The sequence below is a fragment of the Anticarsia gemmatalis genome, chromosome 5 (genome assembly GCF_050436995.1).
Source record: "Anticarsia gemmatalis isolate Benzon Research Colony breed Stoneville strain chromosome 5, ilAntGemm2 primary, whole genome shotgun sequence".
In the NCBI taxonomy this organism is placed as follows: Eukaryota; Metazoa; Arthropoda; class Insecta; order Lepidoptera; family Erebidae; genus Anticarsia; species Anticarsia gemmatalis.
In genome coordinates this window covers 13,728,641-13,846,324 of record NC_134749.1, presented here as the reverse complement: position 1 = coordinate 13,846,324, position 117,684 = coordinate 13,728,641, and the positions used below count along the sequence as shown (strand labels likewise).

The window sequence follows — 117,684 nt, the reverse complement described above, 5'->3', positions numbered from 1 at the left end:
GAAACTTGTAAGCAATTAAACTAGAACTATAAAAAAACTATTATCTGAATACAGTAAACAATAGACTGAATTACTTTGAGAGGAATTATAATGTAACTAGAGTCGACTTGTGGCTAATCAAAATATGATTTGATTACCCTTTGAAACTTAGTGGACGGGCAACTTTTTGTTGCTGTAAGTTGCTAGAAATACGTTGCTAGAAGTAGTTTAAGGTGCTTAGAACATCAATAAATAGTACCATTGTACGACGCCAACAGGCAGTAGTCTTGATTTTTTGTAGGTACCTACAGAACTTGTTATAGTGTTGTTATTGAATTGTATTTCGTGTGATAGTGTTATTATTTTTTAATGTCTATGTGTGAGTAACGGAACTTTTAAGTAAGAGGTTTTTACTAATAATATTTACCTTAGCTTAGTCTTATTGATGCTGATAGCCGCGACAACCTGTCCGAAAAGCCAAAAAACTGATATAAAAAAAAACATTATACCGTCAATCCTTGTGTAGCATTAGACTATAGAACACACTTATACTAGCAACACACTTTCTTTGATATTTTAAAGTCGACAGCAAAAAGTCGCTTGTCTACAAAACTCCTTGTACAGATAATTCATCTTGATTAGTAACATGATGGCTTCTATACGAACTGGGATTACGACGACAGCTGCCGAGCTTTGCCGACTTTTGCCGATCTTTCACGATGTAATAGTTGGCAGGCCTGATTGCTTTGGGATGAGGTAGCAAAGTTGAAAGGCTTCTTTCTGTAAGGAAGATTAATATATAATATATTTCTGGTTATGACTTTCGCACAACACTTAGACAAAACTACCGTAAAATATTACCTATATTTGCACATACATTAAAAAAAACAAAGCGCATATCCATGTGTGTATCTCTGTTAGTATTGTAAAGGTCTACTCGTTTTATTATTATCCATAGGGATTAATATTCGACATTGAAAAATGCTGCACAGCTGCACTCCCTAGTTTGTTAAGAAATAAAACATTACTAATACCGATTAAATTATTACTTGTTGTAAAAGAAAGTTCTTTAACACTGTTCTTGAAATTATGCAAAGTCCCCTCCTTTATAAAGGGTGGAAACCCTTGACCAGAAGTGGGACAGTAATGGGTTATATGTTTTTGTTATAGGTATTCTCCAACAAGCCAAGTTAATTTTTAAACAGAAATTCTACAGAGTGATGTAATACTTGAGTGCAAACATTAGTTAAGGAAGAAACTTGTTGTTTTAATCAAGAAAGTACATGGAAGACCGCTAGAACAAGAGCACGGTATAAAACTTTGAAACATTGCACTTGTTCATTGTTTTACTTACCTAATGGGTTGTATAAGTGACAGTTATTTCAGTTGGCTATTTCAATTTTCGTTATTTTTCAAAGAGCTTTTTGTCATAAAATACTTTACGTTATTTGTAAAATTATAAGAAATCTTAACTGTTATACATACCTATATAAGAAACATTCACTGTTAGGACTGTTAGGAGAATACCATCTGTGCAGGCCTTAAATTGGCAATAAGTGCGAGGTGTCCGGTAAAATTAACGGTGTATGTCAGTACGCATAATATATAGATTTGTCCAGTAATTCATACTATTATGCAAGTCGAATAAAGTAACAATGCCCGGTTTCTTAGGACATTAAGATCTTTATGAGTTTAAACGCTATTGAATAGATAAACTACCGTCAAATGTACCTCAGAAACCGGGGATAAGTGGTTGTACCGAACTGTTCAATAAATAAATTAAAGACGCCACTTTATGTCGCCTACAAAGTTGACAGGAATTTTGTTTTGTAAGTGACTCAGTCTTAGGAAATAAGGGTCTGAAATCCATTAAAATTAGTGAAGTAAATGATTTTCTCGTCATTATATACTTGGCAATATTTTTTATAGAAACCTTATCAGCATTTTGGCACTCAGTATGGTTTTTTAAATTATATTTACTGGAAAAAGTCAGACAGAAAATGAGAGAGACCTTAAATTATTCCAAATTTTGTGGTTATCGAGAAATAACATTTTTTCTTTCAGATACAATGACTTTGATTTCACAGTGACATCAAAAGTTTTTCTAGAATATTCCGAACTTCGTTGTTTAATAAATAATTCTTAGAATATAGTGGAATTTTCTTTTTTACGCTTTTATTTATTGAAATTTCGTTATTATTTTTTATATTAGTATTTTGAGATACGAGACTTTGGTGGTTATCAAATTACCAATGTGAGAAAAGATAAAGGGTTGTGTGAAAAGATAAATCGGTATAATAATTGTTTCTCTCAAAATAATTATTACCGTTGGTTATAAATTGTATTCTGTTAACGTACCTATATTAAAACTAGAACGGAATATAATTGTTTAAAAGTAATTGTTATTTTTCTAGAATCGTCCATTTCTGTAGCATGATTCTCTACAGTTCGTAGTTTTGAATATCGAAAGTTGCTAATTTTAAAATGTATTGCTAAAATAGTTCCCACGCCGCTCGTTAGAGACGCTGATCAGTTTACGTACAACATTATGTTTGTTGTCGGACGTCGGTAGTAGTAGAGAATCGTGTTACTGATAATTCTGTAAAATAGCTTATATGTTTGGCCTAATGTAGTCTGTTTTAATGTGTAGTAGTGGAACCAAATAAAACATAAAACAAATCAGAATAAGTATATTTATTTCATCTCCATATAATTTTATATATTAGTATCACATTTATTATAAAAAAATCTAACATTCACTTATGTTTAAACATTTACAAGCATTATATACACTTGGTCCGAGTATCTTGATAAAATTTTGTCTTATTTTTTACTATAGACGTTATTTAATTAGCTTTTTATACATGTAATATTATGTACAAGATTAATAGTTTCTATCATTATAATATATTATATTCAATGACACTGATTATTTTAATAGTGAAAGAACTGAAAATTGTACGTAACGTATGTTAGCTCTTTTTTTATCTTGTCCTTATCCCAATAGCCAGCTTTACACTCACACTATCGCAGGTTCTTAGGAGCGTGCAGGATTATTATTTTATTATTATTTATTTATTTGTTAAACATCTCTATAACGCCGTTATTTAGTTGGTGTCCAACCGAACTACCGACGCAGATTGACTGTAGAACTCGCGGAAAAGCCTGCGCGCTCTTCACTCGCGATTTTCTTCCGGATGAGCGCGACGCGTGGTCTTTCCTTTCCCCTTGAACGCGCGCTCTTTCACTCGCGATTATTGTTTCAAGCGCGATAGAGTGTGTGTGTAAAGGTGGCTTTTGAGTAGGACCTGCACATGTTTTCATCCTCAAAAACATGCCATAATGAGACTGACCGGTTTCTTACGACCAGTCACCTGAGAAACACGTCTATTACGTCATCAATGCAAAGAATTCGCGGCTACTAATGGTTTTCTACAAAGAAAAAAAGCGTGCCTTAAAATTTATATTCACATAAAATTATTATTTATATCGTAGTACATTAATATAGATTAGAGACTTATACGACTCGTATACATGATAATTATCCTTAACTGGTAGGAAAACGAATTAGCCCTGTTCTTAGCTCTCAGAAAACATATAAATCTTATTACAAAATGTTTGACAGTGGAGGCATGAAATACTAAGGAAACTTTCTGATATATCTTAAGACATCTGTGTCTCAAATATTTAATTATTTCATAAAGTCTAGATTTGTTCAGCTTTTCTTGGAAATAAATAATGAACGAATGTGTTTTTACAGAAATACAGATTTAGGTTGAAATGCGATATATGTTTTATTTTTGACTTTCAGAGTGCTACATCAGATTTGTGAAAGCCTTCGTTTTGGCTCAATTTAGACATAATAATCAGTTACCTTTAATGTGCCTAACACGAAAAAAGTAACATTTTTTACGATAAAAAAGCTAAATTCTATTATTCGATGATAAAAATAGTTCTTAAATTTAATTAAATCTATCAACATTTATATTTAAATATATTGTGATAAAATAGATATTTTAATATTGATCAACTTCCTTAATTCTTTTTTTCATTCTTTGCCAACTACTTGATCAATTTATATTTAAATGTACATTACTTTACAAAGACTAGATTAAAATACACAATAAAGATAAATTCACTTTCTTAAAATAGTTAAAAGTCCAACTTCGCTATACAGTCGTATTTCCAATCATCTAAAGTATTCCAATCACGAAGTCACTTCGAACTCACGTCACAGAGAAAGTCACTTTCAACTCACTGAGAAGTCACTTTCAACTCACTAAAAAGTCACTTATAACTCACTTCAAAAGTTAGTCATACCTCACTTTGGCTTCGTAACTAGAAGTCAGTGAGTTAACCTCGCATCAACGTTTGAAGTCGATTAGGCCGTGCCTCTGCAGCATTTCAACGGAGAGGGCATGCGCGGGCGCAGTTCGGCGAGATGAACGAGTGACATGACTGAGCTGTGTTGTCTGAGCACGAGTTTCAATGCCTCGGGGAATCTGCGTGCTGTAGGCGTGACCGTTGTAGCGCATTGCGTTCATCTGTAAGTGGCAGAAAGTTGTGAGTTACATTAGTTGGGGTGTTACGTTTCCCTACTTAGTACAAAGCGAAGTCGCTTTCCGCGTCTGTTCTTATGTCTGTATGTATGTATGCTTAGATCTTTAAAGCTACGCTACGGATTTCGATGCGGTATTTTTTAATAAATAGCGTGATTTAAGAGGAAGGTTTATATCCAACTGTTTTAGTGTTTTTGATACTAACATTTTTATTGAGTTTCGTAATGAGTTGAGAGTGTGCAATAATGTTGTAGTATAGGGAGCATAGAAAAGCCCTATGTTTTGCACTGCCCTCCAGCGTTTGAAATAGCAAATAAGGGACACAAAAGATCAATAAGGGTCGAAGTGTCCGCGGGCTACTAATCGTTACCCTCACCCCTAAGATAAGATAAGATAATATGCAATAATGTTTCAATCGACTTCGTAAATTATTTAAGATTTGAACAGAATTAGTTTGCTTTTATCATACCTAGGAGGTATCTACTACCCACGTTTAAAAAGTAGGTGTACACAATAATTCAAAAAATGTATTCACCTTTGTGTAAATATGCAATAGCTAACAAATGTGGGTGGATTTGCATTCGAATACTAATTTCGAAATAAACATTGACGACAAATTATTCGACCACAAATATTGCAATGTTCTCATGTCAGGGCTTTGAATTCATAACATCTGGGGGCACGGAAGTGCCCCCGCAAGTCGAGCAAAAAAAAGCGGCACGGCCGTAACATCCTTTTCTCGAAGCAATTCGGGCTATTTTTGACACCCCTATAATTTCATTGTGGATAAAACAAGAAGCCTGGATTTTCAGCAACTAATCAGTCATTGTATTAACACGGTATATTTAAAATTTCAGTCAATTTGAAGCAGTAGTTTAAGAATGACAACTTGTTAAAATTTTGAATTTTGTCACTCACTGATTCACTGATTCACTGACTCACTGACTCACCGATCATCAAAAGTCTAAGGTACTTCTAGCAGACTTAGAAGCTTAAAATTTAGAATACAAATAGGGTTTAGTGTCTTAATCATGGGAAAAATTTAATATTTTCTAATTTCGGTCCAGTTTTCTAAATACACCAACTGCAACAATAACTTTGTAATCCCATATAAATGTATAAGATTACAAGGTTACATTTGCAGTTAATAAATTATTATTACTGTAGAAAATAAAATAAATAGGTGTAAATAGGTACCTACTATATGAGGCATAACGGGAGGGGGTAAAGGGTGGGTAAGGGTGTTTAGCCCATGAAACTGAACAACATTCCCATAGGAAAATATGTTGAATTATGAAAAAAAACGTCTTTCCATACAAATTGGACTTATGTTCGCTCTACAAAAAGAAGTGAGATGCCATCAAAAACATTCTGTAAAAAACTTCAAGTCTCGCCGTAAAAAGTTGTGAGATCTATATAATACCAAGTCGATTAATCTATTTATTCTCTACTTAAAGGACCTTCTGTCTTAAGTTATTACGTATGTTATTATCATGCCAATTTAAAAAAAAATACCTTTAAAACAAATAGATCGACTTGGTCATCGCAAGAAAACACAAATTCGCCATTAACATTTCAGGAGCATTAACTTCTCGTCGTGCTGTGTAGTGTGATACATACTAATAATCAAATCATGCGATGGCCAGGTCGGTCTATTTGTTTTAAAGGTATTATTTTTTAAATTGGCATGATAATAACATACGTAATAACTTAAGACAGAAGGTCCTTTAAGTAGAGACTAAATAGATTAATCGACTTGGTATTATATAGATCTCACAACTTTTTACGGCGAGACTTGAAGTTTTTTACAGAATGTTTTTGATGGCATCATATTTGCGTACATCAAATATTAATCATTATATTTATTGGTTTTTGATATATGTCAAATAATACTTGGTTTTTCATGAAAGTATGTAAATAGTAATATGAAAAACTAGAAAGATTTTTAGGATAAAATTATATTTTGTAACCTATATCGTCTAAGGCTAAGACACCTGCGCCGTCGCGTGAATAGCGCTGAAACTTGTGTCACCGAACGATCGATTCGTTCGAAAGCTTGGCACTTGTGTCGTTATTCTTACACTGGATTATTGTTTTTTCTCCAACATTGTACAAACATGACATATGTTGATAATTTAACTAACATAAAAATCTTGTAAATTTTTTAACTTTCATTCCAATAAATGCTTCATATTGTCTACTTTAACATTTCTAAAATATTAACTAGTGGATAATGCGTCTAAAGGACACTGCTTTCATAAAACATTGCTTAAATAAAGAAATTAACCTCAAAAATTGTTATTACAATGTTATTGTATGCCTCACTGGCGAGACCTGGCTGATCACTCTTTGTGCCATCTACTTTGTACCTGTGATTCCACAATAAATACACTCTGACTTTGACATGCCCAAAAACAAATAAAACACATTCATTTAATACTTTACCGTTGATTTAATTCATTCATTTGCCGCGATCCATTTATCCGTGGAATTCTAAACAAAGCCTTTGGCCGGAATCCGAACAATCCCACCCGAATAGCTGCTGCTTCCTCAGGCATGTAGATTTATTGTCTTCCAAGAATCCATTTTGGCTATCACACCGTGTCGCGTTTTAAGTTAAACGGGCCGAGACATATTTGCATTGGGGACATTTTATTCCTAGTATTTCTAGGTCATTCTTTGTTTATATAAGTGGTACTTTTATATGTTGTCTGGTTTAATAAATTAGGCAGACGTTTCTTCGATTTAATTATTAATTTTTGATTATTACCCGACTGCGCGGTGCAAAGGAGGGTAATGTGTTTAGGCACATTTTTTTGTTGGATGTTTACTAATAAATAAATAAATATTGTGAGACAATTCACTCACTCAACTTAATGCTTCATAACAATCGCTCTACGAAAAATACTAGTATACAGCTGCATCCAGTGAGACTGTAAGCCGACTCAAACATTGTTGGAAAAAAGGCCAGGCACAAAGTAATTTTACGACTATAAGACCTTTTAATAAAGGTCCAGATTTTACCCCTAACTATTCTACCCTTATTTTACCTAATAGCCTATCTGCCTAATCTACCCTAATTTATTTCTGAATGGTCGGCAAAAGGATATCACAGACGCTGCGCTAATGAAGTGAGGTCTCATACAATTAGGAATGAAAGTAACCTCATTCAGGTCAAACGTTTTGAGTTTTTTCCAGTAGTTAGTGGGTAAATTGTGGTGGTAATTAATTGAACTGGGTCTTACATTTTGCAAATTTAAACGAAATGGGACGATTTATTTAAATAGTAATACGTTTTTGTACTAAAATGGAAATGTTATTCCACAACATAAATAAGACGATTTTTTTTTGTTTTAAAAGACAACTCACAAACAGAATTGCTCTTGTGTCGCGGGGACTTTTACAAACATACAAACAACAGAAACAAAGTTCAATTAGACCTAAAACAACTACTCGTGGACCACAGAAATCGCGTGGGAATCGAACCCACAGCCTCCCAACGCACTGGTAGTGATGTGGCGACCACCTTAACCACTGCGCCACGGGGGCCGTCGATAAATGCGTTTGAGGTGAACGGATGATTGACAATGTATGTTTGTGTAAACCACTAATCCTATTTAAATTGTGGTTTTCAGTGATGTGTTTTTGATTCGATTGATTTCATGTTTTGAGTATTTGTTTAGTAGTTCGGGGAAATAATATTATTATGTATATAACTGTGTACATACATATCATTTTCCCGAACGATTATTTTGTACAAAAGTACTTTTACTAACAATGTTCCTGGAACCACTTAATAATAACTCTCGGCCGAATCCTGAATAAGCTGTAACGATGACCTACATATAACTACTAAGTTATTAACCGACTTAACCTATAATAATTAAGTAGAATTAAACATATTTATAGAAAAAATCTCATACAAATCGAAAACAATCAAAGTACTAGAATATAAAAAAATAAAAATAATAAAGTGATAGGACTAAAATAGGTAAGTAAAAGTTTTATTATTTATGATCATAATAAGAACGAAACCTATTATAGTCGAATCGAATTAAATTTGCTATTTATAGTACATTTATAGATTTAATATTATTCAAGATTGATAACTAAGTAGTTGGAATATTATTTATGCGTAAGTTGGTCGGTATTTTCAGAGATTCGAAGTCGAAATATTTGACTAATTGACTTGGTTTCTTGATTGAATTGTCGTCTTCAAAGAAACAAATAAATCATTTTAAAAAGTGTTAGATTCAAATATTGAAATTATTGGATCTTTAAGATTGTTCAAATAGATACAAATGATAGGTACTTCACGAAAATTAAACAGCCTTCTTTCTGTCTATATCTATGGAAGGAAAGAGTGATTTTATTTATGTATGATTGTATTAAACACCCTGTTTTCTTCACGATTATATCCTTTATAACACAAATTATGTTTATCACGGTTTAGCAGTTTTTTCACTCCGTCAGACTGTTGATTTTGAATTTAATGAAAAGTAACCACAAAGGCTTTTTAAAATATGATCACTGTTTTATTTAGTTACAAAATCATTTGAAATCTGATAGAAAGAAAATCTATACCTGTAAATAACACCTCTTATGTGGTTCGTGATATAGCTCGTAGTCGCTTGATGATCCTTCAGGCTTTTGTGCACAGCGCCACTGTAGACAAAATGTCAGTTTAGTAAAAGGTAGTAAATATACATGATTGTCTATTATAATTGTATATTTTACAAAGTACTAGTAATTCTTTTCGAGTGGACGAAGTCGCGAGACGAATTTTGTTTTTTTTAAAGGCGCACTAAGAATTGCTCTTGTGCCGCGGGGACTTTTACAAACATACAAACAACGGACACAAAGCACAACCAGACCCTAAACAATTATTTGTGGTTCCCACAACCCACTGCGCCACGGAGGAGTACTCGTATTATTATATTTATAAGAACACAGACTTATAACCTGCTTTGTCTTATTAAAAACATAGCCTTAAATGTAGTAGGAAGCCACTCAATTAGGCAAGCACTTCAAGGAACAACAATACAATATTTCCTTAAACAATACAGGTACTTTCAAAATACTAATAATTTTTCCCGGAAAATATAATTTTTGTTTTGAGAAGTACCTTAAAACAATTAGGCAATTTTCCTTGAATGGCTATGAGAACCTTTGTAATAAAATTACTAGTTATAATCAATCAAAGTAATAACTCTTGACTGATTTCTGAGAGACTTGTTATGATTTTATTGATTTGCAATGTTTGGGGTTCACAAAATGGCTATCAATTAAACATTTCTTAGTAAAATCACGACAAATTGATACAGTAAGACGAAAACCAAGGAACTAAAATAAGAATACATTTGCAACATCTAATGAATGCATTATCCGTAGCTTAATTGTCTACAGTCGGTACTATCGAGTATCAAACGTTTGATAAGGCTTCTAAGGCGCCCGCTAGAGGCGCGTATCAGATACGTATGCCAAATACCTCAATAGTTAGCCAGTTGTCGATGGTCTAGTAGATAGAGATAGCCTAGTGACGAATTGGAATTAAACTCATAAAAAAACATAAGAAAACCTGTATAAACAAATATACTTTCTTCAAGCTGTCATATGAAATGTTATTCCCTAAAAGATAAATCGAAGATTTTGCCATTTTTTACATAAAACAAAGCCATAAATATATAATGCACTATAATTTAACGCCCGCATGAGAGATATCGATTCGCACAAGCTTCCATTAGGACCTTTAAAGCTATAGAATTCTATTAATAATTATGGAAATTTATTACAATTATCCCTAATTATAGTCTCCTAACTTTTCAATAGAGTAATTAATTGGTTCACACTTCCAAAACTTCGAGACTCTTTATAAAGGAAAAAATTATTACTTTGTGAACATCATTAAACCGTAACGCCACAGGTTAATGAAACACGAACAAAATCTTAGACAAAATTTACAAAATATAAGAACAATTACAGGTATAATAGCACGAAAGACTTATAAGAATAATATAATTATTTATTCATACAGCTTTACCACATACGTTTGTCCGCGATAAACACAAAATCTGAATAACTAACTAACCAATAGAAAGAGAAGAAAAGTTTTGTTTATAATTTGTTAAGAATGACCCGGTGTAACCTGGGCAAAACCGGGGCGGATTATTAATATAATAGTATGTAATGAGTACTTTGCACTGAAAGAAAATCTATTTCACACTAAGTTACAAATGACAGAATAACAAATCAGTGCTTACATTAACGAATATAATTTGTTAAAACTCTAGTACTGTTAAAATGTAATGAAAGTTAGAAAATCTTGTTGAAACCATTTCTTAGAATCAACAACAAACATAACAAGTTGTACAATTCACAAGGCTTTACACATTTCTACACATTCTGTCCTGAAAACATTCAGAGAAAAACATTACAGGCAGCAGTTATAACAGAATTACGAAAAATATATGAAAACTTAAAACCTAAGGCTACTGGTTTTTGGGACAACGCGGCAACGATACGAAATACACGTGACAGATATTCTGGAAAGTTCTACAGTTTTCGTCTGACCTCTATAATGCGGCTTTTTCCAGCCCAGGTCACGGCTCCATTGTCAGATTTCCACAATGTTTCACTCGATCGAATTAGATAGTTTCTAGATAAATAGTTGAAGGTTTGAAGTTAGGCTGAGAATTCACTAGTTGATAGATTTGAAACTACGTATCGCGTTTTGTGACAGGATTACTGCCCAGGTTTTCTTCCATGCGGTAATTTTTTCTTTGGGATGTTGATATCAAACGTTATTAACCTAAGGATTTGTGCTACATATAATACAAATACTATTAGCCACATTTGTTTGCAAGAGTGGCAATAATACATGTTAAACTAGCTTCTGCCGGTGACTTTGAAAAGAATTTCAAGCTTCTAACTGCCGGTAGGGACTGTCAAGGATCTTTGAAAATCAATTTGTCTTCCGAAACACGAAGGAAATCGATATGTACAATATGATCACCCATCCACAGAAAACCTTGGGAAGCGTAACTTAACCTCAGAGATCGATCTGTTTGCTGGTTTCTTGCTGTTTTGTATCTAGCTGCGATTATGTAACAACACATTTCAAATATTTTATAATGAATATTCATCTAAATATTACTGTCTGTCCCTAAAAATGATTAACATTGCATTCCATTCCGAAACAATAAATAAGGCTACGCTTCTCTGCCTCAAATTGACGGGGTCTTAAAGTCTCTTAGAAATCGTTAAACAGAATGTCTGTAACAGGATTTGATATTTAAATTCAATTATATTAATCGCTTCAGTGACTTGATTGTATCGATTTCTTATTAAGAAGATTGAAAAGACCACTTGAGACCCTTGTTAAGGAATCTTATTGGTATATTTTATTTGAAATTTTGTAAAATTGAAGAGTTTTTTAGAACTAGGTCTAAATAAAATACAATCAAATGTAATTCTATATCACGATTTATAATAAATTTTATACGTAGTTAGTGGTTAAGCGAGATCATTTTAGCAATTACTAAAAACTAACGCCAAGGTACTTAATATATTGCGACTGTTATATAAAGTGACCAAATTAAAGTATTTGCTTGTTGTGTAGAGTCTTGTGTAAACAATTTCATATCAACCATATGGGTTTAAAATGTGATATTGGAACAGAAGCTCGATTCCCTACCACTATCGACAGCCGGCAACCTATCTAGCTACCTAAAAATGTTGTATGAACGTCTAATCAGCGCTTCTAACGGACGCCGTAGGAACCATTTTGGCAGAATTTTCGATACTGGGCAGTACCTATTGTAGAGAATCGTGCTCCCGATAGGTAAATCGAAAAGATAGAATCTTACTAAATTCTCAAAGAACCAAAGGCCATTGAACTACATAGAGGCGAAACACCTACACCTAAAACATCAATAGTTTCCAACAATAACCTGCAAAGACACACAAAAACAGACCTAGTTACACTAATTGAAAACAGCACTGTTGTGATAAAACAACACAACCGGGACGATGTTCCACGTCTTGAAGATGAAGGAATAAACAACGTGTACAGTTTTACGAGGAACAATAATAAACACTTCTGAGTAATGTAGACAAACGTGATGAAATAAAGAGTGCTGTCATCGATATTGTTGAAGCACTTATGAGTACCTTTCGAAAGATTTTCAGTGACGCTATACGGGAATTAACGATTTTTCATTTATAAGTCGGTCGCGAGCTGACTCGGTTGAGTGACCAAGATCAGTAACTCGATTCTCTACTACTATCGACTACCGACAACCGAACTGTCATCGAGAAATTTTGTATGAAAATCTGATCAGCGCCTCTGACGGGTGTCGTAGGAAACATTTTGGCAGTACATTCTAAATGTCAAATTTCGATAGCTAGCCGGTTGTCGGTAGTCGATAGTGGTAGAGAATCGAGGTACAGAGTAACGTGCATTGTAAATAAAATTATAACATTATGTTTTGCTTTGTTTTTCTTTCAAAGACTCTCGCCCTAAGAATTGGTCTTGTGTCGCGAGAACTTTAACAAACATACAAACAACGGACACAAAGTACAACCAGACCCGAAACAACTACTTGTGCATCTCAAATAGTTGTTCCGTGTGAGAACCGAACCCACGACCTTCCGACGTGTAGCGCACGTTTCCGCCTTGCTACATTGACCATGGTCTCGTTCTCTTGGACGAAATACGTATCTGATAGATTTTTTACAATACTTAGAACATTCAGGAAGCTTTAAGGGTGTTTTTTTAGAAATAATATTATCTTCCAGGTAGAAACCTAAATTACAATTTTGCCGTACGGTAAACAGAAATATACCGAACGGCAAAATTGTAATTTTAAATAGCCAGTTGACCTTCAATACAAACGCAGGTGAAGACAAAACCTCGTTTGTCAAATAAATCACATTTATAAAACAATTTGCGGCTATAACTTTTATACAAGCTTTAGATATTCAAATGTCTGCTTAAAATTCACGTGGGACATTACTGATTTTATTGGAGAAAGTTTTGTTTTTGGTTTGGAACTTTTATGATGTGTACCTGTGGTATTCGCAAGGGATATGTCGGTTTGTCTGTTCACATAGCGAAAATACATAATAATACTTGAGAAATATTATACTGAAGAGACGAGAGATTTGTTTTGTTATTGATGCTTTTATTATTGATAATTGATTTGGTTACAACACAATATACCACGTCTCGAAAAATTATGAATGCCTCGATGTAGCAGCAGAAAGATAAATAATAACAGCAAGAGACATGACTATCTCGGGTTCGATATCTGGGTCTGGCAAAGCACTGATGGTATTTTCTAAATATTTTTTAAATAATATTTGAATATTGTTCAATAGCAACGCGGAGTTTCTTGACGAGCCTGGAAAATTACAATTACTACTCTCGAATAACAATTCGCTCACGAATCAATATCATAAACCTATTGCTTTCAAGTCCAAATGTCAAACATTTGATCCAACAGTATCGAATTCGCAACTGCTACACATGAGATGATATTGCTAGGATAGTTCTAATGAAACGTCGCAATTAGTTGACTCCGTTAATATATAGGTGTGAGTATCACGTTTATGTTCCGAGAAGTAACTAATGATTATGTTTATGTTATACTAAAGATAAGATTAGATAAATAGAATTTGAACTTTGAGTGATGAGAAATTTTCAAGTTATTGAGTATTTTCTTCATTACATATTGTATGGCTTTCTTAAAATAGTTGCTAGTACCTTGTTTACATAATAAGGGCAATACAATTTAAATCCCTGTTTTGCTAACAAAATTATTGGGTTACCTAATAAAACACAGCCTCTCTTTGATAATAAGGCATATTTTAAATAGAAAGACTTAGAGAGCTTGCTGCCTGGCCCGACTTCGTAAGGTACACCCTTCGAACAATTTAACTCCCGTGTGAATTTTGATCCCACACATCTTCTCCTAACGATTACAACACTTACAAAAAGAATTATACAATTTAGTGTTGCTGTTCAAAAGTTATGCACGCACAATGTACATATTACGATGTTTCATTTTTATTTACATGAGATAAATAATACCACAAGAATTTTAAAGTTATAATAAATTAATAAAATTTAACAAAACACATTTAGTAAAATGTTGATATTTAACTATCCTCAACAAGTACTGCATCTAACTGTTATTCTTTTTCATTCCACTTCAATTTACCCGTAAAACCTAAAGTTAGCCAAACGAATCTGTCTTTGACGACTCAAGGATTATAGGTATCAGATCCATGCGGGCGTGTAACGAAGGTCAAATGAAGGTCAACGGAATGACGGGTCGCCGACGTCATACCCGTTCGCTGTCACAAGCACTCTTCAAAAAGGTAGTAAAAAGTGCACCGTTTGAAAATGTGAATGGATTTTAAAGGAAATTGCTCTTTTCTGATATATAAACTTTGTGTTTATTTGTAGTTCATCGGTTGGTTGGTTCAGTGAGTTGAGTAATATCTCTGGTGTAGACAGTTCATGGATAAATAGCCATATGTAGTTAGTATATGAGCTGATTGTATCGTTATTTCTAAGACCACTTTGGAATTTAGTTCATGCAATAGATTTTTTAAAAGCTTAAATATTTTTTAAACCAAGTTGATCAACAACTAAGCAAAAAACAGAAGAGGAGTTAAATTTAATATTTTATTGCATTGTCTTTCCGCGGTAATCTTATGCCACGGAGACTTTACAAACATTCAAATAACAACGCAAAAAACAAGTAACAAAAATTATGGATCACATAAATTCCGTGTGGGATCAAATATATAAACCCCACGTGTAAATGTCGCGACGTGGTGACAACCTTAGCCAATGCAACGACATTAGCAGCCTTTACTTGCAAATGGAAAATTCTTATTCATAGAACATTATCAAATGCATTTTCAATTTTCTATTACTCAACACATGTTTTGCATGTGGGAGTTTTACGCTTCGCGTCCACTGCGTAAGAATCGAAGCGTAAGGACTGCATGTTGTATGTTAATTTGTATGTTACTGCATGCACTAGACCAGCGTTTCGGCATATATTTATATTTTTATTGAATTTTATCTTTCATGCTTCAAGAGATCTATTTACATGGGACATACAGAGGGTTTTGCGATACTTAATAAAATTGTATTACAGTGTATATTTTTTTATTCCACCTTTTTAAACATCTCTTGACTACTGTTTATGCGAGGGTACGCGTGATATAACCATTTTTTGATTTTTTTTTCCTAATACCGCTTCTCCACAGACAGTTTGAAGGCCGCTAACGTATCTTCTAGCGATGGAAATGTTTTTTTTTTTAAATCAGTTTTTATTTGGGTAGTGAAAACAAGTTAGTCGGTGTCCGGTGTCCTATTCATGCTACCAGAAGAATGACATTCAGTGGAACCATTAATGAGTTAAATTTATGCGCAACTTCGCTTGCGTCACATAAGAGAGTCATAATTTCCCCCGCTTTTTTATCATTTTTCACTGGTACTCTGCTCCTATTGGTTGTAGCGTGATAATATATAGCCTATAGCCTTCCTCAATAAATGAGCTATCTAACACTGAAATAATTTTTCAAATCGGACCCGTAGTTCCTGAGATTAGCGCGTTCAAACAAAAAAACTCTTCAGCTTTATAATATTAGTATAGATATAAAAAATATACAAAGCAACAAATCTACGGTACGTATGTTTCGATTCCGACACAGTGGACGCGTCTCTCTACATGTACATACATGTGGCATATGGCGTGTGTGCGTATAAACATGTGCACGCAAGAATGAGTCTGCTCAACAGAATGTAAACTCAATTTGTTCGTTCAATTTCAAATGGAAATGGCTTGAATATATCAAGTATGGTGGTTATGATCTTTTAATGTAATAAATTGGGTATCAAGAAGCTTTTTATGTCATTATGGCTACTGGTTGTGAATGTGTGTGGAACCTCGTTTGTACTAGGCTAGTAATTTAGTCGAATAGCGAGTAATATAAATATGAAAGGTTGAATTTAAAAAGAAAACTTCGACTTGTAGTTTGGTCCAATCAATTAATTTTGCTCTAGCCATTACCTATTTGTTTTTGTTGTGCTCACCGGTCGGTAAACGATCTGTGGGTTAAGCAACCCTTGGCGCGGTAATTCCATAGATGGGTGACCGTGCTTCGGAGGGCACGTAAAAAGTCGGTTCCGGCTGTTGTCTACTAAGATAACAGTCGCTATCAACTTTGACACTAGGTTGACCACTAACCATACGACAAACAAACAAACAGCCGTTACTACTTACACTACTCGACTACATTGCTAGCCTAACGTGAACTAGGCTTAAGTGTACATATTGTTCAAAGCGATACTTCCACCTAAAATATTTTCTTAGAACGTAATATTAATAATACAATAACAAGGAAAAGAAATGTCAACTGTCAATTGCAAACAACGATGGTACCTATTTTAAAAAATGTGTAAAATTCTTAGAAACTTATAATTACTTACAAAACATTGAAAACGTCCCTTGATCCCACAACGAGGGAAATTATTTAGCAACGTTTGACTTAATAAGACCTCATTTCCCTAACTGGACAGCGTATATTTTTAGGGTTCCCTACCCAAAGAGTAAAAACGGAACTCTATTACTAAGCCTCCGCAGCCTGTCCGTCCGTCCGTCTGTCTGTCCGTTTATCCGTCTGTCACCAGACTGTATCCCATAAACCATAATAGCTAGAAAGCTACAATTTTCACAAATGATGTATTTCCATTGCCGCTATAACAGCATATACTAAAAAAAATATTTATAAGGGGGGTACCCCATACAATAAACGTGTACTTCCGTATTTTTATGGTACAGAACCTTTCGTGCGCATGTCTGTCTCGCAGTAACCCGGTTTTATTTATACATTTTTTCTTCAAATCAATTTATAAGTATCATATTTGCTAATTTACTGCGTAATTAATTTTATGCGTTGGACGTAAACAGCAAAAAACAATTTAATTTCGCGGCATCCCTTGTAAACAAATTGTGCGCGAAATAAATTGGAAAACTGATATAGGCAACACATTTTTATGGCATTTCATCAACAAGTTATAAATAGATGCGCTTATTTTATCACACCAAATAACCTTTTTCCGGTTTACGAACATCGAAACGACAAATAGACAGACAAAACTAATTGCATTATTTCTGTAATTTTTCAATTTAAGGGGAGATCAATCTTAGTTCTAATTTTTCCACTACCTTCAGACGAGTGGAGAGATTTCCCAGGGTGAAAATTATTCTATATGCTAATACAGTCTATAAACTATCTCTGTGCCAAACACCAAACAAAAGAATAACAAACATCCACCCAAACATTATATTGTTGTATGGATTATATCAATTGCCCACTGCCCATTTTATCCGTGTGGATGTTTTTTTTTTTAAAGCCTACTCCCGCACTAAGAATTGCTCTTGTGTTGCGGGGACTTCTACAGACATACAAAAAGCACAACCAGACACGAAGCAAATATGATTGTGTGGATCACACAAAAAATTGTTCCGTGAAGTAATCGAACCCACAACCTCCTGTCGCAATGGTGGCGTGGCGACCTTAACCACTGCGCCACGGAGGCAGACAAAAAAATTCTGGTGGGCTATCACTTCTCTCGGTTGTCAATTATTTGAAAGCCACATACATTGTTTTCTTAGTTAGACTACAGTAATAAGCACGTTACGTCAAAGCGTCAATGTACTAAATACCTGACCTTCAATTTGACGTATACTAGTTGTCAACTGAGATAATGCCGCTGATCTACAATCGGCATTGTGCTGTACTTCAAGTAGATGCAACACACTTCACATGTAGTAATTATATATGTAAAGCCTTACCGTGAACTTAGTTTGTTGACAGACACCTCGGCCGCAGAGCAGTTTCCGTGCCGATCGCTGGAAGTTGCGCGTCATCAGGCAGTACACTATTGGGTTTATTGCTGAGTTCGCGTGACCTGGGGAACACAAGCACTTGTTAATTGAAAAATTACATGGTGATATGCGGAAATCTGTATGTTATTATGTGTAAACATTATATAATTTAGAATATTTACAATCGAAATATGCATATTATGCATAGGAATAGGCATGCCCTCGAGGCATACACTCGAATCTCGCATTTTTATAATGTTAGTCTCATGTAACAGGGGGCTATTTTTTGGCCGTTTCTCACGTTGTCACGTTAAACTCTGGACTACTATTGTGAAATATTGTAAATTAAGTTAAAAAAGACCAATAGCACTTTATTCGACCCTAGAATTGAATCCAAAATCTCGTGATCAGCAGTCGGATACTCTACTAACCGCGCCATTGAAGCAATACACTTCAATGAACGAGTAAACGTTATTAAATATTGCTACATAACACGTTTTATTCTGATTATATGCTTTGCAATATTGCTATATACTTAGAATGTTATGCAAAATAGCATAACATATTTTAATGATACTTTAGAGCATACGCAGCTGTATGCTTTCGCGGCCAGACGCTGTCATATTACGCCATTTACAAAATTTATAAACACCTGACCCAAAAGAAAGGTCTTCCTTAAATGTTTTCATAAAAAGAAAAAGAATGGAAGTCTTAACTCAATTCTGAATGAAAAATGTCCTTTTATTATTTTCCTCTTACTCTTCGTATTTTCTCGATGGCTTTCATATTGCAAGGATAAAAGCTTGATGCAGTTTTAATGGTTTTTTATTTATAGAACATTTTCAATTTACATTTGCCTTTAAAGATTTGTTTATGTAAAAGAGATATAAAAAGAATTTTATATTTATGCTTCCAAGATTGAAATTACATTTTCTGGCCAGTCTCCTTGGGAAAAAACATGATTTTTAGCATGCAGGTATGTATGTTTCCAAGATCAATCAATCAAGTTTAAGTAGCACACGCATATTTTTGAGAATCACGTCAGTTATTCAGAATCATAGTAGCTATAACGACAACCATTTCAAGTGGGAGAAAGATCAATTCCCCTGCAGGTATTCATTTCAAACTACTATATTGCTTTTGCTCAGGGCTAATTTGACCTTTAAAGATTATACTCCGCAACATCGGTTGATAAAGTTAAGCGCTATTATATGTCGACAACTTAGTTGAAAGCCTTGCAAGCTTGCAGCTAGCTCAGGGGTACAAAATTCAGAATTCATAAATGAATGACTTTCATTCTTATGCAACTAATGATGATATGTTTAGTTCAGTTACTTTAGTTTTGAACTAGCTGACCCGTGCGGCTCCGCTCGCGTGAATGTCGTGCTGTTGCATTCGTTGCAGCTCACTTAGACCTAGATACTTTCAAAATAATATCCTACCTACATGAAAATGCTTTAACAACTTTTTCGCTTTGACCTATCCTTCTGTCCGAACCCGTCTTCTCTCATGTTCCTGTCGGCGCCCGCGTACCTACCTGCTTTGTAGCGTACGCGTATGGAACCGCGCTTAAGTTCTTCACCCGCAAAATCATGTAGGTATCTACGATGATACGGCCGGCGCGAGCGCCGCGTTAACCATAATTTTATATTCATAAGACATTGTAGGTAATTTAATTTACCTGTCGTCATATGATACATAATGCATAAAATTTATGATTGACATATTTAAAAAAATAATATAAAACAAAAACAAATAAGTTTGGTGCATGTTGTAAAATGGATTGCAACGCCATCTATGACGTGTATGTGTAAACTCAGGTTCATATGAAATAATGCACTTTGAAATAAAATGGATTGCAACGCCATCTATTATGTGTACCTATTTGTAAACTCAGGTTCATATGAAATAATGCACTATGAAATAAAATTAATATTAAATTATACAAAAATCTACCCAAATTACAAGTCACAAAAAGTCATTGTATCCGATGATGCACTATGAAATAAAATTTATATCAATTTCCACAAAAATCTAAACAAAATGCATAGAAAATGTTTAAAAAGTACTTTGAAACGTAAAACAGTCACAAAAAGTATTGTCTCAGATGAGGTTCGATCCCACACCAACATGATTGTATACGGAACAACAAACCAACGCGCCACAGCAACACTTAAAGGCTATGCCAAAATTATCGCTTATACCTGTGTACGATTTTTACTACATATTTGCAATTTTCTAGAAAATTAAACAATTTTATGAGATAAAAAGTATCCCATAAGTTGCTCCACTACTTATTCTATGCATATACCAAATTTCAGTGCATTATATCCGGTAGTTTTTACGTGATAGCGACACATACAGACGGAGGACAGACAGACAGACAGACAGACAGAAAAGAAAATTATAAATTGCAGATTCGGTATCAGTATCCGTTACTAAACATCCCCCATTGGTTTTTTTTTAAATATATTCAATGTACAGAATTGACCTCTCTACAGATTTATTATAAGTATAGATAACACAGTATTATTAATTATATTCTTGATATATCATGCGTTCCAAGGTCTTTTCCTATAGTCGCCAACTTAATATAGAGCCCTTCTGCACAATTTGGTTAGATTATGATTTATATTTCTATGTATATCAAAAATTATAAAGTTGTATTAAACAGACTACCCTTGGTAACATAAGCCTGTTCTCACTGATGTTATAGATTCTAGTTAGTGAAGCTAGCCGGGAACCTTGCATTCAAGATTTTCCTAAGTTGTTACACTATTAGTTGTCGAACTATACTATCTGTTGCGCAGAAATGCAGCCTTGTGGTTAATTAATGGAGAAAATACAGGCTTTATACGCAACAGTTATCACGGCCGGATAAGCTGTTTAATTGAGTCCATTTGCGCTACGTATAGAGTAGCACTACGCTTTGATGCGGCTAAATTCTGAGACGCAATTATGACCTTTCCACAATTCTCGGTTGAACTTGGAAGCGAATTGTAGTACAAAATGAAACTGTAGCGCAATTCTCTACACTCGGTACTGGCGGGTATGGAGAGTTTGATATTTAAAATGTACTGCCAAAATAGTTCCTACGGTGACCGCTAGAGGCGTTGATCACATTTTCGTGAACAATTAGGTCGGTTGGTACGCGATAGTGGTAGAGATTCGAGTTACTGATGTGTGGATTTAGCTATTGCGTAGTTTCCCTGTCATTGGCAAGAATTTTGCATTTCGCGCAATATTTTTTTTCTAATTATGAATTAAACTTTCTTTTCTTACTTTGTGAGCCTGCATTTATTTACGAAATTTGTGAGTTGGGATTAATAATAATATATTATTTGTCAAAACCCGTGTGTGTAGACGCTTAGCTCAAATATTAAAAAGCGGCCACCTATCTAGAAAACGACCTCGAAACGTTGCTAACTTGTCGGTTGTTTCAACGCTTGCCTACGAGCGCCTAAATAGCTCAAACAGAAATGTTTTATCTTTGTAAATATTTATTTAAATTTTTGTAAATTTTTATTGTGTTCCACGAACAATTTTTACTTTATTGTATCAAAGATAATAGCGAATCCATTCTGATCCATCATAACACATTCATGGAATGTTCATGTGGTATTGATTTAATACAAAATACGCAATCATGTGCCTTTGATGAAATCGTTCGCATTAATGCAATACACGGAAAAACGTGCCTCGCATGACAAGTTGAGTCATTGCGTCGTATATTGAAATATTTTGAAATGGAAAATGGTCATTGTGCTCTTTATAGAGAGAGATTCTTTGTATAATATATTGGTCTGCACTTATTCTTTTTGTTAATTCTTAGTGGTCTTCTTGTTCTTATCTTCTTCTTCTTATCGTATGGTCAGTGGTCAACCTAGTGTCAAAGTTGTTCAAGCCGCCCGAAGGCCTTTGACATGGCTTAACGACTGTTACCTTAGTAGATAACAGCCGGGACCGACTTTTTACGTGCCCTCCGAAGCACGGAGGCGCCCAGTTCAAATACCACTATGCGGTCACCCATCTATGGAATAACCGCGCCAACGGTTGCTTAACCCACAGATCGTTTACCGACTGGTGAGCACAACTGGCTATGGGCGCCTGGTAGTTTGTGTTCAACAAATGCATGATACTGAATACATTTATGTATTTATATTTATACTATTCGTATTACTTGCGTGAAATTCCATTTCAAAAGAATATAATGGTAGCTATTTTTGTACCTTTTTTTGTACGCACCCACTATATTTTTATCTCTTTATCACCCTATGGTACACTGGGAGAGAAGGCCTCAGGCGTTAATCCCGTCTAGAACATCCTTTGTGGGTACGATGTTTCATACTGTTCATATATATCAGCTTAGCCTTTTTTACAAACTGTGTTGAAGTCGGCTTCCAGTCTTACCGGATGCAGCTGAATACCAGTGTTTTATATGGAGCGACTGCCTATCTGACCTCCACAACCCAGTTACCTGGGATATTACACGACACCCTTCGGTAAGACTGGTTGTCAGACTTTCAAGCTTCTAACTACTGTTAACGACTGTCAAAGATCTTCGAAAATCTTTGTAACCCGGGCCAAGCATTACCATTGGAAAATTCAGGTGGCGGACAAAGTCGCGGCAAGCTAGAATTGTATAAATATTTTAAGTGCTGAAGAAGTAAAAAATACTTTAGCATTTAGGCCTTTAATAAAAGTTTAATTTTGGGGGCCAGTAGCTAAGTTTGTATTTTATGGTTGGCAAATGTTTTATTCAATGTAAAATTTAACACAATTATTTGTATAATACACGGATAGATGTCCAATATTTTTTTGTTATACTTAAGTTCCTTAGTTACTTTGTGAAGATATCACGACAGAAAGCTAACAAAAAGTCATTTTAAAAGCAGCATCTTTATAAATTTGAGTCGAAACAATCGTGATTTCGAAACTACTTCAAAAGAAAATACTTATTCTATAAAATAACTAGCAGCCCATACCGGTTTCGCACGGGCATAATATTATAATAAAAGAAAATACACAATGTTTAACAGGGAGTTTGTCTAAGCGTATAGCAACAGCGGCAATGTTAAGGTGCGATGTGTGTGCGATCTATATGTGCCGATGTATAATTGTATACCCTATTGTGTTACAGTCCACTAGTTTTAAGATGTTTAGTGCAAAATAAACTGTCAAAGCGTCCACACGTCGTTTTACTGGGCAAATCACCTACATTGCAATTAACAACCTTATCGCCGTGAACAAAACAGGTAAAAAAATAACATTAATTGAAAGCAAAAAACTAAGTTATAATTTATTTTTTGTGAATATATTACTTTCCTAATTATTGTTTTTATCTACATTTTTTTATATTTTATTTGCTTTTTAAATTTTTTTTCGTACATTATTTTTCACTTGTATTTTTTGTCATTATTTTTTTTTTATTTATACTTAAATATACAAATTGTTAAAAGGTCATAACCGCAAAACAAAAGCCATTTAATTTATTGAGTAAGAGCCTCCCTGTAAACAACGCATAGCTAGCCGAGCGGAGTTTTTTCTATTTTTTAAACTGGTGATATCGTTTGAATGGAATATACGAATCTAATCATTCAAAAGGTGATATGAAGGTATTGAAGTAGTCTTATATAATGATTTATTTATTTAGATAAGGATCAATACCGGGGTACGAATAAAGAGCTTTTTCTAGCGGTGGCATATATTATATATTATTTTTTTGAATAAAAGGACGCTTATTGTGGCGTAACTACATATTATTATAAAAGATAGAGACATGCTGTCGCGACTTTTTTTGTAGACAGTAATGTGTCCTGAAAAATTGTACATCATTTTGTGCTATCATTAATAGTTTTCGCAGCGCACGCGATTGAAGTTTTTTGTTAATTTTTTTACACCTTGGGTTAGATTATTCAAATTTTAGTAAGCATCCCTATTTTTTTTTTGAAAATGAAACATAGCCAATGTTACTCGAAAATAGTGTAGCTTGCCAACGGTGTAAGATTTTTTTAAATCGGTCCGGTAGTTTCGGAGCCTATTCAATGCAAACAAACAAACAAACAAACAAAAAATCAAACATTTCCTCTTTATAATATTAGTATAGATAAAAACATTAAGTACTTCCGAGTATTTTTAAAACGAGTGCAGAATATACAGCGAATTGTGTAGCTTTAACTACGAACGTCATAATGTATTTTTTCAGTAACAAGTACTTTCTGAGAACTTAAGTGCATTATTTTTAGGAAAAAATCTGAAGTTTCGTTTCCTGAAAATTTAGAGTATTACGTGAAAAATACTGTATTCTTTAGAAATAACAGTGTATATTGTTTTGTTAGCATACGATTGAGGGAAAAAGATTTTTTTTACTGTTTTCAAATCTTATGTAAATTATATAAATAAACTATAAACAGAATAAAACTTGATCTTGATTATATTATGTAAACAAGAATATTAACAAGTTACAAATATATTTAAATAACTGTAAACTTGCGTTAATATCACTATTTAGAAATTTCTTTGAATCATTTTAATAATCAACTAAAGATTAAAATTACGTTAGTGTTAAAAAAAATCTCCTCGATCGAGGAGATAAACTGTTAAAATTCCGTCTGATAAGCTAATTGGTACTTATCCAGAAACGTTGATTTCGGACCTTCATAATATAATTACGGCTAAAATTGTCAATCGTCACTTCATTACTCCCATGACAATCACAAGCTTGGGAATAATGTCATTCACGTTCATCAAGCATCATTACTGTCAATTTGAATGGTTCAATATCACGACAAAGTGCGGTACATGCATACATACATACATCGGTAAACGATCTGTGGCTTAAGCAAACCTCGGCGCGATCTTTCGATAGATGGGTGACCGCATAGTGTTATTTGAACTGGGCGCCTCCGTGCTACGGAGGGCACGTAATAAGTCGGTCCCGGTTGTTGTTAATTAAGATAACAGTCGTTAAGCCACGTCAAAGGCATTCCATACGATAAGAAGAAGACATACATACAAACAAACATACAAATGTATGTAATACGTGTATGATGTGCTAATTTTATCAATAGACATGTATACTCAAGACTAGCTTTGATATTACTATTTGATATTAGGGCTTAATATAGAAAACTTCATATTATGATTACGTTTCAAAGCAACCTATTGGAACAAATTTTGACTAAACATGAGCGAAATAATCCGATATTATTTAATACTAGCAGACTGGCTTGACTCCGTCCTGGTATATAATTTTATCTCGTTGATTGTATTACCATAAATATATAGATCCCATCGAACCCATACAAAACATATTAAAAAAAAAAAAGAATTATCCAATTTAGTTAAGTTATTCAAACGTTATGCACGAACACATAATATATTTCGGTGAATAATTTTTGTTTATATAGATTTTACTATAGATCATGGAAAGTAAAAAAAACTTGTTATAGTGGGAGTCGAACCCACGCTCATTGGCTTACACACAAAGTACATGCCGTCGATTCAAAACAGAACGAATATTTTTTTTGATTTAAATATAAAGAAAAACTAGACTCATTAAATAAATAATTAAAGAAGAATTCAGACCAAAGTCTGTGGTCTGAATTACTAAATCTTATTTATTAATTAAAGTAATAATTTCTAACTTATTACCAAAGAAATAATGAGTTTGGCCATTATCTCTTACAATACACTTATCTGTTAATTTACTAACATGTTTCTATTTTCATAATTTATTTTAAATGAATCCAGGGGTCATGGACAATATTTTAGTTTTAAAAGCTCTGTATAACATAAAACACATTAGACAGAATACGATAAAAATCCATACTAATATTATAAATGCGAAAGTAACTCTGTCTGTCTGTCTGTCTGTCTGCTACTCAATCACGCCTAAACTACTGAACCAATTTGCATGAAATTTGGTATGGAGATATTTTGATACCCGAGAAAGAACATAGGCTATATATCATCACGCTAAGACCAAAAGGAGCAGAGTACCAGTACTAAATGTTACAAAAACGGGGAAAATTTCACCCATTCTCTCTTATTGGACGCAAGCGAAGTTGCGCGAGTCAGCTAGTACTGATATAAAAGTTAGTTTGGATTTTTTGCGTAAGTAGTAAAAACAAATAAATATTAATAACCTTGGAATAATAGAGAGATATGTCATGAAGAAAACGACTGTTTGTTATGGGCTTAAAAATCGCTTGTGATAAGTACGCAGCAGTTTATAATACAATATTATGAAGCAGCTAAGTAATAAATAAGCACTAAATTAACCTTAACCATATTCATACTGTGACAAAATGTTATTATACGAAAACCGATGTATTTAAAGTTCAAAAAACTCCCACCAAAAAAATTTCAAAGAAAGCATCAACAAAAAGGAGCAATAACGCAAAATCTTCTTACAAAATTGAACAAAATATATCAAAAATTTTATAACAAGAAATATTTCTAAGAAAAAGTAATCATACATATTTCCGTAAGTAATTAAGTAGAAAAAAATAACATCGTAACATATCCTCTTAGTCAAAAGATATAAAAGAGAAATGCTTTTAAAATTTCGGGTACATCAAAGCTCCTAACGATGTACAATATTCAAACGTATCAAATATTATTTGAACAGACTGTAAATAAAAATGAACAATTTTTTTCACTGATTCGTGTTTGAGCTTTTGACCTAAGAAATATGGTTATTAGAATAGGCATCGTTTTACAGGTGACATCTGCTAATGAATTAGTATTTTAAATATTTTTAGAACTAAGCTTAAGCTATGACAAATTCTTATTACTTTCGTGTTAACTTAGTACTAGTAACCGGCGGTCCTGTATGACAGAATGTATGGATGTGAATGAAACAAATGAATTCTGTAAGGTTCGTATCAAATGGCATTCTCTGGTCTTTGCTTCATTAATCCATGCTTTCTTCCTATAGGTAGAGCCCTATAGGAAAAAAGCATGGATTTATTGATTTTGATGTATGCATGAAATTTTAAATTATTGAAGACATAAACAACCCATTAAGCACTATTTAAATTTTGTTTCTGTTGAAAATGACGGCTGTGATGTCATAACGACATCATTTCTATACTAAATACAGTTTATGACGTTTCCTCAACATTTGTTTGTAGCAAAATAAGGTATTAGTAATCGCAAGATGATTCCCGCCTTTCCTCTTTTCCTCCCTACTGTAATCCTTCAAAGGAGTTATTTTGAAAGAAGCAAGATAGAACTGGTTTTCCTCAATTTAAATACTTTAATGTACATTCATACACATAATATGTAAAACGTCGCCTACGCCCACTACCATAGGAATATTCCTAGGAAGAGACCAGAGAATGCTACTTACTTTAAATACCTTTACGTATTTTGAAATAACATTCTTAAAGAGAATTATGTTTTAACCAACCGTGAACTGCCTGTGGCGCGGTCGGTAGTATATGCGGCTGCCGTGCGAGAGGTCTCGGGTTCGAATCCTGGGTCGGGCCAAAAAGTCTTTTCTGAGATTTTCTGTTAAGAATTTCTTAGAGACTGCCCGGAGTTGGGAAGTTGAGGTCGAAGACCTCCGTGCCTCGGAGAGCACGTAAAGCCGTCGGTCCTGCGCCTGACCTCTCGCTGGTCGTGTCGGTTATCCGTCCCACCGGACTATGAGAGTGATGGAATAGAGAGTGTACCTGTGTATTGTGCACACACTTGGACACTATAAACAAAGTCCTGCACAGATGGTCAGTTTCGTTGTAGTCGTATATAGGCTAGGAGGACATTATTTTATGTTTTAACACGCAAGCAAAACGCTTTAATTATAGACATCAACAGCTATATTAATTGATCGTAATGAAATTTTACTGCAGGTTAAGCTAAACTAAAAGATTTTAATAAAATTGTGTATTTCTATCACAAAAGTTCCTTAAAAGTGTGATACCGTGTGATGTGAATGTGTGAAAGATACCTTAAGAATAAAGTGTAAAACGGAATTACAGACAAACGAATTAAACACCTAACTACAGAAATGAACGAGGTTCAAACAACGTTGAGAATCTTCATTCAGATTTCCCGGAACTGATATTGCAGTGAACATTGATCATGCATTAATGAATACGCGAACTATTTTTAGACAAGAAGAGTAAAGCTCCACATAATAATGGAGATTCAGTAGAAATAGATTCTACACATACGCAAAAATTGGTTTATTCATTTTAATTCAATTTTAGTTCAAACTAGCTCACACGCGCAGCCCAGCTTACGCATTTTTTCTCTCCATAAAATCTTTTTCGTGTCTTAAATAATAAGTAAACTTAAACAATAAGTTGATTTGGTTGAGCCATTGAGATTTGGCGATTCATTTTTCATACATTCATTTAGATAAATTGTATCTTTTGTCCGTCTCCTGGTTCCAAGCTACATCTCCGCCAATTTTCAGTCAAATCGGTTCAGGCGTTCCTAAGTTATAAATAGATACTAACACAATTTTCTTTTATATATCAATAGATATAGATACATAGGTAGATGAACACCGTGGCTAAAAATTTAGGTAAAGAAATTCCAGGTGATATTGAAAAATTTTAGAATACCAGGTCATGAAATTCTCGTAGATTTTGCTCGGAATATCGATTTTAGAGAAATTTCTTTAAAATGTCGGTTCTTTACTTGACCGGTTGTGATTTGGGATAGAATAGATAAATTATCATGTCCATAAGTCCATAAGTATTGTGTACGTTTTAACTGCAGCGCCATTTTCTGCAATCGAGTACTGTCGAGTATCGGAGAATCTTAATCCACTTACCAATAAATAAAGCATATGGCAGATACATGCTAAGGTCCTTAGCATCAACGAGGTTGATGTCAAGAAGCAGCTGCATGATATTGTACGGCATCCAGCACATCGCGAACAGGACTGCTAGGAGGAGCAGGATCCAGGCCACGCGCTTCCTCTCCTTCATCAGTCTTAGGCCCTGGAACCAAATATATTCTTTAGGCTGGTGGTTTTTTATGATGCCTATTAAAATATTGTACTTTGAGATATATGCCTGTATTGTTTGGAGAGAGAACAATTTGTATCCCATTTTGTACAAAGTTTAACTTGTTCGAATTAAGATCAAACATTACATACTACATTTATTAAAAACTAAACGCCACCTGCGAATTCGTCTGCGTGGAAACCCTTCCATTGGTTCTGTAGTATTTGTGTGAAAAGTAGCAAACATCCAAACATACACGCTCACAAACTTTCGAATTTGTAATATTAGTAGGATGTTGAAATTGTTCAATCTCAGAAATTATATAAGTGATCGGTAAACAATCCGTGGGTTAAGCAACACCTGGGGCGATAATGCCATAAATGGGTGACCGCATAGATGGTATCTATTCTTATCATCTCGGGCACAGAAAAAGTCGGTCTCGGTTGTAATCAATATCAGCCATTAAACCATGTCAAAAGTCTTCAGTCCACTTGAACAACTTTGACACTATCAATCAAATTTTGGACGCGTTCTCCTCCCAAAGAAAATTTAGGATTAGACCCTGAGTCGATCATGCTAGCTCCGTCAAGAAAATTTTAGGGAATTACCTCACACAAGAAAAATATTTTCTCTGAAATCACAAGACATAATACTCGTGCAAATTGTCTTGTATTACTTTCAACTACCAAAAATAATTATATTAAAATTAAGGTCACTCGAAAATAAGATTTTCAGCGGCCAAAACTATTTTCATACGAAAACCGTCATTAAAATATCGTTTGCTAAAATTTGTTATTAATTTCTTAGTTGAGTACTTCGTAAGTAGTTGGAGAAGACCCAAAAACACGGGTGGATAATAATTGGACTAGCCATGTCTACACTAATTTGTCAGCCTAGAAAATCTTTGAAAATTATTTTGATCTATACTAGTACAAGGTATTTAAGCTAGCTCAAAAAATCTTTGTTAAGTTTGTAAATATCTATCACACTGTAAAAAACTGCATTGAAAGCCTCTTTGTTTATATATTGAATAATTTAATGAATAGTTTCAACGCGTGAAAAGATTTCCCATTATAAAAGTAATTAAGGCATTAACCAGTTGTGTACAACTGCATGCCTGCTAATAAATAAATAAATAAAATAAATAAATAAAAGTAATTCTATTATGTTATAATACAGATTATAATATTCTATGATGTCATTGTATGTACCAAGTTTTATCTAAATCCGTTCAGTAGTTTTTTCGTGAAAGAGTTTTCTTACATTATTATTATTGATTCTTTACCACTTTTTATTAAGGACTAGCTGGCCTTACCACTTTTTATTAAGGACTAGCTGGCCCACGCAACTTCGCTTGCCTTACCGAAGAGAGAATGGGTATTTTTCGTTGCTACTCCGCTCCTAATGGCGGTAGCGTGATGTTATATAGCCTAAAGCCTTCCTCGATATATGGACTATATACAAATAGGACCAGTAGAACCTGAGATTAGCGCGTTCAAACAAACAAACGAACAAACAAACAAACTCTTCATCTTTATAATATTATATAATATAAGCAATGGGACATTAATGGGTTAAATTAATTATTTAAATATATATATATATATATTAGGGTGGTTCAAAAAAATTTTTTTTTAGTTATCACTTTCGCCACGGGCTTAATTTGTTACACGTATTTGAAATAATATCGTCGCAAAATTTGAACAAGGTAGCTTCAGTGGAAATGGGTGCTCAAAGCAGTAATACTTTAGATTTTTTTGTGAAAAGTGCAAATTTTTCTTTTACTGTTATAGGTCTTTTTTGGGTATTAAACTAAGCTAATTCATTATATATATGACTGCTTAAGTGTTTAAAACTAAAATATATATAAAAAAAAGTGTTTTGTTACATAAATTAGGGACAAAATATGTTCAATAACTCGACAAAACCACGATATTTTTCTTTTGGGTTGTTGAGATGTGGAACCCTTATCAAGGCTCAATCAACCTTTTCGGCAAGTTTTGCTTCTTTATCACCACTTAATTATTGAACATATAAATTTGATAAATTCTGCGCGCGGTCTTATTGAAAATGTGGTGAAAATATGGAAAAAATCGGGAATTTCGACAAGACAATTAAACCATTGCGTAGAGAAATTTATTAAAAATCTTCATAATAATTATAGTCATAATCACTGTGCTAATTATAGTCATAGTCAAGCTCTCCTCAAATACCACTATTCAAGAGATTCAGTGATGCATGGGACACTTTTTCGAAAAAGCAGTATGATAGTCTGATTGTTAATTCCGGTACGGAAAATTTCGCCCTGAACACACTTGAGACTCTTACCATCGTAAATTCTGGGGAAAAACCAGTAAGCGATTACTACAAGGAGTTAATTGAACTCACTATGATCTTTTGAACAAACCACCTTCTAAATTAATTAGCTGGCCCCAGGTCCAATACACCACGCTCGATGGATGCCTAAATCGAGTTATGCTATGAAAATTTTTCTTTTCAGGCATTATTTACACAGGCAGTTATTGTACAAATAATTCCTTAAAAGAAAAATCTAACTAATTAAAAGTTAAGAACAGCTAATAGCTCGATTAATTAGTTTTGGTGCTCATAAATACACCAAGACTTGTATTGAAACGCCTTTAAAAACAGATGCACCAAGAAATGACTTGTTACTTTAAAAGAAGTTATAATTGTACGATACCATTGATTTTGAAATAAGTAAAGCTGCAAGGAAGGTCTTAAAGCATCACCTATGGTATTTGCCAGACGAACTTATTATCTTTGCTCTGTCTTCCGACAAGCTTTTTTGTGGCGAGAAAATGGCCACAGTTCATCAAATGAATGCTGATCGTAGTTCTCGTCCAGTACGAGGTGACAGTCGTTAACTGTCATTTGATTCTACATTATATACTTTTGCGTCGGAAAGTTCGCTAAAAACAGATTTTCTACTAGATTTAAGGACTTTTTCTTACAATTACCATCTGAGGTTTGGAATGAAAATGCTGATTATTTTTAAAGCAAAAATTGCATGATTGCTTGTTATTGCGGAAGGGGGTGTGAAACTATTTAAAGACTACAATAGCTTGCTCACTAAGGACGAGGAAGAAAATCAATATATTATATTATTACGTGTAGTTGTGTCTACTGAAACTTCTAAAAAGGAGTTACCTAACTCAGTTTCAGATTGATCATAAAAGTTTTTACAATAATATAAATAAGTTTTTGCTTTGATCATTCGTTTTATGTGCCTTTTAACTACTTATTACAATAAAAAGTCTTACTTTGATGTACCTGTAGTGAAATTTTTGCACATACCCTTTTTGAATATTTTACTAAAATTTTAATATATACTTAATAGTCCCTTACTTTATCAAATCTGTCTTTTACTTTCGTATTCATACAGACAAAATAAGTACGTAAAAATATAATTGCAGTTCATTCATCACTTTTTCCTTATTCAGTACTTTCCTCACCTGCGACTTTCGACTTCTAACCTCGAGACCAAAACTAAATGATTTTCCTTCTTATAATAAAATATATTTTCAAGAGGAAAAAAGTATTTTTATATCGTAAGAAGTTTTTCTACAAAGTTACTGACTGCAAGATGTGGTAGTTTTTTCTTAAAAAACACGTCTTTGTGACAAAATGTATTACTTTGAAACTTTTACTTTGGAAGTTTGAAAGTAGAGGATTTCTTCTTTAAAGTTCGGAATGCTTACCGACTTTAGATTTTTAAAGACATTGAATAAATTTTGTTGGATTTTTAGAAAAGAGTAGATGGAGTTAATTTTAGTTTTGGAAAATAAATGTTACATAAGTGATAAAATTGTCTTGAGTGTGTTACTAGGGGAACCTATTTATTTTATTTGGTTATAAATCTTGCTGAGCTCCTAGCTTAGTATCAACAGCCGCGCGGATCGCTCTCTAAGGGTCAGCGCATACCGAAAAGAGCGCAGCGAATAGGATTTTTTTAATGCACTTGAAAATCAACTTTAAAATTAATAAATTAAAGTGCCTAAGTGCTTGAACCTGACAAAAAATGCTTGCGCATCCTCGAGGATGCGCGGGTATCCCCGCGCGGCATCGCGTCGCCGCCGGCATCGTACGAGAACTTTCAATGTTGTTACTGAGTTTAAAGTGGGAGAACGTCATTTTTATTCTTCTTTAGCCAAAAGAGCAATTATAATCATGGCCCAGTCCACCATCGTTGACGAACTTTCACGAAAAACCAATGTTTAATGTAGAGTTGTAACCAGCGCAGACAGAGAGGAATAATCCTCGCGCAGTCGCGAGCATGCTCGACACGCGAGCCGTAAAGAAAATGCCCGAGACCGCGCGAGGATTATTCCTCTCTGTCTGCGCTGGGCCTTAGGGTAAGCTACGCTTGCTGAGAATGTTCTGTCGATAGGTGACCATATCATAAATTGCGAAATCTTCCATATTTTGAAAGGCTACCGGCTGTCAATAATTTATAGGTCTTCGATAATCGTTAACAGTAGTTAGAAGCTTGTCAACCAGTTTTATCAAGGGGTATCGTGTTATAACCGTGGCAGCTGGGTCGCGCACGGCCGATAGGCAATCGCTTCATGGAAAATACTGGAATATAGCTGCAGCTGGTGAGTATGGAACGACTTCAACATGCTTAGAAGAACGTCTAGGCTTATTTATTAAGTCTTGAGATTTTAAGGATTACTAATTAACTTTATTATTACATTTTTTTCTTAGGCTACGATTAAATATACAGAACTATTGTCTTAATCCGTGAACTACTCTATCGAATTGATGCGAAGTATAAACTTGTCTCGAGTAAATTAATCTCTGAACCTTTAAAAAGCCAATACAATTAATTAAAACAAAATGTTTATATTACCAGGGTAGTCAACCTCTAAGCATTTATTTTAACTAAAATTTTATATAGGTACACTAATTTATTGATAAAATCATAACAAATTAATTTTAATCATCCCATTAAAAATGTAATAACATTATCCCTAGGCTATAATTTTACTTTAATCTTTTAATTAATGATAACAAGTTTTTCGTTGTAACGTTTTATGAAATATGTTTTAGCGTTATTTAATTAAAAACTTCGCTGGGTAATATACTGAGACAGTTAAGAGAGAAACTGGTTGAGACGGAGAAAAGCACTACTACCTTCCGCCCGCGACTACGTCCGCATGAAAAGATTTCCCTTGGCGAAAAGTATCAAAATCAAAACATTTATTCATTTAGATCAAATGCTGACACTTATGATAGTCAATACAGAGAGTGAATTTACCGCCAGTTCAGAAGGAAGGGCCAATGAGAATAAAATCAAATCATAATATGTGTTAATCTAGGTTATTAACTATTTGTTTGTTAAGTTTAATTAATATCCATTCAGTATTTTTTTTTTTAGGAAAGAGTAACAAACATTTATCCATCCTCACGAACCTTCGCAGTTTTGGAAGGATAGGATTTTATATGTAAGTTTCATAAAAGTAAATTATTACGTAAGGGAATATGGTTACGAAGATAATGCGTAGATTAAAGTTTCCTTATTTGCTAAGTATCAAGTTAACCTTAATCGTCGGTAATTTTTCTTCAAGAAACCTTTCAACATAATAATATAATGTTTCTTTGTAGAAGGCACTTGGTGTTTGTTTTTTTCACAGTATACTTTATAATATGATTTTCTTTTTTATATGAAACTTCATCTTATAATGTTTGGCGCAGTGGTTAAAGTGGTAACCTAGCCGCAATAACTGTAGCGCCGCGTGTGGTGTGTTCAGATCCCACTTGGGAAAAATCTTTGCGTGATGAGCACGAGTATTTGTTCTAAGCATGGTTGTCAATAATTTTATCTACACAAGTATCAAGTATATAAGTATGTTTATCAGTTATTTGGTTACCATAGTACAAGCCCTGCTTAGTTTGCAATTAAATGACTGTGTGTGAGTGCATATTTACTTATTTAAATGGAAGTTATAAGCAAACAGTTTTCATTTATAAATATTTCCACAGCCTGTACGTTATCAATTTAAAAATAAATTTTGTTCACGAGTCACATGATTTTCGAAATTCGAATCAATGCAATCAATAGAATGTTACTACAAAAAGGCATCTGCCAATAGGAAAACAGTAAGAAAGTCTTTCTTTTCTAGCGACTCTGCTATTGGTCGAGCGGCGCACGCGACGCTGCCGCTCAATTTGATGTACTTTGATGCTGCCGCCAGTACCGTGCAAACCTGTGCCCTTGACACGATTATCGAAACATTTCGTGTGTTAAAAACTTAATTTATAGTTATATTATCGTAAAAAGGGCGCTTATTTATTGTTTTAGTTTTAGTTTTTAGTGTAATTAAGTCGTAATAGTTAGTTACAGTTGTGTGATAAAGACGCCATAGTGTTGTTGATGGTTTATCATTATTGAATTTAAGGCAATCACGAAACGAACGCTTGTTTATTATTTCATGCTTGTGTTTTCATTGCAATTATTATAGTTAAGAAAATGTTCTGACGCGTGTGTTGTGCGTGGTTGGTGATTTTATTATTAGTTAGCGAGTGTTTGTCAAGTGTTGTTTTACCGATGCCTAAGCGCCTAAAGTGGTAAGTGATGATTAATCAGTAATACTAGGTTTCTTGGTAACAACATCTAAGTGATAACATAAGTCTAATAATATTGGACTACCCACATAAAATGTGAGTGTCGTTACACTCTCCTCGTGTTTTAGAATCGGAGACACTAACAACCGCGCCACAGAGGCAACTACACAATTGGCACGCTTAACAAGTGACTGGCCTTACTCAAATTACTAGATTTGATGGAAACCGCTAAAAACGTTTTCGAAATCATAGTAATAATTGTGAAAACGCATGAGAGTGAAAGAGACCGATACATTAGTTACTCGGTCTAAGAACGAGATATCGAAAAAAATCCGTGATTTAAAGATAGATGGCGTTGGACCTAAAACCGTAATCGGTTAGTTTATTATTGAGCGTGCGAATTGTAGATACAAAACACATACCTTTCTGACGTAATCAACTAATCATCCCTAACATATCCTCACTTGTCTGAAACAAATGACATCAATACTTCAAATGCCACAATCTGTCGCGTCGAGCATGCGGGCTGTAAATGTGCTATGTATTGACTCAATCATTTGTTATATAAAGAGAAGACGCTTTTGTGTCTAATTTGATGTTGCAAGACATATGTGGGAAGACGTATTAAGGGAAGTAAAATATTTGTATTGTTTGTCCATTGGAATGTTATTTTTTTAAGGCTTGCTTTGTAGTCTATTCATAAATACTTAACTTTGCTATAGTTCATTGAAAAAATAATTTTAATGTTACGTTTTTCATAAGTTATAATTTTATTTTTTTTATGCGTCGGAGGTTCAATCTCCCCCTTAGTTAAAAATTGTGGGGTCACACGTCACTCTTGTCCCTCAGCCCCGACCCCTTTTTCAAAGATGAAATTGCGGTCTTTGAAAAACGCAACGCTACACACTATAAATTTTTAATGTATAACATATAGCTTATAATAAAAAATGTATAGAATAGGTATATAAATACAGGCCAGATGAACAAAACTTTAAACGCTACAACTTAAAATAAATAGCCGTTTAAAAACCTTATTAACATTTTTGAAGGTACTTTTACTAAGTCGCCTCAGGTAGGTAGTTCAACTTGAGCCCACAATAAACAACGAACAATGAACATCCATCAACGTCGATTAACCACATTGATCTACCCACTGAATATTTATGAGCGTTCTTTGGGAATTGTGATAGGAAAATTTAAATAACCCTACTTTATATTAGGCTTTAAAGTATAAGCTAAATAAATTATATACAAATGTCGATAAGTAGCTCGGTAAGATATAACCTCAATGTTTGATCAATCAATCAATAAAATCCTAAATATACGGAATCCAAAGTTTATGGGTAATGAAAGGAGGACTATTTAAATTACTTTGTTTCAGCCACAAGTCTTAATTCAGTATATGAACTATGTATATTTTGTAACGACGGGTAACAAATAAAGTATACCTTTCAATATTGATTGCGTATAAGACCCGTTTAAAGTATATGTGAGACGTATGTTTTTTCTCTTTAATCATTGAAAAGATTAAAAATGTAGATTAAATAAGTCTAATCAAAAGTTCCACTAGACTCATATCAAAATAGTTCTGAAGCTAGCAAAAACAAAAGCTTTTAATATTTCTTTCAAATATTTTAAATAAAAGAAAGCAATATTAGCCTAACATATTTGCCAAAACTAAGTGTGTACATAAACTGTCAGCAAATACAAACATCGACTACAATATGAATACAAATACAACGTACAAATATTTGTGCACTAAACATCAAAGCAATTTTTCTAGACTCGTTGTAAAACTGACACCTGTCGTGTGTGTAATAAACAAAACTATAATGTCTTAGAAAATACGTCTTTTAAAAACTATTATTAAAACTTCAAGAAGGAGTGATTGATTTCAAGAACATGAAACGCAATCAACTAAAACAAAGTAAATAAAAAGGTTTGGGCTTGAACAGTTAGTAAATTGAGTTGAACCAATTTTTCTTAATCCAAATTGTTAACCATTTTATTTAACAGTATCCCACCATTTTTTAGATTGAAAACATGGTTCTCGCATTGTAGAAAACAAGATTAGCCGTATAAAATATTTTTATACAATAACCATAGTTTTAAGAACATTAATCTTTAATTTATATTTAAGACAGGGGCAAGAAATATACTAATCTGTACTAATCTGTACTAATATTATAAAGCTGAAGAGTTTGTTTGTTTGAACGCGCTAATCTCAGGAACTACTGGTCCGATTTGAAAAATTATTTCAGTGTTAGATAGCCCATTTATCGAGGAAGGTTATAGGCTATATATCATCACGCTACGACCAGTAAGAGCAATGTACCAGTAAAAAATGTTACAAAAACGGGGAAAATTATGACTCTCTTGTGACGCAAGCGAAGTTGCGCGGGTCAGCTAGTCTATACTAATATTATAAAGCTGAAGAGTTTGTTTGTTTGTTTGAACGCGCTAATCTCAGGAACTATTGGTCCGATTTGAAATTTTTTTTCAGTGTTAGATAGCCTATTTATCGAGAAAGGCTATAGGCTATATAACATTACGCTCCGACCAATAGGAGCAGAGAACCAGTAAAAAATGTTACAAAAACTTTGACCCATTCTCTCTTATGTGACGCAAGCGGTGTTGCGCGGGCCAGCTTGTCTAATGATATAAATCACACGCATATTATTATGTACCATAAATTACTATTTCCGATCAACGTATATGCTCAATATTTTTACACAACATACGTTAGTATGTAACGATCTGTAAAACTTCACCTTGGAATGGAATTAGATTCACGCACGTCAATCGTAATTTTATAAAACATTTTACTACCAAAGTATATTATTATGTCATTGAACTTCTTATACGAACATTTTTATACTACAAAACGTATAATCATTGGCCCTTAGAACTATTTTCCAAAATATAAATGATATTACACGCTACTCTAATTGGAGAAAAAACCATAACCAGGTTTTGATAGAACAACACAGAACAATACTGAATAGTATTTTCAATGGGTACTCAAACATACATTTTCAACAGGTTAATAGGCTATCATAAGTATGAAATATTTAAACTTATAAAAGCTTAGGTAGACTTCGTATTGGACAAAGAATATACATATTAAACATTTAATTTTGACTCTTCCGAGACAGGCTCAGCCTAGTGGAAGAGTCACTAGAATTATTAATATAAATAGAAAATTGTAACTTTAGTTTAGTATAGTTTTTAAGAATTGGAATGTGACTGGTAAATAAACATTATTTTATTTTTTTTATTTTTTTTTATATGTTACTGTAGCTCGATTCTCTAATAGTATCAAAATCGACAACCGGCTAGCTGTCGAAAATTATGTATGAAAATCTGATCAGAGCCTCTAGCGGACGTCGTAGAAATTATTTTTGCATTTGAAATGTCAAACTCTCTTTACTCGATGGTTAACTGAAATAATCCTTAACCGAATGCTATTGAATGAATTTCGTCCACAATATATCAATACACGTATTATCCATATAACTGTCAATACATTTCCGTAATCCTCTAACTATAGGAGACAACTATCAGGAAATTAGCGGCATTGTGTTTATTTGATGATCCAAAGGTTACTGATCCCTCAATCGCTACCCCTTATAATTGGAAATTTCAGCAAATAGGCCGTTGTACTATCTGCTATACAATCTTGCGTATCTTCAGAATTTTGTACTCAATTCGTAATGATATGGTTATGGGTATGTTAGATTATATGATAGTATGTTGTGTTATAACTTGAAGTGAATGAGATAAGGTAGGGTAGTAATAGTGGCTTAGCTTCAAATTGTGAGATAACAGCATTTTTGAGGGTATGTTTGTAGATGAAGATAATAGACGTTTTGATATCAAATGCTAGTATGTAATACACCTTTGAAATTAGGTCAATATTTAAGTCTTCTATAAGCCAACAAAATTTAGTTACAGTGGTTAGAAAAACACTAGAAATGTAGATGTATGATCAGTATTTTCAATTTTCGATTTTCGTTGACGAGTATTGCTAAAATCACATTTGATGATGGAGAACAACATCAAATACTGGCCAATGCTTCTGGGTAGACCTATTGAATGTGATCGTCCTTGGTCGTTCCTCTTTTCTATCCTATCTATGTACATATAATAAAACTGTATTAATGGCATGTCTGGACATTAAATACAATCAAAAATAATCCATGAGGGGAGGTTTAAGAACAGTATTAAAACAATATCGACAAAAAAAAACGTTTTTCGCTAATTTCCGGGACTAATGGACGGATTTGAATAAAACTTTTTTGTTGAATGGCTATAATTTTAGGCAACATAATAATATAGGCTACAATATACTTTGAAGAACGGGAAATCTACAACGCGGACGCAGATGCGGGCGTCCGCTTGTTTTACGTAAAATATCACGCCTCGTATCCTCACGTTTTATATTCAAAATCATAATGGTCTTTAAAAGCCGAAAATAATGGTTCCGCGAAAATATCTGCATTTCATGGTTTTTAACGACACCAAGAGTTTTTGTGCCAAGCTTTTTTATATTCGCTTTTATCTTTTTCTTTAATGTTTGTAATGAAACGCCATAGATAAAAACCGTATTGCTTTATGTTGAGTTATGTCTAATATTCTTTTAATGTGATACAAGTTAATACGAGTAAAGTTAGAAGCAGTTGTGAGAAAATAAAGTTTATTACACCTGGCGCCTAAATACCCACCCACGTAGTGTTTAAATTGAAAGTTCTGGAGTTGGTAACAAAAATAGTACCTATCAAAGGAAATGTTAAAAAAGTTTAAAAAACTTTTTAAAATCTTGTTAAAGTAACAATAGACTACGCGATGGAAAGAGTTAGGTTCTTTTTAACCAAACTATTGAGACAAATTTAGTCAGGAGTCAAAATCAAATAAACCACTCTTAGAATATTCACTTTCACATGCAAAAGAACTAATTAAAAGACTATAATACCAAAAATAATAAACTAAGTAACTGCACGTTTGGCGCAGTGGTTAAAGTGGTCACCTCGCCGCAATAACCAAAGCGCCGCGTGTGGTGAGTTCGAATCCCAACCGGGACAAATTTTTGTGCTATGAGCACGAGTATATAGGTATGTACTTAGAAGTATATAAGTATGTTTATCAGTTATTAGGTTACCATAGTACAAGCTCTGCTTAGTTTGGAATCAAATGACCGTGTGTGAGTTGTCCAATGTCATTTTTTTATTTTAAAATAGAAAACTATCGTGTATCTAACAAATCAGCAATGCCTACATCCTGCAAGCGATACAAACTGTAAAAAGCGGCCGAGTGCGAGTCGGACTCGCGCCAGAAGGGAATTAAGTTACAAAGTGGGTCCCCATACAATGTGTTTGTTTTTTCTTCATACTTATATTTTATTTTTATTATAGAGTAGTATTCGTCGTTGTGTTCGAATAAAGGCTAGGGTTCCACTTTCACCCTTTAGGTACAGAACCTTAAAAAACCGCCAAACTTAAACTTACACTCCTAGGTAATATTATTAGTAGTAATAAACTACATACCTGTTGCATGCTAACGTTTCCTTCATCGATGTCGAAGGGCGGTCGTACGGAGCACAGCGTCCTTCCCATGCACGCGTACGACATTATCGTTATTGAACCTGTGAACAAAATATTATTTAGAACATTCCTATAATACTTTATTTTTGTAGGAAATCTTGGAAACTACAGATTTGATTTTAAAATTCGCGCTTAATGATATTTATAAGTATTTTTTACCGTAGTAAGTAGGTGGTGAAGTTGAAATAAAGTATACATATATTATATGTTCCATGGAGTTTATGATTTTATAAAGTAATCGGTCTTAAATAATACTTTACTAATAATTTAGTTGCATTATACTTATATTTTTTATATGTCGCGCGTCGATACTAACAATAATCAAGAATTTGACATTTAAAACGTACGGACCAATTAGTTCTTACGGCACCTACTGGAGGCGCCGATCAGTTTTTTATACTTTTTTTTCTATAGCTATCCGATTGTTGATAGCCGATAGTGGTAGAGAATCGCGATCGATTACCCCAAGTAAATAGACAGAAAACTATAACATACTTTTCACCAAAAAAGGACAATAACGAAATCACTTCCAAATACAAGTAAATACAACATAGTTGCCATATTATCTCCATTCACATACTCATCAAAGCTGCCTCCACGTCATTTGAGTGTAACTTTGCCATCTACTTGAAACTTACACAAGATGTTTACTCCTGCCTAGTTTAGTTCGTATCTTATTAGTTCTCGTACAAGTCGTGGTATAGGCCAACAACTTTGTAGAGAGCTTTTTATACAAGAACGGAGGTATACAAGATTTAAAGCCTGCTTCGCGGCCTAATTGTAAACATCAGTATCGGCAAAAATAGTAAGTCTAGTAGTTTAAGTATACGCCTCCCACACAAAGCGTCGAGGGTTCGTACCCGAGGCGAGTAGCGCAATTCTGTATAGTCTGTACTGTCTGTCGAGTATAGGGAGTTTGACATTTAAGACTTGACGTTTAGTCTACATCATTGATTGTTGGTAAACCCCTCGCATGATCAATTATTGTATCAACCACATCGTAAAACTTTTGGCGATTGAAAAGAGTGGCCGTGAGTTTCTTGCTAGCTCTTCTCATAAGGCTCTACCCCCTTTCCGAGCTAGTGGTAGATTAAATAACTTTAACGACTATCATGAGTGTCAATATTTGACTTAAATGAATAAATGATTTGATTTTGATTTTGAAAATGTACTACCAAAATAGTTCATACGAAGCCCGATAGAGGCGCTCAACAGATTTTCGTGTAAAATTTCTCGATAGCTAGCCGGCTGTTGGTAGTCGATAGTAGTAGAGAATCGAGGTACTGTTCGTTACACCTACTTTATGTTGGTCACATACGATATTATTAATCATACTGTAGATACATTGAGCGCGCTCTCTATTAAGTAGTGGAACTACAATAGTGATACCAGCAGTTCGCAGAATCTGTAATTCTGTATGTTAGTGACTTCTGTGTTTCGAGTAGGAACTATAGTTGTTGATATAGGATAGTATTGGTTTTTACTTAAAGTTTATATGTATGTATGTTGTTGAAATAGAACATAAGGTTTGAAATATTTCTGTATTGTATTTTTAAGTTGGAGACTTTGAAATTTTTGTTTTGACCTTTTGGTTGTGAAGCTGAAATGCCCATTTTTAGTTAGAAATATGCTTTTATTATTATCAATTTTTTGAATTTTTAGTTACGTGTTGTAATTTCAATGACCTTTTTAACACTTAACATTATACTACTTTTCTTTTTGTCAATAAAAATTTGTAGATTTTTTCAAATGAAGTATTTGTTATAAAACGAATTTAACGCTTTTTATACAGTATGACTGGTGAGATACCTTCAATACTTATGGAGAGTACTCGGTACTCGATTCTCGTTAACTTGATATAAAAAAAATAGAAGCTTAATTTTTATCTAAATTTCTCTAAAATAAGGGAAATTTGGATATTATACTCACTACACCCTTTACTAGTTTTGTTGCTAAGCGACAAGTTGTCAAAAATGGACTCGCCCATGTATTCTGTGTTGATAGCGCGATGCGCGCGCGGTGTCCAATTATTCCGCAGTTAAATACTGGACTCTCGGTGTACTTTGTACGAAGTTTACTAAGAAGTTATTTAATATTTAGTTTTTGTGTTATTTTATTTCATGATATATGTTCGCATACTATCACGTCCTCAAGTATTAAAGGTATCTCACCAGTCATACTGTATAAACTATCCACTTCAAAGACTTTTAAAATTCAAATCACTATAGTTATTACATATTAATTGTATTAGTCTTTAGATCTTGTTTACGAGCTCAAGCGTTAGCTTGAAATGCGCGTTATAAAAACGCGTCTTCAAGGCTTGCCATGTGAACAAGCTCTATAATATATTTATTTACACATATTATATCTCGGCTAAACTTTAAGGTCTAATTATAGCCGCTTAATACCTAAGCAAATTGTCACACAATAATCATAGTTTCATTGTGGACACTGATTGTGAAGTTTATTGTTAATTGTACGTATAATCTCAGTCCACAAGCAGCCTATTTTGGTTCTGAATGGACAACACGTTTCGACAGATAATTGAGACGGTATTGACATAACGTGAGGTAGAATTCATCTATTTATAACAATACATTTAAATTTGTTTTTAAAACGTCCTATGTTTTAAAAGAAATTCTTAAGAAAAAATGACTCTCTCAATTTCCTTATTTAGATTTTTCTACTAAATGGTTCAGTGGATTTTGATGGCATTTCGCTATTATAAAAATAGATATATTTTTTCAAAGAAATCTAGCGCTTTTTTGTTTTTGTAATTAAAATATTTGTCATGAATATGCATTAAAATTTACATGTTTTACCTGATAGTCAAATTTTATATTTCAATTCTTATAGAGTTGCGCTTTGTCACATACTTACATAAGAAAACATTTATATACTTTTCAAATGTAATTGTGTAAAGAACAGTCTACTCAATGAATATTACTTGAACCAAGAAATCGAAAAACTGTTAGCGCTAAATCCTACAATTTTGCTACGTGCCAAAGTTTAACAATTTACCCTTCGTGAAAAACAATATTGTTCTTTCACCTGAAACTATTGATGGGAAATACGAGTGAAATTGTAAATTACTATTTATTTTGATTTGATGAGTGTGTAATATTTTAAAGTGAATATTTTCAATGTATCCCAATAAAAAAACGGTATATTAAAAAATATTGACACTAATAAGCATTTTTTTTACCATTACTGTCCCACTGTAGGGCAAGGGTCTCCTCCCAAACGAGGGGGAGGGGTTAGGCATTAAGTCCACCACGCTGGCCAAGTGCGAGTTGGGGACTTCACATGCCCTCAATAAATATATTAAACAATTTTTTAGGCATGCAGGGTTTCATCGCAAAGTTTTTCTTTACCGTTAGAGCAAGTGATAATTATTTCTAATAAACACATAACTTCGAAATGTCATTAGGTGTGTTGCCTCCGGTTCAAACCTGCAGCTACTTGAATATTACTTATTTATTTTTCTAAAAATCTATTGCTATCTTATATTTTTTTCACAATTCCCTCTAAATAAGCTTTTATTTTCCCCGCGAACATTCTTATGTATCTCCTTTGATTAAACCCGAACTAACCAATGTTTATATCGTGTGAGTAAACAAAAGAACCAATAAGGAAACTATAGGAACTACATACATACCGATACAGTAAGGAATGTGGACCTTTTGGGTATTTGTACTTCGATGGGACCACGAGGCCCTTCGACCTAGTTTCATTGAAAGGCAATTTTTGGAATAAATTGATGAGATATGAGTATAAGATACTAGTATTCTGTTCGTTTTTAAAAGTTTTGCAATTTTTTGGGCGGAAAAAGAAATCCGTAGTAAGAAGATACATGTATATAACTGTACAAGTTTCAAATATATGCATTATTTTTAGTTTTATGACATACGGACAGATATTTGACTACTATATGCTGTCGAGAAAGAAAAGAGTTGCATTAAAGAACGATATAATATATGCATTTCGCAATTTTAAATGTAAAAACCTAACAGTAAATAACCAAATAAATTAATGTAACATCAAATCACGTGAACATTAATTTATATCATCTATTGAGTGCTACTACAAGCAGTATAAGCATATAATCAGTATAGTAACTACAAACAAACCTTACATCAACACAAATAGATGTTCATCGACAGAAACTCAAAGCAGAATTGCGACAAACATTACTGCGACGGAGAGTGCCCGCTTTGAACTCTTATTGATGCTTGCATTTCACTGTGAATTGAACATTTTGGTTGTTTGTTCAGTGTCTTATATGTTTTGTTAAGCCTGAGGGCCAGTTTAACAGCCCGTGGATAAGTGTCGGTCTTCGAATAACCAAAATCAAATAATTTATTAATTTAGGTCGAATATTGACAGTTATGATAGTCGTTACAATTACTGAATCTACCATTAGCTCGGAAGGGGTGTAGAGCCTTATGAGAAGAGCTAGCAAGAAACTCACGGCCACTCTTTTCAATTGCCAATCTATACAAAATATAAGGGACAGTAAAAGAAAGAAAAGAATTACTAAAATTATATGCGATACTTATTTAGGAAATAGGAAACCGGGGCAAAATATTTTACTTTGCTTTGACTGTTTAGTTAAGATTTTGTAGCTAAAAAATACTTCACAATATATTCAATAGCAGCATTAGTGTTACATACATAATATCACGCTTGTATTACAGGAAGGTTTAGGCAAAGGTGTATTAAATACACCCTCGATGCACTGTTCATAATGGTAGTCCCATGTAATAGGGGCAATTATAAATAAACAGTCATTAGGAGCATATTAGTATAAGGATTTTACTACTTATCATGTAGAAACACTGAGACTTATGATACTTTAACACGTTTTCATCTGAAAATCGATTATCCTGACATAATTTGTTCGGATTTAACGTTAAGAAGCTAACGTATTCACGCAAAAATAATCTTCGCATTACACATTTGTACCGAGAATTCGCAAATCATAGACATATGCTTTAGTTATTTTTAGAGCACAGAGATTTTTATGTTTATTTTTAGACATTGAAAGGAATAGACGTGGCTACATCATGACGACAGTAGGTAATTTAAATCTGATTTTCTGTAATAGTCTATGATAGAGATTATAACTTTTAGATGTGTTAAAGTCATTATTACATAATATTATCCGCCTCAAAGGCTGCACACAGTTTTGGCTATTTACTGTGTAGTCAAACCGTCAAACGCAATTCAGACTCCTGAATGAATGAAGAATGTACAATGTACATTTATATGTGTATGTTTATAAAAGCGTTGCGTGACACACCGTGAAGAGCCTAAATTGCACCGCTGACTAAAGGGACATGCGATTAATCATGCCGTACTTCACACCTAAACGACGAACCGCGTCTTACAATATCAAAAATATTGCGTGAGTTTCGTTCAAAAGACAATTTTTTTTTAAAGACAACTTCTGCAATCCGAATTGCTCTTGCATAGCGGGGACTTTTATAAACATACAAACAACGCACACAAAGTACAAACAGACCCGAAAAAAATATTTGTGGATCGTATCATATTCGGCGTGGCAACCTGAACCACTGCACCACTTTTACACATTTTATTCTTTTTTTTTTCATTATCAAAGCAATAAGCTTTATAATGATTCTCGCCTCTAAATAAAGTGCATAAAGCCTCATTTTATCGGTAGTTAACGTCTGATCGACAGGCAATTTGCCTCGAGGCAACAGTAAATAATTGGAAGGAAGTAGCTTTATCGTGCCTCAGTTGATAGTGTGTTAATTTTTCAAGCTTTTTGAAGTATTTACAATATTTATGATTTTAATATTTCGTTGATTGGGTGCTTTCGTTGGTAAAACAAGTTTTTTTATTTTTTGTTAATTATTTGACCCGGGTACGATTTCAGATTCTTGTTTTTTTTGTTTCAGGCTAGTGGGTGTTGTTTATGGAAATAAGTAAAAATCTAGCCTTTGTTTGATTACCGATTTTTAGATTCTTTTAACTAGTTAAGCGGTTGGGTGTGTCGTGGAAATAAACTAGTTTTTCGTGTTAATAGTATTAGTATAGAAGTATAGGCTATGGATGCTTATAATATATAATACTTATTCTAAAAAAGTAAGCCATAAACCATGGCCCGACGTTACGGCGCAAGTAACACTTACTTGCGCCTTAACGTCGGGCATTCCAAGGTAAAATGTGCTCGTTAATTTCCGTATTCTATTAAATGTATTATATTTAGCCTGGTTATAGTGTTATCCATAGTGAAGGAATAAATCTTTCGTGGCATATTGTAAACTATAATTAAAGATCCCTTCTTATTAATCCTGGCCTCATTTGGCCAGTGAAAATAGTCTTTAGCAGGGTTCAGCCTCTTAACCGTTGTGGTATCATGCTCATTACTAAAGGGTTATCCTATTTTCATTTACCGGGTTCTGACCAAACCCTGACCCCTTATAACAATAATGTTAAAATCCTAGTTAATTCACTTTAAGACGCAAATATATAAATATAAATAGGCAAAATTAATCTTAAAAGCGAATTTGAGAACGACTTGAACAATTTGGCAATGCTTTGTGTATTGGAACGAAGGTTTGAGGATACTATCCTTTTAAATATGCTGAAATGGTGAATAAGTCCTACATTATTTTATTGGGTCATCTTTTTTACAACGCGAAAATAACTATTCTTTGTACTCAAAGTAAATAACTGGAATAAAAACGGTCTTTTACCGTCTCCAATTTATTTTTTTACATTTGTTAAAACATTCTCGGAATAAATAAAAAATAACTTGATCAAAGAACGATACATACCAACTTAATATTTTTTACAACAAATCAAATGTTAAATTATTGCAAAATTGGCTTCTCCAATGTTTTAAAATATCGCTACATTTTTAATTTTAAATAAAAAATTAAATTTAATTTTGTTCATTTTATATTATGTGAATTTTCGTGAACATTTTAGCAGATATTGAATTAATTGGGTTTATATCGCACGCTATTTACTCACAAAATTTACTTTACAATTGATTTACTTTTCATCGTAATTTTATAGCAATCGCTTTATTTTACAAGTAGTATCTATACTAATCTATACTAATATTATAAAGCTGAAGAGTTTGTTTGATTGTTTGTTTGTTTGTTTGTTTGAACGCGCTAATCTCAGAAAATACTGGTCCGATTTGAAAAATAGTGTTAGATAGCCCATTTATCGAGGAAGGCTATAGGCTATATATCATCACGCTACGACCAATAGGAGCAGAGTACCAGTGAAAAATGTTATAAAAACGGGGAAAATTATGTTTCTCTTATGCGACGCAAGCGAAGTTACGCGGGTCAGCTAGTATAGTATAAAAGTACTTTCGCAATAAAATTAACAATAAGAACACCCTTTATGCAAAAGGTGATTGTTACTGTGTATTAATTTCACTTAATTTGTGACCTTCTAACTATTTCAAAGTGGACAAATTCCGTAATTGTTTTATCTTTTTTACCGTTAATCAAGAATGTTAATCATCGACAGTTCAATCGGTTCAATATTTTTTATCAATTCAAGATGTACCTTCTAGTATGAATTTTAATGATTTGCAGGAAACATTTTTTTGGAATCATTACTTGTTTGGTTCAGAAATCGCCGACTCCTTTCAATGTGAATATGTTGTTAAGAATATAAGCATGTTTATCAGTATTTTGGTTACCATGGTACAAGCTCTGCTTAGTTTAGAATCAAATGACTGTGTGTGAGTTGTACAATGGATTATTATTTATTTATTTCCTTATTTGCTAGTTGAATACAAAATACTCACCAGGAATGGCGTATACTAGTGTGAAGGAGAGCATGCCGAACTGCTTCTTGCGGTCCGGGCCGGGCCACTCCTCGGTACAGAAGTGCACGTCTCTCGTTTCTATCTAGAATAAATGGCAATGATTTAGCAAGGTTTATAATTTATACTAATATTATAAAGCTGAAGAGTTTGTTTGTTTGTTTGAACGCGCTAATCTCAGGAATGTCTGGTCCGATTTGAAAAATTCTTTCAGTGTTAGATAGTCCATTTATCGAGGAAGACTATATGCTATATATAATCACGCTACGACTAATAGGAGCAGAGTAACAATAAAAAATGTTACAAAAACGGGGAAAATTTTGACCCATTCTCTCTTATGTGACGCAAGTGAAGTCAGCTAGTATTTTATTAAAATTGAATGTCTCACTGCTGGACAAGGATCTCCTTCCGTAATGAGGGAGGGGCTAGGCCTTGAGTCCATCACGCTGGACAAGTGCGGGTTGCGGACTTTGCATGCCCTCAATAAATGTACATATCTTATTAAACACGTACGATTAACAAATAAATTATTTGACTTTGGTCTGAGGTGGTCGCTACGCCACTATAAGTGCGTTGGGAGGCCGTGGGTTTGATATCCACACGGAACAAATATTTGTGCTATCCATAAATTGTTGTTGTGGGTATTGTAGTACTTTTGTGTGTGTTGTTTAGTGCGGAAGTTGATATTTAAAAGAACAGATAAAAAACATAAAGATTTTAACTTTAACTTTGACAAAAAGCAAGTCTTTTTGTCAAAGTTAAAGTTAAAATCTTTCAGAATTAAAGTGGTTATTTTTTTAAACCTATTAATAAACGTTTTCTATCTTTGATAAAGAACTGAATCTAAATTCAAAATGTAATCAATTATCATGCATATATTTGAAAAATGACAACTAACAAAAAGCTATTTCATTGAATTAAATTATTATTATTCACACAAGAACTATTAAACACCTACGGCATATTTATCACACGTTTATCCGAACAAAATATATTACAACCAATTATACGAAGAAAACAATGCATTTAATAAACTTAACTTAAAAGCTTGTTTAATGGCAACTGCATTAGCTTTTAAATATAACAATGAATTTTCAGATAAATAACCTCAGAGTCGAGCTTTAAAAGGTTACGTGTTTATAAATCAATTTGACTTTCTAAGAATGTATTAGAAAAGAAAATTACAAGTAATAATTCAATAAATATATGCGTTGTCTGAATTATATTAGGCAATTGTGGCCTTGTGAGTTTGCGAGGACAGATTAGTGAAATTGTTTGTGAATCATTGGGTAAAAACTAATCATCAAGTAACTTTTTACAGGACTAACACTAAGAATTAAGCTTGGTTTTCACTTTATGTAGCAGATAGGTTAACCGATACTTATTTAAAAGTTTGCCTGGGCCTCATTATTGTATCTCTTGGACTTAATTTATTTCAAAATTTTTATACAAAAGTGTATAAAGGCGGACTTCATGCAAATTTTTTTTTTTTTCCAGTCTACCTTTGGGTGGAGACATTAAAAAAAGTAAGTGCTAAAAAAATTAAATCAAGGAAATCACGTTAGGAATAATGTTTACTAACAAGTAACAATAAGGTCATGTAAGTGCACTAAAAAACTAAATTAATACATGCTCAAAATAATTAAACATTTTGATAGATATAGGTATACACCCTTCAGATTGTTAAGGTAATCACCCGGAATAGTAGCTATTTGAAATTGTCAAGCATGTCTTACAAAATGTTATTTTTTTTTTTATTTTATTTATAAATATTGGTACTTAATATTTTCAACAACAGAAACCTACAAAAACTTTCAGTAATTCAATCAATGGCACACTACACGTGTAAGCATGAAACCCGGAAGAATTGAAATAAAAATTAACGAAACCATTCATGTTTTCCCAAAGCTCTCAAAGAAAAAATATAACTATATTATTACACATTTTTCTTTGTGGTTTATCCTTATACCCGTACTAAACGTACTTTAACGATTCTTAATATTATAACATGAATGCGTGAAAGTCTGTCTGATATGCTTTGACGACTTAGCTACCAAACCGATTTTGATAAATGATGGATAGAGAAATTTTACCAAACTTCGGGCCACTATTAAGAAATATCTTTCAATTTAATAAATACAAAGAGTATGATTTTTGTTACTCATACGAACTCATACACTACAGAACGAATTTTGAGAGTTTTTTTCTAAGAATTGCTCTTGTGTCGCGGGGACTTTTACAAACAACGGACGCAAAGCACAACCAGACCCGAAACAATTATTTGTGGATCGCACAAATAATTGCTCCGTGTGGGAGTCGAACCCACGACCTCCCGACGCAATGGTATTGGCGTGGTGACCTAAACCACTTCGCCACGGAGGCCGTCACATTTGGTACCCAGATAGTTATTTTAGCCCGGGAAATCTTTTCAAGCCAACAAAGTTGCGGGCTAAAGCTAGTATATTACATCAGATAGCCAAACATACTTCTACATTATATGTTTATTTCCTCACTCAAGTTCGAGGTAGCTCTTTGAATAAACCTTTGGGAGGTAATATTTGATTGATCACGTTAGTTCACGGAAGTTTCCTACCACTTCGACGCTGCAAAAGATTCGAATGTTCCTTCCATGACTGTACAGTTTGTTCAGTGCAGACACTGTTTTTGTTAGTTTGCTTTGACTGTAAGAATCTATACTAATATTATAAAGCTGAAGAGTTTGTTTGTTTGTTTGTTTGTTTGAACGCGCTAATCTCAAGAGCTACTGGTCCGATTTGAAAAAATCTTTTAGTGTTAGATAGCCCATTTGTCGAGGAAGGCTATATAACATCACGCTACGGTCATTAGGAGCGGAGCAGCAACGAAAAACGTTATAAAAACGGGAAAAATGTTGACCAATTCTCTTAGGTGACGCAAGCGAAGTTGCGCGGGTCAGCTAGTAGTATATAAAAAAGTTTGTGTTTTCTGCCTACTGTCTTCGAACTATTCAGTTTTATGCATACGAGTAGGTATGCATATATTTGCTTTTCCTCATATTTTTCCAGTTATGTCTCAAAAAAGGATTTGATACCCTTCCCACACTGTTGTTATTTAAATGATTAAGCCAAATATGACACTATAAAACGTGGTTATATTTCGATTGCATATTATTATATTTACAAACGTAAATACATAAAATCACGCCTTTTTCCCATAGAATGGGCCTCTGCCTCTCCAAGTTGCGTTATTTTGTCTCCACGAAAGAACGCATCTTGGAACGATCCTTACAAACTTCCCCTACCTCATTCACATTAATTCATCTTGTCATAAAAGACCGTCGGTTACGAGTACCACGCACCTGACCTTTTTTCAAGATATCGGACATACTTTAATAATATATGTATATTTTATCTACACTTTTGCTAATAAATATTGCAAACCGTTCATTTCAACACAATTCATTGGCAATTTCAGTATCAGATTCGAGTTAACCAGGTTTTTAGTTTACTAATTAACATTCCAATTTAGCTGAGCACCGTGATTGGTTGCATAGCAGTTAAATTGCAATTTTTCTGCTTAATTGCTGTGTTTGAGTCGATGTATAAAGTTTTAATTATGAATATCCGTTTCAAAAGCAGTTATTGATAAAATGAGGCATACAATCTATACTAATATTATAAATAAAGCTGAAGAGTTTGTTTGTTTGTTTGAACGCGCTAATCTCAGAAACTACTGGTCCGATTTGAAAAAATATTTCAGTGTTAGATAGCCCATTTATCGAGGAAGGCTATAGGCTACATATCATCACGCTACAACCAAAAGAAGCAGAGTACTAGCAAAAAATGTTACAAAAACGGGGGAAATTATGACCCATTCTCTCTTATGTGACGCAAGCGAAGTTGCGCGGATCGGCTAGTGTGTTAAATAAATAATTATTTCACTAAATACACATGTACAGTCAGCTCCAAAAGTCAATCATGTACAATCATACTCAATCTTTTGAAACCCTATATACTGAAGTGTGCATATTATTCCATGAAAAAAACATTTGCCATTGATTGAAATGTTTAATTCTGACTCATTCTACCTGATTCTGATTTTGATCAGTTATTTATTACAGTTACGTAACACAGAGGTTTTGGAAATATGAAGTTGTTAAGCGACTTTTGGAGCTGACTGTACTATTAGTTAAATTTATTGAATTTAGTGGGGGGCCTTTGTAAATATACAAATAAAAAAGCAGAGCAGATATAAAACTGCTATCAATGCATCAGAATCAAACCCACAGCCTCGCCCGCAGTGAACATCAACATAACTACCGCGCCACAGAGATAGTTTAAAAATAAACTCAGACAATGGAAACAGTATATAATTTCCAAAAATAAAACTGTCTTTCCGTTCCCTTGATTAATGATTGCTTAACAAAACTACGCCACGGTCTGAACAATTCATGATAAAGCAATTTTAGCTTATCGCCAGTCAAGTGTGAAACTTGATAATATTTTTACGAAACCTCATAATGTAGAGTAAAACAATCCTCTTAACGAATTTCCTGAAAAATATTTTTTGTACATTTGGTTTTTACCGGTAAAATTAAAAACAAATTGAAGTCTTATAAATTATTATTTTTAATTCAACTCACAAAAGACCTACCTAACCCATCCCTCAAGGAGACCCTGGCCCAGCAGTGGGATAATAACGGGTTGAAAAAAAAACTCACAAAAAAGTATGAACAACACTGACCAATCCAGAAATAAAAACTGTAATACTTATAGCTACTAGTTCAAAGCCCAAAAATATCTACAATTTTCACTAAGCAAAGCAATATTGGATACAAAAAAGAACTCAAACACATACCGATAAATTCCTCAAAGCTTTGGAGATAATCGGCACGGGCTCCCTCCTCACTGTAGCTACCATCAGCAATGGTATGAATATCAGTAAGGCAGCACACCACAGCAGCAGAAGCAGCAGTAGAGCCTGCTTCCTCCCGGGGGGTCGGAGCCGAGGTTCTGGAGAGATGGATAGCCACCGGTCTACTGACATGGCTGTGAGGGTGAACACGCTGGCTGCTACGGCTACACCTGCAAGACGAGAAGAGGCTATAGAATTTGATATGATGATGGCGATGAGAATCATAGATAAGTTACAGATTAATATTTGTCCACAAAAATAATGAAGATGATTACTGGAGATATCTTGTGGTCTTTGAAGTTTAACAAAAAGTTAAGTTGGACTTTGCTTTGTGATCAATGATAATCATTTGCTTTGTTTTTAAACCTTACTAATATTATTCTGGTTGAAGAAAGAGAGTTCATATTAATTCAGTCGCTTTTCCTAATTACAGGAATATTATATTTATGAGTTTTGAACTTTTGAATAATTATTTGTCAAGTCTTTCTCATTTAAATCATACAAGTAGTCGCAAGCATGTAGTACTGTATAAATATTTATATCAACGCGCAAGGACGCTGTTAGCTTATGAAAATACATCAAATTCTTGCTGACTCATATTTAATTCTACGAGCACGCGAAGTGCTTCAACAAGCTCCGATTTTTCAAGAAACTTGACACTCAATACCAATGAAATATTCTAGCCCTGGATTTTTACTCGAGGTTCTAGTGAATTGGAAAAAAGTAGCCAGACGTGAGGAAATTGTAAGTATTTTATTACATCTAAATTCATCTGATCTTTTCACACCTTTTCTTAGTAAAGGGTCATATGAAAGGTCACAAAGGTGTCCTGTCGTATCTCTAATAGTTTGTATTTCTTCCAAGAATTTTTCCGTTCACATTCTATTCCGACTGTATTTTCTTTTTAGAGAGCCGATCACGAACCACCTGTGACATGTTTATCAAATAGCTTTGGTGTATAGAATTCTTAAGTGCCAAACTTTGGATACAAAGATAGGTGGATGAAATTTCTAAAGAGCTATTTTTACCTCTATCGACAACAATGATCTAAATATGACTTTAGGCGTCCTTAGCAAATTTTTGAAGAAACGTTTAAGGAAAGTTTTTTTAAACAATGCTCAATGCAAGGATAATATATTTTGGTCTTAAACGCGATTGAAAATTAAACAGTCAGCCCGTGATCACGGTCGATGCAATTCAATCGAAACGTCGAGTAAACAAATAAGGTATCCTAATCTTTTATTTTCAATCGCGTTTAAGACCCGTTGCATTTAACTATTAGGTAGGTATTATAGTATTAAAAGTTGAGATTGAGTCACAATGTATTAAGCAAAAGTTTTTTTTTTTTACTCGCAAAACGATCTCAATATTTTTTATCAAACAATATTTTTAAAATCATACATAACCAAACCTAAGCCTCTTCAAACATCGTCAGAGAAAAGCCGTACAAACCAAACCACTAATGAAACAAGTCTAGTCTTAATTCCTCACAACGATGACATTTGTGGGCGTAACAAATTACATACGCAAACACACTCGGAACAATCTAACGCTTGGCAAATATTTGCATGAAGGCCGTTCGTCTTCGACTCGTTTGGTTCGTATTATTTCTTCAGCAAAATCACTGGTAATTTGTGTATGATTGTTTGCTGGAAAGAGTTCGTGTATTACCCGCCTACGGTTCGGATGAGTGGGTTTCTGGATTTATTTGATGCGTTATTAACCTTTGTTAAGGTCATATTATTATTACCGAACTTGCTGGCTTGGAGAAAATTTACTTATATAAACTTTGGATTTTCCTAAGTTTGAATAATTTGTGCAAATAAACCTTTCCTGTAACGAGGTAGTCTTATATTGTAAAGACTTTTGTATCACCAACATATTTTAATTTGCGAATGAAATACACAAACTTACAAAATTTCCTATTTTGAATATTTTTTAAACATCTGCATTTCGTCTTATATTATACCTAAAATGTAATGACAAGTCTTTTTTCCTCTAGACAACTTACAATGTAGGAGTATCATGTCTCCTTTCTATCGCAAAAGAGACTTCAAATCAATTCTAACAACGAACATTTAAAACAAACAAGACGTTTTCAAAACCCGATCTCAGTAGCGCAATTCTGTATAATCTGTACTGTCGAGTATCGAGGGTTTGGCATTTAAAATGTACTGCCAAAATAGTTCTTAAGCAGCCCGGTACAGGCGCTTAACAGATTTTCGTGTTAAATTTCTCGGTTGCCGGTAGACGATTGTAGTAGAGAATCGAGCTACACAACATCACTTGCATATTCCCTAACCACAAAACAATATAACTACTTACAAACTAAAGGTAACAACCTTAATTCAATTAATTGACTAACATCAAGTACCTTTGAGACAAGAGACCCATAACAATAAGTACCAATAAACTGTGTGACGTCAAGCCATCACGTCAGTCAAAGTCGTCAAGTAATAATTACCGCAGTCAAACTTGAAAGCCGTTAGTCCTTCTTATGGGTTGTCGTAAAGCTTTGAGTGGCGACATACGGTTTATTGCTTGAGGTGGACATGGTTACTATGGGTAGTGTCTCTTGTGAATATAGGTATAATGTTCCTACTAATCTGTGTAATTTATGCTGCTTTAAAATATATATTTTGTTTCCATTTAGGGATTTTATCAAAGATTGATTTACTACCTCAAATAGTAAGATCTCAAGAATGTTCAGAATTTGTTCATAATTTTCCATTTAAGACATCTAATATATTTGTAACACATAACATTTTACATAATCAGTACATTTATATTTAAAAAATCAATACGTCATACTTAGTAAAAACATAATTTCATAACATAATATGAATCGATAATTATGTTACATAAAATATAAATGCAAATCAACTTCGGCAAAATGTGTTGAATATAAACTCTTCATAAGGCTACTAAATTGCCAACTAATAAAGTATCGTATAAACTGCCCGTTTACAAAGTAGTTACAAACAATTTAAACTAGCTCAGGTAATAACTCGTAGGTAAACTATTTAATATTTCTGAATTGTTGAGAAAAGAGTTTTAGTTTACTGATCAGAGAGTTTAGAAATAGTTCTCTGGTATTTCTGCAGGTTAAACTATGTTCTGTGAAAACAGACTTTTTTCTACCCTATACACCTGTAAAAAAGGAAAATACTAATTGTTTTATAGCTATAAATAAGTTGTGAAGTTTTCAAGCTATCGCAGTCTGTACACGAAATGCTTTATTGCTAAACTTACTTAAACGTCTTAAATGCGACGATATTTTTCGACAGGCAACAAAATAAGGTACCTTAATCTTAAAATTCTCATTATGTTTAAGACCCATTTAACAATTTAGTATTAAGACCCGACAAAGTTTTTGAATACATTTCTTACCGTGACATCCACGTGGAAAGATTTTGTGTAACAAAAATATTACTTCCATATCAAAACAATGTTTGATAATTTTTTAGGAAAATGTAAAGAAGGAATTCCGTGAAATTTTACGTGCTATTCTGACTCCTATATTTAAAAAAATATCCTTTAAATGAATCCGATATTATTTTTCCTTATTCGTATAAAAGGGGAAAATGTGGCCCCTGTAAAATAAATATCGTCCATTTAGATCATTAATTATAATATCATATTCCTTGTCCATATACAAAATGTAGTACCCAAAAATAAACTTCCCTTACTTCAGTACAAGTTCTCTCAATTTATGTAATAGCACCTATTTCTCGAACAAATGGGCCTACACTCCAACAAATACTATTGGTAAACGACAGTACCTCGTACTTTTACATCATAATATCTAAACCTTTCTTTCCTGAATGTGTCACAATCTGTCAGAAACGAAAAACTTGTTATTTCTATAGAGAACACATTGTTTGGGTCTTTTGTGGTTTGTTATTTCCGTGACGTTGATGAGGCTCGAGTTTGATTCTCAGTTCAGATGTTTTTATGTTGTGTGAATTTTACAAGTGGGCGTCGACGGATGAGATATAAACCATGCCTAAGAATCAGTGGAAAATTTTAAATTTGAGGCGCCCATAGCCAGTTGCGCTCACCGGTCGGTAAACGATCTGTGGGTTAAACAACCCTTGGCGCGGTCATTCCATAGATGGGTGACCGCATATTTGAGCAGGGCGTCTCCGTGCTTCGGAGGGCTTAAAAGTCGGTCCCGGCTGTTATCTACTAAGATAACAGTCGTAAAGCCATGTCAAAGGCCTCTCGGGCGGCTTGAACAACTTTGACACCAGGTTGACCACTAACCATACGACAAACAACAAACAATTGGAAAATGTTACAAACGGTAAAATGTATAGCCGATTTTGATTTTGTAATAATCCATTTTTGCGCCAGGAATAAATTTAATTAATTTTGAAAGAATTTTACTTCATTTTTATACTTCATTCAATGTGTCTCTTGTAAAAACCAAATATTGCAATTTAAGACTAGCGTTTGTGATGGCTGTTCGTACAAAATTGTTTAGTCGATACATAATAAAATATTTTTTAAATATTATTTCTTAACTTGCTAACTCAGCCGGTAAAATATGCTCGCTGCTTAATAGGACTTTGAAAATAGTTTCGAAACTTCAGAAAGTTTTCGAAACAAAACAGACAACATTTTGAAGGAGATTCTACTAATATTATAGAAATACAAACTATAACAAACAATCTTATCTCCGTGTTGAATTACCTTTGATCAAGTGGTTTGAACCTAGACAGTAGGGATGCCCTTGTATTGTATCGATATATCGCATCGCAGCTGTATTGCATTTGTCAGTATCGGTTCGATAGTATCGCTTCTCTTTGAATTGATTTATCGCATCGTAATCGCATGCATTATATTAAATATGCGTTCAAATGAACAAAGTATGTATTAAACTTTGTTATATTTGTAATGATTTTACTTAATATACTGTTTATAAATAAAAATAAACAATAAATATTATAAGAAACAGTTTTATTCAAGTTAAAATAAATACCTAATTTAATAAAGAAGCTCCAAGCCGTCGATTTTGACACCATATAAAGTGTCAGCAGAATATCTGTACTGCTGACATATAATTTTTATAATAAGATTATTATAAGTTACAAATTGGTGCATGAACATAATAATATATTGTACTTAGATATAAACTATTATCATTTGTTTTTAAAATTGTAACAAAAAAAATCGTTGTCAAACTTCGATGCGAAATACTAATTTTGATATTTGATCATGATACGATATGTAGAGGCGTATTGTATGGTCAAAATATCTTATAAATTATCGATATATCGCATCATAACGGGCATCCCTACTAGACAGTTTAGAGGTGTTGTGTTACAAGACCTAGTGGTAAACTCTCCAGAATGTACTAGATATTTGAGTAAATAATTGAGTTAATTACAGAAAGGGTCCTGTGTCGTTATAATGAAGCGACTAATTGCTATCAGTGATTTGTTGGTAATGTGGTTGAACAGAATTTGGGACGGATATAATTTGCGTGTTCTTGTGGTAGTGTTTGTGAACTTCAAAGTTATTAATGAAGGGAAGAATACGCGTGATTGAATGGGTAATGAGTGGGAATGGAGACGGACTTGCTAGAGACAGTTGGACTAGAAAATTTGTGGTTTTTATGTGCTTAGTCATGAACGATGCTATGGTGGTATCGTGGGGATAAAGCTATACCTACTTTGCAACTAAGAATATGGCTATACTATGAAGAGCCTGCAATGATGTGAAAGGTTTAGTGACAGAATTAACGATTAATAAATGTAAGTAAGAGAAAACGTGTTGGGTCGGCCACATAGGACAAAATTAAGGTAGTAATCAATGATGAATAAAAATAATATCTTGAAAATTCAGTATAGGCTAAAGTAGTCACTTTATAGTTGAAATATTGCACAGTTAATTTCCATAACAAACACTTTGCTTTATCAATTGAATAGTTGTAAACAAAACATCAAAAAACAATTACTTCAACAACCTCCAAACTCCCTTTGATCTAGGATATCCAATATCCTTATAACTAAACCACTAAACGCCTAACATAAGGTCCACTTATATCACAATGTGAAAATTAGATCGACGTGTAAACTGTAACAAGTTGTCAAAGCTATTAATCACGTCCGAGGCTGTTCCGGCGGACATGTTGTGTGTTAACTTTTGTAACTTTGTATGGAGATCAGTTTAAGTTTTAGAGATTTGTGTATTAGACTTTCATAGGTCTTTTAATATTATATCTGATCTGATATTTGGATTTTCTATTCGAACTAAGGTCCTAGTGGCCTTTCAATTACTAGATTTCTACTACTAGACTGAGTCACCCTAAATCACACCGTGAAATCAAATGAACATTGATATGATGCATATATCCAAAATGTAGCTAAGTTGTCCTTTGATTTAAATTTAATTAAGACAAATCGACAGACACAACGCTTGTGCTTTAAACCTCCATCTCTCATTCTACAAGCAAGTTCATACAAACACACAAATGGATGATAAATAAACAATCGTACCTTGAATATAATTAACAATCTTGCAGACAGTCTCTCCGTAGAACCACACGAGGGTTATGGCCTTGCTCAGTTGTATCGGCATGCACACTCCGGTCACTAGCAGGTCGGCCGCTGATAGATTCACCAGGAATATGTTTGTTACACTGTAACAATGAAAACTTTGGTTAAAAAGGAAGAGTACAGGTAATAGCGTAATATTTTTTTTATATTTTAAACTCTTTCACTGTCCCACTGCTGGACAAGGGTCTCCTACTAAACGAGGGAGGGATTAAAATTAAATTAAAATTGTATATAAGAAGTAATTGTAAGTACTTTTGGCCGAAAGTTAGCTTATTCCAAAGTCAGAGATCGATAAATTACAGTTCCTCTGCTATATAAAGGCATTTTTCTAATATTAGACAAAAACTAGGCTTTGACTCTGAGCCTACAAAAAATACATGCCATTTTTTATGAAAAAGGAAATCCCAAAAAGAAGACAACGAACAAACATCTGCAATTAAATATTTTTATGCAGAACAAAATGACTGCGTTACAAAGAGTTTTTAAAAGAATTGATTGAATATTGAAAGGCGAATAAATTTTTCTGTTACGGCTATGAACCAATTAAATAAAGAAATAAGTAACGAATTTATCCTGCGTATTGCAAAAAATTATTGCAAAATATTTTTATTACGAACAATTTAAAATGTCAACACGAAAGTACCAAGTGATGCAAATAACGTTTTTGGTCATCTGTAAAATGAAATGGAGAACAATTTGTTAATTAAATACACACTTTAAATTACTTCCGAATGCAACGTTTTCCAAGAATATATTGACAATTGTATTGTCGAATGAATGTCTACCTAGTTTGAAACCACCAGTAACGAAATTCTCTACAGTTGGAATTTGACATTTAAAATGTACTGCCAAAATAGTTCTTACGGAGCCCGGTAGAGGCGCTGAATCGAATTTCGTGCAAAATTTCTCAATAGCTAGCCGCCGATTTACGGCTGTCGATAGTAGTAAAGCATTGTACCGTACTGCATAAATCTGTCTGTCCGTACGTCTGCTTGTAATTAGACTAACTACACACATATTCGGTTCGGCGCGTTTGGTCGGTAATATTTATCGATCAACAAAGCCGACTCGACTCACTTATTCGACTTGTGCCGATCGGGTTCATCTACACAGATTCAGTTATGCCACTCTCCATGGCTGATTAATGGCGAACTGCTTATGTGTGTAGCAAGGATAGCATTCTATCCTAAACCGCTCCACCTGAATTTATATATTCTCATGAATATTGGTAAAGACAATATAAACTATACTTCATTTTCCGATATCGACGCGAACGACATCACAGCCACAGGTACACATTTTGTTAAACCTTTTTCATATTTTTACTTTAGCGTACATGCACGTATTTGCATGTTTACTGGATAGAATTCCATATTGTGGTCTTTAAAATTGTTTTGTCATTCCAAACAATGTTCGTCGTAAAAATATGAAAGATTATTTTTTATTTTTCAGCTTAAGGGTAAATTAGCTTTCTTTGTTAGAGTACAACAGCCGTAATAATTTACTACGACGAAAAACATAACAGCGCGATGAATTTCAAATACAAATATACTTGTTTACAATTTATACAAACATAATATCACACCTGTGGCACTCGTGTAGGCAGAGGTGTTTTATATCTACGTTACACCATTACTATGTTAGTCCTAAGTATATAGAGGGCAGGCTTATTGCTATTTACCCAAATCCAGGCGACTATTAAGGAATATACAATTTATTTATATTTAGTTTAAATAAGATTTTATCTAAGAATCAAACCCATCACCCCTCTCACCCCCAAGCACTCGTGCTAATCACAGAGCCATGGGTGTAAACAAAATCATAAAATATTAAAATTATTTCCAAAAAAGGCTTAAATGGTTTCGAGAAAAATATCTTAGACTAAAGAATTTAAATTGCATTCTTATGAAACAACTACTTACTTAATAAAATACTCTTACGAGAGCTTAAACCTTTTATTAGCTTTACTTAATTGCATTCTAGATGTTTCTGAACGTAAAAGGTGAATGTCATAGTTCACGTTTAAGTTGAGTAAACTTAAATAACTTAGGATAATATAGATATAAAGTATAAGCGAGACGCCCGTAGCTATTTGCGCTCACCGGTCGGTAAACGATCTGCGGGTTAAGCAATCTTTGACGCGGTCATTTCATAGATGGATGACCGCTTAGTGGTATTTGAGCTAGGCGTCTCCGTGCTTTAAAAGGCAGGTTAAAAGCCACGGTTGGTGTCTGCTAATATAACAGTCGTTATGCCGTGTCAAAGGCCTTCGGGCGGCTTGAACAACTTTGACACTAGGTTGACCACAGTCACTAGCCATACGGTAAGAAGACTGTTCAGAATCGCTCTACAGAGTTTAGTTCCAGTTAAATTATACACTAGATTTTTCATTGCGAAGGCAGACAACCAATCACAAGCTAGTTTATTTGTGACTGTGATCAAAGACCCAACCGTATAAATATAAAAACATATTTGATACTTAATCTAAAATTCTCCTCACGCGTAAAATCAAGTGATTTATTTATCAAAAGTGTCTTATATGTGTCGTAAATACACACACGTTTTGTATGTTTAGTTTGTGTTACATAATGTCGTTTTTAAAATTAACATTTATAACATAAGTATCCCAACCCGCACTTGGCCAGCGTGGTGGCCTCAAGGCCTAACCCCTCCGCCTCGTTTGGGAGGAGACCCTTGCCCTGCAGTGGGACAGATATGGGTTATTAAAAAAAAAAAAAAAATGACTTAAGATGAGTATTTTACTCAGAAAACAACATCTATACTAATAATAAAGCTGAAGAGTTTGTTCGTTTATTTGAACGCGATAATCTCAGGAACTACTGGTGCGAATTGAAATTATTTAACTGTTGAATAGCCTGTTTATGAGGAAGGATATAGGCTATATAACATCACGCTACTGCCAATAGGAGCAGAGTACCAATAAAAAATGTTACACAAACGGGGGAGAAATGACCCATTCTCTCTCATGTGACGTAAGCAAAGTTGCGCGGGTCAGCAAGTTTCTTATAAAATAAAACGAAAACAACACAAGATTGTTTTACAATAACGATGAACTTTCTACTGCTCTTTGCTGCTGCTTCTGCTGATTGACTACGGAAGTATAGTAACTTACCTCTTATTGTTACTAACTTGAATAAAACAACTAATAAATACAAAGTTAACATAGCAACAATATTACTTTGGAATTTTGTATTTTCTTTATAAACCTAAAGTTTGAATATTGCTTTAAAATTTGATGCAGTGTGGGCGTCCATTAGCATAGCATTCGTTTTATAATACGTATAAATTTGAGTTAATTAATGACTTGAGTAAAACTTCAGATTATAATTCCACTAACGTGACCTCAAAAGTGTTCTCAAGTTCACACGATATGTTTATTACATTTGATTCAGTTGTTGAGCGTTTGCCTTATAAAATAGGTAAAAATATAGTTTGTACTAAATACCCTAAAGGCGCCGTCGCGCTATTTTCTTCTCTTGGTACTATCGACTATCGAGAGACAGATGTTTAAAAAGTTCTTAAAAGGTAGTTATTTCAGCACCCGTAGCAGCACCCACTAGAGATACTCATTAATTTTTAAAAATTTGACTGCTGCCATCTAACTACTGATTACTGATAATTTATTTACGAAAGATAGTATCGTCGATAGTAATTAAAGCTTATTACAGTATACTAGGTTTTATTTTAAGACAGAAAGTGTCATACACTTTTTAAATTAATATTATAATTTGTTTGCCATCGACACGCTAAGAAGAAGAAGGTTTTATTCCATTTCGTTCTGAAATCTTAACATATAAACAGAATTACCTAATCAGGACAGACTCAATGCCAACTTAAATATATCTTAAATAGAGGAAGGGTAAAATAGCTGTGTTTTTCTAAATTATTAGAATTATTATTAGAATTTTCTAATAGAAACCCTTGTCGATTACCTAAAACAATTTCCTTCCTTTTAGCTACGTCACGTAAAACTCATAGAAGTAAAAGCCTGGTAGTAATATTTCTACCGTAGCTGTCCAATTCGTTTACGAAACTTAACAAACAAAGTGAATACTGACCAATATGGAAAAAGTTTTTTCATTTGTTTTAGTTTTCAGTTATATAGTAATAGTTTTTGATTGAATTTGTATGTTTTTTTCTTTTTGCGTGCACTTATGTTATTACACTGGTTTTCCAAAAGTCTGAAACATTTTTTGAGTAATTTTCATCTCCAATATTGAAAATATTATTATTTTAGGTAGTTTTTCTATCATGTTAAGAGTGCAGTAGAAATTAGAACTTACTTAGTCTTTGTAAATGACGAGAATAATCTCGGAAACTAAAAAATACATATTGCTGACGACTATGGTAACGGTATGCAATGAATACTGTGCAAAAGTCGAGTTGTATTCCACACAAAAAAAAATCATTAGCATTACACACAAGTCCTTTTGAATTTGGTTGTGCTTTGGGTTCCTTAAATGTTAAAAGCTCCATGTCTAAACAAACCTTTAATTTCATTTTTTTTAAGTATTGAGTCATAAAAAACTTGAATTCCAAGCGAAAAAAAGGCAAGCAAAATATCTAAATCTAATTACGAAACAAATTCTAACTATGAATGGAATTAATAAGAAGTTTGCGTGAAGTTGTTGATTGGCAATCAATTAATTAATTAACTAAATTCATTGTTTTGACTACATTATAGAACACTTATTCGACTTTGGCTAAAGTTAAAACAGTGATAGATTTTCTTTAATTTGTTTACACCAAATAAGCACCTCTTTTTTGGGAATCATAGAAATAAATCTGGAAAATGGAGTACAGCAAGAAGTAACCGATTCAACTTCTGGTTAGAACTATACCTACTTAGATTGATAGAAATGATGATTTAGCAAATGTGACTATAAGAATCGTAGTTATTTGACGTATGTGTGTAACATGATTATATTTTATTAAAGTATCAGTCTAGCTAAATCTGCACCTTTGATCGCATTTGAAGTCTTTGTCCCCCAATTCAGTAGCTCAAAAATACGATCTTTGAAGAAGTAAGTACTAAGTGGTCTTCAACTATTTCCGTTATAATATTTAAAGTCGTTTAGGCAATATAGCTGCATATATATATATGCATTCTTATCAATAATGATGTTATAATTATTATTGTACCTAAGAATAGATACAAAATAAATCAATTAACGCAAAATTCAAAACCTCCGAAACCTGTTCTTTTTATTTTTGTATATTCTTTGAAACAGGAAGTGTTCATTACACTTAATTAATCAAAAATATAATTTTGTCAATATAATCAAATTTTCCGTCCGGAAGCTTTTAACAAAAAAGAACAGTGTAAAAATAAATTAATACAGGATAATTTTAGTTGCTTCAAATATTGAGATTAAATGTGTCTATTTGTGTCTTAACCTTTCTTTGTTTTTTTACTCTCTTTAATGAACGTTTAAGATTTTTATTGGAAATTAGGACGACAATTTACACATATATAATATTTATTAGACATACTTAAATCGGTTTTTTATGAGTACTTAAATAAATATTTGTTTTTCTTAACAAACAAGTTACTGAATTGATTTAATCAACTTTCTGTTATGGGGCTTTGAAACTTCACTGGAATTTACAGTACCATAAAAACCATCCTACTATTAAGTCTATTATAATTTGTAATAATTTGATTTTAATGAAATATAATAATTAACATCAACATTCTTTTACAAACAGTAGAGCGAAAACGAAACGGCTAATATCATTTTTCTGAACCTGAAAATCAAACCGAAGTCTCCGTGATAAGTCGTAATCGTTACACAGAGATACCTATCATTATTATAAAGTTCTACATATAGATCCGAAATAACGATGTCTCACAAATACCCTTACATTTTCCTCCACCTCACAAAAAGCACGTACAATTAACTCGATAACTCGAACGAGATCTCATCGAGTTATTTCTTGTTACTCGATGAAGCCTAATGATATTATCCTGTAGAGCCCTACTAATGAACGTTATTTGGTAATGAGAATAGTAATCAAGTCACGACTGATTACAAAATGATTCGAGAATACTTGGTGAAGAATACGAAGGTAAGTTTTCGTTTAAACCTTGCGTCTATTGGTTTTCTAAATAACGGTTTGGACCAAAATGCGTGGTCTTCGTCAATGAAATTTTGATGCGTTCGATCCACATTCTGATTCGAACCAAATAGGACAAAGGCAATTGTTATTTAAAAAATATTTAAGTCGATTTTGAAGGAAAACATAATAATTTTAGAAATCCAAAAACCCTTAACCAACGAATATACACTAATATACAGTAAAATTTACAACTTCCTTCCTTTCTAACTCGTTTAATAAAACGTAACGTTAGAAAGGAAGGAATAAAGAAAGTCGTTTAAGCGGCATCCAGCTGATAAAATTTTATTCTTAAAAGAGGACAGATACACAACCGCAAGAAGAAAAACATTCCTAAATATCAATTGACAAAGGTCGTATGTACATAAATAAATCATAATCTCAACTCAATACTTCCTGGGGTTAGATAACGAAGCAATATTTACAATAAACGTGCCAATCTGTTCCGCAGGCGGCTTAACTGTGTTTATCGGCGGTCTGCGGCCTGTGGCCTAATTTATGTAGGTCTATGTTAGGTTTAAGGTCTGGGTTTAAGCCAAAGTGTACGGTTATTAATTTTAAAATACGTGATGTATTATGTTTTTGTTGATATATTGTTAGGTTTGCTTTGTATCCAATATCATCATGTACGTAGATTTTATCTAAGGTAGATAAGTAACAAAGGATCCCAATACTTTTATTTCTATATATTTTCGACATGCACATCGCAGATCATCGCAGTCATCGCCGGAGGCCTAAACGAAGATCGTGGGATGACATTTTTTTTTTTTTTTTTTCGTCAGGGAAACCAATCGGGGTCGCTGTAAAGGTCGACCCACCGGCTAGGTCCCCGCCGCACTGGGACTGCGCAAACGGGGTATGTGGTCCGCCGTAGAGCCCACTAAAAACCTGACGAGTGTCCAACCGCTTCCGCAAGGACGTGCGCCGGGATAACCGCAATAAGCTAGTACCGCAAGACGCACGCCATGCGCGGCTCGCCCCCTGTAGGGGGGGCCCTACCTTGGGTGATGCCGCCTGGGTGGATAGTGACGGCATCAAACACCATAGACGATGGACGTGACACCACCCGCCCATCGTGGGATGACCTGGACGCATTTGAGAAGGACTGATCGGATCTTGCCGCCGATAAAGGGATTTGAATGGGAAAGCGAGGTCTTTGCCCAGCAGTGGGACGGTTACAGGAAGGCTTTGTTTAACTTGTTAAAGCAACCAAAAAACGTACAAAGCCGGGGCGGGCTGCTATTTTGTATAAAGAACAAAATAAACTAGGTTACGCAAATTAGTCGTCCATATTTTATTTATACAAATCACAATAAACTAAACCGTAAAATAGTATAAATGTGTCTAATAAACAAATACCAGAAAATAAAATGCTCCAAAAATATTCGCTAGTACAAGACTACGAGAATGCAGACTTTATTTTCTAAAGAAGGCAAAAGTTTTACAAAACAGAACAAAGATTTGCTCTCAGGTGAAGACGTGAAATTTAGTTTGAATTCTGTTGTGAAATGCAGAATACTTGGCAAATCCCTCGACGCCAGAACTGTTTGACTTCGTATTTTATTTACTAGCATCGAGAAAAGTTATTGAGTTTATATTCCGTTTAGCGAAGTGTTTTGTTTATTCTTCAATTGTACGAAAGTCCGTAGTTTTATAACAATCCTTGGATTTATGGAGTAGAGCATTACTGTGTCCATTTTTGTTGTAAAATTTTTGAAACTGCACGTATGATGCCTACAAATAATGTATTTTCAGCAAATTAAGATCTTCAATGCTTAAGTTTATTCTATAAATCGAAACTTTTGTTTTAACCTATTATTATCAAACTGTTGGGCAAAGGTCTTCTTAACTTACATAACACAAGATTAAACATATTTAACCCAAACTACTTTCAAATGCACCTTTCATAATTCAACGTTTCTAACATAATCACTAAGGAGAAACATCTTATAACATTTACAAACAATAAACAACTGAAGCACTCATCCATCACATCGTTAACTCAAATCTCACATACCTTTGATATATCACTAACATTGTCTTCACAATAGTCTAGACTAGTCTTAAAACATTTGAGTTCAAGCTCTTTATTCAAAGGGTGGTTGTATCGTATTCTAAGAAAACTTATCCAAGCAATTGTATAAGTATTGTATTGAAAATAATATTTTTAAAATTAATAATTGTGCATTTAAATGGAATCGCTAGCTACGCAATTGAAGAAGAAAATAATGTTATAAATTGTTTTATTTTTATAAAGAACACATAGTGAAAATTATTATACGAAACTGTAGTTAGTTTTTTGCGTTTAAAGAAAATAAACCGTTGCACAGAAGACGTTGAAATTCAAAATATCCTATATTTCGTTAACTTTGTATAAAACGTTTGAAATAGTCATATATTTTTTACCGTTTCAGAGAAGCTTGTTGCTCGTGAGAAGAAATGGCAATATACTCACAGCTTGCTCTTTTTTATTGCCAATACATTTACATAATTTACTGTATGCAGTTAAAAAAAATTCAAAAGGACTAACAGTTAATACTAAAATAAGGTTTAAAGTAAAGAAAAATGTTACAGGTTGCTACAGTAAAATATCTCACAGAGCTTTACTTTTAGTTTCTCAGTATTTATTTTTCAGTTTAACTTAATCAAACGATTGCCAATGCTCTCACTTTTTATTTTTATTTCATTTTGAATTAGTCTGTATGGACTGTTTACCTGCTGCAAACGGAAAATCAAATAAGAAATTCTATTACGCAGTCATTAATATTTTCATGTCGCAGGTAAAATATTAAGTACCTATTTATTTATGTTTTAATACATATAATACTGGCATTACTAAACAGAACAAGATAAAAAATCTCTAGGAATTATTACAGATGCTACTGTTTAATTTTTCCTCTTTTTCCACCATTTAGTAGTTATTAGAATAGTTCGTACCAATTGAAGCTCTATTAGAGTGCGATTTTCAAGACAAAAAATAACATAGTAGAAAAGACATTCTAATTGACCCCCTTTTTGTTGCGCGGTAAAAATCCCTACAGATACTTCGTTTTCTTAGAAGGAAAATATTGGGCTATGTGCTGTAACCACTAGAAAACCACCTCGGTAGTTGATCTTCTAGTGCCTGGATGGAGGACCTAAGAAATCTTTTCAGTGCTCCCCATATGCACCTGGCTTCATTGATCTCAGGCCGTCATTGAATCGATCAGATCTGTCAATGATAGTAAATTTAATTCAGCAGGCTTAGTGTTTTAATTCAAAAATCTTAACACACATAGACATTCGCTTTTATAACATTACATAGTATGGAAGTTCGGATTCACAATGTAAACGAGATGCCTTTGTTAGATGTCGTTGTGAGATAACGGGTGATTTGTAGATAGGATTGGACGGTGGTGATGAGAAAGGAAAGATATATGGGACGGAAAGCTGATAACGTTATAGATCTTTTAGGATTTGGATATTGGTTTTAGTTGCTAGGTGGGATTCCCCTTGTTATTTGATAGTGAGATGTAAATGTTGACAAATTTTGTATGACAGAATGTTTTTAAACGTTTTTAAGAATAAAATACCAGTGATCTATCTTGGATTCCTGTAGTTGATTGAGTTATATAGGATTTTCAGTGTATTTTATTTTCCTGCTCATGTGATTTAAGATTTTTATATTAATGTCTATACTAGAAATATTATACTTTAACTTATTAAATTACCCTTACCCAGCAGTAGGACAGTAGAGAATTATTAGTAATGTAAGTTACACTTTGATAGTGGATTAATCCTTTCTTACAAATAATTAGTTTGTAAGTTAATACTAAACCTCGCAGATAAACTCAACACGTGTAATTACACGTGTACATCAAATAAACAATCTTTAGCTTAATGAATTAGACTTTCGTAGTTCAGTAAACTGTTGCAGATCTAATTACTCATTTGTACAAAGTAGTTGTAATACAAGTTGATTGCCCGAAGGAAGAGTGCAGCGATTTCCTATTACTATCGACTGCCGACAACCGTACCGTAATAGTTGACTAATTTTGAATAAAAATCTGATTACGCCCCTATCGGGCGCTATTTTTGTATTACATTTTAATTGTCAAATTCTCGATACTTGATAAAACCAAATGTTGAGAATCGCGCTTCATATTAAATAACTACGAGAACGATTAAAAATAAGCGCACATTTTCATATACATTATGGATTCCACAATAATATATTTCAAGCTGAAAAACGCCTTCATCCCTGAAACTGCCATTTAAATAAAAAAAAATATTGTATCTGATATCCGCATCTTAGTGCGTGAGATAAAATAATAGGTGTTCAATATCACGCTAATTATTATCCAGAAGCGACAAAACACCATAAGCGTATGTACCGCCAAAGGGCCAGCTGTCGAAAAATGTTGTATGAGAATCGGTTCAGCGCCTCTAGCGGGCGTTGGAGGAATTAAATTTGCAGCAGATTTAAATGTCACTCTCGGTACTCGAAAGTACAGAATCGTGTGTACCAGAAACAGGGAGTTACTAATTTAGAATAACATTTAATAATAATAAAAAAATTAATATCATTGGACAACTCACACACGGTCATTTGATTCCAAACTAAGCAGAGCTTGTACTATGGTAACCAAATAACTGATAAACATACTTATATAGATACATTAACATCCAGGCTCAGAACAAATACTCATGCTCATCACACAAAGATTTGTCCCGGGTGGGATTCGAACTCACCACTCGCGGCGCTACGGTTATAGCGGCGAGGTGACCACATTAACCACTGCGCCAAACGTGCAGTTCAACATTTTCACATGTTCATTTTCCAACAAATTCTTTGAACTACAAATGTATGAACACCAACGGTTACGCCTACCTAATCTTTCGTGGAATTTATCTATTATAATATTAATTCATAACTGTCCGGCGCTTTAATTAATCAGTAGTAATAATTATACACAATACATTGCGTTCTCATTGTGTGTTGTATGAATGGTGCTTTGAATTTGAGTAATTGTGGATACGAACAATGTTGTTCAAGAGAATTGTGGAGCGGATTTTGTAATCCTGTTTGTAAAATTGTTTGCTTCTGTTATAATAATTTTTGGTGGTAATTGAGAGGTAAGTATACAGCTTTAAATGGATTTAATTGAAATTAAAAAGGGTTTTAAGGGTCTCTTTGAATAAGTTGAGGTTTCCAAATATCTAAATAATGGAAATATTTGTCCTATTCAATTCAAAACATTCTGTTACATAATGAAAAATATTTTGTCATGTTTAAATAAAGTACCATTTTTCACATAAACAAAAAATACTATAAAAACCGAAATCGTACTAAAAACTTTATAACTTTTGGAAATATTTACATACGTAGATAAAATCACCCTTTTTACCAGTAGGACTTTTTAGCAGAGATCAAACAAACCCTCGATCCCTACAAACTTCCCTAGCTCCAATCACATCTGTACATCTTGGCTTACAGGACCACCGATAACAAGTACTATAGGAGGAGTACACCTGACACTTTTGTAAGACATTCATTTTTAGAAAAAAATTATCAATACTAATATACTAATACTAATATGTGATATTATAAAGCTGAAGAGTTTGTTTGTTTGATTGTTTGTTTGTTTGTTTGTTTGAACGAGCTAATCTCAGGAACTACTGTTCCGATTTGAAAAATTCTTTCATTGTTAGATAGTCCATTTATCGAGGAAGGCTATAGGCTATATATCATTACGCTACGACCAATAGGAGCAGAGTAGAAATAAAAAATGTTACAAAAACGGGGAAAATTTTGACCCATTCTCTCTTATGTGACGCAAGCGAAGTTGCGCGGGTCAGCTAGTTATTAATGAAAATGTTAACGTATAAAAGAGTAAACGCTATTAACAACCAATTTCCTACTGAACAAAATGAAACCTAATTCACCGTGTTTCTAATAAACTCTGTTTATTTTATTACAAGGTAATCAATGCCTACATGTTTACCCCAAACAGTTTTCAATTTGGGGTTAACCGAACAATAAACCGTGATATTAGCTTTACTTCGCCTATTAATTAGGTTCTAAATTATATCATGCATTTTGACTCGAGTACAAACTTTCATCTTAGGCACAAATTTTCATCTGGCGTACAAACCTTCATCCACTTTTCAGCACTTTCAAGGCTTTAGAAGGAAGAAAAAAATTGCCTATTATTGTTTACTAAATTAAATGCAAGGATTTCCGCGCACAGTGCTCTAGCCACAAGGACAAAACGCTATCATCAGTATATTTTCTTTGCGACTATTTGTAGCGAAAAACCTTTTCCACAAGGGGCGAATTCGCTGGGAAGCGATTCGTACGATTTTGTTATCGCGTTACGGGGTACGAGTCCACAAGTATCGAGTTTCGTTTAAAGTGCGCGCGAAGCTCATGCTTCCTGTAGACAGAACGTTTGCGCAAAAGTGTCGCGGCGAATTTGCTTCTTCTGGACACGGTCTAGGGCGGCTACCGGCATTAATCGTGTGTGGCAAGTCTATTATAAAATGTATGAATACTACAAGATATATATCCTTAGCGGTTTGTGGCCGTCGGCCCATGACCGGAGACTATAAACCGTTCACTAATCAAGTCGTAGAAACTTTCCCATTTATAGTATGAATTTAACACGCTGCACTTTGCAGGCAACTACGCTCCAGATCAATTTCCTGTGATAAGTTTGTGCTAATGACTTTATAAACTATCTGGATCTAAAGTTTAGAATCGTCGAAGCTGTGAGAATTCAGAATCCAATTATTGAATCTATTGTAGGATGGTATGTTTCAATTAAAAAGACAAATTAGATACATAACTGTATTTTTTTCTGAGTGGATTTTTTTTGGCCTTTATTGGCCAACACACAGCCGCGTGTGTTAATGAATACTATGTATCACAGACATAGCAGTGTTAACCATTGATTTGAACTACCATGTCCAAAAACGAACAGTAATAACAGCAGCCAAATATAAGAACATAATAAATTACAATTAATGGAACGAACGTGAGAAATATTAAGTAGCAATTAGTTATTATAACACAAGACATTTTAAAACTAGAAACAAAAGTATTCCTACATTAAGCTATCAAATATCTGTAATAGCTTAGCAATAAATTTGCTCAAACACTGTAGACTAAACAAGATTACATAAGGATTGTACACATTCATTCGAAATAAATCGCCGCTAAGCATTTAATAAGAAATACATTGCTGCTCCAGTTCTCTTGCATAAGTTGTTGTGTTATATGGAACACGAAATGAAACTATGCATTAACATATCTTTAAGTTTTGGAAGCTTAGATTTTCGTTGTATTAAAATTTGTTTCAAATTCCATCGAAACATGATTTATTGAGATTCAATGTGGTCCTATTTTTCTCACTACTTTATCCTTGTGGAAAGGTCCTCACTTTCAAAATTATTTTTGTTACAAGTTATAAGGCTTTTTTGTTCTTTTTTGTTCTTTGTTCAAAAATAGCTGAAAAGAAAGTTGACGTCAGGCAAGCAGTCTTGATATCATCAGCCTAACCCTTTTAACAGCAGGTTTTTAAAAGAAAAGAAATTGAGTCAACCCCACGTAACGTTGGGATAAGGACAAGAAAAAGAAGATTCGGAAAGAGCAATTCCCTATCTATCTATAATTTTAACTATTAACTAATGACCTATTTTGCAAAAACCCAGTACTACTACTACTAATGACTAGATAAGTCATTAGTAGTAATTAGTAATAACAAATTTCTGCATTCGATACTAATGACTTGTCTAGTCATTAGTATTGAATGCAGAAATTTGTGCTACTAATGAAGCCGAATTATAAAACCTTCACATAAAGATCATTATTATAATATAACAACGGAAAATTTTGCAAACTACATATTATGTAGGAATAATTGAGAAGAAAGCAACGATTTCGTTTGTTAGAACTAACTACTTTGATCTACTATTGTGAAATGAATAATCAAAATAAATGTGTGCGTGCTCTAGTTTTTTTCCTTCAGACGTCTATATAACAGTGTTGTTACCGTTAACAATAAACATTCAAAATATCTTTGTAACGATTTCAAGCACGTGATATAATTACGTTTCCTTGAAGACCAATTGTATTCAGAAGTTGATAGGTACATGGTAAAATAAAATAAAAAAAACGTTTTTTGTCACTTACTTTGTACGAATCCACAATGAAAGCTTATTTATAGTTTATTTGCCTCTAATGCGGATTTCTTAGAAAGTTATCTTAAAAAACTAATTTAAAATTGTGACTATGTTTATGACTATTTAAATTGTTCTTTTGTGTACATTATATTTTCTTGTCCAGTCCTATTTCAATAAGTTTCTGGACTGGATTTAAAAGTTATTTTCAATCAATTACTTCGAAACGAATCCCTACATTTTCCGAGAATATTGACTGAATGACATCGAATACTACTCTAATTGCAGAGATAAATTTCTTCATCAAGTGAGTATTGATGCTTCGAACACTGATACTAAGAATTCATCTAACTTTTAATTACTATAATTGAATGAAATAACTTCTAACAAAAGACTATCGTAATTTTATACTGTAACGAGTCTTAAAATCCCGCGCCTTAAAGAGAACCCGCAATAGGCCAGAGTGGTGGACTCAAGGCCTAACCCCTCTCTCGTTTGGGGAGAGACCCTGGCCCTGCAGTCCCACAGAATCGGACTAAAAATTGAAATTTAAATGATAGGATACCTTATTTTTTAACCCAACGTTTCGATCGAATTGCATCAACAATTAAGGTATCAAAGGCGTTTAAGACCCGTTACACTATAATAGTATGCACGTACAAGTCGCGAGAGTTTAAAATCGTCAAAAGACGTATTATTAAACGACGTATTAGTATTATTACGTTTCGTACATATTTATTCATGTACGTCTTTCGTGGGAAAGAAATGCCGCTATACTGCTAATATAGCTCTATTTCTTTCAAACTTGAATTGTTTTAGCATATTAAAGTATGCCTACTCTCGTTATTCGAAATGAAATTTAGCTAACGGAGACGTTCGTTTAAGGCATAACACTTTTTGTTTTCGTACACATGTGGCAAGCCTTATCAAATGAGCACATTTTATACTCTTATGTGCAAACGAAATTTCAGACCTAAAGAAATTGGAAGAAAAAGTAAATGCTATTTCACTAAATATTCGTTTTTAGCGGTACATACCCAAGGGTAAAAACGAGTCTTATAAAGACTTTGCTGTCCGTCTGTCTGACATAGCTAATAAATTTTCCATGACGATGTTTTTCTGTTGCCGCTGTAACAGGTTATGCTAAGATAAAAAGAAACTTTGAGACTCTTATACAATAAACTAATCATTAAGGTGTTTGTCCAACTCGCGCTTGACCAGTTTTAATTTTTCTTAGATACCGCGAGAGACCTTAGGGCCAATATAATTTATAAATTGTAATTCGTCTTTTCATCAACAAACAAATTAATTTCGCACTCCTATTCAGGAGATTATAATAAGTGACAAAAAATAATTTGATTCTTAAGATTATTCCTATCTCTTGTTGGTTCGTTCAATGTTCTGATAATATTTTATTCGACGTGACGGAATTTTCCACGCATAATGGCGCGTTCTGAGAGAAAATATTTGTCATTTGTAATTTGACTAGCGATGAGGAGTAAAAAAAGAAAAATAAATTAAAAAATCTTTATTTGGAACAAAAACAACATAGGTACAATGAAAATGGCGTTCTTTGGTCTCTGCCAACCCCTATGGAAAAAAGGCGTGATATTATCTATTTTTGTAAGTTTGGAAAGCCTAGTTGGTAAAGATGATACTCAAGAAAATTGTAATCAAACTCAAATCATCTTATAAATCGGTAGCTATAGACAAAGTACCGTAGGTAGGTAGTAGTAAATAATTGTATAAGAATATTTTGAAAAATATAGTTCTTGTGGAACACGCTAGGGGCGCTGATCAGTTTTGATCACACAAATTTCTCGATACATAATATGCGTACTAATAACAGTAGAAACTAGTTCATTTAGCGTCTCTTGTTTAGAATATTATATTAAATCTCTGAAAGCTAAACAAAATTGTTCGCACATTAGCCTCAACGGTGCTTGTTAGTGACGTGTGTTAAAATTTAATTAAACAATGTTATTACTCACAAAACAAACTGAAACTAATCGTGAATACAAGACCTTCTACAGTATTTAATAGGCTAATATTGTTGGTACGTGTGTTCCGTTCATTGAAAAATAACCCTATATTCTATTTCTAGACAGTCAATTATTTTAAGTCTGTTATTCAGTTGCGCAATTCTCTACAGTCGGTACTGTCTGGTATCGAGAGTTTGACATTTAAAATGTACACCCAAAATTGTTCCTACGATGTCCGCTGGAATGCTAATCAGATTTTTATACACAATTTCTCGACCGGCCGGTTGTCGATAGTCTTTAATGGGAGGGAACAGAAGCTCAATTCTCTATTACTATCGAACCGACCTGTCATCGAGAAATTTTGTATGAAAATCTGATCAGCGCCTCTACCGGGCGTCGTAGAAACTTTTTTGGCAGTACACTCTAAATGTCAAAATTTCGATAGCTATCGCGAGAATCGAGGTACAGTTGCACAGATCAATATTATTATGTATGTTTTTTTTTTTTATGTCTATGTTACACTTAGTGATTTAAAACAATAATTATGAACAGGCCCTTTTATAATTTTAGTCAAAACTATGTCATTATCATTATCAAAGTTTAAATTTGCTTGTATATTTCAGAATACAATCCTTCAGCCGACCATATAAAACAGTTACGCAATTTCGCCACTACAGCATAAAAATAAAGAGTTACTTACATTACATAATAATATGGAAATGTGTTTAGTTTATAAAAAGATTGTGTAAGGTTTGTTATTTTTACATTATCTTGTCCATAAGCTTTTAGTGGACAAGGGTCAAAATGAGACGAGGGTTTCTAGAAAGATTATACTTGTTTTTTTAATACAGTCGTTTACAAAAACTCACTGATGTTATTTATGGTTCATGTAGTTCTATGTTTTATTCTTCTCATCATGTCAGTTGGGAAAGATGAATAACTATGTATGTTAATTCTAAAAAATACATTATATATAAAATATTATAATACAAAGTGGGTAATGCAAAACTGACTGTCATTCATCTTCAGTGTTTGCGTTACCGGCCAGAAAAATGTATAGTTTGTGATTGAGAGGAACCAAGTGCATGCTGGGTGGGTGAGTGAAAAGCGCAGCGGGACAAAGAGGTGTCGCGAACGGGGCTCGTAATCGAAAGAAAAGAAAGACAAAAATATATATTGTTGCACACTATGCTTATGCAACTACAGAAAAAAAAAGAATATAATTGGGTAAAAAGAAGTCTTAGTGTGTGTGTGTGCACTTCGCAGCTGCACAAAAACAATGGTGATCACTCAGCATAATGCTGTGGCACTTGCATTGCTGCAAGCGCTTTACGGCGCTGATTTTCAGCGATCACCAGAGTCAACGCGACGGCCGACAGTAGTGACTAGCGAGCACAGAGAACAAAATTATTATATTTTTATTAATTTAAATAAACAAATAAAGTAGACTTAAGACACAGATTGTTGTCAGTGTTGTTGTCAATTTTGTCAATTCATGGAAATTACGCTTTCCGTTCCCCCGCCAACAGTGGCGCAATTCTCTACAATCGGTACTGTCGAATATCGAAAGTTTGACATTTAAAATGCACTGCCAAGATAGTTCTTACGGAGCCCGATAGAGGCGCTAAACAGATATTTGTCTAAAATTTCTCGATAGCCAGCCGGTTGTTGATAGTCGTAGGTAATTTCACTTTGGTTGTGTAATGATATTCACAGTAATAATATTTATGTATTCTCGCATCGTTGTTACTGTATCGGGTAGATTTTAAAAACATAGAAATAAAATGTTTATTTTAAAACCTGAAACCACGTTATGTTATTCATTTAAAATGTTAATGAAGAGTAGAAAACAATGTTATTATAGACATTATTTTGCAAACACACTGCTAATGAGGCAACACGTAAATCCGCTTACAAACGATGATTATATCATATAGCTGACCCGCGCAACTTCGCCTGCGTCACATAAGGGAGAATGCGTCATAATTTTCTCCGTTTTTGAAACATTTCTCGTTGCTACTCCGCTCCTATTGATCGAAGCGTAATGATATATAACCTATAGCCTTCCTCAATAAATAGGCCATCTGACGCTGAAAGAATTGTTCAAATCGGATCAGTAGTTCCTGAGATTAGCGCGTTCAAACAAACAAACAAACTCTTCAGCTTTATAATATTAGTATAGATTATAGGGACACAAACAAAATAAATGAAACATTCCATTATATTCTATCCTATGGTTAATGGTGAATCTAGTGTTAAAGTTGTTCAAGCCGCCCGAAGGCCTTTGATATGGCTTGACGACTGTTATATTAATTGACACCAACCTGGACCTTCCTCTTACGTGCCCTTAGAAGCATGGAGATGCTCAGTTTGAATACCATCCATTACGTACATTCGGTCACCCATTAATGGTATGACCGCAACAACGGTTGCTTAATGCGCAGAACGGTTTCAAACATATTTTTTTCATAAAAAGAAAACTACAATTTATTACATTGCTTGTCAAATTTTGCCAATTTTATTACAAAAATAATACTTCAAATATAAGAGTAATAATACTAGTAATATACTTCATAAATATTTACAAGACAGACATACATAAATAATATTATATTATAACAAATTAGCGCTGACTTCGACATAGCATCGCCTACGCTCCCTCGAGGCAAAACCAATAATAAAAATATAAACGTATAATAAAAAAAGACAATTTCAGAACAAATACAGCATATAATCCAATTAGAAATATAGTAATATATTTTTTATGTACATTTATAATATCACTACCGTTCAAAAGAGTAGGCGAGGTGTACAAAAAGCACCCACCTTTCGTCAGTAACTATGTCTGTATCGTATATTGAAGGCCGAGCCTATTGCCTTATATTACACGTTACCAAAAGACCAATAGTACTTTCCCTGACCCTTGAACTGAACCCCAGACTTCATAACCAGCAGTATAACACACTATCGACTACGCCCCAGAGGGACTTCAAAAATATTAATTTTATGTATCTTCAGTAAATATAAATGCCATCAAAAACATTCTGTAAAAACCTCAAGTCTCGCCGTAAAAAGTGGTGAGATCTATATAATACCAAGTCGATTAATCTATTTAGTCTCTACTTATAGGACCTTCTGTCTTAAGTTATTACGTATGTTATTATCATGCCAATTTAAAAAAAATACTTTTAAAACAAATAGACCGACCTGGCCATCGCATGATTTAATTATTAGTATGTATCACACTACACAACACTACGAGAAGTTAATGCTCCTGAAATGTTAATGGCGAATTTGTGTTTTCTTGCGATGACCAAGTCGATCTATTTGTTTTAAAGGTATTTTTTTTTAATTGGCATGATAATAACATACGTATTAACTTAAGACAGAAGGTCCTATAAGTAGAGACTAAATAGATTAATCGACTTGGTATTATATAGATCTCACCACTTTTTACGGCGAGACTTGAGGTTTTTACAGAATGTTTTTGATGGCATCTCACTTCTTTTTGTAGAGCGAACATAAGTCCAATTTGTATGGAAAGACGTTTTTTTTTTCATAATTCAACATCTTTTCCTATGGGAATGTTGTTCAGTTTCATGGGCTACACACCTTTACCCACCCTATACCCCCTCCCGTTATGCCTCATATAGTAGGTACCTATTTACACCTATTTATTTTATTTTCTACAGTAATAATAATTCATTAACTGCAAATGTAACCTTGTAATCTTATACATTTATATGGGATTACAAAGTTATTGTTGCAGTTAGTGTATTTAGAAAACTGGACCGAAATTAAAAAATATTAAATTTTTCCCATGATTAAGACACTAAACCCTATTTGTATTCTAAATTTTAAGCTTCTAAGTCTGCTAGAAGTACCTTAGACTTTTGATGATCGGTGAGTCAGTGAGTCAGTGAATCAGTGAATCAGTGAGTGACAAAATTCAAAATTTTAACAAGTTGTCATTCTTAGACTACTGGTTCAAATTTACTGAAATTTTAAATATACCGTGTTTATACAATGACTAATTAGTTGCTGAACATCCAGGCTTCTTGTTTTATTCACAACGAAATTATAGGGGTGTCAAAAATAGCCCGAATTGCTTCGAGAAAAGGATGTTACGGCCGTGCCGCTTTTTTTTTGCTCGACTTGCGGGGGCACTTCCGTGCCCCCAGATCCCACAGAAAACATTTTCATATAAAAGGTTACTAAGGCGAGATCATAGCTCGCATTGTCAAAACGTAATCAGATAATATGTAGAGCCAAGTTCCTTGACCTACCTAAAACTATAGGCATAAGTAATAAGTGCGGTCCTTTCTAAAATGTTAATAAGCGTCTACTATATTCACACATGCACATCCAATTACAATTTTGAGTATCAAGAGAGAGTTAATGTATGAGAGTTAAAGTATCGAGCCAATTTGACTTGCGTCGTTTGTAAATATTGAGACGCTTCGCACATCAATTATTCATACCAAAAACCTGAAAAAATATTCTATCAAAACTGTAGACTTTTCCACAAATATTTACGAAGACTAGAGTAACGTTATTATCAACTTTTGAATAGAAAGTTCTTATTCTCACTTGATTACAATATGTAGATGCAAACTTAAGAACTGTCAACATTCAATAACATTGGAACTTACAAAGATGCTTCTAGTTTTACGTTGTTTAGTTTCTAAAAGTTTATTTTTTGTTTTATTATAAACAAAGCATTTATGTGAAACTAGTTTCTACTAGCGTCTGTTTCTGCTTGAAAATAGGATGTATTTGAAAGAATAAAAAGTGAAAAGCATCACATGTCTTAAAACAGTTTTTTGTGTATGTACCAAATTTCATATGAATCCGTTCAGTAGCTTTTGCATGAAAGAGTAACAAACAACCATGCATATGAGCATTCATCTTCACAAACTTTCGTATTATAGTAAATAAATAAATAAATAAATTTAACCCATTAATGTCCCACTGCTGGGCAAGGGTCTCCTCCCGTAATGAGGGAGGGGTTAGGCCTTGAGTCCACCACGCTGGCCAAGTGCGGGTTGGGGACTTTGCATGCCTTCAATAAATGTTTTAAACAAATTTTTAGGCATGCAAGGTTTCCTCACGATGTTTTCCTTCACCGTTGGAGCATGTGATAATTATTTCTAATACACACATAACTTCGAAAAGTCATTGGTGTGTTGCCTCGGGTTCGAACCTGCGACCACTTGCGTTGGAGGTGTCAACTTATACCACTCGGCTATCACTGCTATTTATAGTAGTAATATAGTATTAGTAGTAAGTAAAAATTAGTTAGATAAGAAAACATTATTTACAACGACTTTCTATTATCTAAAACTATAGACTTTTCTAGAAATATTTACGAAGACTAGAAGTTATTATCAACTTTTGAACAGAAAGTTGTTATTCTCACTTGGTTCCAATCAATGTAGATGCAAACTTGAGAACTGTCAACATTCAATAACATTGGACCTTACAAAGATGTTGCTAGTTTTTCTATTATAGTTAGGAAAACAACTTGAACAAATTTACTTTTGTGTTTTGTTACATTGAAAATGATTATTTGAGATAGTTGCAACTGTTATTTTTTTTAAATGCATAGTTAATAAATATGTGTCATTGGTTTTTTTGTGTCTCTTTCATCAAACAAATTTGGAAGGGCAAATCAAAAACATTACAAAGAACGGCATTGGAACTATTTTAAGCATCGAAAAAGCGAGCGAAGCAGAGTAAGACGACGTTGTTGTTGTAGTCAACTAAGATCAAGCCAAAATAAAAATCTTCGAGTGACCTAAATTTCAGTCTAGATTTAATTTTAACCCACAGCCCGTAATAAAATATCCATTGACACAAAAATAAACAAATCAGGCTTTGTTATGATTTGTGTAATGGAAACTACACAAACATCTGCCAGACACAAATAATATTAGAGAAATACAAAACCGCAGAAACTAATACAAAAGTCGTCACACGACGCGACGTATTTCTAGTTTAACATAATATATGTATGTCATGTCACGTTAATTTCAACCTAAAGCTTGTAGCACACATTTCATTGTGATAGTCGCAAAAGGAATCATCATCGCATTGTTCAAATTTTCTTGCCCAATGTAACAGAATAATAATCGTATTTGGTGTCGCGTTAGTTGGCTGCTAAACAGTGGACGACATCTAGTCATGATGATGTGCCATAACCATCATATGTGTGCTGACAATCAGCTTCCAAATGAAAATGTGTGCTTTAACCTTAAAAATCCATTTGCCACTGGCCGTGAAAACTTAATGCGGTAGTGTTGCATACAAAAACAATATGCAAAAATATTACAGTCTTTTGACACTGATTAAAAATGTCGTATCCATTCCCACAAATTGAATTTCCCGAAGTTCGTTGTTTATTAATTAACTAGAGGCCGCCCGCGACTTCGTCCGCGTGGAATCCCTTCCCGTGTAAATCCCGATACTTCGGAAACTCCAGGATAAACAGTAGCCTATGTGTTATTCTAAGTTTACAGCTCCCTATATACTTAATTTCATCGTAATCAGTCCAGTAGTATTTGCGTGAAAGAGTAACAAACATCTATACATACATACAAACATTCTATAGTAGGATAAAACTTTTGTTGTGTCGAAATGTGTAATAATCGCAATTTTCCGACCACAGCCGAAGTTACGGAGGCACTTATGCATTATTAATTAAACTACACGTTTGGCGTAGTGGCTAACGTAGTCACCTCGCCGCAATAACCGTATCACTGCGTGTGGTGAGTTTCAATCCAACATAAGTGAAATGAGTTTCTGTTCTGAGCCGGGACGTAAAATCTATACTGGTATGTATTTAGAAGCATATAAGTACATATGTTTATCAGTTATTATAAGCTTTGCTTAGTTTGGAGTCAGATAATCATGTGAATTGTCCAATTTTTATTATTTTTTATTTATTGTTATTAAGAATACAGTAAATGTATTTCAAGTCTTCTTCTTATCATATGGTTAGTGGTCAACCTAGTGTCAAAGTTGTTCAAGCCGCCCAAAGGCCTTTGACATGGCTTAACGACTGTTATCTTGGTAGAAAACGACCGGGACCGACTTTTACCGTGCCCTCCGAAGCACGGAGGTGCCCAGTTCAAACACCACTATGCGGTCACCCATCTATGGAGTGACCGCGCCAAGGGTTGCTTAACCCACAGATCGTTTATCGACCGGTTAGCGAAGCTGGCTATAGGCACAAATTTCAAGTGGCACTCATTTTGATAAATTTATAATGTTAATAAGTCGTGTTAATATTACTCAGGCGTATACTTTCGGCTTTTCAACCTCTTACGTGGGATGCAAAATAAATAATTACCCTTTTGAAAAAAACCATCAAAAGAACGAATATAATGATATCTCATAGTACATAAAAAAATATTGTTAAACAAAATTGTGTTTTGAACAGTTTGTTTTGAACATTAATTTAAAATGAAAACAATTCTTTTACAAATAATACGAGTATAAATGTTACTCAAAACATAATTTGTATTTTTATTTCAGGCACGTGAATTTGATTTTAGTATTTTTTGTATAAATTTGTGTCTTTGTTAAAGCTTCTTCAGTCTCTGTCCGCATGAGAGTATAAAAAGCGTAATTTAAGCATGTATGCATGTATTATAGTATATTTTTTTATTTTAATACTGATTAGTTGCGTCTCTTTATTCATGGTAAACAAATTAAAAAGATACACGTAATTAAAAATTGCCCTAGACTTTGCAAAACTGGGTCATTAACCCTTACTGTACATTAGGTTTATAGTGTATCTGGGGGCACGGCAGTGCTCCCGCAAGTTGAGCAAAAAAAAGCGGCACATACCATTCTTTTCTCGAGCAATTCAGGCTCTTTTCGATTTGAATTATGAAAAAAAGAACGTCTTTCCATACAAACTGGACTTATGTTCGCTCTACAAAAAGAAGTGAGATGCCATCAAACACATTCTGTAAAAACCCCAAGTCTCGCAGCTCAGTCTCTCTGCCGTAAAAAGTTGAGAGATCTATATAAAACCAAGTTGATTAATCTATTTAGTCTCTACTTAAGTTATCACATAAGTTATTATCATGACAATATGAAAAAAAATGCGTTGAAAACAAATAGATCGACTTGGTCATCGCATGGCATGTACTTTATAGTAGTACTAGCTTTTACCCGCGACTTCGTCCACGTGGTTTGTGACATAGGACAGGATTTCCATACAAACTTTCACCCACTATTTATCTCATTGGGGTTAGAATTGATCAAATATTTTCTGAGCTTTCTGGTTACGTCATAACATCTACCTGCATGCCAAATTTCAGCCCGTTCCGTCCATAGGTTTGGGCTGTGCGTTGATAGATCACTATGTCAGTCAGTCACCTTTGAGTTATGTATATTAAGATTAGTTTGCCTACCAGTGAAAGAAAGATAATTCATATTTTCCGACAGTTTTCTATCTACTCCCTGACACAGATACGTAACAAAAACTAATATAACTTTATATTCTAGTTCAATAAGTTTACTCTCAATATAAACATTGTATTTTGACATGATAAAGACAATATGCCCTTGCTTACTCGTAAGGGTAAATATGTACGTACATAATTGGGTCTTTGTTTATTTGATGTCGTTTACTCAAATCAAAATAAATACTATGAGATATCATGAAAACCATTTTTTTAACATTGAAGCGTACTATCACGCCTGTTATACCCGAAAGTATGTAAAATAAGCCCGCGTTTCGCCATTAACAATGTTAGTGCCAAGTTCACGTTGAAACGCGCGGGCGCGGTGGCGGTCGCGAGCGCGGGGACGTGGCGATTTGTGTTCACGTTGGCCGCCAGGCGTTTGGATCTAGCGACAAGCTCAAACTGGCTCAAACTGGCTGAACTTACTTCACGTCACGAGTGAATCGCGCCCGCTACCGCTAGTTCGACGTAAACACACGAACATCTTCACGCGTTTGATTTTAGTGCAGTCAATTAAGCTTAAATTAGGTAAGAATCTCGGAATTCGAGATACCCAGCTGTCAGTTTGTAAATACTTGTATATTGACACCCTAAAAGTTGTCTCAAAACCTACATATGGTAGGGTGTACGCAACTATAAAATTTCAAGGTCCAAAGTCCCAAAAACCGGTTTTTTGAGCTTTTTTTGTAAATATCTCATTTCCTATGGAATCTTTGCATTCGTATTCATTACCAATATTGTACAGTATGAAATTCTCTACAAATTTTGTTTGAATTTTTTTTTACGGTGAACCGTATTCGAGATAGAGGGGGGAGAGCGCGCGGTCACAGGATCATTTCAAGTCAACCGGTGCCTCCGGTCGAAGATGCGCCATATATATTATAGTTGATGAACTATCGATAAATCAATGATTAATAAATATTTGTCAATTTCTATTAACTATTACATTATTTTTTATCATTTTTTTCATAACCTATCCACTTTTTATTCAGTATTAATTAACTTATCAACACTTACCTGCCCATGTAATTGCAGAATTTTTCATGAAAATATAGGCACTATATTTGAATTTTAACCTAATTAATATTAATAACTTCTTACATGATGAAAAAAAAACAAATAAATCAGTATTATTGAAAAGATATACATTTAATATAATTATGAAGAAAATGATGACACCAATGACTTTTCGAAGTTATGTGTGTATTAGAAATAATTGTCACATGCTCCAACGGTGAAGGAAAACATCGTGAGGAAACCTTGCTTGAATAAAATTTGTTAAATATATTTATTGAGGGCATGCAAAGTCCCCAACCCGCACTTGGCCAGCGTGGTGGACTCAAGGCCTAACCCCTCCCTCATTACGGGAGGAGACCCTTGCTCAGCAGTGGGACAGTAATGGGTTAAATTTATTTATTATTATAATCATTGATTTATCGATAGTTCATCAACTATATATGGCGCATCTTCGACCGGAGGCACCGGTTGACTTGAAATGATCCTGTGACCGCGCGCTCTCCGCCCTCTATCTCGAAAACGGTTCACCGTAAAAAAAAAATTCAAACAAAATTTGTAGAGAATTTTATACTGTACAATATTGGTAATGAATACGAATGCAAAAATTCCATAGGAAATGAGATATTTACAAAAAAAGCTCAAAAAACCGGTTTTTGGGACTTTGGACCTTGAAATTTTATAGTTGCGTACACCCTACCATATGTAGGTTTTGAGACAACTTTTAGGGTGTCAATATACAAGTATTTACAGACTTACAGCTGGGTATCTCGAATTCCGAAGTGAACTTACTATAATGACTGGACTATATTGCCGCGAGCGCGCCGCGCGGGCCGCGCGCGACACCGCTAGCTTGCCCGCTACTTAGACCGCGCGTACGGTTTGTACGTGAACACTTCGGTACATCGCCATATGTTTGATATTTCGTGACCGCGCCCGCCACCGCGCCCGCGAGTCGACGTGAATGAACACTTAGTCAAATGTAATAGGGGGAAGCCTATTATATGCCATATACGTACATGGCGTTTTACCAAACTCCATATAACAGAGAATAATCTAATATAAATTAAAAACAAAGCCAATGACACTTTGTCCAACCCGCATGGAACCCGGGACTACCTATACCTACCCCGGGACTACTAATAAAAACCACGGGAAAGAGGGGTAATTATATATGTATGTATGTGAGTAAGATAAAGCCACGTTAAGTCTTCACAGGTGGAACGGCTACAAAGATTTAGTTTTAAACCTAATTGACAACAACCATAAGCCGACAACAAGTCAAATTAAACAAAAGTTAAGAAGCTTATCAAATGGAAACAGTGAAACTTGAACAAAGTACGTGTTTTCGTATTAAAGGCAGTCGCTTGAACGAATTCAATAGGATTAAGTGTGCTGGTTGTCATTTTGCTAAGCAGATATAATGTTTTTGGAAATTTGTTGTTGCTGTACAAAAATATGGTTTACTTTTCCTTGTTAATTTTTCAATTGACAAATGATAATTTGATTCCAAATCAAGCATAAACTTGTACTATGATAACTTTCTAAACTAAATACTTATACCGAGCTAAAACTCAAAACTCAACTTCTACGTAAGACGTATTATTGTATAATATATTATTATGTATGATGTAATACATACATTTACGTCCTATTGGCGCTCGATGGGGGAGTCCTTTGTCCAGCAGTTGACGATTCCCGGCTGAAATGATGATGATGATGATGATACATTACAAATACAGACAAAAAAGATGATGTCATACTTTGTTCAATTTAAAGAGAAGAGATGGTGTAGTAGTACCTCGGTAATCCTATTTATATTAAAACAGTTAAAGATTGTGGAAAATGTATGTATCTATGTGTGTGTGTGTGTGTGTTTGTGTGTGTGTGTGTGTGTCTCTATCGTGCAAAAACTACCAAATTAATTTGATGAAATTTGGCACACAGATAGTTTGCAATTTGGACAGGCTGAATATTTATGTCATGATACCAGTTGTCTGACCACATAGGTTGTAAATTTATCTAGCAGGTGAGATATCTGACTCTTTGTCAGTTGTGGAACTGGCTTTATAAAAAAAAGAAAATCCTTGAACATCTCTAAAATATTTCGTTAAAGACAATTTATTTCTTCTAAAAGTTTAAATTACGTAAAAAATATGAAGGAAAATATTTTACATTTAAAAGCCCTTTTCTACAAAAAGTAACATTTTAAATATTTTACGGAGTACTTTCATTATTTCCTTAATTAATTGAGGCTTTTTAAGACCTCATTAATTATTTGTTAACTTTATAGGGGTCTTGGAAGAAATAAATTATGACCTATCTCTTTACACAATAAGTATACAAAATAGAAAGGTTTACTTTATTCATATTTAATAAGTATTAATAACTATACCACGGAATAAAGTAGTAAAACTTAGTTCTAACTGATTGTATGAAGGTACTAGCATAAATAACTCGACTGTAATCAGATTTTTTTCTATCTCAGATCTACAGAATTTTTGTAAGAAGACTGCCATCCCGGTCTTTTAATGTTTGGGATCTATGTAAGCCAATTTTCTGTAAATAGAACTAATCAGAGATCAGTAGCGCGATTTTCTACAGGCGGTTCTATAAAGTATTGAGAGTTCGACATTTAAAACGTAGGTGCCGCAAAAATAATTTCTATGGCGCCTGCTAGAAGCGCTGATTCAATTTTTGTACAAAATTACATAAAACATTTTAAGCAGTGTAGTATCCAAAAGATACTATATTATGAAGTAATTACAATCTTACAAAAGAAAAGAAAAAGACTGCTAAAAATGGCCCATATTTTTGATAATATCGGAAACGTAGTGAAAGTGAATGAGGTCCCAAATGACAATGGATAAATGAAATTTTTCTAAGAACCCAGTGAATTGGAATAGAACCAAATTGTTAATAAAGAGTATTAAGTTCGTCCCTGCTTTAATACCAAAGACTTCCTTATTAAGCAATATTTTCTCTTTTCGTAGAAGATAATAATTTAATATCTATCTATTACTAGCTGACCCGCGCAACTTCGCTTGCGTCACATAAGAGAGAATGGCTTATAATTTTTCCCGTTTTTGTAACATTTTTTACCGGTACTCTGCTCCTATCGATTGTAGCGTGATGATATAAAGCCTATAGCCTTCCTCGATAAATGAGCTATCTAACACTGAAATAATTTTTCAAATCGGACCAGTAGTTCCTGAGATTAGCGCGTTCAAACAAACAAACAAACAAACAAACTCTTCAGCTTTATAAAATTAGTATAGATTTTGCTGTCCAATATAAACATATCTTCCCGATAGTATTCAGCGTAGAATAAACACCCTGAATAAAAATATTGCTCCTGCTTTTGTTGCCAGTTGGTAACATTTTGTTGTAGCACCAGGTTGAACGCAACGCTTTGAAGGGGAAAGTCTGCATTTTTAACTAAACTAGCGTTACTTGCATCCATAGTATAATTATACGATAGTCACTTTGTAACAGGCTGCAGCTAGTTTATGCTCACTCGACACGTTTTTTGATTGGCAGCGACTTCATACTTTTACTACTATAGAGGAATATCAATATTCTATCTTAAACAAAGTTTGTTCTACCTAAAACCGCTGCCTAGTAAGCTACGAATATTTCGAACATCAAACTGTCAATATTTGCTTCAAATAAGAGAAAAATAACCATAATACATGTTCCAGTGTTCACACAATCCCTCAGGCTACAATTTATTTTGTTTCTCTACGGAAAATGAATGCGCATCCGTGGGTAACATTTGTCTCGTTTTAAGGTTGCATAACAATGAAAATGAAACAGCCTGAACTATGAAAAGTTAAATCTAACAATAGGAATTTATTTGGAACATAATAAAGCACAAAAATCTTTCGTAACTCATTTCCGCAAAATCTTTATATATATAATTCTTCTGTAAGTGTGTATGTCACTGAACTTCTCTTAAACGACTGGACCGATTTTGATGAATTTTTTTGTGTGTGTTCAAGGGGATCTGAGAATGGTTTAGATTCTCAATTTTGTCCGCTGGACAATGTTTTTTTATTTAATTTTTATGGCAAAACAACGTTTGCCGGGTCAGCTAGTGTATTTATAAAAGTCCGAGTGTATTTTAAAAGCTAACAAAGTATTATCTCAGTGGACTAAACTAGTTCAAGTATTTTTAAAGACCACAGAAAACTACTTTTATACATTTGTTGTAGGTATCTAACATGCAATCTGAAATATTGTGACTCGGAAGCCGACTAAGATCAATTGCAAAAATATATAAAAACCGCTCAAGTGCTAGTCACACTCGCGTAGGTAGGGTTCCAAGTACCAATCTATCGCGGTTCATAATAAATTTGATTCATACGATACATGCTGGTGATAGACCGACAGACAGTCAGTGACAATATTTATGAGTAAAAAGGATTCCGTTTTGATCTCAAGAAATTAAAGCGAGAGAAAATAATGTAAGTTACCCACCTACTAAAATTATGTTTAGCGAAAACCTATCAGTAATTAGCAAAATATATGTTAAAGATGTAAAATTAAATTATATCATCAATATATAACTTGTGCATTATTCGGTAATGAGTGTTCAGCAATGTACGTGGGCAGATAATGCTTATCTTAAAGCCTTTGTTATCGTCGTTCATTTATTCATTAGATGTATTCCATTTGTTTCTAATAAATATGGCTTACATATTGAGCCTAGAAACGTGGATTATTGTTTTTATATTATTTTATGAATGTTTAACTTTTGCCTACAACTTCTTTCGTGCGGTAAAATTTTCGAAGTAAAATGTCTATCAAAGTTCCAAAGCTGTATTGCGTGAAAGATATAAACGTATATTCATCCTTATGAAATTTGCATCTTATACAGAGTGTCCCAAAACTCCCGAGTGTCTCGGATTATCGTTGAATAATCCGAGACAGGATGAAAGGCCAAGTCATAGCGGTTCCAGATAAAAAAAAATCCATATCACTTAGTTCAGCAATAATAGACATTTTTCAAAAAAGGTGAGATTCCACACCCTTGGTCGCATTTTCAAGTCCTGTGATCACCAATGCCACAAATTCGCTCTGTTTTTTTGAATTTCGTGATCTTCATTAAATATGCTATTAATCGTAAAACAAATTAATGCACAAAACATTGTTAATTTAATAGAAAAAGTTAAGTTCTATTGAGTCATGGTTCACAAAAATATCGTTAGTTAACTTTGACGCTTCATATTGAACAATAAATGTACTACACAATAATTAATAATAATTACAAATACTGCTACTAATTTGTACAATGATACGATATTTTAATATTTCAGGATATTTGTTCTAAGGTTCTAAATATCAATCCTAACTTATAACTCGTAGTTTCAGTAAAATACTGAATAAATTATATCATACTGACAGTCTAACGAAACTTTGAAATTGGTTTTGTTTGCAACAAATTCGATTCCCTAGAGTTGAATGCAACGTATTGTAAAGTTATTCTAAATTTATTGTAACACAAAGTTGCAGTTTTGGAACTAAGTTTTAAAACATACAAATGACACTTACTAAAAAACGTTATTGGTAAAGATGGTAACCTTAAAATTATTGGCGGTAAATTCACTCTCTGTATCATACACTATCATAAATGTCAGCATTTGAACTAAATGATTTGATGACGATTTTATTGTTTTTAATCATAATTAAGATTTGCATAAAAAATTTAAAGAGTCACAATTAATAGTTATTAATTTCAGGAGAAACCAAACAACGGGGGTATAGCTGCGGTAAGTGTATAATAACACACGGTAATTTATGATAACAAACACCATACTATTATACTTAAACTTCATAATTTTCCGAGCATCACAAAAACAGCTCAACGCACTTTTTAATTAAGTTCTCAGCTCGCGTATATTTTATTCACAATATTACCTACAGTCTGACTACTTAGTAGAAAGCCTTGGCTATGTGCGATTTATATTAATAATAATAACTTAACTATTTTACTAATTTATTAAGAAAATATGTTGACAACGCAAAGACAAAATGTTGCCGTCTAATAATTTAAAATCCTATCAATTTTTTTAACGAGTACTCAAATATTAGCCTTGAAATTTTTCTCATTTTTTTTCAATTCATTACGCAAATTCTATACACCCCATTTTACTTTTATTGCTGAAAGAAAAGGACAATTAAGAAAAAAAACACATTCGGGTGTATAAACATACGGGTCCCTGATGTTCCAAATTCTGAATTTAGTATACCTTTACCAGCCGCAAATTTTGAATCCATGGCGCTCCATTAAGTTGTTGAACTATAATAACAGCTAACACGTAATTAACTAGACTGGAATCCAGAATGTACAGCGTCTAGAGAATTGTACAAAGCAAATAGAAGAATGTGATTGAAATGTTTGCATTTAAAATTATCTTTGAATAGAAAATGTAGCTTGAAAGATGAAGAACAATTTTTCTTATTGATTATTTTCCCACGCTGTAAGATAACCTTTACAGTTGAGCATTTTTTGTTCCACTTTATTTCCATTTTTTGTTTTTAACGTTAGCTTTTGTCACCATAGAAACTATCGTTAAACGGAATTCTACATTCGCCATGACATCAAAAGTCAATTGTATTTTGATGCCTGTAGCTTCGTGACAAGCCTTTGATAGAATTGTATCGAATTCGTGTTGCCTGTCTGCTAAAAATATTTAGTAGGATTTTTTATAGACGGAGTTTGATGGCGGCTTTACCTTCCAAACGTCGGTAAATTCAGATATTGTGTTTTTAAAGTCACAACCATAAAAGTCATGACCTACATTAATTAATTAAATATTTTTTATTCTTTCTGCAGATTCTGAAATTTGAATAAACTTTGCCAATTTTACTAATGTATAAAAAATTGTAGCCACCTTTTTTGCACTTTCTTCGTTCATGTTAAAATGATAAAGGACTCCATAGCTATTACTAGTGGCCTGTCTCAAGCGGTATATACCTTGAACCGTAAATTTTAAGTTTGTCTTTTTATTTTTTTTTCTTTTTTAAGCTCACATACATAAGTTTTAATCTCAACTTCTAAGGTAAGAAGCGAAGTAACGGGTATCACAGGTATTTTATAACTTACTGGGGATGCTTCAATTTTGTAAAGTTGTAAAATTGAATAAGCAATTAAATAATCCCGGTTGGATAAAAACTGTAAAGACCAATACATCAGACCAAAGTGTACTTAACAGTCATGGGTAAAACATGTTATTGTGAATCTATTTTCGATTTGTTATTGTTTGTATGACCTACGAATGTTTATGTTTAGTTCTCATGTGTGTCTTTGTTTGCGTGAGAGCTATCTGTATTTATTTTTAGTTTATTTATTTGGTCCGGCTTCACGCATGATTATTCTTAGCGCTCAATTTGTTTCAAAGACAGAAACATTTCTTGCTATTTTTATTAGTTTTTGTTACACTATTTTCTCGACTGCCTCGCCAACCAATTTCAATCATAGCCAGTGTGATTTTCGACAAAACGTAAAAACTAAGGTTAAATGCATATACATAAATACTTTATTTGTCAGTAAACTAATACCGTTAAACATAAATATTCATAGGGAAACTTTGAAAGTTAGGATACGTAATCTTTCTAATCCCTTTCTCATTCCGGGAGCATACTAGTTTCTAGCAACGGAACAGTTTTAAGTAATAGTACATTTTATTGCCTTTATGTTGCACAAGAGCCTAAAAACCAAAGTAGAGCTTTCGACATGGTCATCTTACCTACTTAACCATACTTTCAGTTAGAATTAATTACTATTTGCAACAACTTGACCTCTTAGCAATAGGAGTTGAGGAGTTGAGTTAATTATTGAGTTATATTATAATATTATTATAGGATAGAAACAAGATCTGAGGGAGTGCCGCAGGGAATAAAGCTGGAGCCAGAAAATATAATTCATGCTTAAATGTTTGTTCGTGGTTAAAGGGATTCTCATGATTGTTAATTAAGTAATATGACTTTTATTTCGTAATTATAATTATGAGATTTTTTTAAAAATTATGAAAATTAAAAAATATGAGAAAAAAATAACAAATTATAACTACATTAATTTCTTTGCTCTCTGCTTACTGTAAAAAATATTATTATCTCTATTTAATTAATTAAATATAATAAAAATTAACAAAAACCCTTGGGGTGCACGGTTTTAGTAAAACCTAATAAGCACCTAACCAAACAATATCAACAACAAAACCAGTTTGTTTAAAATCAGTCATATCACGAAACATTATCCAAAGAAATTGTTCTAACCACGTTCTAACTTATACGAAATGTTAACTAAGTTTCAGACCTACAAGAAATCCATAGTAATACCTACTTTAATTAGTTTCAGGGTTATAATCCTCTAACTTAATTAACATTAAGCTTCAAAGAATCAATGATGTCCAATGAAACCGAAATTACAATAATCACTTACACTTTAAGTTTTGATGTGATTATTCGTTTTGTTAAAATTTTAATAAAATTACTATTAAAAGCGCCAAAATGTCTGAACGGATTTAGATCTTACGTACAGTAGCTCGATTCTCTACCACTGTCGGCTAAATATTTTGTATGAAGATCTGGTTAGTGCCTTAAGCGTACGTCATAGAAACAACTTTTGCAGTACATTTTACATGTCAAACTCTCGATACTCCATGGTATCAATTGTAGAGAATCGCGCTACTGGTACTGATAAAAAATTCCATTTTTACTTGTATCAATACATGATATTTTATACAAAAACTCTCTTACTCATTTCCCAAGGCACTAATGAAAAAATAATAATTTCAAGAAGGCAATTTTATTTTGTACCCAAATTGAAAAAATAAAAAGTTTGCGTCACGATGTAATCTGATTACAAAGTCAGCACCTTTGAGCGTGAAGACATTTTCCGTTCAACCTAATTTTGAGTTTCTGTCTTAGAAAAAGACCTTGTTATTTAAAGTTTTAAATGTATAATTTAAAACTTTAATACTTGCTTTCTTTATCAAAGAGAATAATAAAACATCCTAATTCAACAAGCTTCTTTTTTTTAAAGGCAACTTTCGCGTTAAGAATTGCTCGTGTCGCGGGGACTTAAACAAACATACAAACACGGACACAAAGTACAACCAGACCGGAAAAAAATATTCGTGGATCGCACAAATAATTGTGTAAATCAAACCCACAACCTCCAGACGCAATGGTAGCGGCGGTGCGACCTAAACCACTGCGCGACGGAGGCAGTTGAGGTGTCATTAAACGTATTCTAAATTTATAACAATTACGGACCAAAACTTTTCTGATTACTTGACTGTAAATTCCCTATAGAGCAGAAAGAGTATATTATTATACATTTAAAAACATTCAGCACTCGGGAATCCCTCATCATCATATTTTAAATGAAATAGAAAAGGATTTAAAAATCCTCAATCTATGTGTCAATTAAGAAGTCTCCAAAGAATACTGATAAATTCATGGAACAAACCTTTAGTCAGTCTACTGCAGACATTACTTCTATAGTCCAACATCGTGCTAGAGAGCGTTGTGTACAAGGTTCGCAGCTGGCGGGAGTGTACAAAATTCAAAATTTAGAACATCAGTGACACGCAGGCGTATGCAATTGACCATGGTTTGTTGCTACAGCTACAATATTTTAGATATACGCAAAATATTCTTTTCCTTTACTGAGTGGCAGACAACAAGCAGCCGAAAACCGAAATAAAACGTAAATGATCTATGTATTTTTCTTTCGGTACCTACGTCTCTGACTACCCACAGGCAACAAACAGCCGTATTTAAAACTCATATAAATCGAGAATGCCAAGACTTCTACTAAGTTGTTGAACTGTATTATCCAAGTTGGCACTCATTCCCAGTTCTGGTAAACAATCTGAGTGCCTTTGGCATCGACATTTCAACTGATAATTCGTACGCTTCCCTGTGTTTTAGTCTGGAATGTCAGTTAATTTCTAATTCTGGGTAATTTGTCATGTCTGTTGTGAATTGAGGGAACAGTCGTAATGCCGTGCCACGAAACCCCAAATGCTTTCGGACTGTTTGAACGACTTTGAAAGTCGATTTCTAGAGTCCCATATTAACTTCCAATATTCGTCTCTATTTCCAATCAACGTAATACTACTGAATAGCTCATTATTTTTTCGGTACTGGACACAAGATTTCTATCGATATAAGAGCAGATTAATATTGTAGTTAAAATTGGCGTAGAGTAAGTTGAGGTTAGTCTGAAAAATGGAGAAATAAAAAGTAAGGGTAAGTCAAGACAGTTTAAGTCACTAATAAATAAAGCAGATTTGGTGTGATTGTCATATCAATTTTAATATCGTCTATATTTAGAGGTTCTGAGAAAATGCATTATACTATAAGTAAATAAGTACATGTAACCCATTACTGTCCCACTGCTGGGCAAGGGTCTCCTCCCGTAATGAGGGGAGGGCCTTGAGTCCACCACGCTGGCCAAGTGTGGGTTGGGGACTTTGCATGCCCTCAATAGATGTATTAAACAAAGTTTTAAGCATGCAAGGATTCCTCACAATATTTTCCTTCACCGTTTCTAATACATATATAACTTCGTTCGAACCTGCGACCACTTGCGTGGGAGGTGTCAACTTATACCACTCGGCTAACACTGCTTTTTATAAATTGTAAATAAATTATGCCGATCTATCCGTCGTCCGTACTCACTTAAACTCACCGTAAAGGCTAAAGTACGGACAATAAGACCAAAATCTTTCTCAAATAAAACCTAAGATATCCAATATATTTAACGTTTCTGCGCACTCCAGTGAGTGATTGAATCCGATGCTAATGTAATGGGTTTCGTGTGTTACGTCTCGATACTCAAGCACTCTGAACAGTGAACAATATTCACAATATTGAGACACTTGAGCGTTTGAGCGATGCTCTTTCTTCAAGATTTGATATTGGAGAAGAATATTTGGGTCAAATAAATGTTTTAGCATTTTTCTCTTAAGATTCAATTTGGCTGATATTGAAGATGATACAATAACCTTAATGTTATAATGAAGTTTTATGAGAAGATATTAATGTTATATTAGAACTGTATACTTGAGCTTAGAGTTTTACTACAGGCTAATTGTCTGGGAGGTGAATGATCTAGCTTTCGGTAAGTTCATAAGATATTATTTGTATCTTAACACTGCCTTAACGCAAAAGCTTAGTAGAGATGTAGCAGAGCTGCTTAACCTTAACTTAACATTAAGTTACAGCCCAAAAACTTCCTTCTTCTCTACATCATTGGTACTGCTCTACTGGGTCGTGGTATCTTATAGGTGTAGAGCTATTAATTTAATGTCTTAAAATTCTAGGAGCTTTCTTGTATAGAGACTGTCTTTCGATAAAGAGCGTAACGTGAGTTAAAAATAAATGTTCTAAATATATAGGTATAAAAAAAGATACTAAACTTACAAAAATATATATAAACACTATAAAGCTGTTACATAATCTGTACTCAAACAATATTATTTACATGAAGTTAGTCACACGACTGAACTTAGCCCTTAATTTACTCAGACACTGTTTACGTGCTAGAGCAGAAAATTAATTAACGACTAAACATGCTTGATACTTTACAAAGTATGATTGATACTTTAGATATAAACTAAAACATGACTAATGAGAATTGCACTTGCTAAGGAATAGTAAAGTGCTGCTGATGTGTAATTAAAAGCAGTTGTAATTATAAAAGAAACGCAAGATGTGACGCAAATGTTATTATATCAATACTTTAAAAGATTTTACCAACATTCTACCATCGGCGTAGGCAGAGATATCTTGTCACATGGGGTTGAAGTCACTGCCGATACGATCTGTCTTTGTCTTTCTAGCGTCCCCTTTCGTCGTTTCCATTTGGCTTCCACTCCAACCGGATGCAGCCGGGTATCAGTATTTTATATGGAGCGACTGCCTATCGGACCTGCATAACCCTGTTACCACCAGCTGGGTTATAACACAATACCCTTCGGTCAGATTGATTGTCAGACTTTCAAGTTTCTGACTACTGTAAACGACGGTCAAAGACCTTTGCAAGTTAAAGCCGTCATCCACAATTTAACGTGCTTTACGAAACATGGAGGAGCTCGCTATCCAAAAAATGGTCACCCATTCAGAGAACCACAACCAAGCGTAGATTAATCTCAGAGATCGATCTGCGCGGCTGTTGTTAACTATAAATAAAATAAAATTGAGATTTATGTGACAATGTGTATACACCTGTGTACATGCAAAGTGCATTGACACTGTAACAGATGGGAACATAATGAGACAGAGATTATCAGATGATGCATTGCTTAATTACTTCGCTTGACATTTCGACCAGGTGTATAATGGATGGTGATGATATTAGATTTTAATCATGCAACACGTGTTTCAAAAGTTATGGAGCTGAAATCGATGTTCTATGCATAGATAACTAATATTGTCTCTTTATTGACGGTCTCTGTTCTTTAAGCAATGTATAGTGTTGCATACAAAGGATTGCTTTTTTGTCAAAAGAATTGTCTTCGACTTGATTCCGTAATTTCGAATTGGTTTAATACCTAAATGAGGTTCACGTTTTCCGATTTTTGCTCATAAGTAACCATACTTTTAGTGATGTGTCAGTTTCGACTTAATAACAGGTAATTCTTTTGTCTCTGCCTACACCTAATGAGTAAAAGCATGATTTTATGTACGTATGCACGTATGTGCAGCTAGCCTAGAACACATTTAACAATCATCTACCACTCCCTTAAGAATATGAAGAAAAACTTTAACTTTTTAACTGCTACTGTATTAAAAAGCTGCAAAAAATCAATCTACCAAAAGACATTTTAAAATAATTACATTTTTTAAATTATCAATCAAAATTTAATTCATTAAAAGTGAATCAATTTATACAAGAATCAAAATCGACGCTCTCATTATAGTTGCTTCATGAAACAGATAATACTAAGCCGAAGGTCATATATTTTGGTACATTTCGCGATATCTGGTAATGTCAGGAAATGAGATACACACAGTCAGTACATATGTTTGTTGTATTGTATATTTAATGTTATCTGTTTTGAGTTTAATTTCATTGCGGTTTTGAGTCGATTGCACATGTGGTGATGCTGTAGAAGATACAGTTGACCAGAGAGTCATTGTAGTATGAACAATACGGAAAGCCACGAAAAGCATGTTACACCAAATTCCATGTTTATGGTAAAAAAAACTTTTCAACCGATCTTGTTATGTCAGCAGTGATTTTTTTTTTAATGATTTACTAGCTCGCAACTTTACCTGTGTAAAAAGATTTTTTAGGAATAAAAGCCTGTCCTAAGCGTTAGTTAGTTATCTAGGCTGTCAACTATCTGGGTATTAAATTTAATCGATATAGGTTCGGCAGTTTTCGCTCGGTAGTTTCGGTAGTTCGGTAGTGATTGAGTCGAAACAATGACTGAAAATTAATGACAAACATCCATCCAAACCTTCAAACTTTGGTATTTATGATATTAGTAAGATTTAACTAGCCAAGCTGAGAAATAAAGCTAGCAACTGAAACAGCTAAAAATCCGATACTGTAGCTCAATTCTCTATTACTTTCGACTACTGACAACCGACCTGTCATCGAGAAATTTTGTATGAAAAACTGATCAGCGCCTCTAACGGGCGTTGTAAAAATTTTTTTTGGCAGTACATTCTAAATATCAAAACTCGATAGCTAGCCGGCTGTCGGTAGTCGATAGTGGTACAGAATCGAGGTACTGTTTTCAAAATGACTTCCTCGATTTATCAGATCATTGGCAAAGCAATGTTATTCACAACAAGTCATAATCTCTAACAGGTGTACACACATGTACATAATTATTGAAACGTATACAGTTTTTATAGACATTTTATCGCACGCTAAATCGATTGACCGTTATTTTTATGACTTGATGCTGATCAGATGTTTTATAGACAGGAAGAGCTACTGCATTCCTATAATCATTACTGTGTCTGTTTGAATAAATTCATCACGCTTGTTACTCCTAAAGGTGTAAGCAGAGGTGTATAATAATAATAATAATAAATCTTTATTTCAGAACCAGATTCCATAGTTTTTTACACTTAGTTACACAAAGTTTGTTTAAAAATCAAAAATTAAAAAAAATTACAAAATTAATAATTGAAATAAAATCAAATCCAAAAATAAACAAAATTAGATATAAAATAACAACTTCTCTTAAGCACCTAAGGATAACCATCTTTTTAGCATAGAACTACCACACAGTATGTCAGCAAGTTCCCTAATAATGGTGTTTCCACACGTACCAACCCTGGACATGTAATTTTGATACATTGACATGTATGTAACTCGCGCTTCGCCATTTACAATGTGAGTCTCGCTAAATTGGTTCGGCATTACCTGACCAAGCCGTTTGGCAAATGTGTACATGAATTTTCGGAAAAAAAACCGCTCGACTTCGCCGCGCCTGAATAAGCAGATTTAAACATGATTTGCATGATATTTAATTTGTATGTATTCATTTTTTCCTGTAGGTATATAAAATGTATGCTACAGGTTATAGGTCACTTTTGTGTTTGACGTATTTAAACAAGCTGCAATCGCCTGCGGCCTCAAATTGATTGACAGTTCCAAAACCTTAGCTCAAAACGTATTCTCTTTTATACCGTTTTTGTTCAGCATGAAGCTGCTGAAAATTTTGGTTTGAAAAATTTACAGTTCCACCGATATCCTTACCTTCACGTAATTGTGTAGGTTTACTTGATATATAGGAATAAGATAATGCCGTCAAAAACATTCTGTAAAAACCTCGAGTCTCGCAGCTCAGTCTCTCTGACGTAATAAGTTGTGAGATCGATATAATACCAAGTTGATTAATCTATTTAGTCTCTACTTAAAGGACCTTCTGTCTTAAGTTATTACATAAGTTATTATCATACCAATATTAAAACAAATAGAGCGACCTGGCCTTACTTAAAATTCAGGCTTCCTGTTTTATCCACAACGAAATTATAGGGGGTCGAAAATAGCCTGAATTGCTTCGAGAAAAGACGGTACGGCCGTGCCGCTTTTTTTTGCTCGACTTGCGGGGCCACTGCCGTGCCCCCAGGTAATAAGACTATTTTTTTGTAACGAATAGTAAAACTGCATGATTTTTGTAATGTTTGTAAGTCGACTCCAACATAGTAAGAAAAAAGGGTATGTTAATGATAATGACTAAGAATCTTATTACATAAAAGTATAAGACGGTCATAGAAAAACAGGGATTTAAATTTAAATGTAATGTATACTTCAGTCAGATATCGTGGAAAATATCTTATAAACATTCAAATTCACAGAAATAATCTGTAAAGTGCAGAAAACATTTGAAGTTTGTTCAAGATTGTTTAGAAATGCTTACGTCGTTTCATTTCTAAGTAGTACAGTCACGAGAAATAATATGTAATCACCAGAAATAAAATACTGATAAGCTCATAGCCAGTTGTACTCACCCGCCGGTAATCGATCATTAGGTTAAGTGACCCTTGGCGCGGTCAATTTAATGATGGCTGACCGTTTAGTGGTATTTGAACTGAGCTTTTTCATGCTTCGGAGGGCACGTGAAAAGTTGGTCCGGTGGTTGTCAATGAAGATAACTGTCGTTATGAAATGTCAAAGGACTTTCGGGAGGCTTAAACAACTTTGACACTAGGTCGACCTGTAACCATACGATTAAATAAAATAAAAATAAAAAATACAGCTAAAATTGCTAGCGAAATATTTGCACAAAATGTTTAGTTTGTTTATTTGATTAAAACTAATGGAACGATCGCCGTTAAATGATAATATAACAATTGTAAAAATAAATCTTTTATCTAAAAGAAATGTACGCATTTTTAGGTATATTTAGCATCACATTCTATTAATTTAAATACGTAAATATCTAATACGATGGTCATAATTATCATGTACCGTCTTCTTTAAATCATCCCTTAAGGGACTATAATTTTATATGACAGTTCGTACGCAAGTAAAATCGTAAAGGTCTTTAGTCATACGTTTGTGCCCATAACAGTCCTGATTTCACTAAGTACTTCGTAAACTGGAACAAAACTTTTTAAGTGTTCTCATTATTACATGTAATTCGAACTCTAATAATAATTATCCTTGTTATGAATTCCCTACAATCGGTCCTTGAGAAACTTTCTTAAGTAACCTACAATTAAGCATTATAATTATGTTTAATAAAACCTTTATTTTTTGTTATGAGAAAAATATTTTTATCTCTGTTTATTTATGGAAAAAAGAAAAGAACGTTACAACTTGTAACAAAGAAGTCAAAAAAGATTTTTCACAAGCGTCGTAGGAATTATTTTGACAGTACATTTTAAACGTCAAACTTTCGATATTCTTCTTAAACAGATGTTCGAACCTGATTCTTATAAAATACCCGTCCGAAGAAAAAGAAAAAAGAAATTCGACAAACCAAACAAGCATTATTATTTAAACATAAAATATAAAAAACGACAGATTTAACGAAATATTACATTTCAAAACCTTTCACGGGCAAAAAATATAATTTGTATCTCGATTCCATACAATCAGTATTATAGAGTATCGAGAGTTCGACCTTCAAAATGTTCTATAAAAATAGTACCAACGGCGCCCGCTAGAGGTGTGGATTAGGTTTTCTTACATCTTTTCTGGATAGCGGCCGAATAGCGCAGGTTGCATTCGCCGTGGAATACGGCGAGTGCAACTGGCGTCAAAACGTTAGGCATTTTAAGGTAAAATGCGAGTTCGCGTTAATTTCCGTATCTTAATGTATATTAAACATGCAACCAGAGTGTTTAAAAGTATAGTCGATTAGTGGTAGAGAATCGCATTTCCGTTTATCTAGACAAAATTATCAAAGTGAGAGAGTTAAACCCCGAGCATAAAAAAATCTCTGAACACCAATTCACTTAAGTACATTACTTCCGTCACAGTCTGCCAGTCATTACTCCAACTGATGAGTTTTATCACACCCTACAGACATTAATTAAGCAACGCATTAAACTCAGTGTCAAGGCTAATGTAATTTGTGACGAATTCTGCTCAATCATCGAGTTAAAGCCCAGTTTGTGTTGTTTCAGTAGCGTTTACACATAGTGATGCAATCCAATGCCCTGCCGCATTGTAAATCATAGAAATATTAAAAAAGCGAATGTCTGTCTGGTTAAAGCTCCCAGCTGAATTGCTGGACCAATTATGATAAATCTGTCATGAAGATAGCTCAAGACCAGGAATAGAACATAGCAAAAACTAAACTAAACAAATGAGACTGATTGACTATGCGTCAATTTGTGGATAACTTCCGTTTTTTTCCGCTGTATGGATTCTAAACTATCTTCCTCGTCATTTGCTTGATGTTGGCTGTAATATAAAACTATTTTTTCATCGGACAAACTAAGGAAAATTCACCTTAATATGATTTACCTTTTTGTTCAAACTTTAACTTTATTTATGCTACGTTAGTGCACTTTAGTGACAAAAGAGGAAATCTTTTAGAACAATGTCATTTAAAATAACCGTTTAAATTATACCAATTCCAATCCTAGCAATCAAAACCGCTGGAATAAAGCCTCACTTGTATCATATGTACCGAGTATTAAAGCCTCTTTTCACGCTAGCTTCCTCCACTATATTGGCCGTGCATTATCAAGCGTGCAGAACAGCCGCTCTGACCGTGTTAGTTCGTATATTGGCGTGTGAAATGTGATTAATAGACTTTTGCTCGACACTCTAAAAGTTGTCTCGACTATGACAGACTTTTAGGTAGTGGTTAGTGTCAACCGTTAGAAAATGATTTGCGTAAAGACAAATGTTATTATTTGGTTTGCTAACAATTTCTTTTCTGCGCGCATTTAAATACATGCGATTAAGATATGAGGTCGGGGAAAAAGTATTTTCGTATCATAGCATATGGACTTGAAATAAAATCTTTTCTCTTCACAAAAAAGCTCGATATTTGGGTACCTCACGAGCTACTTATTTGTGATTTATGACGCCAAAGAGATTTTATTACAAGTTTATACATACTATAATGAGAAAAGACTTTTTCCCTGACCCAAAAGATACATATTTTTAAATATAATATGATCAGCTGTATTGGTTTGATCGACAGTTATAAGAGCCATGGCTAATCCGAATTTTGGCATGCTCACTAGTTAAAAAGATATTTTAATATAACATTCGATTCAAGAATTTATGAGTATTGTTTAAAAAAATATGAAGAAAATAAAGCAAGACGTTTTACAGACAAAATTGTCTAGTCTTAGAGATGTCGAAAATCTCATCACCAATCAATCTTAATTTAGGATCGGAGCTTTAACTTTGTGTCCGTTGATTTTATGTTTGTAAAAGTCCTAACACAAGAGTAATTCTTACAGCGGAAGTTGTCTTTCAAAAAAAAAAATTAAACGAAATCAATAAATAAAATTCGACTACGAAACTTGTAAAGAGAACTGAGAATTGAACTTTTAATAAATAAGGCCAAAATAACTTCATGGAAATTCATCGACAGCGTATGCCATTGTTCGTTGGGAGTAAAATAACAAAGATGTTCTTCCCAGTACTGACACTTTGTGTGTGTTCAAAGAACAGATTACTTGTTTCTATGTAAAATGTTACTTTGCTGTTTTTAAAATGTGTCACTTTTTATTTCTATGTCAGTTCTTCGTAGTCTTTCTGTTCTCGTTAGTAGTAGTAGTATCAGTGTTCAAATTACAATCGCTTGAATCAGAATACCTAGATGATAATAGAAAAATTAAACCGTAATTACTTACACCATGAGGTGTTCCAATTAAAATAATCATAAAAATGAAGCGACTACCTATACATTTCACAAAATTAAGTTATAAAATGCGATATAAATTATTTATACGCTATATTCGAAAACATCTTACAATATGATGATGATAATCTGTGAACTATTTTTAAATATAACTACTTAATAATATCGACGCTGCCGAAACTCTGTAAATAGGTGGATATAACTTTATTTTTCTGTTAAAACGCAACTCCCGCACTAAGAATCGCTCTTGTGTTGCAGGGACTTTTACAAACATACAAACAACGGACACAAAGTACAACCAGACCCGAAACGTTAGTGGATTGCACAATTGTTCCGTGTGGGAATCGAACCTACCACCTCCCGATGGTGGCGTGGCGACCTTAACTACTGCGCCACGGAGACAGTCAATTATAACGATAGTAAATAAAACTTAATCAACGAGCCTGCTAATTTCACACAATCAATTTACCCCATTCATACGATTCACCCTCAAGTATCAAAAACATATTAGCGCGCATATATTTTATGTATGTATGTATGTTTGTTGATCTCTGAAGGGCTAGCCCTCAATCAATCATTCGATTGCAGCACTTCAAAACCCTTGGGTTTGGCAGCTGAGAACTTTTAGCGTGTTTACCTTCGCCTTATATACCAATAGATTATGTGAGTCGTTCAATAATTTAGTAAATTATCAATATTTTTATTAAGATTTGATGTTTTTAAGAATAACTTGTGTTTTAACTTTGCAGTATAAAAAAATGGATAAAACTACCTGTAGGTACGTTTAAAATAATTATTTCTGAAATATCCATTTAAAAAACCGATAGTATAAAAGCAGAAAATAATACAGTTCCATTATTTTTTTTAACGCTTTTGAGGCTAGTGAATCTTACCACGATTTCAGTATTTTAGAAGATTCATTTTCAACTTAATCACTTTTATATTAATCACGATCACCCATCGTAATCCCGACCTCAACAGCATTGCTTAACCTCGACCAATAAATATGGCTAGTCAAAAACGTGCCACTACACCTCACAATATTTATTCCCGCGACCGATGAAGTATGTACCTACTACTGTTATTCAAAACGTCAATAGTAAATCTTTCACATAGATTGATAGAGAATAGTGAGTCGTGATTTACGAACTGACTCATAGATCTAACTCATTGCCAAGTGTGTTGATGTAGTTTTGCTCTATTACGTAGGTACTTTTATTCGTACTGTTGGGCGAGTAATACGTGCGGGATTTCTTCAAATTTGATGCTTCTGACAGATAATGTATAAAGTATCTGTCAAAACGTATGATGGAAGAATCAACATTTTCGTTATAGTCTCCAAATATGTTATCTTCAAAGAAATGATGACCAAGGTAGCATAGCGAGTAAAGTGATTTTTACTTAGGGTCTTATTATTATAAAAAAATACTTGTGCGATCCACAATTTAGTAAGTGGTACTAAATGTCCAATTGAGATTGTTGTGTTTTACCAGGAAGGGTAGTAATAAGAACAACGTGCTTAGAAGTGGTATTGCAATAAGTTAGACATAATTTATTATTTTGATGTGTTTTTGCATTTCATTTGAAACAAAGTGAGAAGTCGCACGTATTGTGTATTAATTAAATTGTCGTATAGTAAAGAGTTTTTAATATGTCTGACTCGACAGGATTTTTCCTAGAAACACACTCTTTTCACCAGTTCCCGAGAAAAGAGTGTACAGCATAATTGTATGAAACTTACATCTGGCGCGGCATATGAAAATTACCATTTTATGACAAACTAGCTGACCCGCGCAACTTCGCTTGCGTCACATAAGAGAGAATGGGTCATAATTTTTCCCGTTTTTGTAACATTTTTTGCTAGTACTCTGCTCCTATTGGTTCTATCGTAATGATATATAGCCCATATCTCGACAAATGGGCTATCTAACACTGAAATATTTTTTCAAATCGGACCAGTAGTTCCTGAGATTAGCGCGTTCAAACAAACAAACAAACAAACTCTTCAGCTTTACCATATTAGTATAGATGAGGTATTGTAATTGCCTTTTGAGACCATAAAGTTTTCTGTTCTTGTAATTATTTTATGTATTAAAAACGTACATTTTGGCTTTTCAGTTTAATCGAGTAAGTGCTAAGATGTGATTTTGAATTTTGCTTCAATTGAATTGTGATTCAATTGAGTAGTAAGCATTTGTCATTTAAATTTCTCAAAAAATAGCTCATGTGGAATCCGCTAGCGGCGTTGTAATATTTTTAAGTTACATTAATTCTACTGCCAAGTAATTTAGTATAGATAAAAATCCTACTAACGAATTTTATAACTCAAAAATCATACGTGTAGTATTTTAGTTCTTTGTAAACGTATTCTTTTTCAACCAAACAAATATACATTTTTATTTACAAACGCGAACGATCGACGTATTTGATGATTTATACTGATGCCAATAACCTTTAAAAATGTTTCGTTCAAATAAAAGTGTTGCTTTTCATCAACATCGGAACTATTTCAAGGCGAGTTTTTAACAACAGAAGCGATTTATTCTTGTACTGTAAGAATGTTTTATGGTGACTTGTAAAGTACGATTGTGTTTTTTTTCAATAGTTGTTACTTTTTTATATAAGAGAGTAATGATTCAGAATTGAAGATAAAACGTTTTAACAAAAAAATCTGTGGCAGTTGACGTGCGTGAAATCTGAAAATAGCTGTATCGAGTCTAGTATTTATCTATACTAATATTATAAAGCTGAAGAGTTTGTTTGTTTGAACGCGCTAACCTCAGGAACTATTGGTCCGATTTGAAAAATTGTTTCAGTGTTAGATAGCCCATTTATCGAGGAAGGCTATAAGCTATATATTATCACTCTACAACCAATAGTAGCAGAGAACCAGTAAAAAGTGTTACAAAAACGAAAAAGAATTGACCCATTCTCTCTTATGCGACGCAAGCGAAGTTGCGTGGGTCAGCTAGTCTACTAATATTTTGTAAGTTTAAAAAAAGATTACCCAAAAATAACTGGTAACACAAAATAATAATCTACACAAATAGTTTTCAGAACATATTTTTTTGGATAGCACTTAAATCACTCGATTATAATTGTCTTTGAATACCAAATCCCCCGATGTTTTATGGACATAATATATGCTTTAAAATCCAAAAACAATTCACCTTCGATGTCTACTCTTACATACATTATCCCTATAATATTCTAAAAGAGTAATGTCTCTTATGCTCAAAGTGTCCAGACGACAATTTATTCTCGTGTTATCCCCACTAATATTATAAATGCGAAAGTAACTCTGTCTGTCTGTCCGTCTGTCTGCTACTCAATCACGCCTAAACTACTGAACTAATTTGCATGAAATTTGGTATGGAGATATTTTGATACCGGAGAAAGGACATAGGCTATATATCATCACGCTATGACCAAAAGGAACCAGTACCAGTAATTAATGTTACAAAAACGGGGAAAAATATCACTCATTCACTCTTATTGGACGCAAGCGAAGTTGCACGGGTCAGCTAGTTTTTACTATATTTTTTGCTAGTTAAGTCAGACATAAAAGTGACTGATATGTCTTCTGTGTTATATTTCCAGATGTTTTTTGTCAGTATGCGTGTCGTTTTGTGTAGGGTCAATGTCCTTTAGTTTTTGTATGAGTAAAGCTGGGTTTTGAGATATATAATTTGCCGTTTACAGTATTATACTTTTTGCTTGCATTGAACATTAGTTACATAGATTGAGTGACATTAGAATATATAGTATTATTAATACGATTTTATTCAGACGATGTTATGGACTATTGAGAAAAAATAATCCGATAAACACCACGGAAGCTGATCAGCTTTTTATAAAAGAAATATCGAATATTACGGATATTCTTTACTTTATGACAAACTTGCCAGGTTTTCTCATTAACATTTAAAACTGGTGGTAATTTTACGAACTTTCAGTATATTTTACAATATTAAGTGTAAATACATGATTTTCCTTTTTGTTTCAGCTTCACAGCCCTGCTTTACAGTAAGTATATCTTATTTTATCAAGCGACACCTAAATCTTATTTCAAACCTCCGAATTTATAAATTTAGGAGTATAGCTCCAAATGAATTACGATAGGTTTTATTACAAGTAGTATTTAATATTTATTACGCTATTACAGGTTTATGGTATTAGATGACGTGGTAAAATATTATAGTGTTGTATTAGGCCTTTAATGGTATTTTACGATGACATAAGTTTTATTTATGTATCGGTTTTTAGTGCTAATGGTAGCTAAGTATTAGAGCAGATTTTTAATGAAAATATGACTTCTGACTGAATACTATTGCTGCGGAAGTGCACTGTTTAAAGAGAATTTCGTTATTGTAATAAGATTGTATACTTTTAGCTTTTTGTAAACAGCATTTTCATAAAGATTTTAATAGATGATTATGTAATCGAATACGTGAATTACACACGCATTTTATCTTAGAATGCCTGACGTTTAGGCACAGATCGCCGTGGTTGCAGACAGGCCGGTTGCGTCAGCAGTTTGCGTTATTCCCTTATGCTAATATATATTTACTGAAATATTCCTTACTTTAATAAATTGCTATTTATCTAATGCTGTAACCGTGACGTAAACGTGTATTTTAGTAACAGTCATACTTTAAAATGCCACTTAAAAATAGTGCCGCTGACGTTTTCGTACAAATTCAGCAACCGCTATAAAACACGCTATAGTTTTACTGCAATAAAATGTAAATAATATACTTAGAAAACTAAATAAAATCCTCAGCTGTGAGAATTAACTGTACTGCTAGTAAGCTGGTAACAGTTGTCGAATATATTAGCATAACAATATAGAAGCCTGTCGTTAAATATTCCATGTGACTGCGAGAGTGTTACAACCGAATATTTGGTGGCATCGCACGCAGTATGTTACATGGAAATTTTGGAAAAACGTGTAAAATTACGTGAATTTGAGATGTAATACTTTGTGTTGGAAAAAATATAATAAATATTGTCAGTGGCTTACACAGTGAAGGAAAACCTCATGAGGACTGTCAAGGATTTCTTAAAAGATTTCCGTAATAATACCCATAAGTGTCAAGCACTACAAATTTAATTTAACTTCACGAATGACACCAGATTTAGTTAAATTATAAATAAAGCCTTATTTACATGGTAGATATCGAATCTTAAATCACAACAATCAGTTTCAGTTCAACAATCCCTGCTAACCACTACTACCAATAGTATGGTTAGTGGTCAACCTAGTGTCAAAGTTGTTCAAGCCGCTCGAAAAGCCTTTGATGTGGCTTAGGGACTGTTATCTTAATCAACAACCGGGACCGACTTTTTACGTGCCCTCCTAATCACGGAGATGCCCAGTTCAAATACCACTATGCGGTCACCCATCTATGGAATGACCGCGCCTTGCTAAACCCACAGTCCATTTACCGACCGGTGAACGCAACAGGCTACGGGCGCCTCAATTACCTCTTCATTTAAATTCAAAACTAATCACGTATGTGTATTTAATACAAGATATTCAAAACATTGAAATCTGTACAGAGAATACTAATTAATGGAATGCATTACTGCTCTATATGAAATGTATAAAGCAAGATCTAATGCTGGTTACACATTTGAACGTTTATTTGTAACTGCGGTTTGGTTTTTGGGAATGCTTGTTCGTTAAATATCGTGCCCGTCGTGCTTTGACAGTAAGTATTTGTTCTGTAGTACAATTTTCTATAGTTGGTACTATCGACTAGCGAGCGTTTAATACTTTAAAGTGGGTACCTATATGAAAAAAATAGTTCTAGCGAAGTCCAGTTTCGATAGGTTGTCATTACAAATACATAAGTATTTACCTATAACTTTGAGCTGAAGGAGATTTAAGTCTCTATAACTTAGTAAAACTTTGAAGATAATGAATTGCTATTTCATAAAATTACGTAATTAAACAAATTATTAAATGTCTAAAATGTAATTGAAACAGACTTATAACACTAGCAGCGTTTTATCGTTGATAAGTCAGTCCAGTTCAATACTTTTAACAAACTTAAAGACTAATAGTCTTTAAGTTTGTTCTTTAGATTTAACCAATCAACAGAAACTATTTCTAAAATAAAATATTATGAGCCGTATTTATCACAACGTAGACAAATGAGTGCTCACCTTTATAATTTCGCTATAATATTTCAATGAAACATGAAATTACATGCAAAGATAAAATAATATCTCTGAACTAAATCAGAATATTGTTTTATTATTTATCTACTATTAGATACAATGTGTTTTTGTTTTATAATTGAAGTGTATTTATATTCGAACCGTGGATTCAGAATAGATTATTGAAATAGTAGAATAAGTAGAGATATCAGAATAATACAATACTTAGTTTTATTTTATTTTTATGAGCAGTGATAGCCGAGTGGTTTAAAGTTGCGTCTCCCAAGCAAGTGGTCGAGGGTTCCTACCCAAAGCAACACATCAATGTCTTTTTGAAAGTATGTGTGTATTAGAAATAATTATTACTTGTCATTAAAACATCGCCTGAGAGTTCTTTACAACAGTTCTTGTGTCATCGAGAGTTCTTCAGAATCTACGTCATTTAAATACGAAATTGGAGAAACTGCGACATTACCGAGTAATTTTCAGTCACATTTTCCTTGCACCAATTTAACTATTAATTAAAAGAGAAACAACTTAACCATTACTCCTTTAAATTATTTAAATATATTGAAAGTGATTACACAAACGTATATTTTTATACGTACACTGTGTTTACAAAAACGGTAGAACGTTGTGAACTATAATTCAATAACTTAGTATAGAGACATAGCATGCATGATTTATCTACATTACTAGCTGACCCGTGCGGCTCCGCTCGCGTGAATGATTTTACTAATACAAAGCTTAATTATTCCTTAACAACAAAATATGCTTTTTTTCACGAAAAATATTCTCAAAATTATTTATATCTCATATAACTCGCGCTAAAGCATATCTGCCATTAAAACTGTTGCCATGACAACGGAATTTTGTTAATTCAATGTCATTATAATATTGATTATTCGCGACTTCGGTGGCGAAACCTGAATTTTCCCGGAAAATGCGTCATTTTCCCGGGGTAAAAAGTAGCCTATGTCCTTTCTCGGGTATCAAACTATCTCCATACCAAATTTCATGCAAATTGGTTCAGTAGTTTAGGCGTGATTGAGTAGCAGACAGACGGACAGACAGAGTTACTTTCGCATTTATAATATTAGTATGGATAATCAATAATTATGTTTATTTCCGAAATAAAGTAGGCGTATCAAGTAGTTCTGAATTCTTAATTTTGCATACCTGCGTTCCGCGAACTTTGGTACGAAGTTTTCAACTAAAATTTTACGTTATACCTCTATTAATCTGCTTACACATTTCATTATAACAACTGTCATTATAAGAAAATAAAACTATTTTAAAACCTGAGCAAAATGCATTCTACAAAGATAAAAGTAATGTTTCACATTGCTTTGAAATGAACTGTTATAAAAGTGCAATGTTTTCAAACGTTTGCTACATAATAAATCTACTTTGAAGATAGGTAAATCTTAATTAAACATTTTTACAGAACTATAACGTTTCTTCTGAATACATTGAAATGTAAGAAAACATAATATTTTTTTTTAACTTACTTGTTTCCGCAATTTCCACTGTTTTGTAGCTCAATTAAAAAAATGCTTTTTCAGTGACTTACAGTATTTTCAATATTTAAGTATGTGGCCATGGCCCACAAAATATTCGAAATTGTATAGTAGGTACCTACATATTCCTTAAAAACGTTTAACATAATACAAAAAAGTCCAAAAGTCAGATTACATGAATTATTTTCCAAGTTGAACTCACACAAACGACGAAACTTGTGTTCAGAAGTTTTAATCACTTATATTTGGCCGAGTTTTCCGTGTTCCTTGATTACTCACCGGATATACGACAATGAGGCCAATAGAGAAATGTATGCTAAAGTAATAGATTTTAGACTTTGGTCGAAATTTGCATTTGGTTTGCATTTTATTCGAAACTAGTTTCAACCCAGTTTCCCTGCGTAAAATTTTACCTCCTCGGAAGAAATTTCCAAGAATTTCCTCTTAGTGCTTCCCTACACTCTCCAAGCAACATAAGTGCCAAATTTCCGCTTCTTGCGTTTAGTAGTTTCGAGTTTTCGATTGTGCGTTGTCTATAAGTCACACACTCAGTAATAGAAAACCTATGTATACATATGTATTTATACAAGAGTATTGCATATTGTAGGTAGAGTAAAAAAAGGAACAAGTATCTCAAACAATGTACAAACAGACTCTAAAAATATTTGTGCGCCAGAATACTTTTCCATTCGGAAATTGGACTAACGTCCTCCTCACTTTAGGAGTAGCATTCATTTTTATGCTGTACCATCACAAACACCGACAATTTTTAACCATATTAACTGGAGCAAAATGTATCAAATACGATTACACGAATACTACACATTTTAAACAATAACACAGTTTTTGGTCCTTAATAATTCATTTTCTTGTTCACTTTCACTGCCAAACAGAAAAAAATCAGATACCACCAACTTCGCTAAAACTGCTGACATTCCTAATTCACTAACGATATACTTTACCGCCCCTAAAGTGCTTAAAATCACTTGAGCGTTGAAGGTCTACTTTTGACAGTGATTTGACCCAAAAACACTGATCTTGTGAGCCGTATTACTGCTGCGTCACTGATTCTTGATTATGAGACAGCTCGGAGATCAAACACCCACTTTAAGTTGCATTATTTGGGACGAAGCGGAACTACCCTCGTTGTAAGTTGGCTAAGTGTCTTAGTACTACTTATTGAAAGCTTGTTGTCAATAGAGTGGTTTGAACAACTTTGACTATCATTATCCATGAGATGACACAATGAATCGGGTATAAGTACACTAATTTCGGAGTGGGAAACTTCCATTATTTTAAGAAGCGTAAAGGCGCCGCGACCAAACCAGGGGATATGAGACCGCGACTGTTAAGACAACGGTTCGTAAGCGAGATCGAGATAGGACACAAAACAAGATAAGTAAAGTTGCAGTCGCAGACTGCGGCCGCGGTCTTAGGTCTAGGACTCCTGTTTTTGCGAACCGCCGCCTTTACTTTCTTATTTTATCTTAGGAGTGGTGCCGGTTAATAGCCGGCTGACACTTCGACCACTCCTGATCCTTTGTTTAACCTCTTCCTTTATCGCCTTTACTTTACGAAATTAATACGAAGCAGTTCGCAAACAACTCCAAAACGGGAGAAAGATGGTATGTAAAGTTCAGTCGCAGTCTCTGATTGCGGTCTCGGTCTCCTGTCTTGCTTGAAATATCGCCGTCTTTAGAGTCCATAACTCTCGGAAATGAAGGGTTTCGCCACGAAGTTCTCTTTTAGTGTTAGAATAAGTGATAATAATTTCATAATACTTCAAAAGTTTAAAGCAAGTTTAACCGTTTTGCGTTGGCGTAAAAAAATACTTTTATCAACAAAATTCATTAGGTACAAATGCAAGATTAAACCGCGAAAAGGTCAGAGATAATAAAAAGAACTGGTAAGACTCTATCTAATACATGAAGTAAACTTATAATAAGCTTACCAACATACTACAAGATAAGTGATTCAATAAATTATGACGGTTAAATTATTCGCTTATTACATTACAAGGATCCTGTGGGGATTCTCAGTGGATTAAACCATTTTATTTTAGTACCACTGAGTTCAAACATAGCGTTCACCTTTGGTATAATAAGTTTGTTTTATTTTTAGCATACATATATAAACATTTTTCCCCGTAGAAGTAAATAGAAACAATGTCACTACACAATACTTACAAAATTCCATTGACAAATAAATAATTTACAGCGATCTAAAGTGATTCAAATAAAGAACAAATCAAAAAAATATATTAATATAAAAATAAACATTTCATGAAAAGCTTGTATGTAAGCTTATTGTATCTCCAACATAAAAGTGTAATCCTGAAATTATCAGGAAGACAAAATTAAAGCGCTCCAGGGGGACTATCACGTATTTCAGTTGATAACTATTTTAAAGCCACTATGTTGTATCAATGTACAGCACAGTAGCTTTTAAATAGTTGTCAACTGAAATACGCGATAGCCCCCCGGAATCGTATTTTTTTATTGGCACAATATCAAAAGTCTTTCCTATGTATACAAAATATATACATTATACAGACGTCCCACATACATATTTACAAAGCTAGTAAGTATTGTACCCACGTTCTCAACACTAACTCTTTAAGTGCGTATATCTTCCGGACTGGGAACAAATATGCTAATTTGTTTATACTTTGAGACCGAAGAGATCCCTTTACTTTTGTGTTACACGGTTTCTTGTACGACATTGGCAATATAAAATACTTTGAGTTACAGTTGGACGCCGAATTTCAGAATGAAATATTTTTTTTTATATTTGCAAGAAGTTTAAATTTCCATTTTATCCGTAAAAGTTAGTATTTTCAATAAAACATAAGCTTTGAATATTTCCGCATTTTTAACGATGAAACGTTTTTTTAATACTTAAGAAAGTAGTGATTAAAAAACGTAGTGTAACTTAACACGCAGTAGTTTCATTTATCCAAAACGATTGTGTAATTGCGATCAAAAACGATTGAATACACTACACAGACACTAATTTACTAAGCGACAGAACATTATATTAAAAATAAAGTTCTAGAGTCTAGTAAAATAAACTGTAGACGATTTGTTATTCCGAATTCAGTAGTTGACACCTTATAAATCCAAGTCCCCATCAATAAAATAACACTAGTCATAAATCTCTCTATTGGTACTTATCATTAAATAAATTAGCCATAAATAACTCACCTTTTAGTATAATTACACTTCACCGCAACAACTATAAGCAGTATATTTGCCACCATAGACAATAAAATAATAGGCACGTATAAAGTTATGAGAACATTTTCAGGCTGAAAAAATATGTCCAGCTCGGAACCGAACTGAAAACTGCCGTTCAACGCGGCAGTCAAATTATGCAACGCCCCCAAGTCATTCAAACTTAAATTGGAAAACATTTTGAAAATTAATTTAAATTTAATGACACTTCACTAATTGTTTTAACACTTTTATTTATCATTTTTATTTAAAATTTCACAAAAACACTTTTTATTCAAAAGCACTATGAATAAATCTGATATTATTCGTTAAAATCAGTTTTGAAACTTGTTTCGTAACTTCGATATTTCGCGAGAGTTTCAGTAGCTTTCAGTCGACGTGCGGTACGCGGAAAGCTCGGTAGCTCACTGAATGACAGACGGCGTGCGAAAGAGACAGAACGATCATAAAACGACCTCACTACTCATTGATAAAAATATTTTCTGCAAACTACCGTTTTATTTTGATGATTTGATGTATGAAAGCAATTTGTTATACCATTTTGTTTTAGATGAAATGTATTTGAAAATGTGTTAAAAAAATATTGCGCAAGAATATTTTTATGAACTGAAATATGTTTTTCAATAAACTATTGCAGTGAATATGAATAATGTATTTCACCTCAAATAAAAATTTGGAAACAAATGGAGTGAAAAATAACTTTGCTCGTATTTTAGTTTAGGGGATTGGAGTTATTTATTAAACCTTCATTTTGCACAATAATATATAATATTATTTTAGATCTGTGAGCGATATTCTTGCATTTCATTATGTTACATATAGAAAATAAGTCTAAAGTACAAAAATATGCCCTCAATTTGACAAAATTAGCATAATTTAAAAGTTATTGATGGAGGCCTTACCTGTTTCGTAACTAATCAATCAAAGCACATATTTACATTGTTCCTGTATATAATAGGATGCTTTCAAACTTGAAATATCCTCATCAAGCCTAAAACAACAGTTAGATAAAATACCTACCGATCTTGTCAGCATTGTGTAGAGTATTGATCCGCTTTCGTCAACATATTTGATTGGGGTTTGATGTCCTGTCAAACACTATCGAATATTTGACATAAAATCGATATGATTGTATCGAGTGAATCAATATACATTATATCACGCTCGCTATAAACGGAGTTGTAGACAGAATTATATAAGTCTGTAATATGTTAGTCACATGAATTAGGGGGCGAGCTTAATAAAATTTATTGTCTATTTTTAATAAAATAAATGCCATAATGCCTGTATTTTAGAAGCCACCTAACT

General features: G+C 33.6%; 1 protein-coding gene across 2 annotated transcripts; it reads right to left on the bottom strand.

Annotated features, from left to right (window-relative positions):
• Positions 1 to 2,775: 2,775 nt before the first annotated feature.
• LOC142973411 (neuropeptide FF receptor 2-like) lies at positions 2,776 to 116,768 on the bottom strand. 2 transcript variants are annotated; one of them, XM_076115083.1, is made up of 10 exons: positions 116,347 to 116,424; positions 88,286 to 88,345; positions 60,813 to 60,955; positions 54,253 to 54,479; positions 49,399 to 49,501; positions 41,541 to 41,638; positions 29,238 to 29,406; positions 18,416 to 18,531; positions 9,123 to 9,203; positions 2,776 to 4,523 (listed from the first exon to the last, which is right to left on the bottom strand). In XM_076115083.1, exons 3-10 carry the CDS (start codon positions 60,892 to 60,894, stop codon positions 4,344 to 4,346), a joined length of 1,056 nt encoding a protein of 351 aa, XP_075971198.1. In that variant the 5' UTR covers positions 60,895 to 60,955; positions 88,286 to 88,345; positions 116,347 to 116,424; the 3' UTR covers positions 2,776 to 4,343. The 2 variants fall into 2 exon arrangements, with proteins under 2 accessions (XP_075971198.1, XP_075971197.1); XM_076115082.1 differs by lacking the exon at positions 88,286 to 88,345 and having other exon boundaries at positions 116,347 to 116,768.
• Between the last annotated feature and the right edge of the window lie 916 nt (positions 116,769 to 117,684).

What these genes read in the sequence shown, in the direction of transcription:
- LOC142973411 (XM_076115082.1), bottom strand. Translation starts at nt 116,555, where the DNA reads ATGTTTTCCAATTTAAGTTTGAATGACTTGGGGGCGTTGCATAATTTG. An exon ending in AAGTGTAATTATACTAAAAG is followed by an intron (nt 60,956 to 116,346) that starts GTGAGTTATTTA and finishes TCATTGTTACAG; the next exon opens with TGTAACAAACATATTCCTGG. An exon ending in AAGCTTTGAGGAATTTATCG is followed by an intron (nt 49,502 to 54,252) that starts GTATGTGTTTGA and finishes CATTTATTCTAG; the next exon opens with ATAGAAACGAGAGACGTGCA.